Source organism: Bufo gargarizans, chromosome 4, assembly GCF_014858855.1.
Source record: "Bufo gargarizans isolate SCDJY-AF-19 chromosome 4, ASM1485885v1, whole genome shotgun sequence".
NCBI lineage: Eukaryota > Metazoa > Chordata > Amphibia > Anura > Bufonidae > Bufo > Bufo gargarizans.
The window spans coordinates 248,283,577-248,427,755 of NC_058083.1; the positions used below are offsets into that span (position 1 = coordinate 248,283,577).

The following is a 144,179-nucleotide window of genomic DNA, read 5'->3' on the forward strand; positions in this document are numbered from 1 at the left end:
CTGGGTATTTAAATCAGCTGGTCTCAATCATCAGTGCCTGGCTTTTTCATTCTCTAGGCTCTGTACTGTGCAAATACTATTGCTTTCTCTAGTTTTGACCCTGTGGCTTGTTTTTGGATTATCCTCTGATTTGGTCCGGTTTTCTGACCCTGCATGCTAAGACTTCCTATCCATACCTAGTCAATCTTAGTGCCCTGCTACTAGTGTGCCTGCACCAGTAATCTGTTATCTGGATCTGCAGAGGTATCCTGCAGCAGCCAAGTCCATCTTGCCTTGTGATGGGCTCTGGTGACCACCTAAGGGTAGCCTTAGTTTCATACCAGCCAGAGAGGTTTCAGAAGGCAGGTATCAGGTTTTAGGCACAATATCAGTGGTCTGGACCATGACTGCAGTTTCCCTAGCAGAAGCCTTTCTTCAGTAAAAGACACCTAAAAGTTTGCAAATAAATAAATAAAAGAAAATCTAAAGGACTCTCAGCCTGTGAAACAGAGGATTTTCTGGTCTGATGAAATCAAGATGGAACTTTTTGGCCTCAATTCTAATTGTCATTTCTGAATTAAACTAGGCACTGCTCATCACCTGCCCAATACCCTCTCTATTGTGAAGCATAGTTGTGCAGCATCATGCTGTGGGGGTGTTTTTCAATGGCTGGGATAGGAACACTGATCATGGTTGAGGAAAAGCTGAATAGATCAAAGTACAAAGATATTCTTAATGAAACCTAAGCTAGTGAGCTCTGGATCTCAGGCTGGGCCAAAGGTTCATCTTCCAACAAGACAACCCTAAGGACACAGCCAAGACTATGCAGGAGTGGCTTAAGGACGACTGTGAATGTATTTCAGTGGTCCAGCCAGAGCCAGTCGAAAATGTCAGACCTAAAAAAAGGCTGTCCAGTGATGGTTTCCTTCCAACTTGAGCCAACAGAGCTTTCAAAGATCTGGAGAAAATAATGGCAGAAAAGCCACAAATCCATGTGTGCAAACCTCGTGGCATCATACCCCAAAAAACTGGAGGCTGTAATCGCTGTCAAAGGTCCTTCAACTAAGTATTCAGTAAAGGCTCTCAATACTTATGTCAATGCATATTTTAGTTTTTCTTTTTCAATAAATTTAGCTAAGATTTCAAACATTCTGATTTCACTGTCATTATGGAGTCATTATTGGAAAAGCTTTATCCCCCCCCTCACACTCACTCAAGGCTATATACAGACGTGGACAAAATTGTTGGTACCCTTTGGTCAATGAAAGAAAAAGTCACAATGGTCACAGAAATAACTTTAATCTGACAAAAGTAATAATAAATTAAAATTCTATAAATGTTAACCAATGAAAGTCAGACATTGTTTTTCAACCATGCTTCAACAGAATTATGTAAAAAAATAAACTCATGAAACAGGCATGGACAAAAATGATGGTACCCCTAACTTAATATTTTGTTGCGCCACCTTTTGAGGCAATCACTGCAATCAAACGCTTCCTGTAACTGTCAATGAGACATCTGCACCTCTCAGCAGGTATTTTGGCCCACTCCTCATGAGCAAACTGCTCCAGTTGTGTCCGGTTTGAAGGGTGCCTTTTCCAGACTGCATGTTTCAGCTCCTTCCAAAGATGCTCAATAGGATTGAGGTCAGGGCTCATAGAAGGCCACTTTAGAATAGTCCAATTTTTTCCTCTTAGCCATTCTTGGGTGTTTTTAGCGGTGTGTTTTGGGTCATTGTCCTGTTGCAAGACCCATGACCTGCGACTGAGACCAAGCTTTCTGACACTGGCTAGTACATTTCTCTCTAGAATTCCTTGATAGTCTTGAGATTTCATTGTACCCTGCACAGATTCAAGACACCCTGTGCCAGACGCAGCAAAGCAGCCCCAGAACATAACAGAGCCTCCTCCATGTTTCACAGTAGGGACAGTGTTCTTTTCTTGATATGCTTCATTTTTTCGTCTGTGAACATACAGCTGATGTGCCTTGGCAAAAACTTCGATTTTTGTCTCATCTGTCCACAGGACATTCTCCCAGAAGCTTTGTGGCTTGTCAACATGTAGTTTGGCATATTCCAGTCTTGCTTTTTTATGATTCGTTTTCAACAATGGTGTCCTCCTTGGTCGTCTCCCATGTAGTCCACTTTGGCTCAAACAACGACGGATGGTGCGATCTGACACTGATGTTCCTTGAGCATGAAGTTCACCTTGAATCTCTTTAGAAGTCTTTCTAGGCTCTTTTGTTACCATTCGGATTATCCGTCTCTTAGATTTGTCATCAATTTTCCTCCTGCGGCCACGTCCAGGGAGGTTGGCTACAGTCCCATGGATCTTAAACTTATGAATAATATGTGCAACTGTACTCACAGGAACATCTAGTTGCTTGGAGATGGTCTTATAGCCTTTACCTTTAACATGCTTGTCTATAATTTTCTTTCTGATCTCTTGAGACAGCTCTTTCCTTTGCTTCCTCTGGTCCATGTCGAGTGTGGTACACACCATATCACCAAACAACACAGTGATTACCTGGAGCCATATATATAGGCCCAATGGCTGATTACAAGGTTGTAGACACCTGTGATGCTAATTAGTGGACACACCTTGAATTAACATGTCCCTTTGGTCACATTATGTTCTGTGTTTTCTAGGGGTACCATCATTTTTGTCCATGCCTGTTTCATGAGTTTATTTTTTTACATAATTCTGTTGAAGCATGGTTGAAAAACAATGTCTGACTTTCATTGGTTAACATTTATAGAATTTTAATTTATTATTACTTTTGTCAGATTAAAGTTATTTCTGTGACCATTGTGACTTTTTCTTTCATTGACCAAAGGGTACCAACAATTTTGTCCACGTCTGTATGTATATATAAATCCAATTGAATATGCCTGGAGAGACCTGAAAATAGATGCCCACTGATGAGTCCAATACAATCTGACAGAGCTTCTGAGGATCTACAGAGAGGAATGGCACAGTGCAAACCGTGTGGCACCATATCCAAGAGACTGGAGTGAAGACTGATAGGGAAAAAGTTTACCTTTTTTTAATGCTAGCACAAAACTGCTCCATATGATGTGGAATGGGGTGGAATTGGGAAAAAAAAATATTCTACCAAAGTTTTATGAGTTCTATTTTAAGGTTTTCCCTATGTGATAAAACATACCCATGCCCTTCATTTTTCTGGGCCAGTACAATTACAACTATAAAACATTTATGTTGTTTTTATTGTATTTTAATACTGAATAATGGATTTAAATATATTGGTAAAATTCTGTATATTCCAATGAAGGGATTTCACGTGCTGGCCTATATTGGAATATACCTGTAAAATGCCTGTAGTCTCCAGCAGACTCAAGCCTTTCACAACAAATTAACAGCTCTCCCAATCATTGTGGGGGAGAGCCATTCCAGGCCAGGAAGTGCAGCACTTCCGGGTTTTCAGCTCTTAGATGCCATGGTTACATTGGAACACTGCATCTGAGAGGTTAACTGTCAGCGATCAGCATTATCACCGATCACAGACATTAGCTCTAGGTATCCATTGTATAAAACATCAGTACCCCGGTGACTATGGGGCGCCCGCTGCGCTCTTGAGTGGGTGCCATTTTTAAAGACCAGACTTGTATGGCTAAGGTCCACAAAGGGTTAAATTTAGCAGTAATCTCATAGAGGGATAGCAATGGGATAGCAATGTAATCTCAAGTTATGACTATGCTGCACATTGAACGGTTTATCTGCAAGTTAAAGAGGCTTCAATGACCGCTTTATCGTCCCCCTGATTTACCTAGATAAACCTAGATAAACATGCAAATAGAGGAGCAAAGCATTACGAGAAGCCCTGATTGGCCACACTAGTAGATTAGCACTCTTTTCTCGATGTCGATGGTCTGACAAAAACTGTTATGCTAAAAAGTTCAAACAAACGGGAAGTTAAGGAATCTGAATAGGAACAAGGAATGACTACAAATTATATATATATATATATATATATATATATATATACACACATTTTTCAATTAAAAAATACATAAAAATTCCTATATGGGTTGTTTGTACTTAAATGATGAAAGCATCCCTTTAACATTTTAAAAATGCATTATTTAGAAATTCATAGCATCATATCCATCTGTTTGTTTTCAACAGAAAATCTAATATTTATTCTCTGTCTCTGTTGCTCCTTAATGTTCACTTATTAACCACATTAAACATAAAGGTCTGTCGAAAAATATAGACAATATCATGAACAGTCACAATAAAAGTGATGTGACTTCAGATCATGATACACTCCTACATTAAACATTCAATAACATTCATATTATTTTCTATAATTCATCATGTTATGTAAATGTTTGAGATGACAGGATGTCATTAGCTTTTAATTCTTTTTAACCTTCATATCTATCATATACATGTGAGCACTGTGTTGCATTCCACAAACGTGCACAGGGTTGATACAAACAGCAGAACATTTCAGATTTATTTGCTATTTGGAACAATCAACCAGATGCACAACACCAAAAACAGTATGTCAGCTGAATACTATAAAAGTCAGTGAATGTGTATAGACTCTTAACTAAAAGCAAGCCAAAAACGTGTTTTTACATTGCATCTTTAACCCTTTCTTTGAGAATATAGGATATGATTATGTTATTAATAAACTAGTTTAAAAAGCTACTTTTTTGTACAAAGATATTCCATGTAGAAAGTGATTACTCAACAGGATTCTTATTGAACAGATTTTATAACTTTACTGAAGTTTAAAATAAGCAGCATTTTACATGCAATGATTAATAGAGGTGAATAAATTCAAAAAGGTTCAAAGATCAGTAGGAAAGATCAGGGAGAGACATGGCTGGCCCAGTAGCAATGAATTGATTTCTTCTGGAGCTGCCTTTACTGGCATGAATAGGCCTATAGAATTTGAATATGGTAGACCGGCACTCTTTACCTGGTCAACACACAGAGAGCAATATAGATAAAATATACATATATTTCATTTAAACATCAATCGTGGAGGTAATCTCTTTATAACAAAATCACTTTAAAAGAAAAATCACTTAAAAGAAAAACAAGGGGGTATTACCCTTCCATAGAAATCATACACAAAAATGATGCATAAAACTAGTGCATAAAATGAATACCGTATTTTTCACGCTATAAGACGCAATGGTGGGAGGAAAATAAGAAAAAAAAAATTGGAACTAAAAGGTGTGCTTTTGGTGGGTTTTGAACTAATGGTGGTCTGTGCATGACACTACTATGGGGGATCTGTGGATGGCACTGTTATGGGGGGATCTGTGGGTGGCACTGTTATGGGGGGATCTGTGGATGGCACTGTTATGGGGGAAATCTGAGGGGGGCACTGTTATGGGGGGATCTGTGGATGGCACTGTTATGGAGGGTGATCTGTGGATGGCACTGTTATGGAGGGGGATCTGTGGATAGCACTATTATGGGGGGTGGATCTGTGGATGGCACTGTTATGGGGGGTGGATCTGTGGATGGCACTGCTATATAAGTGTCACCCACAGATCGCCCACCCCATAACAGTGCCATCCACATATCCCCCACCCCACCCCATCCACAGATGCCCTAATATACCGGAGCTAAACCTGTGGGAGGGGGAGGGAGGATGGCCGGTGTCATGCAAATGCAGCGGGGCCGGTGTGTTCACTGTACTCCGGCTCCGCCGCTCACTCACTGCTTTATTGCCTAAACCTTTTATAATAACTTTAATTGAAGTTCCTATCCCCAGCCCCATCTGTACTACTTACTAAATGTTCTGTAGCAGGCAGAGCAGGGCGGGCGGTCGGTCGTAACTCACTGACGTCTCGTGCCTGCGCCGCCTACTTTATGAATGAATTTAGTAAGTAGTACAGATGGGGCTGGGGATCAGAACTTCAATTAAAGTTAATATTATAAAAGATTTAGGCAATAAAGCAGTGAGTGCGCGACAGGGCCGGAGTACAGTGACCGCACCGACCCGCAACATTTGCATGACACCGGCCCCTCCTCCCCCTCTAGCTGATACATCACAGTCTGCGATGCTGCAGCATCGCAGACTGCGATATAAAATTGCAGCATTCGCCCCATAAGAAGCAGGAGCGTTTCCCCCCCCCACACTTTTGGGGGGAAAAAGTGCATCTTATGGGGCAAAAAATATGGTACATGATGGAATTGTAGTTAAAAATGCGTACACTAGCTTTGCCCTTTCAGTGGGAGGGGGGTTCCCCGTTATTCTGGTACCACGTCAGTGGAGATATGGACTCAATCAGTGGTAGCCCTATGTTTCAACTTATTTTAGAAAGATCAGTTCCTGTGAGTGGAGCATATTGTTGCATACTGGGTGAACCATCAATATGTACCAGAGTGAAACTTCAAAAACCAGCAATAAATATATTTTAACATTTGTTCTAGTGACCCTGGGTTACTTTACAGGCTATGCTGGGTTGGCCAGCTGCATCACACATATATTTTGTTATTAGAGAACCAATCCTTACTTTATTTTTTCAAATATGGTTTGATCTTTGTGGAATAAAACCTTCCAATTCACTATCATGGAGTTGTCTTTCTGGTTTTTTTACATGCTACAATCATGGTCATAACATTGGTTGGTTGATGAAAGAGAGTTCAACAATATTAGTAGGTCATATATATATACACCAGCTTAGATGAAAGGGGTTGTCCCATGAAAATGTTCTCAAGGTCTTCAAACCAGCACCTGGATCTGAATACTTTTGTAACTTCATGTAATTAAAATGTATTATAGTCACTGGGCTATTCAATAAAATCTATCTGCAGTGTTCTCTTTTTCAAATTTCTCTGTCCACCTCAATGAGGTGGGTGCACAAGCTCAATTCCATTCTTCAATTGCCACCAACCCTATCTTCAGTTAGAATTTGTGAGAGCTAGGCCAATTTCACAGGAGCATATTCAGTGGGAGAAATACACTCCGTGTGTCAGAAGTGTTTCCCATCCTGAGTGCTGCTCCTATCACATCATTATAATAGTTTATAATGCTGTGTCTTACTGCCTGATCTGAACTGAAATCATTATGTGAGTACAATTCATTAGAGCTGATGTCAGGCAGAAACACACAGCATTATAAATGATTGCAATGCTGTGGGTCCATGTCAGAGATGCTCAACCTGGGGACCTCCATCTGTTTTAAAACTCCAACTCCCACCATGCCCTTCTGTAGGCTAATAGCTGTAGGCTGTCTGGGAATGATGGTAGTTGTAGTTTTAAAACAGCTGGAGGGCCGCAGGTTGAGCATGCCCGATCCATGTAATAGGAGCACCAATCAGGATGGGAAATACCTCTGACACATGGAGCATATTTCTCTCACAGAATATGCTCATGGGAAATTGGTACAGGGAGACAGCTGCAGCAGAAAGGACATGGCCTCTAAGCTGTAGCAGGGGGAGAGCTGCAGCAGAAAGGACATGCCCCCATGCTGCCAGCCTGAAATAATTCTAGTAGAACAATTGGAGGTAATAATGGGGAGATCGCTGCATCCATGTCGGGCACAGGGATTTCTTTGTTAGAAAGAGATTGTCATGCTCTATATGATGGCTGATTTTAATTTTTACATTAATAATGGGATATACTCTTTAATATTGGTCTGATTTAATGGAGCGTGTTCAGATTCCTGTATGTCTACATATATTGAAGGTGTATTGAATGAAATAATTTGCAATATTGTATCTTTTCTTATCTATCTGAAAACAATAGTTTGAAGGTGGCTGTTTCATTAGGAATTATTAGGATTATTTCCTCTAACACCCCCATGTAGGAAGAGAGACATATTTACACATGATCACTTGGCCTGAGCCTGAGGGATAGACGGAGGCACAATGTTTAGCCATACACACTTTACCCTCATTGGTCCAAGAGGACAGCGCCTTCTCCTCCCCCTCTATTAGGGTGCAGCAGTATAAATGGAGCATAATCTGGTGGGTGCGCATGGCCACCATAGTGCCGATGCACTACACAAAGACATGTGCAGAGTTCCACCGCCGGCGCCAATTTAGATACTACATCTCTACTCTCAGCCCTCTGCCCTGCTCCTGACGAAGTGTCCGGCCCAATGGACACAGAAACGCGTTGAGCGGGCTGAGGAGTAGTTATTGCTTAGGTAGTCTTGCTGTACCATGCTCTGCTATCCTGTGAATGCCGGACTCCATTAGGGCTCTCTTACCGAGTGTCTCTCTTAGCGGCTTTACTTACACAGCAGTACAGAGTACACCAATTCACATAGGATAGAGCATATGACAGCATCTCACTGTGCTGCATCCCACAGTTTTTTTTTTTACTTTGGAGCCTAAGCATACTATTGGCTCCTAGGTTTAGGGCCCCCTGATAGCGGCTTATCAATACCGCTTGTGGGAGGCTTTACCCTTTTCAGTAGGAAGGCACAGTAGACATACTGGACCAGTAGTGAAATCACCCCATAATCATTGGGGGGGTTGCTCTGTTCAGCACTGGTTTTCAGTTTATACTATGCGGATATTGGTACAGGTGGTTACCGTTATACACACCTGCCCATGACCGCTAATTCGTGTGGGAATGCACCGGTCACAATACACTGTGTAATAGAGCAATATATATCACACAGGTGGGGGTCTTTTCAAATATAGTTTTTCCTGAGCAGTGTTGTGACGGTGGTATTGGAAATTGGGTAATATATGCTGTATCCCACTTTCCATACAATCACATCCCACTATTGCCTGTCTCTGTTATAAGAGAAACAATTGTTTTGCCCTTTTATACTATAATTTCTAATAAAGATTTATTATTTTATCTTAAACCGCTTATCAGGCAGTGACACTTTAATATTAGTGCGGTGAATTTACTACATATTTGTCCGTTAGCTACTGTCTCATTAGGAACATCCGTGTTCCACATACCCTATTAGAGCGGTTTCTAATCTAGGTGATCCGGCACATCTTTGCTTTACATGGATGGCCATTCAATGGCTGGCTTGAAATATCACTGAATTCTCCTGGTGATAAAAATTAATCACTAGGGTGAGATAAGGCGGACTGGCAATGATCAGCTGATCACCAAGTCAGCTTCTTTTGGAGAAGGTGTTGTCTACATGAGACAATCCCTTTTAAGTTGGTTTTTTGCATAAAATAGCTGTCAGGCAAAAAAAGATTTTTAGGACATCACCACACCACCATATGACATGGAAGTAATGAAGGAGTAGGGCAAATACATAGTTAGCAGCATCAAAGAAATATGTTATTCTAATATTATCAGTGATCATTACTATCTCATGGATTATTTTTGTGTATAGTCTCTCATTTTTTTTCTGTTAATGAAGTTATTATAAATTACATTTTTTAGAATACTGAATAGTCTCCCTCAGTAGCGTTTTTTGTCAATTTCTCCCATAGATTGCTATAGTTTGCTATGACTACAGCCTATTATAACCAATAGCCCCAAATTATTTACCTGGCCACTCATATGTACATTTAAGAATTACCAAATGCAAATGTTATCTATATAATGACTATTAAATTAGTCTTCAAGATAGAAAGTAATAAGATTAATACGATTATTACATACCACCTTCTGGAAGACCTTCCACCACAGATGGCACTGTAGAAATTCTGGATTCTTCAATCTTTTCCAAGATTTGCTTATTTGGTGGTTCAACAGTTGGGGACACCTTCTCAATCGCAAAATGATCTTCGTCACCCCCTGACACCTCTGTGACATAATCTGTTTTGAATATGTTTATAGTGGTTGTATTATATACAAATGCATTGGTAGTTGCTGTAGTTAGAGTCCCCTCTCTCTCTTCAAAGAGATTGTCTATTAATGAAACCTCAGTATCCGGTATAACAGTAGAAAAGGGTATAACAAGATTGTTCTCTTCTCCAGATGAAGGTAAAAATCCAACCCATATATCAGATGTTTTCTTACTTGATGTATCTATGACATTATTTTCTAGCATTGCTTCTAGTTCATTTTGACCTACTTTAGCATTGGCATATGGAGTATCTAAAGGCACGGTAAAACCTTTGTTGACATTATTATTAATGTTTTTAATTAACTCCTCCAATGATTGTGTTTGAAGATCGACATTCACTTCATGCTGGAATGAAGTAGTTGATGCCTCATATTCTTCTGCATAAGAAGTCCTATATGTACTTCTCATAAATTCAGTATGGGCCTCTGCTGCAATCTCATTTGCAATTGTCTCTTTGTCTAGTGGGAATGTAGTTGCAGTGATGCGGTAGTTTGTGGGCTGTAGCTCGATTTTTGCAGTGGGATTACCAGCTGGAACTTCAGGAATTAAAATGTTATCCTTAGAAAAGAAATAAAGGTGATAAATAATGTAAACTTACAAAATCATAATACTGTAAATATATGGAATATTTCAAATTTGTTATGTGATTTAATTTCATACATTATTTCTTATGATCGAAAGTTCCTCAGATTTAAAAAGATTATACATTTAAAGATAGCTTTAACTTTAGGATACCACAACTGACTTAAAATAGCCAAGGCTCCGTAATTCTTTGTTAATCCTGTCTAAAGGTGATAACAAATAGGGGTTCCTCTGGGATTTCTGTTACTTTTGACAACAGAATAGTACAGCATTCGGTGCTATTCTAGTCATCAAAATGGTGAAAACTTCAACAGAATTCCAACAAATCCCATTATAAATCAATGGGGTCGGTCAGCTGCTGCTTGGGTCTGTTATAAGAAATAAATGGATGCCATTTACAATTAAAGCCAATTGTAGAACAGATAATACATTAATTAAACTTCATATTTTTAAGTTCCACTAGAGAATGTATGAGATTGTCTGTTCGTATATTACAATGCAATATTTCTGTAGATAAGCAGTATGTCTGACATGATCATTCAGGCAGACATCCGATTACAACTAGCCCCACGGCCTAACAATTGTACAAAGACAACAGATCTGGGCCTTTATTAGACCCCTGACTGCCCTGACAACCTATTGGCACTTCATGATCATGTTATAGGGAGGCAAGACATGGCAAAAAGTGCCAACTCCCACTGTCCAACCACTCTGATGCCATGGTCACCATTGACATTAACATCTAAGGGGTAAGATGGCTGTTATCAGTGTTGTAGCAGAGTGTAAGCTATAATATACAGTTGAAACTTATTGCGGATGATGTGATTTTAGCTCTTTAGTTAACTCCATTCTTGTGTCATAAATGTACGTTGTATGGTGTTATCTACTTGGTGCCAAAGGGTTAAGGTTCAGGACATGTACAAACTATTAACTATTATGTATTTAAATTGTGCACTTACCGAATTAGTCTTCATTTTGGATGTTACCACTGTGACTGGAGGACGAGTGTCACTTTCAACTTGATCTAAAGGTATATCTGGGTCTATGGAAAGAGACAAAAAGGATTTTTAGCTAAAACAAGAATTTAACTGCTCAAACATTTCAATTAAATACAATTTTTAATTAAAGGAGTTTTATTAAGAAATTGGTTAGAAGATATTTGTGCATAGAAATGTTTTTAACCATTTGACTTTGCATACCATTTTTCATATCTTTTTTTCTGCCTTCTAAGAGCCATAGCTTTTTTTTTACTTATACTCACCTGCTCTCTGCAGTTGTTCCAGCTTCCTAACTCCCTTAAGTAGTCTTCTGATCCTCATCCTTATGGATTGATGGGGTGACATGCCGCTACAGGAAATGATTGGCATCAGCACTGCTGGGTCATGTGCTGATTTGGGACATGTCACCACTGAAGCCAGTCATTGGCTGCAAAAAAACTAGATATCTTACTTAAAGGGTTTCTGTCATGAGAAATAACGTTATTTAGCTGACTGACATTTGCGATGTGCTAATGTCGGCAGTACATAACAGTATGCTTTATAACTCCCTGTCTGCCGCCGGAATGCACCCTTCACTCACTGCGCCTGCGCCAAATACTAAAAGGGACGGCGCAGGTGCGGGATTTATGGGACACTGAGGAGAACTCGAAAGTCAATCAACTGGACCTGGGCGTGCCAAAGGGTGCATAGACTGAGCCTCTAGGTGCTGAAGCGAATCCCTAATACCACCTTATTTTAAGAGGACGGCGGCAGGCAGGGAGTTATAAAACATACTGTTATGTACTGCTGACATTAGCACATCACTAATGTGAGTCAGCTACAGAACGTTATTTCTCATGACAGAAACCCTTTAAGCCACTTTCACACTATCTGTATCATTCATCAGTATACAAAGCCAAAATCAGAAGTGGGTCCAAAACACAGAAGAGGTACAGACTTTTCCATTATACTTTGTAGGATCTACTCCTGGGTTTGACAAATTGATACTAATGGAAAATACTGATAAATACTCCCTACCTAGGGCAGAAGAGAGGTATTTGGTTCACACAAGAAAAAAAAAAAAACATCTGTGAGGAGCAGAAGAAAAGAAAAATCTTGGAGGACTGTGTGGCTTCATCCATGTGTCAACCATGGTGGAGGAAATATAATGGCATGGTGGTGCTAATAAAATGGTAAATGTGCACAGGGAAGGTATTCTCTCCTATTTGCATATATGCATTGTTAGATAGGAACCAATTCCATTAGCATTCATTGACATTAATATATTGGCCAGTTCAACAAGACAATTTAAGAACACTTGAACTGTGTGCTAGGAAGTATGGGGTGACATTTTAACTCAATAAATGAATGCCAAAGGTCTGCAAAGCTGATAAAAGTAAAAGTTGAAGGCTAAGCACTCTGGGGTCATTTATTAAGACCAGCGTTTTGGACACTGGTCCTAATAAGTAATAATCCCTATATCTGACGGCGATCCACCGAAGTTATGAATAGGCGCTGAAAACCCACTCACTGGAGGCTGGGCGAGAAAGAAGATAGAGAGTGTGCTGTGCCAGTTTGGTCCACTGTTCCACTCTGTCTGCCCAGAAATCCATGGGGTCAGAGTATGTGACAGAGACTGGCCATAGTTTAGGTAGGCCTGAACCTGAGCATTGAGGCAGGAGCTGTCGGCTTGCTAATTGGCCTCAACTGGGTCCGGCATGTGGAAAAACTGTTCCATCATGTTTAACAGACTTAAATGGCTGCTGCTATGGCTTCTGATGCTCGTGGCAGTGGGAGGGGGAGACTTTGTGGGGGGGAGGAGGGGGGCCTCCCTTTCAGACTTGCTGGAGGCAGATGTCTGCTTGCCGTAAGCTGCGCATACAATGTTTTCTGGTAGTGTTATAATTTGTCCTCCCTTTCTGCCAAAGGAAAATATTCCCCCATTTTGCCTTGGTAGCGAGGGTCTAAAAGCATGGCTATCCAGTAATCATCAGACTGCTTGATATCAACGATACGCCTGTCACTGGGTAACCAAGCGAGCATACAGGTGGCCACTCTGGACCGCGTGACCGAGGAGCCACTTCTTTCCAGCTTTACCCCCACTGAGATGATTAGGTGTCTTGGCTGGTGTCATCCTCATCATAGTTCTCTTCTCATCCTCATCTTCGTCATCCTCCGCCAGGGCAGATTCCTTTTGTGTGTTCGCAACAGCTTTATGATGGACAGCAAGATGCGTCAGCTGCTCTTCTTCTGCTCTGGTCCCCTGCTGCATCAGCGTCAGCGTCTGTTCTAAGATAAATATGAGAGGGATGATGGTGTACATGCTGCAGTTGTCCCTTTTGATAAACTTTATCGCCTCTTCAAAAGGCTTCAGCACCCAACACGCGTCTTGGATGAGCTGCCACTGCCTGAGCTTGAAACAACACATGCTTCCTGCATCGTGTCTGTCTGGTGCATTAAAAACTCATTGATGGCTTTATGTTGAATTCCAGATAGTTGGCATGACGTGGATTATACGGTGTAACGCAGGCTATTCGGGGTGTTCCTCACCACGTAAGAGTGACTGAAGAGCTTGCACAGTCTCCTTGACTTTGCCAGAACATTGCACAATCCAGTGTACTTATTTAGAAAGCACTGCACCAGTTGGTTGATGAAGTGCACCATGCAGGGAGCATGTGTTATTTCACCCAGGTTCAGGGCGGCCACGATGTTGCGCCAATTGTCGCTGACCACCTTGCCCAGTTGGAATCAGCAGGGTGACAGCCAGTGGGATGTTTGCTGCTTGATGTACTTGAGCAACTAATCACCAGTGTGGCTACTCTCTCCCAGGCCGATCAGCTCCAACATAGCGTGGTAACGCTTGACCTGAGTTGTGATAGGAAGGAGGGTTAATGCGAGCCACCCTGTTCCGAGATGCTGTTGGGGACGAGAACATGTACACAAAGGAGGAGGATATGGATTACTGCCAGGTGTGGGAAACAGGCTGTCGCTGCCGGAAAAAACATAGACCCTGTGGGTCATGAAAGACATGTACTGTTCCTCTCCATAAGAGCTGCTTCAGGTGTCCACTGTGAAGTGAACCTTTCTGCACAGCAAGAATAGCAGGGAGCTGCCAAGTGAATTCATTCTGGCTAGGAATCTTCCAAGGAAGCTGAACGCACGCCATTAACTCCCTAAAGACAGCAGACTCAACTAAATAGTATGGCAGCGACTGCACCACCAGCAACTTGGCCAGGTAGGAATTAAGATTGCGAACCGTTGGATTGCTGGGCACATAGTGTTTCCTGGCCACACATTCTGCTATCTATGGCTGACGGACCGGAGGAGGAGTCTCAGCGGAATAAGCGGAAAGGGATGATGACAATGTGAAAAAGACACCTTACTGCCTGTGAATGTGGCCTGGCTACTGCAAGCTTGACCGCTTGAGAAGCAGGGATCTCCTTCCACGTGGCTGGCTGCCACCTCTGTTTGCTCATGGGATGGGGTGATGCCGCTTCATTTGGTTTAATAGAGCTGTGGTGCCTATGTTTGTGTTTTCCTGCCCACGTTTTATTTTGCTCTTGCACAACTTGCACAACTAATGCTTTTGTCTTCCAGCATGTGAAGAAAAACTGCCACATGGGAGATACTTGAGCAGAGAGAGGCAGCAGGGTTCGGCTTAGCTCTGGCATGTTTGGGACTTAAACCACCCACTACGTCAATGGCATCACCAAATCCCAAAGCAGTTATGGCGCAGGCTGATTTTTGGGAGGTATATAGCCTCCGCTCTTCACTGCTGCCGCCATCACCCTCCTCCTCCGATGTTGCCTCCTCCTAAGAACCCTGATCCAACTCCCAGGACCTATCAGTACACAATTGTCATCAGAGTTCTCACCCTCCATTTCGCTTCTGTCACTGTAAGATCACAGCTATGCCTGGGGTCTGCAGCCTTCTCCTCCACCTCCTCCTCAGGGTAGTACAAACCCTGACTGCTCTCATATAAGCTATCCACAGGGAGACACTCTTTACTTCTGCTATAGGGCGTGGTAGGGTTTTCTTTTCACTTCTTAGGAAAAAGGAATGCTCCCCTCTAGGCAGGGGCAATGAAGCCTCGGAGGACTCCACTGAAAGACTTATTTGGGGCTGCAAATCGGAGGAGCAGGAGGAACACTGTAACCCCCGGCTTCATGGCACACTGTTTGACTGAGAGGAGGAGTGAGTCATCCAATCCACAATATCATCCTCTTTCTCCTCACGTATAATCTTGTGCCTTTCCGTAGCCAGGAGGGATAACTGTGGCCTACTACTATCACTACATCTGGTTGGATAGATGTTGCTGCTAAAACTACTCACATTCTGGCTCTATTTTTTTTTGTTTTAAACCCTTCTGTAGGTTGGACATTTATGGACCTCTCAAATAATGTTGGACACTACCATGTGTATTGGTGTAGTAAACACATATATATGCTGCTAGTTTGAATATAATCAACAAGCCCCCCAAAAAATAAAAAATTATAAAAAATGTGTGAAATAGGAAAACTGATTTGGGCCTAAATTCATTATAACTCCCAGATACGTTTGTGTGCTATTCTGTCTATTGGTACTAATCATGCATATATGCTGCTAGTTTGAATATAAATCAATACCGAATAAAAAAAAATAATGATTGGAAACATGTTTGTGCATGCATAAATAAAGGGAAACTGATTTAGGCCTAAATTAATTATCCCTCACAGATACTTTTGTATGCTGGCCTTTGTATTGTTGTTGATCACCTACATGCTGGTTTAATTAAATGTAACAAGTCTCAAAAAACATTTAAATTCCAACTATGTGAAAGTAGAATTAACGGAAATGGACAATTGAGGACTGATGCTCAATTTCTTGTTATCATTCACAGGTAGATTGCTGCCATACCTTGTGTCTTGTAGTAATCACATATATATATACTGATTTTATTACATTTAACAAACCCAAAAATGTATACATTTCAACCGTGTGGAAACTAAATATACGTAAACAAAACGCTCAATTTCAACTGCAGTAATCACGTATATATGCTGCTTAATTGAATTGAAAGACCCCCACACACAAAGAAAATCTAATTGCGACCGTGTGGAAACTGAAAATACATAAATGGACTACTGAGGCTGGATGCTAAATTTCAACTTAATACACACAAGTAGATTGCTTCCACACTGTGGGTATTGCTGTATTAATTATATATAAATATATATATATATATATATATATGTATATATATATATATATATATATATGTGTTGATCGAGCGCATTGTGCTCTGGTGCTCTGGCCGAGCACATCGGGATGCTTGGGTGCTCTACCGAGCACCCGGGTATAATGGAAGTCAATGGAAGAACCTGAGCATTAAACAAAACGAATAATCTTGTCATTAGACTATGAATCCAATAGATGGCGCTGTTCATGAGTAGTGTAGATTGCAAAATTTCCATGTAAATGGTTTTTCAGCTGAAAAAGAAGGCAGATTCTGCTCATTTGCATGTCTTTCCCACATACCCATGTTTATGCAAATTTGTTTTTACATGACAAAACTATATAGAAAGGTTATTGAATATTATGTTAGGACAATCAGAAAACTTTTTGTCACCCTAATGATATTGATCTAGGTGCGCAAGTCCACCGAAGCCATCAAACATATGTGAAGCTACTTTGAGGCTTACTGGCTCTCAGTCAGATGAGAGCTGGTTTGGAATGTCTCATAGTGCACAAGGCTGCCATTGTAAGGTATGCTGACTGTTATCTGTCTCATGGATAAATTGTTGGCTTTTGGCATATAGCCTTTGTGTGGTTGTCTATTGTAGGTCATAGATAATAGGAGTCCAAGATGCATCCAGCCATCCTCTTAATGCTGTTTCCAAACCATTTTGATGGGGTTTCCATCAATTTCTAATCTTATTTTGTGAACCAGACACCCTCTCTTCTTCAGAGCAGGGGGTGCTTGGTTTAAAGCTTGGGTCTCCTATTGACTTTCATTGTATTCGAACACCCGCAGTATTTGGCCGAGCACTGCAATGTGCCGAGCGTAGCGATGCTCGAGCCAAACAGCAGTTCGGCCGAGCATGCTTGCTCAACACTATTCATCAGCTTTCCTCTGGTGGAGTCGAGAAGTCATGGTCAATCCAGGCATTGTTCATTTTTATAAGAGTCAACCTGTCAGCATTTTCAGTTGACAGGCGGATACGCTTATCTGTTATAATGACACCAGTAGCACTAAATACCCGCTCAGACAAAACGCTGGCTGCAGGGCAGGCCAGCCCCTCAAAGGCATAGAGCGCTAGTGTGGCGAAACCAACCTCGCCACTGGGTTTTGGAGAGGCCTGTTTAAAAGCCTCTTGCCTCAGGATTATGGCCCATACTAACTTTTAAACCCCTGAACCTATTCAAGTGAATTTTGGATAGGTTTGTCCCCAAGTTATACTGTTTAAATTGATGTAAGTTATATGTATGGACAATGTAAACTCACAAAGTTGTAACAATTTATAATAAGTGTAACTTGTCAGCTTGGGAGGAATATGCTGGTGTGTTTCTATTGTCCCATTGTGCCATTGTGTGTTTAAAATGGTGATATCTGTCCTGTGTGGCAGTCTCCCTTCTGGTCCTCTGGGGGCGTGAATGATTGGTTGCTGTACTTACATTGTATGTGTTGTAATATACTGATTGGTTGTATTTCAAAACCCTGTGGGCAGTACTATGTTTGTTTTTTTGTGAATAAAAGATGCTGTACTTGAAGTACAGTCAGACCACTGCTTGACCCTCAACACGGAGCCTTGTCTCGTTATTGGGGGTATTCCCTGTATGCTGTTAGAGACTGATTGCCAGGAGTGTAAGCTGATTGTATGCTTTTCCTGTTTGTCTGCTAGCAGCTATTCGCAAGGTTCCAGTTTGGAGTGCTATTTTGTATCCAGTTCGGGAGTTTGGTGTTCTGCAGTAGCTGTGCCTGTCTCTCAGAAAGGGGCATATTGCCTAAACGGATTTTAACCCCTTGTCTGCTGAAACGGTCCGTTACAGCTAGTTTGTGCCAAGTGTTCAGCTTGGAAACCCAATAGTTTGTAAGGCACTGAGGGATCATAGAGGAGACTGACACAGTCTGCTATGTACTCCTTCACCATCTTCTAAAATGTTTCCCTCCTCGTGACACTGGGCCAGGGTGAGGGTGCTGGCGGAGTCTCATGAAACTGTCCCAGGCTTTGGAGAATGTTGCCCTGCCTCTGTTGGAACTGCTGTGTGTTCCCCTTGTCTCCGATCCTCGGTTGGCAAAGGAAGTACAGACTCTGCCACCAGCGTTGCCAGCTGAAAATTTTTGAAGCAATTTTTCAACAAGGATCTTCACCAGAGGAATGGGAGATGAGAAGTTCTCTTTGTAGCGGGGGTCGAGAAGAGTGAACAACCAGTAATCAGTGTTGTCTATAATGCGTATAACGCATGGGTCGCTGGAAAGGCAGCCTACCATGAAGTCAGCTATGTGTGCCAGAGTCCCAACAGGCATGACTTCGCTGTCGTCATCAGGAGGATCACTCTCAATCTCCTCATCCTCTTCCTCCTCTTCTGCTCACCCATGCTGAACAGATGGAATTAAACTTCCATGAGTACTACCCTCTGTAGTGGAGGCAACCGTCTCCTCCTCTTCATTGTCCAATTCGCACTGAGAAGACGAACTGAGGCTGGTCTGGCTATAAAGACAGAGTGGGGATGGTGATTCTTATTAAAACTTAACTTTTAATTCATTTGATAGAAAAGGGTCCCTAGATATTCTTATTTGATAACAAAAAAGTGCGCAATAATACAAAAGATAGTGAATAACGCGGTGCACGGCGGCACCTAAGATAACCGGTAGTCCTACCATTCTCCTGGAGTCCCTCTTTAAGCGTGCTTGGTGAGAGGGCCAAATCAAGGAATGGCGAGGAAAAGAGGTCCTCGGAATATCAGCGTGTGGAATCACTTGTTTGGCCAGACTCTCCATGTTGGGAGGAAGGAGTATCAAGACTGGACTTGGTGGAAGACAGGGTAGTGCTTAACCAAGTGGAAGCATTATCTGCTGCAATCCAACCGACCATCTGGTAGCACTGGTCTGACTTCAAGAGTGGTGTCCTACACAGCCCTGCAAACTGATACATGAAGCTAGGTATCGTGGATGACTGTTTTTCTTGTGCTCTGGCAGCAGGCACAGTTTCAACCCGTCCAGGGCCATGACCTCTGCTTGCACCATCAGCATCACTGACACTTCCCCGTCTCTTACTGCTCACCTTCTTCATTTTAAATGTGCATAGGATTTTGGAAGTGTATGCGCCAAAAAATGTAAAAAGGTATTTGGGATGTGGAAACGTCACACAGGAGAAATCCCGCAGATAATGTCAATGCTGTCACCAGCGGTGAATGAAAAATTATAGGAAATGTCACAGGTATTTGGAATGAGGAAACATTATATAGGAGAGTTACCATCGGTAATGTCAGTGTCCAAAGCGTGTACGTAAAAAGTACACTGGATGTCACAGAAATTTTAGAGATGCGCACACTCTACACAGTAGATGTGGCGCGGATAATTGAACTGTCCGCAGGGGACACCGTCTGCGGAAAAAGTACACTGGATGTCACTGATATTTTAGAGATGCGTACACTTTACACAGGAGATGTGGCGCAGATAATTTTACTGTCCGCAGTGGCCTTATAGACTCTATTTAGCACAGCTCTCCCTAGGACTGAACAATTTAGCGCAGGTTGCGCTACAAACATATATTGCTGCTATTACACACAATAGTCCTTAAAAGGACTTTTGGGTCTCTAAAAATTTTTTGTAATGAAAATCTTCCAATAACACTCACTACACTGTCTTTACCTTCCTTTGCTCAGCTCTCTCTGACTAAGACTGAGCCGAACACGTGTCATTGGGTGCTGTATAGCACCCGATGACGCGTTTCGGCCAGCCAATCACTGTAATGCCAGTAGCCAACACGGCATTACAGTGCGTGCTAGTACCTACCTGCACGTTTATTGGCTGCGTAGCAGGCAGGAAACATGTGGGTAGGAAACTCGACCATTGCGCACGAGCACATGCGGTACTCGGCCGAGTATCACCATGTGCCGAGTATCGAGATGCTCGAGCCGAACAGGTGTTCGGCCGAGCATGCTTGATCGTCACTAAGATATATATTGTGACACAGTGAAGGGTTGGTTTCCATCCAGGTGAGATCAAATACCGGACTGGAGTTTAAGTGCCGTTCCGGGTTTGGGCAGCACCTGGCTATCCTTAAATAGGCAGCTGGGCTCAGCAGAGAGGTCTCTGTTTTTGGGATCTGAGGCTTTGTGCCGTGCTGGAGGGCTGAGAGCCGCACGCTGGGTAAACAGGCCCCTTAAAGCCTGCTGTGCACTACTGGAGGCAGAACTGCCAGCAAGGTGACTTGTGTTTCCGGCTGTAGCAGGGTTAACACACACGCTTTATGAGACATGTTATCTAAACTAAATGCAACTAAATGCGTTAAGCAATTGATTTTGTTTCAAGATAACGTGATTAGTTGAGAAATTTGAGTTAAGCGTGTGTGTTACCCCTGCTACATCTGTATATGAACTTTCCATTGTGTGTGAATTAACACCAAGACTGCAAAGTTACGTGCTGTTTTGTGTAATTGCCTCGTGTGAATAAACACTGATGTTTTGAGTTAAGAACTTGTATTTTGCCTCTGTACTGCGCCCGCTTACCCTATCTACCAGAGCGAAACCCCACAATAAGTGGAGGATGTGGGCAAGAGCGTCGGGACCTAACCTTATCCCGCGCCTGGGAAAATGTGTTAATAGTAGATGGTGAACCACAACAACCCGGGGCAGAGTCAGTGTTTCCTCGTTTTGTGGTTCATCAGGATATGTTGTGTTGGGTAAACCAACTACATGGTGAGCCTATTGAACAGTTGGTGGTCCCCAAGGCTTATTGAAAGCTTGTATTAGATCTAGCCCACCAACACGTTCTAGGGGGTCACCTGGGGCTGCAGAAAACTCAGGATCGTATTCTACAGCGGTTTTACTGGCCCAGTATATTCAAAGAAGTGGAAGAGTTTTGTAAGTCTTGCCCTACCTGCCAGATAACTAGCTCCCAGCCACATTTCTGTAGTCTCCTAGTACCTCTCCAGATTATCGAAGTACTGTTTGACTGAATAGCTATGGACCTCATAGGCCCAGTACAGAAGTCCGCCAAAGGGCATCAACACATCTTAGTCATTGTAGACTACGCTAGTTGGTACCCGGAGGCGGTGCCACTGCGACATACCTCGGCCAAACTCATACCTAAGGAGTTAATGGAGATGTTTTTTCGAGTAGGACTACCTAAAGAGGTTCTGACCGACCAAGGGACCGCTTTAATGTCCAAGGTGATGAGGGAACTCTGTAAGTTGCTGCACATATGGACGGTCTGGTAGAACGGTTTAACAAAACATTAAAAAATATGTTGAAAAAGCTAGTGTCTAAAGATGAGAAGGACTGGGACCTCCTTCGGCCCTATCTCATGTTCGTAGTGTGAGAGGTACCCCAGGCCTCTACTGGGTTCTCGCCCTTCAAACTTCTATATGGCAGGGCAGACACCCTTGCAGTCTCTTGGACTTGGCCAAAGAAGCGTGGGAACAACAACCCACTCCACATAAAAGTGTCATTGAGTATGTTACCCAGATGCAAGATTGGATAGAGACAGTGTTGCCTCTTGTTAGGAAGCAAATGGAGGCAGCTCAGTGAGTCCAGAATCGGGTCTATAATCGGCAGGCTCGGGTCTGGATCTTTAACCCGGGTGATCGGGTTTTGGTTCTGGTGCTGACCGTGGACAACAAGTTACTGGCTAGGTGGTAGGGGCCCTACGATGTACTCCAGCCAGGGCGGCAAAAGCCGGAGCAGGTTTACCATGTGAATGTACTCAAACCGCGGAAAGAGGGAAACCTGTACAGAAGACAACCTGCGGCCGGGTTTTCTAGGAGAAGAGGTACCGCCCCTCTGTCTAATGCAAGAGAGGCGGCTGCCACAGTAAAAATTGCTGACAGCCTCTCCTCTAAACAGAATCAGGAGGCCAGGGAGTTCATTAGTCGAAACACGGATGTATTCTCAGACCTCCCTGAATGTACTTCCATAATCCAACATGACATTGTCACTGAGCCTCAGGCAAAAGTCTGATTAAAACCATATCGGGTACCTGAGGCTCGGCGACAAGCCATATCTGAGGAGGTGCAGCTAATGTTGCAGCTGGACATCATTGAGGAGTCGAAAAGTGGGTGGGCCAGTCCTATAGTATTGATACCCAAGCCGGACGGGACGTTGCAGTTTTGTAACGACTTTCGAAAACTTATCGAGGTTTCCAAATTCAATGCGTATCCAATGCCCCGGGTGGATGAGCTCATCAAGAAGTTAGGACAGGCCCGTTATTTTTCTGTTTTGGACCTCACAAAAGGGTACTGGCCGGTACCTTTAATAGAGGCTGCAAAAGAGAAAACTGCCTTCATCACACCTGAGGGGCTGTATCAATATGTCTTACCCTTTGGTCTGCATGGCGACCCTGCCACTTTTCAGCGACTAATGGACATTGTGCTTCGTCCACATCATTGGTATGCTTCGGCTTACCTGGACGATATTTTCATCCACAGTACCGACTGGGAAAGTCATCTACCCAAAGTGCAGGCTGTAGTGGACTCCCTTCGAAAAGCTGGCCTAACCGCTAACCCCCAAAAAATGTGCGATAGTGTTAGAAGAGACTAAGTACCTGGGGTATGTCATTGGGCGCGGAATCATCAAACCCCAAGTGAACAAAATAGAGGCGATATGGAATTGGCCCCGACCTGTCACCACTAGGCAAATAAAGTAATTCCTGGGAATGGTGGGCTATTACATGAGGTTTGTTCCCCACTTTGCTACTCTAGCCGCTCCTTTGACAGGGCTCTTAAAGGGACGAAAATCAGTGATGGTTTTGCTGGGATGATCGGGCGGAAGAGGCTTTTGCTGCTTTGAAGTCAGCCCTGTGTGGGTCACTGGTTTTGGTGACGCCCGACTTCAAGAGGGAGTTTGTGGTACAAACGGATGCCTCCGAAATAGGCCTCGGTGCTGTACTGTCTCAGGAAGTCAATGGGGAGGAGCATCCCATTGTCTTTCTAAGCCGCAAGCTCACCACAGCTGAAACCAGGTACAGTATAGTGGAGAGAGAGTGCCTGGTTATCAAGTGGGCACCCGAGTCTCTCCGCTACTATCTGTTGGGGAGAAAGTTTCGCCTGGTGACCGATCACTCCCCTCTCAAATGGATGAGCCAGGCTAAAGACAGGAATGCCCGTGTCACCAGATGTTTTTTGTCTCTGCAGAACTTTAAGTTCTCAATAGAACACAGAGCAGGCGGGTTGCAGGGAAACGTGGATGCCCTGTCCCGGGGGCATTGTCTGGAGTGTGTCCACCCCCTTAGGGTTGAACAAAGGGGGGGTATGTGACACAGTGAGGGGTTGTGTCTGGCAAGGCAGGTATTTTCCTCCGAGCATGTGAGGCTGGCTTGGTTTCCAGCCAGGTGAGGTCAAATACTAGACCGGAGTTTAAGTGCCAGTCCGGGTTTTGGCAGCACCTGGCTGTCCTTAAATAGGCAGCTGGGCTCAGCAGAGATGTCTCTGTTTTTGGGATCTGAGGCTTTGTGCCATGCTGGAGGGCTGAGACCCACACGCTGGGGAAACAGGCCCCCCTAAAGCCTGCTGTGTACTACTGGAGGCAGAACTGCCAGCAAGGTGACTTGTGTTATATGAACTTTCCATTGTGTGTGAATTAACACCAAGACTGCAAAGTTACGTGCTGTTTTGTGCAATTGCCTCAAGTGTGAATAAACACTGACGTTTTGAGTTAAGAACTTGTATTTTGCCTGTGTACTGCGCCTGCTTACCCTATCTACCAGAGTGAAACCCCACAATATAAATATATATTATACACACACACACACACAATCATATATATTTATTTGAGGAGGATTTTGGGAAGCAGTGTGGTTATTTTTTCTTAAGGAAATAATTACATATTCTACAGCCAGGAAAATGGCAATCTGCCTGTTTACTCACCATCTGAAAACATGAGAGTTTGTAGGTCCACCGCCAGAGATCGATCATCATGCAATGCCATGGCAACCATCTGCTGTAGTTCTATCACAGTGTATGACATTTCTCTTGCCTCTTCATTGTTACCATTCTCAACTTTGTTAGATGCGATAGTAGGTGTCTCATCAATTTTATTTTTAGATTCAGAGCTGCCTCTTTCAAAGACCACAGCATAGCGCACTACAATGCTATCAGATCTGCAGCATGAAAAAAGCAAGTATATTGAGTATATTGAGTTAGCTTTACATTCAATTGCTGTTATCTCTTCTCCCCAAATGTTCTACTGTAACCAGTGGAACAAAGAGGGTACTAAAATGTGATGTTAAGTATTCTAAATAGCAATCATAAAAAAAATAAAAATAAAACAATGACATGACATTGTTACAAATTTGTTAAAAGAAATACAATAACACAAAATTTTATTGTAGGACTTGTATAAAATTCTAATTGGTTTATTTGAATGCCTATAAAAAGTGCTTTCAAAGTTGCAAAGTTTTAGATTAATGCTACTCATAGTCAGTGCTGTTACCCTCTCAAGGAGAGTTCACATCACCGTTATTTTTCTGATCTATCAAAAGAACAGAAAAAAATTGATCCTGTCCACGATTTCCATCTGAGATCTGTTGTTTTAGATGGAAGAAAAGTGTGTTTCATCTTTAACTTTATGCCTTTTGGAGATCATTTGATCTTCAACTTACTTTAAAGGGGTTCTCTGGGTTCAGGGATAAACCTGGATATAAACTTTTCTTTATTTCCTGATTACATATGAGTGGAGCATCGGAGCATTTCCTTGCTCCCCCTTGACATGCAGCATCACGCAAGGCTTTGTTGTGTGCTGGTGACGTATCAGGCTTTGCATCACTATGCTAAGCTGAGACTTCCACCAAACAGTGAACCCGTTATTGTCACTGACACAGACGGGTGGTCTATAGCACTGACGGAGGCTGTTTTGGAGGTGGGAACTACACTACTTTGCATAGTACCTGCCTTCAGAACAGCATCCAGCAGTGCCATAAAGCACACTTCTGTGTCAGTGACATTACTCGACTCACTGCTAGGTGGAAGTCTCTGCTTAGCATAGTGATGCAAAGCCTGGTATGTCACTGGCACACAACAAACAGAGCCTTGCACTACGCAATGTAAGGGGGAGCATTGGAGCAAGGAAATGCTCTAAAGCTTCACTCATATGTAGTCAGGAAAGAAAAGTTTATGTCCAGGTTTATTCCAGAACCTGGAGAACCCCTTTAACTGTTCACAATAACTAATTTTGACCAGGGGTACCCAAGTTTTTGCATGTCACTGTACCTACCACATATATAAACCTACCTTAAACTGGCTGCATAAAATAAACTAAATATTAATTCCCCTACAGCTGCAGTGTCAATGCTTTGATGGTTCCTGTTGGTCCTTGATTATATGCCTGGAGCCATAACTTGCTGTAATAACTTGTGACTAATGCACACCATTATTGGCCTGATACAGCATGTCATCACTGCAGGAAGATAAGCAAAGACTGAGGGGGACCACCAGAGCATTGGTACTGGAAAGATTGTTTTTCAACATTTCTTACTCCTTTAAGTATGCTTTTATTTCTATCAGTTTTTTTGCTATGTTTTACAAAAGGGACAACTTGAAATTAAGCCATACTAGGGATCACTTTTAAATTACCTACTCATAAAAAGATTATAAGCTGTCATTTGCTAAGCATGTCCATTTACTAACAAAATGACATCCATCAGTTTCTGAGAAGCTAATTCAAAGGTGGCAAGCAATATTGCCGCACTTCTTGCTGTCACATTTTCAAATAGTTGTCATAACCCCAAAAGAAGTATCCTGTCATGCATTTTGTTATCATAAGAGATTGCAGAAACAATTTTGCAAATTTTCAGTAAGTCATTAGGAAAATCAAGGATTCACTAATTTCTACAGACTATAAATTGAAGTCGCACCATTAATTTGCAATACTTCTTACAGCCTAAAATTCCAGCTTTTCCACTCATATAGGCCCACAAATCTGCATATACATATTCTTTGGTATGTTCTTTTTCTTGGTAGTATCTGTTTCTTGCAGATCTCAACTCTACATCTATCCAACAAAAGCCAGTTATAGCATTGAGGCTATTGAGCACTGCAAACACTACTATTCTACAGCAGAAAGTAATGTAATTGGCCAGAAGAGCAAAACATTTTGGCAAACGGCTGGGTTGAGAGTAAGGTTAAAAAATGGAGAAAAGATACTCATCTCAGCTTAAGAAAACACTGACCTGAGTTGGCATCTTGACACTTCCCGTGTGTTGAATGGGACCAGTATATAAAGAACATCAGGGACCCAGTAAGGGTAGAATGTTGGGGGATCAGTGAGATGAGTACACAATAGCTTTTTTCTTAACCCACACTGCACCCTTATATCTCTATTTCTTATTAGAGACTACTTTATGCAGAATACCCACGAGTACCATGAGGTACACACTTCAATCGTTTGCTACAGTTTTAACCATTGGGTAATATCCTTGGGTAAGGGTGGGAGTGAGATAGAATGTGGAATGAATGAGAAGAATCAGTTATGAACCAGATATATGGTTAAATGTATGGTTATGCTGGGATCATGAAAAATACAGTTACCGTATATGAGTTAAAAATGGTGGATATATTATTTAATTTGTTGTAATATTGAAGAAACTATCAGGTATCCAGTGTTTAATATATGAAAAAATAATTTTACACCTTATCTTAAAAGGCAGCAACCCCATAAAAATACAAGATAATTGGCATTTTTATAATTTACATTCAGTCTATAGCTAGTATTACATCATCCTTCAAGTTTATGTAAAATGAAATTACCCATCTTTTTCCTTCTTCTGTCTTGATTTTCCACCATGAAAAGAAGAGAAAACAAGATTTTTAAATCTCATACATTTAGGGTGATCTTTTCTTGAAAATACAGCAATTAAAATAACTACAATAGAAATGCCACATGTCACTCATAATACCTAGTTTTGATTAACTTATTCTGAGTATGTTTGAAATTATGAGCTATACCCTTTATTTCTTTATCTGTGTGAATCATGGAAATTGCCAGTGGTTAACTGATATATATCCACTGGCCAGTATCTTTCAGCGTTGCCATCCACATACTTGGGTACTGGTTCTTCTACCAACAGGTGTCACCAATGGGTCATTTACCCTAAGCAGGATACAGTGCAACACAACAATCCTTTTCAGAGCAATTTCTAGTTCAACTACAGTTAGGTCCATATATATTTGGATATATTTGGACACTGACACCAATGTTGTTTTTATTACCTGTTTACTAAAATATATTCAATTTATAGTTATATAATGGATATGGATATAAAGTCCAGACTTTTAACTTTAGCCAATTTTAATGTGGACGGTATCCACATTAAAATTTGATAAAGAGTTTAGGAGTTTCAGCTCCTTTACATGTGGCACCCTGTTTTTAAAGGGACCAAAAGTAATTAGACAATTGACTCAAAGGCTGTTTCATGGGCAGGTGTGGGCAATTCCTTCACTATTTCATTCTCAATTAAGCACATAAAAGGCTTGGAGTTGATTTGACGTGTGGTGCTTGCATTTTGAAGATTTTGCTGAGAAGTAAACATGCGGTCAAAGGAGCTCTCCATGCAGGTGAAACAAGCCATCCTTCATCTGCGAAAACAGAAAAAACCCATCCGAGAAATTGCTACACTATTAGGAGTTGCAAAATCTACAGTTTGGTACATCCTGAGAAAGAAAAAGCACTGGTGACCTCAACAAAAAGACCTGGACGCCCACGGAAGACAACAGTGGTGGATGATCGCAGAATAATTACCATGGTGAAGAGAAACCCCTTCACAACAACCAACCAAGTAAACAACACTCTCCAGGATATAGGTGTATCAATATCCAAATCTACCATAAAGAGAAGACTGCATGAAAGGAAATACAGAAGATTCACTGCACGGTGCAAGCCACTCATAAGCCTCAATAATAAGAAGGCTAGATTGGACTTTGCTAAAAAAAAACATCTTAAAAAAACAGCACGCTTCTGGAAGAACATTCTTTGGACAGATGAAACCAAGATCAACCTCTACCAGAATGATGGAAAGGAAACAGTATGGTGAAGGCATGGTACAGCTCATGATCCAAAGCATAACACATCATCTGTATGGCACTGGGTGGCACTGGGTCCCTAGTGTTTATTAATGATGTGACACAGGACAGAAGCAGCCAGATGAATTCTGGGGTTTTCAGAGACATGCTGTGTGCTCAAATCCAGCCAAATGCAGCTAAAATGATTGGTCGGCGTTTCATAATACAGATGGACAATGACCCAAAACATAAAGCCAAAGCAACCCAGGAGTTTATTAAAGCAAAGAAGTGTAATATTCTTGAATGGCCAAGTCAGTTACCTGATCTGAGCCGAATAGATTCACTTGTTAAGGACTAAGCTTCAGACAGAAAGGCCCACAAACAAACAGCAACTGAAAACCGCTGCAGGAAAGGCCTGGCAGAGCGTTAAAAAAGAGGAAACGCGGCTTCTGGTGATGTCCATAAGTTCAAGACTTCAGGCAGTCATTGGCAACAAAGGGTTTTCGACCGAGTATTGGAAATTAACATTTTATTTACAACTATTTAATTTGTCCAGTTACCTTTTGAGCCCCTGAAATGAAGGGATTGAATAAAAAAATGCTTTAGTTCCTCACATTTTTATGCAATCATTTTGCATAAAGTCTGAACTTCAACTGCATCTGAATTGTTTTGTTCAAAATCCATTGTAGTAATGTATAGAACAAAAATTAGAAAAATGTTGTCTTTGTCTAAATATATATAGACCTAACTGTATATACCTTCACTTTAAATTCTTATTCAGCCCATGTAAGAAACCTCTGTAGGGTGTGTTCATATAACTAATTGTCACAATATAACAGTCCACTGATTTAAATGGGAATCTGCTACGTACTTCAACAAAACACAATTTTGTCCCTATCCCCTTCACAGCAATGTCTGTGCAGGCCACAGATCATGCCATGCTCTCTAACAGAAGCCAATGAGTTGCCTACAGACTCCAGTTTCCTATGTCCATATGAGTGTAGTAAAACATACTGTATCTCTGAACTGCTGTTATCAGACCACAGCAGAAGCTCGGGCAAGATAGCTGTCCCCTGTCATGTACAAAATATAAAATCTACAATCAGAAAATAAAATCAGATTTAAAAAACAAAACAAAACGTGTTTTAGTATGTATTTTTAATTACATAGATGAAACATTTAGGGTACATCCATACAGGACATAATTTGAGGTCAGCAAAATCTGTGAAAAATCCACAGAATTTTTATTTGCACAGAAATCTGGGGTAACAAATCCACAGCATATCCATCCTTTGTGGACATACCCTTAGCATTTAACATGTTCACGGACACCAAATAGTGAACCTAATATCCCTGCACAATTTTTCCTGTATTTTGCCTTTGATGATGGTGAAACGTTCTTTCCCCTAGACATAGTGGTTGCCTCCATTTTATAGTTATAGTCCTGTAACATCATTGAGCAAAATTTTGTATAATATATAAGTATATTTTCCCTGTAAACTAGCTTCTTAAAACAATTTTTTCTTTTTATGGTGGCCTAGTCTAACCGCTGCATAGGTCTTCCATGCAACAATGAGCAGAAGTCCAGATCTCATATGACAGCTGGGCTCCTGCTCTAATGACCCTAATCAGCAGAAGCAGCAATCTGGTCAGTTGAACCCCTTAGATGCTGCAGTCATAGTGACCACAGTGGTTTAGAAGGAACAAGCTCCCTCTGTCAGGCATTGACACTGCTGCAAATTACATTGCTGGGCTCTGATGTATTAGTACAGCTGGGGAACTAGTGAAAGCCCCCCAGGTCTGCCTGCAGTGTATGCCTATCCGGCTGTGCTAGATAGTGTTTGTCAGTATCCCACTGACAGTATATAGTACACTATACTATATAAGTATAACCTTTCCATAACTAGACCTATCATGAGAGCACACCCAAGAAATTCAAATAAACCTACAATATATTATATTCTTTGTAGGTTTATTATACTATTTAAGTAATACAGTGTACTACAATATATCAGATATCAAAAGACCAAATATCAAAGTTCTCTTGTGGGACTAATGCATTGTAAAAATAAAAGCTAAAAAGCCAAGTTAAAAAATAAAACGCGATCAAAAAGTGTTTTGTACCTCAAAATGATACCATTGAGAACTACAACTGCAAAAATCAAGCCCTCGCACAAATCCATAAAGAGAAAAATAAAAAAAGTTATGGGTCTTGGGAAGTGGCAATAGAAAATATTTTCTTTTAAAAAAAAGTAGTTAAACAAAAACAAAACATATGTATTTGGTATAGCTGTAACCCAATGAATAAAGCATTGCTATTTTTCAAAACCCTTCAGAAAGAGTTCATAAAAAGTTAATCAATAAGTTATGAGTACTCCAAATTAGTGCCAATAAAAACTACAACTTGTCCTGTAAAAAAAAAACTAGCCCTCGTGAAGCTATATTGATAGAAGCATAAAAAAAATTGTTCTTGAAATGTGACAGTGAAAAGATGAAAAAATTGCTTGATCACTAAGGCACTGGGTAACCCTTTGTATCACCTATATTTTGTTATTGCTAATTGAAACACAATATTTTCCTCTAATATTATTTTTTTTCCCCTTATTGTAGATTTTTTTATTGTATTTTCTGTATATGATTATAGGGGCAGCCATCTTGTCTGAGCTGGACCATAGGCCACAGTGAACATAAGTTATTTATTGGCTTTTATGGGAGCGATTTCTAGATGCCCTGACCTGTCCAGAGGTTATTGTGCAGTGAGGGGGAGTAGATAAGCTGTGGTCATGCCCTTTTGTGAATATAGGAAGTAATTGTAGAAAGTAACACAGAAAATTAAAAATATCAACAAAAAAATTGTAATAAATATGTGCAACATAAAAAAACGATGTGAGCAAGAGTTAAGTAAAAGAAAACTTGCATCAGTGAGATGTGCACTTCTTCTCATTTCTACTGTATTTTCAGAAGTGATAAAACCCAAAACATGCAATTGGCTATATATTAGCAAAGCCTAATATGGTGACAGTTTTACTAAAAGTAATTCAACAGTAATTTCAAACTTTGCTGCCAATTTTATGTCTTGATTGAAAACATATTTTTTTGTAAGCTGCAGTAAAACCTGTTACACTTTAGAAGGAGAATTATAAAGCAAGCTATGGGTTTACCACAAACTCATTTCTAAAGCTATAGGAGGGTACTACTGGATGTCATACTGGTATGAGATATTAATTAATTACAGTATTATTGTCTAGGAGACAAATTGCTCAGGCATGCATATTAATGTTCCCTTGAAACAGGACATCTACCTTCCCATGGGGTGTTAAGTACATAAAACATTTTCTATGAGGTGTAGGTCACATTTTGATTTGGAAACTCATTAAAATGGCTCTGTAATTACAATGACCTAAATAATTTAACAGCTCTTGTTACTGTAGTTATTTTATGGACAGCCTCTTGCACAGACCATTAACATGACGAGAATATAGCTAAATTAAACTTTTACTTTCTATGTTATTATAGTTATGTAATCTTTTGAAATTGATTGGTTCAATAAAAGATCCATAGAAAAGCAAATATTGATACTTTGGGGGACATTTATCAAGGCCAGTGTTCTTGTTGCCACTCTTGGTTTTCCCTGTGCAGACGGAGGATGTACCTTATGTCAAGGTGCAAGCCTCATCATAGATTTGGCACCTCCTCCAGCAGGCAGTGCGCTTGACTGAAGTCATAGATATAGAAAGGGTTGTAGCCAGCTCACCTCATCGTCCTGCACAGCGGTGCACGGGGCGGACTCAAGCCAGTCCCTTGTAAGCGGAAGAAAATTGCCGCGGTGGATGATATGAAAGTCCCGGTCTTTATTAACACCATAAAAAATCCAGGTGAGTACAGCAATCAAAGACAAGCACTGGTGGTCCCCGGTACCCCGGATCTACGCGTTTCGAACTATTGAGTTCTTAGTCATGATCCTAGGTGTCTCCCATGTTCCAAGCCTAAAATACTGCCCACCCGCCATTATCTCCTCCTAGTAAGGGAGGAGTGTAATGGAACAGGGCGGGCAGCAGAATTGGCTGGGTCCATGGGAGACACCTGTGTAAACCCAATCACATGTTACACAATAGAAATCCCAATAGCGTTCCATAAATTACATAGAAAAGTATATACATAAATAAAACATCTTTCAATGTATAACTAACTAATATAAAATCCTCTGTTAGCCATCTCTCCAAACATACTCGGCATAGTATTCCTATTCAGTACAGGTTGTGAATCAATAAATATAATATTCAAAAGACAAGCACAACATCTCCAGATCTCAGTCGGCGCAAAAGAGTAATGTTTTATCATATTATATTGTCCCATTTATATCACATATTCTTTTGGTTCCATATGTTCATCCTTTAATTTCTTTATTCATCTGTTATACTGGTGTGGAATATTTAACTTTCTTCATTACACTCAAAAGACGCATTGTATGAACCAGGACCAATCTTTAAACTGAAAGAAAGAACCACTTTTATCGGACAGAATACATTCGATGGTTAATCCATATAACAGATCCACGGTGTATCATGCATCATGGAATTGATTATTTAATAGATGTATAAAAAATATATATATTCTATTGTGTAACATGTGATTGGGTTTACACAGGTGTCTCCCATGGACCCAGCCAATTCTGCTGCCCGCCCTGTTCCATTACACTCCTCCCTTACTAGAAGGAGATAATGGCGGGTGGGCAGTATTTTAGGCTTGGAACATGGGAGACACTTAGGATCATGACTAAGAACTCAATAGTTCGAAACGCGTAGATCTGGGGTACCGGGGACCACCAGTGCTTGTCTTTGATTGCTGTACTCACCTGGATTTTTTATGGTGTTAATAAAGACCGGGACTTTCATATCATCCACCGCGGTGCTGGAGCATTTCTTTCAATTTTCTTCCGCTTGAAGTCATAGATGTCTGTCTTCATTCATGCCAGAAAATAAAGGTATATGGGTTGTACCTACTGGCCCTGCCCCCTCCCTGCCCTCACCACACCCCCTTTTCAGAATTTGGTGAGGGTGACATAGAACCTCCACAATCTAAAATCATGCTCTGCTCACCAGGCCTAATAATAACTTAACTACTCCCTCCTGACCTCTACACAGGTCACAGAGCATGCCTAGAAAACTCTCCCATAGAAGTCTCCTCCTCACCATTGTGTCTATGAAAATTATGACTACTTTTAAAAAAAACAGAAAATCTTGACATATTTTATATCTAGTGGCCCGTATTAAATTGCAAGATTTTGCAATATTTTTCAAATCAGGATGGGGATATGAGAATTATTTTAAAAAAATCATCAAAAAGTTTTTGTTAAACAATAGGCATTTTCCGAAGACACATTCCCTTTAAGAGGAATTTTTTTAATAAATAAAATGCACTCTATGTTAACCACTTTGCCCTATTTATCACATCAGATAAAGTGGAACAGGTGCTTCATACATATGGCACTAATTCTGGACATTTACTTATTATAAAATATGTTGATAAATCTCCCCATACAGCTCTAAATGCTCTGCTTTATTTCACATAATTTATTACAAAACCAGCCAACAGCAGCAACGACAAGGTTGAGACAATTGCATAGGAATTTATACAGTTACCAATGCACTCAATGGAAGCTGTAAAATCTGTAAGCACTGAGCTTTATCTAGTGTTGGCAGCAGTAAAATGCAGTGAATCTATGTTGGGAATAGGAGACGCAGGTCAGCAGTTGTCTGCCCCCACAATGGATGATAAATATAGTAGACATTGCAGTCGTTTGTGAAGATATAAATCTTACAAGGACCTCGAGTTACTCATATAAGCAAATGCTTTCTCTTTTTACTAACACTTTAAAATTCACACCTCTCTCCTCTTACTACAAACAGAGGAATCTATGACATGAGGCATGCTGCAGATCACTTAAAATCTTTACCTTGCCATGAAATCTGATGTGGTAGTAGCTGTGCGCACTGCAGGCATACAGCATGCATACTTAGGCGACAGCGAAACGTACTCATAGGGGAAGGGCAGCGAGGATAGTAACAACTCTAGGATAGGATCGTAGTAACCAGCTAACAGCTCTGCAAAGAAACAAAGGAAAGGGGTATCTAGCTAGAAATGTGAGAAATCCTGGAATACTCTACTGATCCCCTAACACTGATAGATAACATATAGGCGGGAAATCGTTGCCACGGCAGTGAATCCAAACTAGGTAGCATTTACATTGTAACCAAGGGGATATGCAGCAATATCCCCATAGTTATCCCCACACAAGTAAATATAGTACTCCAATTGGAGAGTGACAAGGATCAAGTTAGGTTACCCAGTCACAGAGTCCAGCCGTATATAATTTTAAATATTGATTCTCTTTCCTTTTGACTTTTTTTTTTTTTTAAATAAAATGAAATAAATGTCATGTTGTTTTAATATTGACCACAAAAAGGAACTATCTAGCCTTTGGCTACTGAATTGAATAATAATCAATCTCCCGGGTCCAAAAGGGTCCTTGATGTGAAAAATATCTGTGATCACCCCCCCTGCCGTGCTAAACACACGTTCGGACAATACACTGGCTGCAGGGCAGGCCAGCGCCTCCAAGGCGTAAAGGGCAAGCTCAGGCCATGTGCCCAATTTGGAGACCCAGAAGTTGAATGGGGCAGACCCATCAGTCAGTACATGTAGGCATGTGCACACGTACTGTTCCACCATGTTGCTGAAATGCTGCCTCCTGCTAAGATGTTCCACATCAGCTGGTGGTGCTGGTTGTTTTGACGTGCTGACAACGCTTTTCCACATTTCGGCCATGCTAACCCTCCCTTCTGAGGTGCTGGCAGTGCCCCAGCTACGTTGGCGACTTCCTCCTCCTCTGCCTTCGACTTCTGCTTCCCTGCTGTCAGGTGGGAATGCCATCAGTAGCGCGTCTACCGGTGTGCGCATGTACTCGCGCATCTTTCTATCACGCTCCAGTGATGGAAATAAGGATGGCACGTTGTTCTTGTAGTGGGGATCCAGGGTGGCCACCCAGTAATAAGCACTGGTTAGAATGTGGGCAACTCGGCGATCGTTGCGCAAGCACTTAAGTATGTAGTCGCTCATGTGTGCCAGGCTTCCCAGAGGCAACGACAAGCTGTCCTCTGTGGGAGGTGTATCATCTGTGTCCTCCGTTTCCCCCCAGCCATGCTCCAGTGATCCCCATGAGCTGCTTTGGGTGCCACCCTGCTGTGAACATGGTTACTCCTCCTCATCCTCCTCCTCCTCCTACAGAACTGTGCCTTGGCTGGACAGTTGTGTACCTGGCCTCTGTTGGTGCAGGAAGCCACCCTTCGAGCCACTTGTGAATGACTGGCCTGATAACCATGGAAATGATCCTCCTGTGCCACATCCTCTTCCATCGTCGCCCAAAGTGTTTTTTCAAGAGACATAGAAGTGGGATAGTAATGCTGAGGACGACATTATCGGTACTGGCCATGTTGGTGGAGTACTCGAAACAGCGCGACGCGGCACACACGTTTCGCATGGAGGCCCACTCGTTGGTAGTGAAGTGGTGCTGTTCTGCAGAGCGACTCACCCGTGCGTGCTGTAGCTGAAACTCTATTATTGCCTGCTGCTGCTCACACAGTCTCTCCAGCATGTGCAAGGTGGAGTTCCACCTTGTGGGTACGTCAAATGAGGTGCTCAGCTGGAAGGCCGAAGTTACGCTGCAGCGCAGACGGGCGAGCAGCAGCAGGGTGAGACCGCCGAAAGCACGCAGAGATAGCCCCTTCTTTCTGCAGCAGCTCTGACATATCGGGGTAATTTTTCAGGAACCTCTGCACCACCAAATTCAGCACATGCACCATGCAAGTGATGTGCATCAAACCGGCTAGGCCCAGAGTTGCTACGAGATTTCGCACGTTATTGCACACCACCAGGCCGGGCTTGAGGCTCAGTGGCACCAACCACTCATCGGTCTGTTGTTTTCATGCCCATCCACAGCTCCTACGTGGTGTGGGTTTTTCCCCCCAAACATATGAGTTTCAAAACTGCCTGCTGTCGTTTTCCCCTGGCTATACTGAAGTTGGTGGTGAAGGTGTTACGCTGACCGGATGAGGAGGTGGTAGAGGAGGAAGTTGAGTAGGAGGAGAAGGCAAAGGGAAATATCCTGCAATCTTCGGTGGTGGAAGGACATGTGCCAAACCGCTATCCGCCTCAGGGCCAGCTGCCACTGCATTTACCCAGTGTACAGTTAGGGAGATATAATGTCGGTGACTATGTGGACCTTGCCACAAAAGGAAGTTGTGCAGTGCACACCTAATTTTGTCCACCACTTGGTTGTACAGGGCAGGGATGGCTCGCCTGGAAAAGTAGTAGTGCCTGGGAACCATGTACTGTGGGACAGCCACCGCCATAAGGTTTTTAATTCTCAGTCTCCACCAGATGGAATGACAGCATTTCAAAGGCCAGGAATTTTGAAATGCTAGCATTCAGGGCCAGGGATCGCGGGTGGGTAGGGGGGTACTTCCTCTTCTCTCCAGTGTTTGGAAGATGGACAGCTGAACGCTTCCATGAGACAGTGTGGAGATGCTTGGTGATGGTGACGGAGGTGGTGGCGTTGCTGCCACATCCTCAGTTTGCTGGGCGGCAGGTGCCACTGTCACTCCAGAGGGAGAGGAAGAGGCAGAGACTCCAGCAGAAGAGGGAGCAGGAGGAGCCTGGGAGCTTTCGTGGTTTTTGAGGTGTTACTCCACTGTAGCTCATGCTTTGCATTTAGATGCCTGGTCATGCAGGTGGTGCTCAGGTTTAGAACATTTATGCCTCGCTTCAGGCTCTGATTGCACAGCGTGCAAACCACTTGCGTCATGTCGTCAGCACATTGTCTGAAGAACTGCCACGCCAGAGAACTCCTTGGAGCCGGCTTTGGTGTGCTCAGTCCCTGGGTGTGGTGGGCAGTAGGAGGCGTACTGGCTGGGGGACGGCCACTCTGCTTTTGCACCCTGCTCCCTCTTTTGTTGTGCGGCTGGCACTGTGTGACCACCACCTCTTCTTCCGAACTGCACACGTTACTCGCATGACCTTGATTTCCTGTGGGGTCTAGGACCTCATCATCCTCCAAATCATCTTCCACCCACTTTTCACCCCTGTCCCCCTTGCCGGTCTGCACACTGCAGAAAGCTGCAGCAGTTGGCACCTGTATTTCGTCATCATCAGAGACATGCTACGGTGGTCCTCCCATGTCCACATCCTGAAACATAAGTGGTTGGGCATCGGTGCACTCATTCTCTTCCACTGCTATGGCAGGGCTAGGTGGATGGCCCACGGAAACCCCCCCTAACAACATAATCATAAAGCATAAGAGACAGCTGCATGACTTGGGGCTCAGACTGCTTGGCTGATTTGCAAGGGGGTGAGGTGAAAGACAGATGCCCATGGGCTGCAGGTGCTAACTCTGTGCTTTCAGCTGGGGACTGGGTGGGGGACAATGTGAAGGAACTGGAGGCACTGTCAGACACCCAATCTACTTGTTCTGGCCTCACCATTCATACACCGGTAATCGGGACTACAAAATAACGCTGAAGTTTTTGTCGTCTACTTGCACCTGAGGAAGGTGTATCATTTAGGCTTGTAGCTGGCACAGATCGACCACGTCCTCACCCTGAAACAGGAGCTCCACCAACAGCAGCATCACCACGACCAGGGCCACGTCCCTTATTTGATGCTCAGTGCAGGTGTTCTTCACGCAATAAATGGGTATATGACGCGCACCTAACTAACAGACGGATTAACTATATTAATTCCCCTGTCACGTATGCAATGCAGGTGTACCTCACGCAAAAATTGGGTATATTTCACCCACCAAACTAACAGATGAATTAACTATGTCAATTTCACTGTCACGTACGTATGCAGTGCAGGTGTACCTCACACAAAAATTGGGTATATTTCACCCACCGAACTAACAGACGAATTAACTATATCAATTTTACTGTCATGTATGCAATGCAGGAGTACCTTGCACAAAAATTGGGTATATTTCACCCACCGAACTAACAGCCGAATTAATTATATCAATTCTACTGTCACGTATGCAATGCAGGTGTACCTCACACAAAAATGTGGTATATTTCACCCACCAAACTAACAGATGAATTAACTATATCAATTATACTGTCACGTACGCAATGCAAGTGTACCTCACACAAAAATTGTGTATATTTCACCCACCGAACTAACAGACAAATTAACTATATCAATTTACTGTCACGTGTGCAATGCACGTGTACCTCACACAAAAATTGGGTATATGTCACCCACCGAACTAACAGACAAATTAACTATATTTATTTCCCTGTCAGGCATGCAATGCAGGTGTACCTCACAACAAGAATGGGAATATGTCACCCACCAATCTAACAGACGGATTAACTATTATGTTTTTGTGTCCGGGGTACAAAGATGGTGGATTGCCCCCACAAAAAAATCGCTATAGGTCACCCACAGAATTAACAGCCAGATTTAGTATTTTATTTCTGTTTCAGGGGTGCAAAGCTGGTGTATTGCACCCACAAAAAATCTTTATACTGTAGGTCACCTACAAAACAAATAGCCAGATTTCTAACTCTCTCCCCCAGTTCAGCTGCCTGCTTCCTGTCCCTGCAATAATCAGAGCTGATGGGCGGTGCTACACGTGATTCAGCTTTTATAGAAGCTGGGTCACATGATGCACCGGCCAATCACAGCCATGCCATTAGTAGGCATGGCTGTGATGGCTTCTAAGCGCCTACAGCTTAAAAGCTTATTGATTGGCTGCCCTGCAGCCGTTCAACAAGCTTTTTAAATGCCCAAAACACCAAACATGAACCCAAACTTTTCCAGCAAAGTTCCGGTCCAGGTACTCAAACTCGCAAAGTTTGGTACGGACCCAAACTTTACAGTTTGGGTTCGCTCAATACTGGTCCTTAACTCTTGTATGCCTTTTTAATGTGCAAACGTTTAAAGCAATATTTCACCTTTTAGAAGGTCAAATTCTTACTTATTTTTTTCGTTTAATACTTTGGCCATTGTTTTTTGGCTTTTTAGGGCACAGAGACATTTTAATGCAGTACCAAGAGAGACTAAGTATATTTTCATTTTAAACATTGTATGTAGTGGAAAATCGCTTTGTGGTCAGTTTGAAAACTTTTATGATTTTTATGATTTGCTTTTGAAAATATAGTGGCATAATTTTTTTTAAATGAACAAAAATTATGAAAAAAACTATGTTTAACATAACATAAAATGTGACTTGAACAATAGGTCATTTTCTGATTACCCATTACCTTTAACCTTGTATCCAAGATTGTGGTATTTTTCTTTGTGATATGCAGCAGAGCATATTGTACAGGCTTAGCTAATCTTTTAAGGGTGTTTTTGTCAACACACTGTTGACTTGTTGCTATAGCAGCCATCAAAATTATGAATGAAGCTGTGGACTAAAATACAGCTTATGATTTGTACAAGTTAAGTAGAGCAAATTGACTGAACCTTATCATGTAGATTATGCAGTGTTATATGTTGAAAATGGAAATGTACACATGCTTTCAATTAAATTACCATACCAGGTTACCATAGATGAACCCCGACCTTGCGTGTAAAGCCTTTGCTTCATTCTCAGTAAAAGATAGACACTTACTGGTATAACATGCATTTGGTTGTGTAGCTGATATACTATAAAAACATTGTGGTGGATCTGTAAGGACTATAAAAAAAATGTGTATTCTGAGTGACTCTAGAGTTGATAAGCGACTGGGTCACGTCAACATTTAAAAGATAATAGTTCCAGATGGAAATGCTCTGCTTTCCATCTGCATATTTACTATATATATATATATATATATATATATATAAAGTATAGGGAGATTTTAATAAATCTCTCCTTTTTACCCGTACACCACTCAAGGAAGTATGACATTTTCAAGTCATGTTCCAAGGTCATTGTACCCTGAATAGTAAACATTTGGCAGAAGGTGCACTGAAGAAGAAGTAGAGTAATCAGGAATATAACCAATAATCACCAGAAGACTGGTCAGAATCTGGACATGATAGGTCAAAGTTAGAAGTAGGACAACAGGTACCAAGAGGAAGACAGAGGCAGAATCTACTAATGAAGCCAAGGCCAGGGTCAGAATCAGAGTCAACATACCAATCTGAAAGCCAAAGGATGTACCTTAATTTGAAGGTGAAGTGTTAGGGCCAGAGTTCCTTTTGACTATGGCATGATGACAAACATTATCATGGAGTGTTAGTTGTCTTAATTACTCAGTGCAACTGGCAGCAGAGAGAAGATCCACAAATCACTACTAGGGCTATGGCTGACAGCAGAAGTCATTTTTGCAATAGAAAGGTTGCCTAGCAAACTGTAATGGGCAGTGGCTGCTGGACCTGCTACTGGTATGGAGAATACTGAGTAACAAATTAGTACCAGATTGCTGGTATACTGGGAGATATACTGGTTTATGTATTTCCTGCCCAAGTGCCAGTTTTTACCCTAGTGCAGGTCTGTTATATTTTTGAACTGGACACATGTTGTCAAAGAACATGATGCAAGCTTTAAAACATCAAGTTAAACCTGGAAAAAGTTGAGCTTTCCCTGCTGATTACTGCTTGTTCCTAAAAAGTAAACCAAGCTCGACTTGTGGCGATCAGTTAATTGCTAGGACAACAATGGCACACTTTAAGAAGGAGTTATCCAGATGAGTTAACCTCTTTAAAATGATACTGTTATTTCATATTTTCAGAGTAATAATTGACAGGAATGCAGACTAACATAGGTTTCTGTTCTGAAGAATGTTTTTTAGCAGAGAAAAAAGTCCTGCATGCATGACTTTTCTTTCCACTGTTTTTAAAGAATTCTGTAATGGAGGCCCAGAATGGAGCCTCCAATACAGATGTGGATATAGGCTAATGCCAATCTTAGGTTTAATTTGAATGTAAACTTGTAAAAAGATAAATGAAAAAAATCCATGTTCATCTAGTCCAGATAAAAATGTTACTAAATACCTGTTAGTGTAGGGAAGTATATGTCTTCATGGATGTCTTATGGATGTCTATATTGGTAAAGGGAAGTAATGGTACCTTAAATGATAGTGTAGAACAGTAGATGGGTTAATAATTTAATCTGTGATGGTCTAGTGTAGAGAAAGGAGTAACAAAGGCATCTTTTATGGTCTAGGGTAGTGCAGGGATTAATGCTAACAATTTTGGGTGTCCTGATGGTAACAGAGTTAGTGTTAAAGGGGTATTCACTTGACTAATGTAAAAAATAAAAATCAGACATCATATAGTACGTAACAATCTCTTTATAACAAAGCTAGAACCAGCCCTGTTCCTCACATGAATATAGAGATCTACCCATTCATTGCTGTGCTAGATTTATATCAAGCTGACAGCTCAGGGGAGTGTCTTATCTGCTGCAGTTAAGGAGGCGTGTCCATTCTGCTATAGCTCTCTCCTTATCACAGCTCAGGGGGCAATTGAAGGATTAAACTGAGCATGTGCGGCCTTCTCAGTGAGCTGGACAAAGAAATGAGAAAAAAGCAAACAGCAGATGGCACTATACAGATACATTTTCAGTGGCTGTGCAAAATTTTTAATTACATGTCGTTACAAAAGCATTCAGATCCATGTGCTGGTTTGAAAACTGTAGAATATTTTATTTGTGGGACAGCCCTTTTACTGTCACTGGTTGTCAAGGAAAGTAAAGTTATTGTTTAAATCTCTAGTGACAGTAAATGAGGTTAAGAGTATGGTTTCTACTGGTTGCCTATCTCGACCTAACCGAAATTAGCTCTTTTTATACTACGCTGATGAAAGTGAGAGTCAGAGAGGCAGAAAGGTGAGAGTTCTGTGGTCAAATAGCAATGGCCCCAAGTACTGTAGCTGGCAGTGAAACAGACTGTGTTTCTTCGCCACTGTCACGCTGCTGAAAGCCCCATTCTCAGGGCTCGCTTGGAACAAAAGTTTACTCTTCTAATGTCAATCTTGATCAAAATACAGCTACAGAACAACAAACGACTCTTGTCCATGAAAGCTTACACTGTATGGGGTATTTATGGTAATGAAATGCTAATTCAGTTGTACTTTTTGTAATTCCACACAGCCTTTTTTATTAATCTAAAAATACAGTAGGTATATATATGTATATATATATATATATATATATATATATTAAAATATAAATATTTCACTTACCTAAAGCGTAGAACCTGTATTTCCTTAAACCCTGGAAGATTTTCAAACACCTTTTGCATCTATTGTAAGAAACAAATATATTTCTTTAATAAACTAGTATCAGGAGAGAAGCATCAAGACCAGAGAAAAGGTTTAGTTCACACATCAGCACTTTATATATTTTATTAATGTTCCATTTTTTTCCATTACTTGAAAGTGTGATAGTTTATCAGATTTTGCTTCAGCTCAAGAACCATCTCATATTTGATGCGCTGTCCATCTAGTCATGATTTAAACTAAGTAATACAGAGCACCAGGCAATCAATAAAATGTGAGACAGGGCCAGGATAAAGAGTCATGACAGCACATTATAGAGATGGGTATTGACCTGAGTAAGTGGGCCAGTATGTCTATTGTGGTCCTTGATTTCCATGCTTCTAAAGAAATAAATAATTGTGCCTTGTTCCACATTGTATATGTACAGCTTAGCAAAATGCTCAAATTGGTAAAGTATAAGAGACTTGTATTAGCTTTTTTACACGTTTTGGGGGGGCTGGCTAGCATTGCTATAAATAGTTACGTAGCTACCAATTAGAGGTCATGCAAATGTACTGAACAAGGTGACAAATTGTCACCCACTGTTTGCTATGCTTTAAGCATGAAGGTAAAATGGTTTCCACTGGCCATTAAAGGGGTTCTTTGTTTTAATAATGCCTTTTTTCTTTGCCCAAAGTACTCTGTATGCCTGTTTTTTCATGTCAGCACTTTCCTGCCCCTATGCCAGTGATGGCTAACCTCCAGCACACCAGCTGTGGTGAAACTAAGTATAATGCCCAGCATACTCCATTCATTTATTTGGAGTTCTGAGAACAGCCAAGCAAGTGTGCATCTTGGGAATTGTATGTTTACCACAGCAGGAGTGCTGGAGGTTAGCCATCACAACCCTACGCTCAGGATGTTTACATGCAGGACTTCCTATTTTCACCTACCTCCTTTCTAACCATATCTAACTATATGAGGGCTTTCTAACCAAACCCAACATGCTTTGCTCTGTAATGTTTCATAAGGCTTGATCCACTTAGCTAACATGGAGAGGGGAGGTGTAGAGGCATGACTATTGCAGAGAGACCAGTGTGGCCAGTGGAACAAGCCCTGAGAAAAATTACTAAGTAAAGCATGCTGTGTTTGGTTGGAAAACCTAGCAGGAACGAGATGAAGGAAATCCTGAATGTAAACATGCAGCCTAGAAATAATACAAAAAGGGGAAGGAAATTGCTGATATGAAAAACAGGTATATGGGGCAATAATACAAAGTTTTGGGGTATTCTGAGCAGATAAAATATTTATTATGAAACCTGAACTCCTTTAAGGGGCATTTGTAAGGAGATTTGTACATATGAAATAATGAGCCCCTAGGAGAAACAGGGGCATTGCCATTACTCCTAGAAGGTTAGCTCTCTCTGCAACTGCCATGCCTTCTGCACTTTAATTGAAAGGACCAGGCAGTATAAACGTGATCACATCTGGTCCTTACTTCTCCTAAAGTCAAAGCGCAGGGGTGCGGCAGAGGGAGATGAGCTTTAGGAGTAACAGCAATGTCCCCATTGTTCCTAGAGACTCATTTTCGTATATTAAAGCATATTTTTAGCAATGTGAGAACTAGAGATAAGCGAATTTCATATTTAGAAATTCGTTCACACTTTGTTTACTGGTAAAAAGTGAATTGCGTTATGGATTCCATTACCACGGACCATAACGCAATTCTATGACGGAATGCATAATGGAATGCCTTTAGAGGCATTCTGTTATTCATTCCGTCATAATAGAAGTCTATGGGCTGCAAAATGGATCTGTTCCGTTTCCGTTATGCAGGGGAGTCCTAGACCACTGATGAAATGTTCACTAATCACATGGCCTAAAGGCAGCTCAGTTCCATTCAAGTGAATAGGGCTGAGCTGCCATAACAAGCACAGCCATTGTACAATGTAAGGCACTGTGCTTGGTGAGCAAGGAGAACGCCACAGCACTCACTGGAGCGCCAGAACCTTCTCAAACAGCTGATCGGTGGGATTCCGGGTGTTGGACCCCCACCAATCAGATACTGATGACCTATCCAGAGGATAGGTCATCAATATATAAGTCTTGGAAAACCCTTTTAACCCCTTCCTACACTGTAACTTAATGCAGCCATAATATCTTTCCCTACTGTCCAGGGAGATATATAGCTATATATTTCTATGAATTTAGAATGAATGAAAGGAGTCTGGGCTAGTCCACCTATTAGATCACAATATCAGCACTGGTAAGAAAGCTACTGAGCATGTAAGTCCATCAGTGAATGCAAGAGGTAGACCAGAAGGATAATCAGCAGGTCGCGCTACCAAAGAGGAACATGTAATGTACATAAAAATTGAACAATATTTCAATTGAGTATATTACAGTAATGCTTTAATTAAAATGCACTGTTCATTGCATAAGAAACATTTTTGTAGGATAACCCCTTTAAATGTGAACTTTACACTAACTACAAATAATTAGACAGTATTCACATTATTTCCACTTATAAGCAGCAGCTAAATGGTTATTGGGTGCTGTGGTAGACTCTTATACCTGAACTATGGCCTTATCTCATGGGGGCACTGGAGCTGTTTTTGCCGTTATAGGGGTCAATGTGTTTTTTTTTTTTTTTTTAAGGGCTTGGTTCAAGATGCCCTGACAGCTGAAAAATTCATGGCTTGTGAAATCCCTGACACTCAGTTATCACTAGTTATGAGGGGCATATGCAATATTCGAATTCGCGATATTTCACAAATTTTTGGCCGAATATTCGCTATAAATTCAAGAATTCATGATATACAGTCATTGTTTACTTGATTGCGAAAATCGGAAATGTGATAAATTCGCGATTAGAATATTCAAGACTATTTGAGAATACGAATATATAGCACTATATTCTAAATATTCGTGAATTCTTGAAGTGGCGATATTCGCGATTAAAATTAGCGATTTGAATATTCGCACTCAACACTAGTTATCACCTGGTTATGCATTTCCCCTGCAGTGAACAGGTGCTTCTGAGCTAAGAAGGTGCATGCAGCATGCTTTTGACCTCCATGACAGATACTCTTCAATAAACTTTTTGGTATGGCTTGAGCCAAATTTAAGATTTATAGTTTTGCAGCTTCACATGCAACTTGTTACCCAGGAGAATTACTATATAAGCAAATTGTAATGAAAAATATCCTCTTTAGTCCAAATACTTCTCTCTAATATGCAAATACTTTTCCAGCAGATGCCTGCTAATGAACTACAGTAGCTTGTCATTAAAATAACTGAAAGTTAACAAGTAGGCTCCAGTAAATATTTACATTTACATAAATAATTTATATTAAGCTATATTATTTATGCAAATTCAACTTTACTTTCTTACGAGGTGTAACAAGTCGTAGAGATACTGAAATACTAGCATAGGTTTTCCTTCTGGCAAGTACCGACTGAGAACAAGTTGAATAATATAAGTATCAATACCAACAGCAAAAGTTGCTGTTATATGGCAATATGTGCATGCAAAGGGGCATTTCTGAATTATAAAATGCGTATTTTTTCTCCTTTGTGTGTTTGTAGCAAGTATTGCTTTACTGTAATATTACTTTTAACTATAACTTTATCACATTATTTAACCAGAAAAATTAACACACATTGACAGAAAATTTTAAAGTTAGGGCACTCAGAATATTGTGACGCAAAAATATACAGTACAGACCAAAAGTTTGGACACACCTTCTCATTCAAAGAGTTTTCTTTATTTTCATGACTATGAAAATTGTAGATTCACACTGAAGGCATCAAAACTATGAATTAACACATGTGGAATTATATACATAACAAAAAAGTGTGAAACAACGGAAAATATGTCATATTCTAGGTTCTTCAAAGTAGCCACCCTTTGCTTTGATTACTGCTTTGCACACTCTTGGCATTCTCTTGATGAGCTCCAAGAGGTAGTCACCTGAAATGGTCTTCCAACAGTCTTGAAGGAGTTCCCAGAGATGCTTAGCACTTGTTGGCCCTTTTGCCTTCACTCTGCGGTCCAGCTCACCCCACACCATCTCGATTGGGTTCAGGTCCGGTGACAGCACCCATCACTCTCCTTCATGGTCAAATAGCCCTTACACAGCCTGGAGGTGTGTTTGGGGTCATTGTCCTGTTGAAAAATAAATGATGGTCCAACTAAACGCAAACCGGATGGAATAGCATGCCGCTGCAAGATGCTGTGGTAGCCATGCTGATTCAGTATGCCTTCAATTTTGAATAAATCCCCAACAGTGTCACCAGCAAAGCACCCCCACACCATCACACCTCCTCCTCCATGCTTCACGGTGGGAACCAGGCATGTAGAGTCCATCCGTTCACCTTTTCTGCGTCGCACAAAGACACGGTGGTTGGAACCAAAGATCTCAAATTTGGACTCATCAGACCAAAGCACATATTTCCACTGGTCTAATGTCCATTCCTTGTGTTCTTTAGCCCAAACAAGTCTCTTCTGCTTGTTGCCTGTCCTTAGCAGTGGTTTCCTAGCAGATATTCTACCATGAAGGCCTGATTCACACAGTCTCCTCTTAACAGTTGTTCTAGAGATGTGTCTGCTGCTAGAACTCTGTGTGGCATTGACCTGGTCTCTAAGCTGAGCTGCTGTTAACCTGTTAAGCTGTGAGGCTGGTGACTCGGATGAACTTATCCTCTGCAGCAGTGGTGACTCTTGGTCTTCCTTTCCTGGGGCGGTCCGCATGTGAGCCAGTTTCTTTGTAGCGCTTGATGGTTTTTGTGACTGCACTTGGGGACACTTTCAAAGTTTTCCCAATTTTTCGGACTGACTGACCTTCATTTCTTAAAGTAATGATGGCCACTCGTTTTTCTTTACTTAGCTGCTTTTTTCTTGCCATAATACAAATTCTAACAGTCTATTCAGTAGGACTATCAGCTGTGTATCCACCTGACTTCTCCACAACGCAACTGATGGTCCCAACCCCATTTATAAGGCAAGAAATCCCACTTATTAAACCTGACAGGGCACACCTGTGAAGTGAAAACCATTTCAGGTGACTACCTCTTGAAGCTCATCAAGAGAATGCCAAGAGTGTGCAAAGCAGTAATCAAAGCAAAAGGTGGCTACTTTGAAGAACCTAGAATATGACATATTTTCAGTTGTTTCACACTTTTTTGTTATGTATATAATTCCACATGTGTTAATTCATAGTTTTGATGCCTTCAGTGTGAATCTACAATTTTCATAGTCATGAAAATAAAGAAAACTCTTTGAATGAGAAGGTGTGTCCAAACTTTTGGTCTGTACTGTATATCACCGGCATTGTTAGAAAATAAAGGTAACGTTATTTATCCCACACAGTCAATGGGTCAATTTAAAACACAAAATGCTATTGCAAAATTGATGTTCTTTCCCATCCTTCCCCCCAAAAAGGTAAACATAATAAATAATCCTGGTTAACACTCCAAAGATGCCAGGCAATGCTAATTCAGCTAGTCACTGCTTGAGTCAGGTCACCATGATGATAAATCATAAAGTCTAGTCTGACCATTGTACAGCAATATGTCTGAGCCCTCTTCTCTTTCAGTAACATCTAAAGGTATATTTGGATTAAGAAGTTTAAAACTGCATCAAAAGCTCCTTAGAAAAAAATGCATGCGGTTTTGCTGCAAGATTCAATGCAATACATAAACGTGTTTAAAAAAATGTGTCTCACCTATAAAAGCCACAACCACATGAAGAACTACTGCAGAACCCCATGCCTTTATTCAGATGTGGCTTTAAACTAACCACGATGTGTGTATATACCATAAAACACGGGTCTCACCTTTCAGTGCAAGCCCCCATACCTAGCAAGCTCTACCTTACGGCTCATACACATAACCAAGGTTTTTGTCTACATCTGATGCACATTTTTTGTGGATTTTATAAACTCAGTGCTTTTTTCCTATACAGCTCTGCAGAGGAAGTGACATCATCAGGGGCAAGCACTTTCTTGTAAAAAAATGAATGCAAAAAAAAAAAGTCATTAAGAATGCCAGGTGTAAAAGAGCACACTAGTCAGGCTTTTTATTTATTTATTTATTTATTTTAAAAACAAAAACACTCCGTGAACAAAGCTGTGTGTGAGGAGACCCTGAGACAGTTTGTTAGCATCTTTTGGTACTTAGCTCTTTTTTTTTTTTTTTTTTTTAAAGAAGCATTCTATGGGTATGAAAACATTCACATGTTTTTCCGTAGACTTCTTTATTAGAAAAAACAAAGGAGAGTGAAAGACCTAATGTGGCAGCAGCCTTAGTTTGGCTTATGAAACAGCAGGAGTTTTCCAGTAATTCTCCTGTTTTCAGTTGTGACCCACCGTGTGTATGAATTAATGAAAGAGTCATATCCATTTGTTGCCCACTGCTCTGGTCCTGCACCTTGGCTCCAGTTTGGTCATATTCTGGTCCCTGGCTTGTTTAATTCCAGCCATGGCATGAATAGGGTCATGTGTACCATTGGACGTAAACAAGCCAGGGAAAAGAATATGGCCTAATGTGACCCAGGGCACAGGAGTGGAGAAACGGCCAGCACATGAATATGACTCTTTCATTAAGTTATACGCCCTACAGGGCATTAATAAAAACTTAAAAATTCCTGAAAAACCTTTAATAATTCTATTGTACTATTCAGTCCTAGCTCTTTAATACCCTCTTTAGTTAGACTTTTAGTATGGCAAACAGTCTTGTTTAATTTTTTCATTCAGACCATTTACTGCGACCAGAAAAAGTCCCCTGTAGTGATTCAAGTAGACCGCCACAAATTACACTAATCAATGCAGTGGTCTTCTCTTTATTCAAGCCTTTGAATGTAGAGGGAAAAAAAACAAAACACCTCTGCCAGCCTGGGGAATGTCAGCTCCAGTAAGAAGGGGACCAGGAGTGCAGGATGGGCCAAAAAGGTACTGATAGTGGGAGACTCAATCATTATGGGTACAGATAATGCAATCTGTCACAAAAAAACAGGATCATTGAACAGTGTGTTGTATTCCTGGTGCTGGAGTTCGATATATCATAGATCAGGTTGAAAGACTACTGGGAGGGGCTGGCGAAGATCCAGTAGTCATGGTTACACATTGAAACCAATGACAAAATTAGAGTTAGGTGGGGAGTTCTTAAAAATAAAAATAAGGGACTTAGGTCTCAAGATCAGGGCAAGGTCCTGTCTAAACCCCATGCTTTGGTAAGATATAAATAAGGGAAATGAACATGTTGAGTCATTGTGGGTAGAAATATGTGGAGGCTAAGACAATAATAAAATATTTATAGGAGTTTTTTATAAGCCACCTAATATACCAGATTCCATAGAGAATCTACTACAAAGGGAAATAGATGAAGCAGCAAAAATTAATGAGGTTGCTATCATGGAGGACTTTAGCTGCCTAGCTATAGACTGGGAAACTGAAACCTGTGGATCTCATAAAGGAAAGAGGTTCTTGGCATTAACCAAAGACAATTACCTTTCCCAACTGGTTTAGCATCCTACTAGAGGGATGGCCATACTAGACTTAGTATTAACCAATAGACCTGTCAGAACAACAGATGTGCAGGTTGGGGGACACCTCGGAAATAATGACCATAAAGTAATAACTTTCCAGTTGTCGTTTAAAAGAGCGTTTCTTCTGCGCGGCACAAAAACGACAAGCTTCCAAAAAGCTAAATTTGACCAGCTAATAGCGATCATTAGCCTCATTAACTGGTAGAATGTCTTTAAAAATAAAAATGCTGCCACAAAATTGGATATTTTTAAAAGCCATACTAAACTCTAACTGTGAGAGGTTCATACCTTATGGGAATAAAAGGGTGAGGAACAAAAAAAAAATGTGGATAAATAGAAATGTAATGAAGTCAATAAAGAAGGAAGAGAGGCTCATTTCCAAAGAGAGTAAAACTAACCCTAAAATGTTCTTCAATTATATAATGGTAAAAGGTTTAAACCAGAAAATGTTGGCCCTTTACAGAGCGATGAGGGTGGAGTTGGCCCTTTACAGAGTTGGGTGGAGTTGATGAGGAGAAAGTGAATCTATTAAATATTTTTTTCTCCACTGTGTAAAAGTAAACTTCCCATTAAAAGTGGCATGTCTGACCCAGTAAGAAGTGCAGCAGCGTCTTGAAGAAATTAACATAGCCAAATCACTGGATCCAGATGGCATATATCCCTGTATCCTAAGAGAATTAATGTCATAGACAGACCCTTATTTCTAATATTTAACCCTTTCATGACCAAGGGTCGTTGATGCCCCAGTGTCCAGGTCAAAATTTACAAATCTGACATGCGTCACTTTATGTGGTAATAGCTTTGGAACACTTTTATTTATCCAAGAAATTCTGAGATTGTTTTCTCGTGACACATTGTACTTCATGATAGTCATAAATTTGAGTCAATATATTTCAACTTTATTTATGAAAAAATCCCAAATTTCTAAAAAAAACAGAAAGTCATACCTAATAAAATATTTATTATTTAACATTTCCCATATGTCTACTTTATGTTGGCATCATTTTGGAAATGTCATTTTATTTTTTTAGGACATTAGAAGGCTTAGAAGTTTAGAAACAATTCTTAAAATTTTTAAGGAAATTTCCAAATCCCACTTTTTAAGGACCAGTTTAGGTCTGAAGTCACTTTGTGAGGCTTACATAATGGAAACCGCCCATAAATGACCCCATTGTAGAAACTACACCCCTCAAGTTACTCAAAACTGATTTTACAAACTTTGTTAACCCTTTAGGTGTTCCACAAGACTTAAAGGAAAATGGAGAGAAAATTTTGGGCAGATTTTCCATTTTATTACATTTTTTCCTTTAACACATTGAGGGTTAACAGCCAAACAAAACTCAACATTTATTACCCAGATTCTGCGGTTTACAGAAATACCCCACATGTGGTCGTAAACTGATGTAAGGGTGTGCGGCAGGGTGCAGAAGGAAAGGAACGCGTATGGTTTTTGGAAGGCAGATTTTGCTAAACTGGTTTTAAATGTCATCTGCCATTTAAAGCCCCCCTGATGCACCCATACAGTAGAAACTCCCAAAAAGTGACCCTATTTTGGAAACTAGGGGATGAGGTGCCAGTTTTATTGGTACTATTTTGGGGTACATATGATTTTTAATTGCTCTATATTAAGTTTTTTGTGAGGCAAGGTAACTGAAAAATGGCTGTTTTGGCACTTTTTTTTTTTTTTTTTTACAAGATTCATCTGACAGGGTAGATCATGTGCTATTTTTATAGAGCAGGTTGTTACGAACAATGATATCAAATATGTCTACTTTCTTTGTTTGTTTCAGTTTTACATAATAAAGCAATTTTGAAAAAGAAATTATGTTTTTGTGTGTCCATTTTCTGAACGTCATATGTTTTTTATTTTTCTGCCGATCGTCTTGTGCAGGGGCTCGTTTTTTGCAGAAAGAGTTGAGGTTTTTATTCGTACAATTTTTGGGTACATAGGATTTTTTGATCATTCATTATTACACTTTATGGGGCAAGGTGACCAAAAAATTGGCTGTTTTGAAACTGTTTTAATTTATTTATTTTTACAGCGTTTATCTGAGGGGTTAGGTCATGTGACAGTTTTATAGAGCAGATCGTTACGGACGTGGCAATAACTAATATGTATACTTTTTCTTATTTATTTAAGTTTTACACAATAATAGCATTTCTGAAACCAAAAAAATTATGTTTTCGTGTCTCCATAGTCTGAGAGCCATAGCTTTTTTTAGTTTTTGGGCGATTGTCTTAAATAGGGTATCATTTTTTTGAGGGATGAGGTGACGGTTTGATTGGTACTATTTTGGGGGTCATACGCCTTTTTGATCGCTTGCTGTTGCACTTTTTGTGATGTAAGGTGAAATTTTTTTTACACAGTTTTTATTTTATTGTTTTATGGTGTTTATCGGACGGGGTCTATCATGTGATATCTTTATAGAGACGGTCGTTATGGACGCGGTGATACCTAATATGTGTAGTTATTTATTTTTCATTTTATATAGGAAAAGGCAATTTAATTTTTACATTTTACATTTTTATTTTTACTTTTTTTTTTCACATTTTTTTTTAATCAAGTCCCTCTTGGATCTTGAAGATCCAGTGGGGCTGATGGCTGTACTATACTTTGCAATGCTTTTGCATTGCAAAGTGTAATACAATCAGATGCCCTGTAGGTGGCAACAGTGGACACTTTTGCAAAGCGTCCGGTTGCCATGGCAACCATCGGGGCTGCCATCGCAGTGCGGCAGCCCCGATGGTGGAGAGAGACAGCCCACTCCCTCTACTAACCCCATGGATGCCGCTGCCGTAACATCTATGGGGTTACAACAGAGTGTCAGCATAGAGATGACACTCTGATGATGGCGGCGGCTCAGGAATGGAGCCGCCGCCATCAAACACAGCAGGGGGACCGAGCGGGGGCAGCGCTGGAAGGGGGGGTGTCACGGCCAGCATTGAGGGAGGTGGGAAGCAGGAGGAATGTATGGGGCGGGGAGGGGCGGACATCAGGGCACTGTAGACACAAGGTGGGGTGCAGATTGAGGGGGCCCAGATGGGGGGGCTGCACAGATCGGGGGGGATGCACAGATTGGGGGGGCTGCACAGATCGGGGGGGGGGAGGGCACGAGGACACTGTGATTTCAGGCTCTGATCTAAGAGTGCAGATCAGAGCCTGAAACCGGCATTTTTTCACTGCCTCAATCCGATTGGTTAGTCTGCATAGACTAACCAATCGGATCGATTGCCGGCAAGGGGCCACTCTGATTGGTCCCTTGCCGGCATTACTGCACTGTATGCTGTCCGTGACAGCAGCAGGGCAGGGGCAGAAGCTTTAATCCAAGCGCTTTGCAGCGCTTGGATTAAAGAGCTGCCAGAACGTTTATATACGTGGTACCTGCACGGGGTATGTGCAGCTATCACGTATATATACGGATTACGGTCGGGAAGGGGTTAAGGACCCTATAATGACATGGAGTCTTCCACAGGATTGGTGCTTAGCAAATATGGTGCCAATATTCAAAAAGGGGTAAAAAACTGAGCCTGGAAACTAAAGGCCAGTAAGTCTAACATCTGTCATGGGTAAACTGTTTGAGGGTTTTCTAAGAGAAGTTATCCTGGAGTATCTCAATGAAAATAAGTGTATAAAACCATATTAAGCTTCATGAGGGATCAGTCATGTCAAACTAATTTAATCAGTTTCTATGATGTATTAAGTTCTAGACTTAACTAAGGTGGGTCAATAAATGTCATATATCTTGACTTCTCCAAAACACTTGATATTATGCCACAAAAAAGGTTGGTACATAAAATGATAATGCTTGGACTGGAGGAAAATGTTTGAAAAAAAGTAACTGGCTCAGTGACAGAAAACAGAAGGTGGCTTTAACAGTACATGCAGTTTGGGTCACCATCACTAGTGGGGTACCAGAGGGGTCAGTATTGGGCCCTATTCTCTTCAATATATTTATAAATGATCTTGTAAAGAGGTTGTATAGTAAAATAAAATAAAAATTGTTAACAATACTAAACTGTGTTAAGTAATTAAAATGAAAGAGGACAGTGTACTGCTACAGAGGGATCTGGATAGATTGGAGGCTTGGACAGAGAAGTGTCAGATGAGGTTTAACGCTGATAAATGTAAGGTTATGCATATGGCAAGGGAAAGTGTAACTCATCAGCGCATACTAAATGGTAAAACACTGGGTAACACTGACATTGAAAAGGAATTTTAGTGTACAGCAAACTTAACTGTATAAATTAGTGTCAGGTATTTGTTGCCAAGGCCAATAAGACAATGGGTTGCATCAAAAGGGGCATAAGATGCTTGTGATGAGAACATAGTCCTATCACTTTACAAATCGCTAGTCAGACCACACATGGAGTAACTTGCAGGATAACAGGCTGAACTGGATGGACATGTGTCTTTTTTCAACCTTACAAACTATGTTACTAAATCAAGAATATTAGAGCTGTCATATTGTTATCCTTGACTGCTACAGAAAGACTGTTTTGCATTTTAAAATTCAATAGTATAGTCCTGCCATAATTAAAAAAATAGATTTGTTTTGTTATTCTATGAATATTGAGATTAAAAAAAAACATTTTTTTAATGGAAGCATTCCTTTAACAATGACTTATTTTTCATTCTTGATATTTCATATGAGATAAATAATAACAATAATACCAAGAAGAAATTATTTCAGGAATGCATGCATATAGTCTTCATTAAAATGTCAGTCCATGTCTCCTGCGTAATTGATTGTTGTGCTCACTTAAGACCATAATGAATGGCAGCAATATTTTCAGAAAAGGAAATCTAGTTCATTTGTATCAAGGTAAAACTAGCAGTTACAGTTTTGTATGCAAAACACATTGGGCTGTTAATGGACCAATAATGCCAGATGGCTTTTAGGCTCTCTGACTAAAGTACTACAGTCTGCACAAGTGAAAATATTCTTATGGGTAGAAAGAATGAAAACTTGTTGTGTGGATTTATAAATGAGATTCTGCATGAAAGCATTTTGCTTTTTTCATCAATCATTTCAATAGCATGCATTTATCTTGCTGCTTTACGTATCTCCTGTCTATAGTACTGTATACAACTCTATCATTCATCGGTGATTGTTATCACTCACATTACAAATCACGTTCGAGAGCAGTTTACCTAACAAAAAGCCTGGAGAAAATAAAACTCATCAGCATTGCTGGTGAAAGATGGCCAACTCTAATCATGTGGTTTACACAAGAAACTATGGTAACCACTATTTCTATAGGCACAAGAGTGTATTGTAAATGTATTGATGTATGGCTGCTAGTAGGATATTCATGCTGGACCAGAGAATATATGATAATGACGGTGACCCATTTAGGTTGGGCTTTTAGAGAAGCATATTGGATTTCAGTCCCGCTTTTGGAACCTTGTGATTTATTAAAGCGGCTCTCCAAGAATAATTTAAAACGGACCCCAGTAACCTGTCCTGGCATGTGAGCAGGACTGGTTGCCTCCACTTGCAGAGGTGCCTAGGAGGTTGAGGAGATATGACCTCGCTACACACTAAACTCGGGCGCTTCCATATACTACATATTGGTGAGTTTTTCTGTCAGATTGCTCAGTCATGATTGCATATCATAGGCAGGATCACATCATTACCAGGACACGACCCCTCACCCCCCTAGGCAGCTCTACAATGTGTGGCAAGCAGTCCTACTCACAGGACAGGTTGCTTTCTGCCATTTTATATCCTTCCCAGAGAATCTAAAGCATTTGCCCTGTTTAGACAACCCATTTTTTATTTAAATTAATACTATAGGTATAGATACCTCTTTCTCCAAAAAGTAGACCTCTTTCACCCTACCCTATGTTGCATTAGCCTCTTAATGTCAATTGAGTGATAGAACCTGTATTAGAGTACTTTCACACTAGCGTTATTCTTTTCCGACATTGAGTTCCATCCTAGGGGCTCAATACTGGAAAAGAACTGATCAGTTTTATCCGCATGCATTCTGAATGGAGAGCAATCCGTTCAGGGTGCATCAGGATGTCTTCAGTTCAGTCTTTTTGACTTTTCAGGACAGAAATAATACCGCAGCATGCTGCGGGTTTATCTGGAATGCCGGATCCGGCATTTTTTCCCATTGAAATGCATTAATGCCGGATCCAGCAAAACAGATCCGGCATTGCGGTCTGCGCATGCTCAGACCGCAAAAAATGGTAAAAACAATAAATGCCGGATCCGTTTTTCTGGATGACACCGGAGAGGCGGATATGCATTTGTCATACGGATCAGGCAACGGAACCAGGCAATCAGGCATTCTGGCAACGGAACTGCCTGCTGGAATCCTCTGCCGCAAGTGCCCTAAGCCTATCTTGTATGATCCTGCCTGCTGAGCTGTGTATCTAAACCCTTATGCACACGACCGTATCCATTTTGCGATCCACAATTTTGGCAGTCCCATTGAGTTCTTTGGATTTGAGGTCCTCATTTTGAAGACCAAAATAGGACATGTTCCTGATCCGTCTGACAAATGCCATCAGTTTGCATATGTTTTGACGGATCTGGCAGGCAGCGCAAGTGTGAAAGTACCCCTAAGTAAGCAATGTAATGATGAAGACAAATTAGCAGCTCACTGAGGTGTCAGATTACAGCTGCTGCATTAAGGAGTATATGAAGAGAGGAATAGGAAGCATCTGTACAGGCAATGAGATAGAATGGCATTATATAAATTGATACCATGATACAGATTGGAACACACCCCAAGTATTCTACTTTTTTACCCTATTGCTGGATTCACTGCAACAATAGTCACTTATCATGTATAACGTCCTCCATGTGAAAGTGTGAGAAATAGGAAAGCAGTATCTCCCCTTTCATATGTGTGCAGTGTATGGGTGACATCATAGCAGTTGCCAACAGAACCACACAACAAAAAAAAAGTTATGCCTTCGCATATAATTAACCATAGAAAACAATCTGTAAAACTTAAAGATAGTCTTTAAAAAAAAAAAAAACACAAAAAAAACCCACTTTATTCTATGGCCTGTTAGAAAGTACATGATTTAAATTGTGATAAAGGTAACCTTTTCCCCAGTGGCTGAATTTGTGAGATAGTCCCTCCCTTTTATTGTGTAATGTGACTGACACTCTGACTGTCTAACAGACACAGTGTCTTATGTGTAAACAGGAAGTCAGTTTATCTAGTCATTGCTATGAGATTGACACTTTTATAGGAATGAATAGAGAAACTGACTTCCGGTCCACACATAAGACACTGAAGGACATTTATCAAGACTGGCTTGCCCATAAGTCAGTATTGATATCCCTGCACTGGCGTGAGATGCGCCTAATTTATTACGAGGCAGGCACCAGACACTGAAGTCAGTAAATCTAGAAGCCTCACCCTCCTGCTAAGCCCTTTTCTCAACACTTCAGAAAAGTGGCAAGAAGCTTAAAAGCTATTTAAGCCTTTGGGGGCAATTTTTTATTGTTGCATTGCACTCATTTAGAGCTAAAAATATATTTTTTTAATTGGTCTTTGTTAAAAATTTGGAGCCCTTTTTTCTGTACAGAGCTAAGATGCTCTAGTAGCAGGATCTGAATTTTCTCTCTATTCTTTCAGCCAGCTCACCTGATGGGCTCCTTATCTCTGCTCTCTGACCTTATAAACACTCATTTTAGCTCAATTCTTATGTGACCGATAAGAATGTGGCTTACATAAGTGTTTATGACCCTTTGTGACAGTACAGATCAGTATTTTTAATAAAGACCAATTGAAAACATTATTTTAGCCAAATATTATATTAAAAATTGTCTTTGAAGGTGTATCTAGCCTTTAACAAGTTGTAAATTATGGTGGACATATGACGTGTGCCATAGTCTGCAATTTTTTATGCCATAATAATGGTGTAGAACCATTGTTAAATGTCCCCCACTGTGTTAGCTGGACAATCACAGTGGACAATTTACACCATGTACCCTTATAACTGGCCAGAGAATAACCATTTTTGTCACAGTGCTTAAAGTAATTGAAAGCCATTGAAGAAAACACTTACCTGAAGCTGAAAATTTGTAGCAAGCTCTTGGTACTGAGGGGAATTTGGATCACTAAGCTCAGTTGTAAATTCTTGGTTGTTGAGGGTAACTGTGAACTCCACAATCTGCTGTTTTGGTTGCTCTGGTACTAAGTTGGTGACTTCTGTTTCCTAAAAATTAAACAAATCTTAAAAGTTTGTTGAAGAATATGGACCATAATAATTCATGGGTCATACTTTACTCCCCTTCTTCTTGCTTTAGTGTTTTTGCTTGCTGCCAAGATGTGATATGTGCATGGCCACTAAGCAGTCACTCCAATGTCTGTACCTACCTAGGTGATATCTATCAGCAGAGATCAGCTCAATGAAAAGTGATCTTTTTCTTGTTGGGTGGTCACCAGCTGATCACCTCCGCCAAGCAGAATCTCAGCTGCCTTCTTTGTGAAACTTAATTCCCCCAACAGTTTTACATCTCTATATTGGAACATTGTAGATTATTTTTATTTTTTTGCTGCATTAGTCCTCTGCTGTATGGAATATGATCTCTGTATGCATTTATGATTAGAGACATGTGGAGACTATTTGGTATACTCTATCAGCATAGCTTTCAAGGGAAAACTTACTACCAAATCCAGCAAGAAATGGTGGGAAAAAAGGAGGGTTCTTAAGTGGCCAAGTACAAACCAATATCCCTTCCAGATTCTGTGGAACAGTCTGTGTATGCAAGAAAATACTCAAATATTGCACTTCTTAAAGTATGCTCTATGGAAGAGTCTGCAAAAATGTCTCCCAGTAGATGCCAGAACCAAGTTATAAGGAACACCTATTGGTGGTTGTTTCTGTCAAAGATGGCAAAACATTGTATTACAGCAAAGAGTTCACATTTTATTCACATGTATTTGAAATAAAATACAAACCGGATTCCAAAAAAGTTGGGACACTAAACAAATTGTGAATAAAAACTGAATGCAATGATGTGGAGATGGCAAATGTCAATATTTTATTTGTAATAGAACGTAGATGACAGATCAAACGTTTAATCCGAGTAAATGTATCATTTTAAAGGAAAAATACGTTGATTCAAATTTTCACGGTGTCAACAAATCCCCAAAAAGTTGGGACAAGTAGCAATAAGAGGCTGGAAAAAGTAAATTTGAGCATAACGAAGAGCTGGAAGACCAATTAACACTAATTAGGTCAATTAGCAACATGATTGGGTATAAAAAGAGCTTCTCAGAGTGGCAGTGTCTCTCAGAAGCCAAGATGGGTAGAGGATCACCAATTCCCACAATGTTGCACAGAAAGATAGTGGAGCAATATCAGAAAGGTGTTACCCAGCGAAAAATTGCAAAGACTTTGCATCTATCATCATCAACTGTGCATAACATCATCCGAAGATTCAGAGAATCTGGAACAATCTCTGTGCGTAAAGGTCAAGGCTGTAAAACCATACTGGATGCCCGTGATCTCCGGGCCCTTAAACGACACTGCACCACAAACAGGAATGCTACTGTAAAGGAAATCACAGAATGGGCTCAGGAATACTTCCAGAAACCATTGTCAGTGAACACAATCCACCGTGCCATCCGCCGTTGCCAGCTGAAACTCTACAGTGCAAAGAAGAAGCCATTTCTAAGCAAGATCCACAAGCTCAGGCATTTTCACTGGGCCAGGGATCATTTAAAATGGAGTGTGGCAAAATGGAAAACTGTTCTGTGGTCAGACGAGTCATGATTCGAAGTTCTTTTTGGAAATCTGGGACGCCATGTCATCCGGACCAATAAGGGCAAGGACAACCAAGTTGTTATCAACGCTCAGTTCAGAAGCCTGCATCTCTGATGGTATGGGGTTGCATGAGTGCGTGTGGCATGGGCAGCTTGCATGTCTGGAAAGGCACCATCAATGCAGAAAAATATATTCAGGTTCTAGAACAACATATGCTCCCATCCAGACGTCATCTCTTTCAGGGAAGACCCTGCATTTTTCAACAAGATAATGCCAGACCACATTCTGCATCAATCACAACATCATGGCTGCGTAGGAGAAGGATCCGGGTACTGAAATGGCCAGTCTGCAGTCCAGATCTTTCATCTATAGAGAACATTTGGCGCATCATAAAGAGGAAGGTGCAACAAAGAAGGCCCAAGACGATGGAACAGTTAGAGGCCTGTATTAGACAAGAATGGGAGAGCATTCCTATTTCTAAACTTGAGAAACTGGTCTCCTCGGTCCCCAGACGTCTGTTGAGTGTTGTAAGAAGAAGGGGAGATGCCACACAGTGGTGAAAAATGGCCTTGTCCCAACTTTTTGGGGATTTGCTGACACCATGAAATTCTGATTCAACATATTTTTCCCTTAAAATGGTACATTTTCTCAGTTTAAACTTTTGTTCCGTGATTTATGTTCTATTCTGAATAAAATATTAGAAGTTGGCACCTCCACATCATTGCATTCAGTTTTTATTCACGATTTGTATAGTGTCCCAACTTTTTGGGAATCCGGTTTGTAAGAAATCTGACTATCTATTGAATTTATAGCTTAAAAAAAGTAACAGAAAAGTAAAGTAAAAGTAAAAAAAAGTAAAAGTAGCAGACACTATAGTAAATACCTGTAACAAAGGCTTTGACTCATTTAGAATTTCATTCAAAGGAGTGTCATTTGTGGTAACAAAGAAAGCCGGTTCAGACTGAGGGAAATCTGTAATGTAAAAGAAATAAGTTACAATTCTTACATGTAGACTTCTCGGCATAAAAATGATAAATGTATGAATAACCATAACCATTAACCATGTTAGCCTTACTTTTATGCAAGCTGTCCAACCTCAGACAATTAGCTGTTCTATCCGCTTTAGTGTACATTCACATGAGGCAGGTTTCCAGAAACAACTACTGAAGGAATAACTTTCAGATATATGGAATGCATTTTTCAATCTAAATTTCTGCAACAAATATGCTAAGTGTGAATATATCCTAATGTCTCCTAATAGCACTAGTGAGGGTCCAAGTGGCCCGGCCTCTTCCGTCATACCTTTAGGACGATATTGACAATTGTTGACAAGCACACATTGACCAAGTAATGCACATCTTAGTGGATCTCAGTCAGGTAGAGATTGACAGGTTTTTCTCCTTTGCTGTATTGTATGTAATTATAGCAATTTACTATGACATTGCATAAATTTCTACAATGACAAATTTTCAATCTTGTGGCTCATTTTAATAAATGCAGGTTCCTAATCACAGGAAACATAATGTAGCTGATATACCAAACTGTTTAACATTCCAAGTATTGCACAATGTTTAATTGTCCATTGTGAAATTATAGCTCCAAATACTGCATGATTATTGATTAACATTGGCAAATGTAAAAAGCTGCCATCTTCCCACCTCTGTTGCTGTTATAATTTAGATTTTGTTGAATCGTGTTTAAAGACACTCTTGCAACAAACATGCTATCTTCAGCTAATGGCTTTATTTTAATTGTAATTTTGACTTGCTTAAATATCCAAAACTACAGAAATGACATTACCATAATATTAAAATAGAATACCTAGAAAAGTTAGTGCGATCAAACTGATGCATACAAAGCATAAACTGCTTGATCACACAACCAAGCTGGTGCACAATTAATTTTAGGCTCTACAGCAGGGTATATATTGAGGCACCGTTACATTAATATTGGGTGGCATCTCCCCTTCCTGCAATACATACTGCCACTCTGACATGGTATCAGTTAGTGTTGAGCGAATCGTGCTTCGGATCTTAGATCCAAAGTTAATTTGTTCAAAACTTCCTTTGAATGCTTTACAGAGATTCGTCTCCATACAGCATTCAAATATTTGGGCTCTGGCGAGGCAAATTCGATATCACCAAAGTCTCACTGGACTTCAGGATTGGATTTTTCAACTTTAAAATCATTTTAAAACATGGATCCGCAGTTGGCTTTGGTACCCAGGTACCAAATTGTACTGAAGATGACTTTTAAAATGGTTTTAAAGTTTAAATGTTAATGGCCAAAGTTATTCACCGAAATCCCTTGAGACTTCGGTGATAACTCTGTTCACCTTGCCAGAGCCCATACATTTTAATGTTGTATGGAGACCTGTTCCAATTCAGCATTAAAATGAAGTTTTGAGCGAATTGAATTCGGATCTAGGATCCAAAGCTCGATTCGCTCAACATTAGTAACGGTTATACAGATGCTGGATATCTTCCTTGGACCCATAGTTCAGCAAAGGTGGCTGTTTCCCAATCCAGTCCAGAGGAGCTGCTGGGTAATCTGAAGAGCACATTGTGTAGATGAAACACCACAAGTCATAAAAGGCAATAGGACTGGTTCCACAATGTCTGGGACATACCAAAGGTTGGTCAATGTTTCCTTGAAGAATACCAGATGAGAACATCCATGATAGCTAATAGCTAGTGTTGATCGAGCACCAAAGTCCTCGGGTGCTCGAGTATTACACCTCGGGATGCTTGGGTGCTCTACTGAGCACCCGAGCACAATGGAAGACAATGGGCGAACCCGAGCATTAAACCAGGCACCCCCCTGCTCTGAAGAGGGGAGGGTGTCTGGTTCACATGAAAAGGTCAGAAATTGATGGAAACACCACTGAAATGGTTCGGGCACAGCATGGGGAGGATGTCTGAATGCATCTTGGACTCCCAGGTCGCTGTTGGGAACGATGTTGTCCGAGTAGTATGCCAATTTTACAGACTGACAATAATACGCACAAAACCGACGATAAAAATCGGTTTTAGAGGAAAAATTGTTAAGAAACATTCTTTCCTGTATATTTACTTGTATATAAAGTGGAAGTGCTGCCAAAAATTACAAGGAAGAGGCACTCCGATACAACCTGTATATCACATAAAGGAGGGCCTCATTCACATTGTGGTACAATTGTTCAGGTAGTGGGACTCCTACACTCATAAAGCCTATGACAGGGCTGCCAAAAATTTCAAGGAACTGGCACTCCAATACACCCTTTATTACACATAAAGGAGGGCATCATACAGACCCTTGAAAAATTATGATTGCTGGCCTGCTGGTGACCCTAAAAAACATTAGCGGCAAGGGCCTGCTGGTGACCCTCTAAAACATTAGGGGCGAGGGCCTGCTGCTGATCTGACCATCTAAAACATTAGGGGTGAGGGCCTGCTGCTGAGCTGAATATAGCACCGGAATATTTTGACGGGTTGTGAAAATTTCATAACAATCACCATCACAGAATCAATGAATTCTCTTAAAACATAACTTTTACTGTCGTTAATATAAAAAATAGTCCCATAGCATAAATAAATAACAATTCGGCACGTGCCAATAAATTAAAATGTGAAAAAGCCTTACTTTATCTTGGATATGATGATCCTAAATATATTAGGCAAAATATTATAACTTTTGAAGACAGCTTATCGGCACAACAGATAATAAAGAAGTAAGGTCAGGGCAGGAGTGGAGTGGCGAATTTAACCCTCACAATACCCCTGCCTACAAGCAGAGCATCAGCCCCGAAAGGAGCGACCCCACTTCCGTTGTCACCTGGTTTAGCCCTATGGATGAGTAAGGTATAATCCTCCACGGTGTATTCGTCCCTTGTCCCGATGCGTTTCCCCAGTCAATAAAGGCTGGTTCATCAGGGGATCAAAGATGAGGCAATAGATGGCAACTATGATAATTGCATTCTGGTCCGGTATTTATGTCAAGATAAAGTAAAGCACACTGATAGACTACAAACCATGACTTAAATAACACATTGGGCGCCAAAAAAGGCGAGTCCGCCCTCTGCATGAGCCAATAAGCACTGCTGGCTTCCTGATCGCGCCACTTCCGGTATTTGGAACGCATGCCGCCGTGTCCGAAACAGCAAGTGACGCAAAAGTGGTTCCTATATGATCTATGATACGCTGCTGCTGCTGAGCTGACCATCGAAAAAATTATGGTTGAGGGTCTGCTGGTGAGCTGACTCTCTAAAACATTAGGGACGAGGGTCTGCTGCTGATCTGACCATGAAAAAAATTATGGGCGAGGGCCTGCTGCTGAGCTGACCATCGAAAAAATTATGGTTGAGGGTCTGCATCTGATCTGACCCTCTAAAACATTAGGAGTGAGAGCAGCCAAATACGCATGTCGATATGATGGAGGAGGAGAAGGAGCACGAGAAAAGGAAGATTGAACCATATACCCTTTTTGTGGTGGAAGGGGTGCATGGGAATACAGTGTATTCAATACACCATAAAAGCCACATTTAAAGTGCCTTTATGTTCAGCCGCTTTCCTCTGGTGGAGTAGAGAAGTCAGGGGCAATCCGGACCTTGTTCAATTTGATAAGAGTCAACCTGTCTAAAGGTTCTGCCTTGGTACTCATTCTGTATTCTTATGTGGTATGCCATTCCTGTATTATTCCTGGTAGAAGTTTACAAATATTTACAAAAAAAAGTTATGAATGAATTGCTAGTAGTCTGCAGTAAAAGTACTGCTGGGTGTTATTTGTAGCTGGCATGTCTAACTGTCAAATCAGTGCTTCTGGTGTCAGACTGTACAGGGACCCCCCCAACTGGTAACACCCCTCTGTACCATCACCATGGTAAAAGATCATGTGATGGATCATGTGATGACCGGAGTGACGTCACCACAGGTCCTGTTCCTGCAATCAGCAAAGAAGGAAACAGAAGAGAAGCCGGGCTGCGCGATCAAGTGGACTAAGGTGAGTTAAATTATTATTTATTTATTTTTTAACCCCTCCAGCGCTATTTTACCATGCATTCTGTATTCAGAATGCTATTAGTTTCCCTTATAACCATGTTATAAGGGAAAATAATAATGATCGGGTCTCCATCCCGATCGTCTCCTAGCAACCGTGCGTGAAAATCACAGCGCATCCGCACTTGCTTGCGGATGCTTGCGATTTTCACGCAACCCCATTAATTTCTATGGGGCCTGCGTTACGTGAAAAACGCACAAAATAGAGCATGCTGCTATTTTCACGCAACGCACAAGTGATGCGTGAAAATCATCGCTCATGTGAACAGCCCCATAGAAATGAATGGGTCAGGATTCAGTGCGGGTGCAATGCATTCAACTCACGCATCACATCCGCGTGGAATACTTGCCCGTGTGAAAGGGGCCCAAGGCTTTTGGAGATACTTTTATAACCCTTTCCAGCTTTATGCAAGTCAACCATTTTTAATCGTCGGTCTTTTGAGAGTTCTTCTGTGTGAGGCATCATTCACATCAGGCAATGCTTCTTGTGAAAAGCAAACCCAGAACTGGTGTGTTTTTTATAGGGCAGGGCAGCTGTAACCAACACCTCCAATCTTATATCATTAATTGGACTCCAGTTGGCTGACACCTCACTCCAATTAGCTCTTGGAGATATCATTAGTCTAGGGGTTCACATACTTTTTTCACCTGCACTGTGAATGTTTACATGGTGTGTTCAATAAAAACATGGTAACATTTAATTCTTTGTGTGTTTTAGTTTAAGCAGACTGTGATTGTCTATTGTTGTGACTTAGATGGAGATCAGATCACATTTTCTGACCAATTTGTGCAGAAATCCATATAATTCCAAAGGGTTCACATACTTTTTCTTGCAACTGTATGTGGTATCTTTGTAATCATAGTAACCAATTTTCTACGCAGTAAAAAGGTCTGTTTCACTGCATAGGAAACTGTAAAAACAAACAAACCCATAAAACTGTGGCAGAATAATGTTTTGTATTTATAATTCCACCCCATTTGGAATTTTTTTCCCGCTTCTTACCACATTGCATGCAACTGTATATGGTACCATTAGAAAGTACATCTTTTCCACAAAAAACAAGCCCTCATACGGATATGTGAATACAAAAATAAAAAAGTTATGGCTTTGGGAGGGCTGCGAGTAAAAAATGAAAATGAAAAAATGGAAAATCACCTGGTCTTGAAAGGGTTAAAGGAGTCTTCCAAAACTTTAATACTGATGAATCATCAGAATCTGGTTGGTGGGGGTCTGACACTTGGGATCCCTGACAATTAGCAGTAGTGCCAGAGCCTTCTCCTAGCGTCTCCTAGGTCAGTGACAACACGCTTATCGGTCACATGGCCTAGGCGCATCTCAGGCCCATAAAAGTGAATGGGGCTGAGCGCGATACCAAGCACAGCCACTATACACTGTATTACGCTGTGCTTGGTAAGCAGGGAGAAGGCTGCGGCCCTCACAGGCACGTCAGTGCCTTCTCAAACAGCTGATTGTTGGGTGTCAGACCCGCACTGATCAGATACTGATGACTAGAGTTGAGCGAACACCTGGATGTTCGGGTTCGAGAAGTTCAGCCGAACCCGATCCGAACTTCGTCCCGAACCCGAACCCCATTGAAGTCAATGGGGACCCAAACTTTTCTGTACTAAAAAGGCTGTAAAACAGCCCAGGAAAGGGCTAGAGGGCTGCAAAAGGCAGCAACATGTAGGTAAATCCCCTGCAAACAAATGTGGATAGGGAAATGAATTAAAATAAAAATTAAATAAATAAAAATTAACCAAAATCAATTGGAGAGAGGTCCCATAGCAGAGAATCTGGCTTCACGTCACCCACCACTGGAACAGTCTATTCTCAGATATTTAGGCCCAGCACCCAGGCAGAGGAGAGAGGTCCCGTAACAGAGGATCTGGCTTCATGTCAGCAGAGAATCAGTCTGCATGTCATAGCAGAAAATCAGGCTTCACGTCAGCCACCACTGCAACAGTCCATTGTCAGATATTTAGGCCCAGCACCCAGGCAGAGGAGAGAGGTCCCGTAACAGAGGATCTGGCTTCATGTCAGCAGAGAATCAGTCTGCATGTCATAGCAGAAAATCAGGCTTCACGTCAGCCACCACTGCAACAGTCCATTGTCAGATATTTAGGCCCAGCACCCAGGCAGAGGAGAGAGGTCCCGTAACAGAGGATCTGGCTTCATGTCAGCAGAGAATCAGTCTGCATGTCATAGCAGAAAATCAGGCTTCACGTCAGCCACCACTGCAACAGTCCATTGTCAGATATTTAGGCCCAGCACCCAGGCAGAGGAGAGAGGTCCCGTAACAGAGGATCTGGCTTTATGTCAGCAGAGAATTAGTCTGCATGTCATAGCAGAGAATCAGGCTTCACGTCACCCAACATTGGAACACTCCATTGGCATATATTTAGGCCCCGGCACCCAGACAGAGGAGAGGTTCATTCAACTTTGGGTAGCCTCGCAATATAATGGTAAAATGAAAATAAAAATAGGATTGAATGAGGAAGTGCCCTGGAGTCCAATAATATATGGTTAAGGGGAGGTAGTTAATGTCTAATCTGGACAAGGGACGGACAGGTCCTGTGGGATCCATGCCTGGTTCATTTTTATGAACGTCAGCTTGTCCACATTGGCTGTAGACAGGCGGCTGCGTTTGTCTGTAAGGACGCCCCCTGCCGTGCTGAATACACGTTCAGACAAAACGCTGGCCGCCGGGCAGGCCAGCACCTCCAAGGCATAAAAGGCTAGCTCTGGCCACGTGGACAATTTAGAGACCCAGAAGTTGAATGGGGCCGAAATGTGGGCAACTCTGCTGTCGTTGCGCAGGCACTGCAGCATGTAGTCGCTCATGTGTGCCAGGCTGCCCAGGGGTAAGGACAAGCTGTCCTCTGTGGGAGGCGTATCGTCATCGTCCTGCCTTTCCCCCCAGCCACGCACCAGTGATGGACCCGAGCTGCGTTGGGTGCCACCCCGCTGTGACCATGCTTCATCCTCATCCTCCTCCACCTCCTCCTCATCCTCGTCCTCCTCGTCCTCCAGTAGTGGGCCCTGGCTGGCCACATTTGTACCTGGCCTCTGCTGTTGCCAAAAACCTCCCTCTGAGTCACTTCGAAGAGACTGGCCTGAAAGTGCTAAAAATGACCCCTCTTCCTCCTCCTCCTCCTCCTGGGCCACCTCCTCTTCCATCATCGCCCTAAGTGTTTTCTCAAGGAGACATAGAAGTGGTATTGTAACGCTGATAACGGCGTCATTGCCACTGGCCATGTTGGTGGAGTACTCGAAACAGCGCAACAGGGCACACAGGTCTCGCATGGAGGCCCAGTCATTGGTGGTGAAGTGGTGCTGTTCTGTAGTGCGACTGACCCGTGCGTGCTGCAGCTGAAACTCCACTATGGCCTGCTGCTGCTCGCACAGTCTGTCCAGCATGTGCAAGGTGGAGTTCCACCTGGTGGGCACGTCGCATATGAGGCGGTGAGCGGGAAGGCCGAAGTTACGCTGTAGCGCAGACAGGCGAGCAGCAGCAGGATGTGAACGCCGGAAGCGCGAACAGACGGCCCGCACTTTATGCAGCAGCTCTGACATGTCGGGGTAGTTGTGAATGAACTTCTGCACCACCAAATTCAGCACATGCGCCAAGCAAGGGATGTGCGTCAAATTGGCTAGTCCCAGAGCTGCAACGAGATTTCGCCCATTATCACACACCACCAGGCCGGGCTTGAGGCTCACCGGCAGCAACCACTCGTCGGTCTGTTGTTCTATACCCCGCCACAACTCCTGTGCGGTGTGGGGCCTGTCCCCCAAACATATGAGTTTCAGAATGGCCTGCTGACGTTTACCCCGGGCTGTGCTGAAGTTGGTGGTGAAGGTGTGTGGCTGACTGGATGAGCAGGTGGAAGAAGAGGAGGAGGAAGCCGAGAAGGAGGAGGTGGCAACAGGAGGCAAAGAATGTTGCCCTGCGATCCTTGGCGGCGGAAGGACGTGCGCCAAACAGCTCTCCGCCTGGGGCCCAGCTGCCACTACATTTACCCAGTGTGCAGTTAGGGAGATATAGCGTCCCTGGCCGTGCTTACTGGTCCACGTATCTGTGGTTAGGTGGACCTTGCTACAGATGGCGTTGCGCAGCGCACACTTGATTTTATCGGATACTTGGTTGTGCAGGGAAGGCACGGCTCTCTTGGAGAAGTAGTGGCGGCTGGGAACAACATACTGTGGGACAGCAAGCGACATGAGCTGTTTGAAGCTGTCTGTGTCCACCAGCCTAAATGACAGCATTTCATAGGCCAGTAGTTTAGAAATGCTGGCATTCAGGGCCAGGGATCGAGGGTGGCTAGGTGGGAATTTACGCTTTCTCTCAAATGTTTGTGAGATGGAGAGCTGAACGCTGCCGTGTGACATGGTTGAGACGCTTGGTGACGGAGGTGGTGGTGGTGTTGGTGGTATATCCCCTGTTTGCTGGGCGGCAGGTGCCAACGTTCCTCCAGAGGCGGAGGAAGAGGCCGAGGCGGCAGCAGCAGAATAGGCCGAGGCGGCAGCAGCAGAAGAGGTAGCAGGGGGAGCCTGAGTGACTTCCTTGGGTTTAAGGTGTTTACTCCACTGCAGTTCATGCTTTGCATGCAGGTGCCTGGTCATGCAGGTTGTGCTCAGGTTCAGAACGTTAATGCCTCGCTTCAGGCTCTGATGGCACAGCGTGCAAACCACTCGGGTCTTGTCGTCAGCACATTGTTTGAAGAAGTGCCATGCCAGGGAACTCCTTGAAGCTGCCTTTGGGGTGCTCGGTCCCAGATGGCGGCGGTCAGTAGCAGGCGGAGTCTCTTGGCGGCGGGTGTTCTGCTTTTGCCCACTGCTCCCTCTTTTGCTACGCTGTTGGCTCGGTCTCACCACTGCCTCTTCCTCCGAACTGTGAAAGTCAGTGGCACGACCTTCATTCCATGTGGGGTCTAGGACCTCATCGTCCCCTGCATCGTCTTCCACCCAGTCTTGATCCCTGACCTCCTGTTCAGTCTGCACACTGCAGAAAGACGCAGCAGTTGGCACCTGTGTTTCGTCATCATTAGAGACATGCTGAGGTGGTATTCCCATGTCCTCATCATCAGGAAACATAAGTGGTTGTGCGTCAGTGCATTCTATGTCTTTCACCGCTGGGGAAGGGCTAGGTGGATGCCCTTGGGAAACCCTGCCAGCGGAGTCTTCAAAGAGACTGCTGCATAACTTGAGGCTCAGACAGTTTCCCTGGTATGCATGGGGGTGATGTGACAGACTGATAGGGTTGGTTTTCAGGCGCCATCTGTGCGCTTTCTGCAGAACGTGCTGGATCCACTGTCGGCCACCCAATTGACTAATGCCTGTACCTGCTCAGGCCTTACCATCCTTAGAACGGCATTGGACCCCACCATATATCGCTGTAAATTCTGGCGGCTACCGGGACCTGAGGTAGTTGGTACACTAGGACGTGTGGATGTGGCAGAACGGCCACGTCCTCTCCCAGCACCAGAGGGTCCACTAACACCACCACGACCATGTCCACGTCCGCGTCCCTTACTAGATGTTTTCCTCATTGTTATGGTTCACCACAACAACAAAAATATTGAAGGTAATATAGAATGGAAAGAAATAGCGGCACTCACCAGTGTGGTCAAAGTTTGCAGCTTTATTGTGATCCACAATAACATCAGGCAGTGGGGGAGAGGCAGTTCACAGCACGCATAGGTCAGCGGCGGCCGTTTCGCGCTAAATGCGCTTCATCAGGCTGAACGTTCAGCCTGATGAAGCGCATTTAGCGCGAAACGGCCGCCGCTGACCTATGCGTGCTGTGAACTGCCTCTCCCCCACTGCCTGATGTTATTGTGGATCACAATAAAGCTGCAAACTTTGACCACACTGGTGAGTGCCGCTATTTCTTTCCATTCTATATTACCTTCAACTTGAATCTCGCTCTCACAGCTGAGCACCGCCGCCTGTGTGTGTCCTCTTCAGCCATATACCGCATTGGATCCTGGTACGCTCACATGCTGAGCCGCCGCGAGTGGTGCCGCCCCCTATCTCGTTTTTGCTACAACAAAAATATTATTTGGCCCAATGTATTGTATTCAAATTCAGCTGAATATAAATTTGAGGACTAGTATTTAGGCGCTGGGTGACCGGTATGGATTTACTGACAGAATTAGACTTGGAAATGCACAGTAGCGTGTGTGTGAAGTTATTCTGAATGACCCTATGTGCACCTTGAATATTATATACCCTTTTAGGGATAGATTTCAAATAGCTCTGATATAGCAGAAACCACTAAATTATGAAATTGCTAAATTGGGAATTGTATTTCAACCCTGAACAAAAAATGTGCTTTGACGGACACTAAATAACTTGCCCAGCCACAACAGTACAGCGGTAACGACAGATTTAGCGGGATATAAATTTGTGGCCTAGTATTTAGGCGCAGGGTGACCGGTATGGATTTAGTGACAGAATTAGACTTGGAAATGCACAGTAGCGTGTGTGTGAAGTTATTCTGAATGACCCTATGTGCACCTTGAATATTATATACCCTTTTAGGGATAGATTTCAAATAGCTCTGATATAGCAGAAACCACTAAATTATGAAATTGCTAAATTGGGAATTGTATTTCAACCCAGAACAAAAAATGTGCTTTGACGGACACTAAATAACTTGCCCAGCCACAACAGTACAGCGGTAACGACAGATTTAGCGGGATATAAATTTGAGGCCTAGTATTTAGGCGCTGGGTGACTGGTATGGATTTAGTGACAGAATTAGACTTGGAAATGCACAGTAGCGTGTGTGTGAAGTTATTCTGAATGACCCTATGTGCACCTTGAATATTATATACCCTTTTAGGGAAAGATTTCAAATAGCTCTGATATAGCAGAAACCACTAAATTATGAAATTGCTAAATTGGGAATTGTATTTCAACCCTGAACAAAAAATGTGCTTTGACGGACACTAAATAACTTGCCCAGCCACAACAGTACAGCGGTAACGACAGATTTAGCGGGATATAAATTTGAGGCCTAGTATTTAGGCGCTGGGTGACCGGTATGGATTTACTGACAGAATTAGACTGGGATATGGCCAAAAAATAACCACACTATTGCTGGTTAAATGCACTTGGTGTGACAGCTTGACCAACCACACTCCTGAGGGTTAAATGCACTTGGTGACGGGCGCAGCTTGCCCCTGATGTAGTATATGGCCAAAAAATGAACAGACTATTGCTGGTTAAATGCACTTGGTGTGACAGCTTCACCCTGATGTAGGCTTTAGCCAAAAAACAACCACACCATTGAGGGTTAAATGCACTTGGTGACGGGCGCAGCTTGCCCCTGATGTAGTATATGGCCAAAAAATGAACAGACTATTGCTGGTTAAATGCACTTGGTGTGACAGCTTGACCAACCACACTACTGAGGGTTAAATGCACTTGGTGACGGGCGCAGCTTGCCCCCGATGTAGTATATGGCCAAAAAATTAACAGACTATTGCTGGTTAAATGCACTTGGTGTGACAGCTTCACCCTGATGTAGGCTTTAGCCAAAAAACAACCACACCATTGAGGGTTAAATGCACTTGGTCGCAGCTTGTGCTGGCGCACCACAAGACACAAAATGGCCGCCGATCACCCCAGAAAAAAGTGACTGACAAACGGTCTGGGCAGCCTAAAAACAGTGAGCAATTGAATTTCAGCAGCTCAATGATGCACAGCTGCAGATCGATCGATTAATCAAGTCCTTTGGAGGAGTTAATCTGCCTAATCTCGCCCTACTGTCGCAGCCGTAACCTCTCCCTACGCTAATCAGAGCAGAGTGACGGGTGGCGCTATGTGACTCCAGCTTAAATAGAGGCTGGGTCACATGGTGCTCTGGCCAATCACAGCCATGCCAATAGTAGGCATGGCTGTGACGGCCTCTTGGGGCAAGTAGTATGACGCTTGTTGATTGGCTGCTTTGCAGCCTTTCAAAAAGCGCCAAGAAAGCGTCACAAAAGCGCCAAGAAAGCGACGAACACCGAACCCGAACCCGGACTTTTACGAAAATGTCCGGGTTCGGGTCTGTGTCACGGACACCCCAAAATTCGGTACGAACCCGAACTATACAGTTCGAGTTCGCTCATCCCTACTGATGACCTATCCAGATGATAGGTCATCAGTGTTAGGCCTCATGCACACGACCGTTGTTTTGGTCCGCATCTGAGCAACAGTTTTTGCGGCTCGGATGCGGACCCATTCACTTCAATGGGGCCGCAAAAGATGCGGACAGCACTCCGTGTGCTGTCCACAACCGTTGCTCCGTTCCGTGGCCCCGCAAAAAAAATATAACCTGTCCTATTCTTTTCCATTTTGCAGACAAGAACAGGCAGTTATATTAATGGCTGTCAGTGCCGTTCCGCAAATTGCGGAACACACACGGACGCCATCCGTGTTTTGCGGACCCCAAAACACACAACGGTCATGTGCATGTAGCCTTAAGGTCTTGGAAAACTCTTTCTTAAAGGCTCATGTGAATCCCGTGCCCGTCCGTGGGGCAGCCGCATGGGAAACATGGACCCATTCACTTAAATGGGGACGCGATCCCTCCATTCCGCAAAAAGATAGAGCATGTTCTAGCTTTTTGTGGTGCGGAGGCACGGAACAGAACCCCAGAAAGCACTTCGTAGTGCTTCCGTAGTGTTCCGTGCTTCCGTTCCACATCTCCAGATTTGCGGACCCATTGAAATGAATGGGTCCGCATCCATGATGCGGAGTGACAACGGAACGGTGCCCATGTATTGCAGATCCGCAAATGCGGTCCGCAATACGGGAATGGGACACCAACGGTCATGTGAACGAGCCCTAAGGAAAATAATCTGAATAATAATAATATATGCATTGAATATGTGTTTGTCAACAAGTATAACTATATCGTAGATTTAAAGGCATCAGTGTTAAAACGTTAGTGTCATCATGCAACGTTCTTGCTGCATTAAAATGCAGAGGGCACATTTTGTGAAAGTGTCATTTTGTAAACAGGATTTTGCTTGCGTGGGGATTCGCATCCTCACCTATCCCTAGGTTGAACTTGATGGACTTATGTCTTCTTCCAACCATATTAAGGCCTCATGCACACAACCGTTTGTATTTTGCGGTCCGTATTTCACGGATCTGTTTAATTTTTTGTATCCGTAGTGTTTCCGTTCCGCATTTCTGCAAAAAATCCTTGTATGGTTTCCGTATGCCATCACAAATGGAAACAGGAACTTGGTAATCATTTTTGGACACATCCCCTTTTTCACTCCCCCTATATACCTTGGTCATGTGACTGTTGTTGCAGCAATGAGAGCTTAGTTGGAATCCTGTTTTTGGCAAACATTGGTTTCTGGCTACTGTTATCTATTGTATCATGGCTGACGATTCGGAGGAACTGGTTCTCTTGTGCTGGCTGCTTTCTCTGGAACAGCAGCCAACTATGCTGAACGTGGAACCGAGGAGGAGGAGGCAATGGGTTCACCCAATTGTCTCTCAGCGGTGCAGGAAGGGTCACTTCCACACGCTGTACATGGATCTGCGACAGCATCCTGAGCAATGTCATGGGTATTGTCCTATGTCTGTGAACAGCTTTGACTTGTTAGCAACTCTGCGCACCAGGAATATGAGGCGCTGCATTTCTCCTGAGGAACAGCTCATCATAATGTTGAGGTTTGTATTTTTTTTATTGTTTTCTTTTTGGTGAATGTGCAAACTATTAAATCTTACTATTATTGCTATTTGTAATATGTGTGATAGTGTAGCTACAATGTGATAATGTGCAGATTTAGATTCGGTGTGTATTTTTGGTGTGAGAGTATTTCTGTGTAGCAGTAATTATTTTTCTATTTTTTATTTTTTCCAGATTATTGGCAACTGGGAATTAATTTGCATCTCTGCATTTTGAGTTCCTGCTGGGAGTCTCAACTATTTCTCGGATAGTTCATCAAACCTGTGATTTGATTTGGCAGCTACTCCGGGAAGCAGTGATGCCCAAGCTGAGGGTTTTTATGTCGATGCACAGTTTCCAAACTGCATTGGGACACTGGATGGCAAACACATACGTGTTAATAAGCTGCCTCACTCAGGGTCCCGGTACAACAATTATGAACAATATTTTTCTTTAGTGCTTTTGGTACTTACAAGTTTATAATTGTGGATATTGGGGCCTATGGGAGCACTGCAGATGCGCACATTTTCAGTACTTCTAGAATGTGTGAGAGACTTCAAGCCAACCAACTTGCCCTCCCAGAACCCAGAAGACTGCCAGGTTCTGCGGGACCTCCGGATGCATTTGTAATTGTGGCTGATAAAGGGGGTTTGCTTTGGCAGCACATGTCATGCTCCCCTTCCCCAGATGCAACCTGGATGACAGCAGATGTATCTTTAACTGTCGGCTGAGTAGAGCGCGTTGGTATGTTGAGTGTGTGTTTGAAATACTTACAGACAAGTGGAGAGTATTACCGTCATCCTTACAGATGGCACCGGATAATGCCACCCTGGTTATTAAAGCATGTGTGATCCTGCATAACTTCGTCAGGATTCATGATGCTCCCTCAGAAGTTGATTTATTAGAACCTGGTTCATATTATTTATCTGGAGGATTGGACCAGACCCTTCATGGGTGACCTGAAACTGCAGGGCTTGCAGTTCGGGACCTCTATGAAGAATATTTTTCAAGCCCTGAGTGTGCATTGCCGTGGCAGATGGATGTAGTTCATGGCAGACTATGAAGTGATCTGGACTCTGGTCATCATAGTTTTTGTTGTTTTCTAGTGAGTTTTTTATTTTGGTGTGTGTGTGTGTGTGTGTGTGGGGGGGAGGGGGGGGGGTTATATGTAGCTAGTGTAGGGACTTACAAGACAAAGAGGACCCTTGATGTGGGCTTGTGGGCTGGGCTTAACAGTAGGCAAAACATCTGTCTGTGTTAATTCATGTTCATTTTTGAAATGTGCATGAGTATGTTAGTTTTTACTTCTTGCCTACAAAAACCCTCTAATACCTCTTTAATTATATCTTTAGGACCTATTTAATGTTTAATTACGTGCCCACCTGTTTGGATAGGTTTAACAACATTTTTTGTTTCGTTAGGCATGCAGAACACTTCAAGACACTGTCCATGGTCCCTGCTTTGAAGGTTATCCCAGCACTTAGAACATTTGGAAAATCATTTGGCATATGTATGGTTGTCTTAAAGTATATACACAGCCCTAGTTCTAATTACTAAAATAAAGTAATCTAAACTATGTATATTATTCTTTCAATGTTTGCATTTCAATAACAAAGTTAATGGTGTTATTGTTTAAATGTTATCACATATTTAATAAAGGGCCAGACATTTTAGTTGACATAATGAAAAGTAAAAAAAAATGGCTTATCATTCAGCCACTATAAAAAAATAAAAATAAAAACAACTTAGAAGTCCATAAGATCCCTGATGAAAGGTCCCGTCCCATGTGCAGGAGGGGCAGCCACATTACTTGGGTGATGGTATGGCATTCTAGTGCCTTGAAAATGCGTCCGGGAGCCATATTCATGCTCCTGGGAGTATAGGGGCTGCGAATATGAGCTGGACCTAGCATGTTGGGACAACATGCTGGGCCCAGGTTGTGGTTCTGCTGACAACAATAAAGCCCCCTGCTTCATGTTATCGACAGTCCACACCAGCTCCATAGGATCCATAGGTGAATCCATTATTGTGGCAACAGAAGCCATAATGGACACAAATTTTGTATAAGGTGAGCTAGCCCACTTAACATTCTCTCCTCCTTCCTTTCATTCCTTCTCTGGGTCAAATACTCAAGCACCTGAGTATCAATCAGGGCTCGAGTATTAGAGGCAGAAACAGGAATGTCTCAAGCCCCCCTCCTCCGCTGATGCTGTCTCCTGGGTCTCTCTGGGCTGGAGGAAAAAGTAGCAGCTCCCTTCAAAGCCGATGACTCCTCCTGCCTCTCAGGACGAACCAGGTGCTCCACACTTTCTGCCTCTTCCAACACAGGATGAGGGGATTCCAGGGAACCAGCAGCTTGCTTTTCCATGGTAGAGCTGGTTGCATTACCCCCTTGTTCCTTCAGGCTGTGAATGGTGCTGTGAATGAGATATCATTTTAAATAAACAATGTGTGTAAAGGGTATGACCATAAGACATGTAATAACCCACATTGGAACACAGGGGTCCAGCAGTCTTTTCAAATATTGATAAACTATTTTGAGTATTGCTTGTCAATATTAAAAGGCTGGAGAAGCTCTTAATAAAGTTGTTCTTTGGGTTCCAAAATGGCACCCCAAATAAAGCCTTCATATCTCATGTAGTCTAAGTAAGTACATTTTTGGTTAATGTCTTGGTCCATTGTTCCCATTAACCATGTGCTACATTGCAAAGGGCAAGGTCTGTTTCAGTACTGGCAGTGATGTACTGTACTTGTCCACACTATGGTAGACACCGACCTCAGCCTAGCAATGTTGACAAGCTGTTGACGGGTAGATGTTCCTTATTGCTCTCCTCACCTGTTTCAGATGTCACCCATTTGTACAGGTCGTGTCAGGAGAAACAATGTTATATGGAAGTCTTCTTCTAGCATGGTCTGGACAAGGGCAGTATATTACCGGCTGAGAACAAATTGTACCAGGCATGTGCAATCCAGGCCAAGGGAGAGCATTGCATCAAAAATTACTTATATGCTGTAATTTTAACCCCTTCAGGCTCAGCCATGTCACAGTGACTGACCTTTTTCCATTAGGCAAATAGTGAGTCTCAGCCAGCACCACTCTCCTCCCATGATGTCCCATTTACTTATAATTACAACACGCTGTAAGATTTAGCATGGTCAAGTAGTAGAGCATGTCCTTAGTAGGTGTTGTCAGTAGTTACTGTCACTCATCGCTGCTGTCACCAAGTGTCGCTGATGACCCACCTTTAGGGTCCAGTCACACGACCGTAATTCTGGGTCCGCATCCATGCCACAGTTTTGCGTAATGTGTGTGGACCCATTCATTTAAATCGGGCTGCAAAAGATGCAGACCGCAACAGTTGTCAGCGTTCCCTGTACAGAGAGAGAAGGGGGCCCGTATAGAAAGGATCAATATGAGGCTTCGTTCACATCACCGTTCAGCCATTCTGTTCTCCTGCTCCGTTAAAGGAGCAGGAGAACGGAAAGGACGTATTCGGCACATAACTGAGCCGAACAAAGCCTAAGGACCCCATAGACTATAATGGGGTCCGTTAGGTTTCCGCTACAAAAGTAGTGCATGCAGGACTTTTGTCTCTGCTTCAAAAATCTTCTTTTGAGCGAACACCTAACGGACCCAATTATAGTCTATGGGGTCCTTAGGCTCCGTTTGGCTCAGTTATGTGCCAAATCCGTCCCTTCCGTTCTCCTGCTCCTAAACGGCTGCCTGCATGGCCCAGCTTATGACAAGCCGGGTCATGCAGGCATTGTTGTGCTCCACTCACTATGCTGTGCAGAGACAATGGATGGAGCGGACTGTGGCGGTGAGCCTGCCCCATACACAGCAGGTGCTGTGGCGATCTCACCATTGTATAAGTGTCTGTCCATATGTATGTGTCTGTGTAGTGTCCCACTAGGTATGGGTGGGCACTACACAAGGGTCAATTGGTGTGCGCGTTACTCCTACTCACAAGGAACAGAAATGTCATATTTAATTCTGCATTTAATGTATGTTTTAACATGTTGTTATATGCAATGTACCCCTGTATGATGCAATAGCAGGCCTAGTTGGGTGTAGTTAGACATCCCAGACACTAGAGGGAGATAGGGAGCCCTAGTATAAATGTCCAGGCCCAGACAGGGAGAGGGGAGAGTTAGTGCAGAGTCAGGAGTCTGAGAAGACAGAGGTTAAGAAGCCTGCTCCTGACATGCAGCTGGATAGCCCTGGCTGCTAGTGATGTCCAGGAGGCTGTTGAGAAGCTCCAGCCTGCCTGAGAACAAGAGAGCCTAAGTTAGCTCTGAAGAGATACCCCAGTTGCAGGATTCAACCTCCTGGGAGAAACCTACAGTTATCCACCTGATAGGAGGAGGCGACCCAGGGTAAGCGGAGTGACCCTGATGGGCAGAGGATCTTAGGAATCATAGCAAGGAGTATAATACCTGAGGAAGGAAGTAACCAAGGATATAAGCCACCCTTTTAGGCATCCGGGCCTTGGGAGATATAAAGCCAGAGCAGGAGTTCTATAAGGGACACTGTACATTGATTCTGAGGAAAGGTACAACCTGCTGCTGAGTGCTTGTGGAATTTACCCTCAGCGTATCTTGCATGACTATTGCCTGCCATATTTGTGAATAAGCCCCTTTTGTGGAACTGTAATATAAAGACTGTGCTACACCTGCTGTACAAAGTTGGATTGTCCAGTAAAGTTTACGTTTGGTTCACTGTATACTTGTGTACCTTCATCATTCCAACCACCAACCGGCGTGCCACCGTCCAAAGGCACTGGCGTCACGAATACCAAAGGGACCTTGCCCCAGGCACACAAAATACCTGTAACATCCAGGGCACCTCAACTACCATCAGGCCTGGTCCCTATCTACAGAGCGTGCCCCAGAGGAACCGTGTCTACCTCTCCTTCACTGCCACGCGCCTGCCCAGGGTTCTTCAAATATAGTGAGTACCCTCGATTACCCATAACCGTGACCTCACTTCGTCATCCCCTGCAGGTCTGGCGTGTTGCATAAATTGGCGTCACGAACAGGATACGAATATTCCTGCGCCATAGCGGATTTAAAAACTGTGTGCTGAAAATTGTCTTAAAGTGACATGCCCCGATTGTTTTATTGAAAATTGCTGGGCCAAAGTGAACTGTAATAATTGCGGTGTGAAAATAGCATTGTGTGGACTGTTTTCTACTTATTTAAGCCACCGCTTGCTGTCAGTGAATAGACAGCTATTTTGCTCAAAGATGGCCGCTTAGCTTGATTGAAATTGTTTGCTGCGTCATCTTCATCCTAAATTGGCGGTAAAAATTGGCGCCTTCTGCTAAAAGTGCGGGAAGGCTGTATGCTGGCGCCACCGCCCTGTCTGGACATTTGCATGTCTGCTGTAATGGACTCCGCCTCCCCCATACTGGAGTACCTGGGGGGCGGCCTCCCAGTGCAATGGGAGGATCTGTCTGAACTTGTTGGCGCCACCCTGTCGCTCTCCAGAGAAGGATCGAGCATGTTGAGGAGTGAGGACTTTCCTGCTGATATGTCCGCGCCTGATTTATTAAACATGAATGTGACTGGTGTTGAGCAAGAGGACGCTCCACCGGCCTACTCTCCGGGACCGGAGAGACCCGCCTGCCCGCCACCGAGGACGCAACCGGAGACCTATTATGGCTCCTGGAGAGACTTCTTCCAGCCCTCGTTCAAGTGGTCAGCTCTAATGGCAGAGATTCGGGAGGCCGCAATAAAGAAGACTACTAAAACCAAAATTTACTATGAAGAACTGGCAAAGACCGTTCACGAGTGCCACACCGACACACAACCCCGCCTGGAAAGGAGAATGGGGTTGGTTGTGGCCTTTGACAAGGACCGAGGCTTCGGTTTTATAAAAGACTACCTGACTGGACGAGACTTATATGTCAACAGGAGGTCCGTCAAGCGGAGCTACCTCCCAGAACGTCTACATAACCTCCGCGAGGGAGAGGAGGTTGAATTTACCCCTGCTGAGGGCCTGCGAGGCCCCTACGCCACTGCCGTGTCCTGTCCTAAGAAGAAGACAGAGGACTGGGACCTTGATGAGGACCACCCTGGCTGCGAGCAAGAACCTATGTGCTCTCCAGAATCGGCCCATCATGCCTTCCAGGAACGGGGCTCTTTCATTGGCCCAAATGTATTCTGGCAACCAACAGTGGTGGAGAAGAGGGTTAGCCCATGGCCCTCGCCTGAGTTGCCTCGCAGGGAGAAAACTGTCCGTGAGCTTCAGGATGCAGAGAGATTCAGAGCTACCCTGGAGAATATCCGCAGAGGGAGGAAAGCGGACGCCTCACCTGAGCCTGCAGCGGCTGCGCAGGACGAACCACCCACCTTCCAAGTGCCGACGGCGACAGCGGAGACCAGCGATCCCGACTCCGAAAGCCTGGACGACCAGATCGTGCGGCTGGAGCTGAAACTCCGGGAGCTACGCCAGACTGCCTCCGCCAGGATCCGGACTCCACCTGACCTACAAGAAAGAAGACGTAAGGACTCGGACGTCTCCGGGTCTAAGGTGAGAGTGCCTGTCCCTGCCAGTCGTCCCTCCTTAGTACCGGCACCTGTGGTGGGATCCTCATATGCTGTGCACCGGCGCACAGAGCCAGTCATTCCAGAACCCACCGGACCGCTTGCAGCAGCGGTACCCAGGCCAGTGCAGCAGCCTACGATTGTAATGCCTGCTCCGGTGAGGTCAGCGACTTTGATAACCCCTAGGCCTATGGGGCCTATACCTATTAGGGGTCCGTTTATGCTACAGTTGCCCCCCAATACGGTGTTGTGGGCACATCCATCTGTAGAACCTCAGTACAGGCCCAATATACAAATGGAGCCAGGGAGCACCACTGAAATGCAAAGTGGATATGACTTGCCCCTGTGAATTGGCCTGCTAGGCCCTTGATGTTTGCTTTATTTGCCAAGGGATCCTAAAGAAGATTTAACCCTTTCAGGACAGGAGTCCTTCGTTGTTTTGGCCCTCTGTTGCTGCTGCCAGTTACACACGGCTCAGTGGAGGCGGCAAGCCACTGAAATATCACGTGCAGCAAGGCCATCTTGTTTACAGGACCTCCTGCCTGCTTTCTCAGAGTGAAAACCCAGTTGTGCCTGTTTTCATGTTGCACCTTTTAACCCTTTAACCCCCTTTTCAGGTTGATTAAGGGTATTACAGCACTACTTTGATGTGTATTCCATTTAAATAATGTGGACTATTTTATGTGCTGTCATTTTATTATGCAACTGGAATTTAAAGGAATTGGGCCCAGAGATAGACTCAAATGCACATGAGCCTCTGAGATTTTGCTACTATTTTAAAGTATTGTGCCCAGAGATGGACTCCACCTCGTGCGAGCCTCTGTGATTCTTGCTATACTGTCTAAAGGTCCTATATCTTTACTTAGCTGTGGATTAAACAAAAAGAAAAGAACCTGGGTACGGGCTCATTTTATATGCTTTGAGCCTCCAAGAATTGTTATTTAATGTTTTACATTTTCCATGGACTACAACTGTTCTATCATGGACAATTTGCACTTAAAAGTGTTATTATGGACTATCCTGGTATTTACTGTTACGCAGTGCCAGGTCAGCGCCCCTGTTCCCATTGTTTTATCCTGAGAGAAGAGAACGACGCCCCTTTTCACCATTACTTGCTCCTAATCCAGTGGAACTGCCTAATATATGTATACATATAATGTATATTTTGCAAATGTAGATGTGTTTTCCTGCTTTGCTTTATCGTCCTCATTACAGGTGCAGTATCCAGCTGTGCAGGGACCCTCCATGTTGCGCCGAGGACGGGCAACGTTATAGCGTGGGGGTATGTAGTGTCCCACTAGGTATGGGTGGGCACTACACAAGGGTCAATTGGTGTGCGCGTTACTCCTACTCACAAGGAACAGAAATGTCATATTTAATTCTGCATTTAATGTATGTTTTAACATGTTGTTATATGCAATGTACCCCTGTATGATGCAATAGCAGGCCTAGTTGGGTGTAGTTAGACATCCCAGACACTAGAGGGAGATAGGGAGCCCCTAGTATAAATGTCCAGGCCCAGACAGGGAGAGTTAGTGCAGAGTCAGGAGTCTGAGAAGACAGAGGTTAAGAAGCCTGCTCCTGACATGCAGCTGGATAGCCCTGGCTGCTAGTGATGTCCAGGAGGCTGTTGAGAAGCTCCAGCCTGCCTGAGAACAAGAGAGCCTAAGTTAGCTCTGAAGAGATACCCCAGTTGCAGGATTCAACCTCCTGGGAGAAACCTACAGTTATCCACCTGATAGGAGGAGGCGACCCAGGGTAAGCGGAGTGACCCTGATGGGCAGAGGATCTTAGGAATCATAGCAAGGAGTATAATACCTGAGGAAGGAAGTAACCAAGGATATAAGCCACCCTTTTAGGCATCCGGGCCTTGGGAGATATAAAGCCAGAGCAGGAGTTCTATAAGGGACACTGTACATTGATTCTGAGGAAAGGTACAACCTTCTGCTGAGTGCTTGTGGAATTTACCCTCAGCGTATCTTGCATGACTATTGCCTGCCATATTTGTGAATAAGCCCCTTTTGTGGAACTGTAATATAAAGACTGTGCTACACCTGCTGTACAAAGTTGGATTGTCCAGTAAAGTTTACGTTTGGTTCACTGTATACTTGTGTACCTTCATCATTCCAACCACCAACCGGCGTGCCACCGTCCAAAGGCACTGGCGTCACGAATACCACAGGGACCTTGCCCCAGGCACACAAAATACCTGTAACATCCAGGGCACCTCAACTACCATCAGGCCTGGTCCCTATCTACAGAGCGTGCCCCAGAGGAACCGTGTCTACCTCTCCTTCACTGCCACGCGCCTGCCCAGGGTTCTTCAAATATAGTGAGTACCCTTGATTGCCCATAACCGTGACCTCACTTCGTCATCCCCTGCAGGTCTGGCGTGTTGCATCTGTCCTTGTGTGTGTCCCTGTCCCTGTGTGTATGTGTGTGTGTGTGTATCTCTCCCTGTGTGTCACCATCACCATGCCCACAGTGTTCCTATTTCTTGACGCAGCTGCATCAGACGTTTTGTGCAGGGAAAAAAGATGAAAGAGGAGGCAGCATCGCCAGCACAGGGAGGCACACTAAGGACGTAGGTAACACTACCACATAAACTACAGTAGTGTTATCTGTGGTTTTTACATAGGCTGAAGGTAACACTACCACATTATCAGCACTAGTATTATCAGTGTTTTTTACATAGGACTGCAGGTAACACTACCACATTGTTAGCACAAGTGTTATCTGTGGTTTTACATAGGACTGCAGGTAACACTATTACATTTTCTGTACTCAGATAGCCATGACTGTGTTATCTGTGCTGTTACATAGGATTGCAGGTGATATCTACTGTATTATCTGTACTCAGAGAGTTATCAGTGTGTAAGGGGGCCCACTGAGACTTTATCGCCCAAGGGCCCACATGAACCTGGAGCCAGCCCTGGTGGCCAGTCCTGGTCCTGACACACAATGTAAGTCAAAAGGGACGGATCCAAAGCGGAATGGAGGCGGAACGGAGCCAAACCGATGCATTCTGTGCAGATCCTTATCCATTCAGAATGCATTTAGGGCAAAACTGATCCGTTTTGGACCGCTTGTGAGAGCCCTGAAACGGATCTCACAAAAACGGAAACCAAAACAGCAGTGTGAAAGTAGCCTAAGTATATATGTACATGCACACACACGTATAAATGCACATGTGTACACATGGTTAAACAAAATGTATACATGGAAAAACATTGAAATTTTTTGTTGATACCATATACAGTAACGTGTACTGTAATAAAATTGTGCTATACACATGTTTTTTACACATTAGTTGGGGCATAACCATTGAATGGCCTCTAAACAAACATTTCACTCTATTTGATTCTAAAGGGGTTGGGTCACCGAGCAGATACCATTTATAATGTTGAAAACATGAATAGAAGCCACTTTATAATATATTTTTATTACCCACATTTCTTCCTACTCTGGCCGGCTTCATGTTAAAATCCCTTCCTACACTTCTTGTTTCCATGGTTACGAACACCATGAAATCCATCTGCAGTGACCGTGCTTGCACAGTACAGGAAAACGAGCAGGACTATCCCAGCTCCAGTGGTCCCAGCCACCAGAGAGGGTGGCACTTTTTCCTATACTGTGCAAGCATGGCCACCGCTGCTGGATAGCAGGGAAACGTGCCAGGGCTCAAACAGTTTCAAAACGTTATATAGTTAAAATACAGTTATACACAATATGCGGCTCTACAGCTGTTTACAAACTACAACTCCCAGCATGTCCAGACTTAATAAAGCGATCAGCCTAAAGCAGGGCATAGTGGGAATCGTAGTTTCACTACAGCTGAAGAGCCACAGGTGGCCATCCCTGATGTATCAATGTATAGTGCTGTTGAAGGTGACAAGGAATATAACTATTTTGGAACATCCTCAGGGTTCCCCTTCCCCTTCCTCAGGGTGCCCCTTCCCTAAAAAATAACCTCATTTCCCTGCTTCCCCTATATACACGTCAGTGCATCAAAGGTAGACATAAACAATACACATTTTCAGAGCAAAAAACATCCGCATGGGTTGGCTTACCTAATTTGCGCCGTTTGGATGACTTTGCCTTCTCCCACTCTCTGGCCAGCATCTCTCGAGTGACCTCCTCCCATGCCCGCTCATGATAGGCATCGTTGTGGGTGTCCCACAGCTGGGGACGCTCTTCAATGAGTAAAATCAGCCTCTCCACATCCATTCTGTCTCTGTCTGTCTTCTCAGCCAAGGTAGACGAGTTGGGGCCTGTTTCAGTGCCTGCACATGTGCTCAGCTAATGACTTGAATGGAGCCACGGAACGTAATTTGCGGGCAATAATAGGATACTTATATTTTTTTGCGGAATGGATTTACGAAAATATGGAAACGGAATGCAGACGGATTGGCTTTTTCTGCGGACCCATTGAAATGAATGTTTCTGTATACGGTCCGCAAAAAAAAAAACGGAATGGCCTGGTAATAAAATATGTTTGCGTGCATGAGGCCTAACTAGAATCAAAAGATAGCTCAGTCGTTTTCTTAGCTTTTTTTTTTTTTTTTTTTTTTTTTAGTTTGGACCATCTACAGAGAACCACTGATCTGACCATTCAATAATTTTCTGGTGTGAAAATATCCTGTGCTTTATAAATTTGGCAAAAGTGACAGCTTTTATAATTATGTACCAGTGCTTCATTAACGTAATGGACTATTTTTAAACACACAATATTTTTCGTTGTCATTAAATATTCTAGAGTAGTAGCTGGCAGCTGCCATAGTTTATCTCAGTAGAAGAAGTAGTAATTAGTAGCAATGGCATAATCATCAATATTAGTACTGTAAATCGCTTAAGAAGACTTACCAGTTATAGACACAAGAGGGTCCTCAATTACTACTGGAGAGAAAGTAGCTTCTGTAGACATCTCATCCTTCCTAGATAATAAGGTGCAATGTCAATCAAGTCTGAAAAACCTAAAATAACCACATATGGGGTTCTAATCTATTGCAAGTAATAAACCTTAATTGGTGCAGATAAGTGCTACTTTCTCAGTGTAGGATGCTTGTCTATCCTACTGTGAACGTTAAGTGGATTAATTACTGCTACCTTAGCAATTGTATCAGCGTTCGCTGGATGTATGTACAGAGGGATAACAATACCAGTACATATTTAATGGCGGGAATTGACTTGGTAATGGGTTTGCATCTTAGCCAAAGTTTCCTTAACATAGATAGTTTTCTTTCAGAAATGTACATGATAAAAATATGTATAGTCAATGCTGGTGTCACAGCAAGATGTACCATGAATAAAGAAAGTAGTTTAAGATGCTCAGACTATATTAGATTGAGTCATTATAGACATATCCTTGGAGTGTTTGGCTAAAGTTAGGATTAACCTTGGAGCCAAATAAGTTTAGTGTTATTCATTACTGCCTCCTCTAATGCCTCTTTATAAGGTTAATAAACAGTTTGTTCCCAATAATTGCCTGATCATGAGGAGAGGTGAGAGCAGCAATTACATGAAGCAATCATCTCCACTACATGGGGACAACTGATCTCTAATGTATACAGATGAATCGTTTCTGGGTAGCAGATTCCTGTTTACACTGCACAATCTGCTGCTCAGAAGCAATGATTTTGCTGTCCGCATCAACAATACTTTCACTCGATGGATGAGCATCAGATGATTGGTGGCACCTTTATATGGGACAATTGAACGAGCATTCATACATACTCTCATCTCACATAATTGTTTTGATCCTTGCCCCATGCAAAGGAACTTTTATTCAAGGTAAAATTCTATTAGAGGAATTACTTCAATAAAATAACTCTTTTCATACGCCCTATTACAGAATATAGAAGCCAAAGAGGTGGTCCCCCACTTGAGGCAACTCTCTATTAGAAAATACAAACACTAGAGCCGGCATCCTCAAACTGCGGCCCTCCAGCTGTTGCAAAACTACAACTGCCAGCATGCCCGAACAGCCTACAGGTATCAGCCTACAGCAGGGCATTGTGGGAGTTGTAGTTTTACAACAGCTGGAGGGCAGCAGTTTGAGGATGCCTGCACTAGAGCAATCACACTGAGTAGAGTACAAGTAGAAAAGAGTAGAAAAGTACAATTTAATTTTCAATTGATAACCGTTTCCAGACCGGGCCATTTACCACCTTCCTGACCAGGCCTAATTTTGCAAATCTGACATAACACATGTGACACATTGTACTTCCTGTTAATGGTAAATTTGAGTCGATGTTTTACCTTTATTTATTTTTAAAAAATCCAAAAGTTTATGAAAATTTAAAAACAATTCACTGTTTTCTAAATTTGAATCTCTATACTTTTAAGGCAGATAGTGATGCCTCATAAAATATTCATTAACATTCCTATATGTCTACTTTATGTTTGCATCATTTTGGTAATGTAATTTAATATTTTTAGGACATTAGAAGGTTTAGAATTTTAGAAGCAATTTTTGAAATTTTTAAGAAAATCAAGTCAACTTTTTTAAGGACCAGTTCAGGTCTGAAGTCACTTTGTGGGACTTACATAATAGAACCAACCCATAAATGACCCATTTTAGAAACAACCCCCCCCCCCCCCCCTCAAGCTATTCAAAACTGGTTTTAGAAATGTTGTTAACCCTTTAGGTATTCCACAGGCATTAAAGAAAAATAGAGGTGAAATTTCAAAATGTCACATTTTTTTTTGCAGATTTTCCATTTTATTCAATTTTTTCCTGGAACACATCAATGGTTAGCAACAAAACAAACCTCAATATTTATTACCTTGATTCTGCAGTTTGCAGAAACACCCCATATGTGGTTGTATACCCAAACTTTCTTTCTCACAAAATATAACAGGAGAATATCCCCCCACAATTTTCTACCCACTTTCTCCTAAATGCAGTAACACCCCAATTGTCGTAAACTGTTATTTGGGGATACGCCAGGGCTGAGAAGGGAAGGAGAGCCATCTGGATTTTGTAACATGGAATTTTCTGTCATGGTTTTAAGAGCGATACCTTTTTTGTTGTTGAATGAGCTGCGTGAGGGCTTATTTTGTGTAAGACAAGCTGTAGTTTTTTATTGGCACCATTTTGGGGTACATTTGGCTTTCTGCTTGCTTTTTATCTCATTTTATGGGAGGTAAGGTCACAAAAAAACAGTTTGGTGTCATTTTTCTATTTTTGGTTTTACATCGTTTACTTGATGGGGTAGATCATGTAATATTTTCAATGTTTTTATACAATAAAAACATTTTTAGAACAAAATCATGTTTTTGTGTTGCCATTTTCTTAGAGTCATATTTTTAAAAATTTTCTGGCTATAGTCTTGTGTAAGGGCTTGTTTTTTGTGAGATGAGGTGACGTTTTTATTGCCATCATTTTGGGGTACATACGACTTTTTGATTGATTGATATGTTTTTTGTGAAGTGAGGTGACTTTTGTCAGGCTGTTTTGGCATCATTTTTAAAGTTTTTTTATTACAGTTCACTTAACGGTGTAGATCATGTGATATTTTTGTAGATCCAATTGTTACGGACGTGGCGATACCAAATATGTCTATTTTTTATTTTTTTACATTTTACACAATAAGAGCATTTTTAGAAAAAAGAACATGTTTTTGTGTTGCAATTTTCTTAGAGCCATTTTTTTTTATTTTTCTGGCTATGGTCTTGTGTGGGAGCTCATTTTTTGCAGGATGAGGTAACGTTTTCATTGCTACCATTTTAGGGTACATACGAATTTTTGACTGATTAACATTATGTTTTTTTTTGGAGGTGAGCTAACAAAAAAAATCTGTTTTGGTGCAATGTTTATTTATTCATTTTTTTATGGCATTCAACTTATGGGGTAGATCATAAGATATTATTATAGAGCCGGTCTTTGCGGACGTGGTGATACCAAATATGCTTTTTTTTCCTTCTATTTTTAACATTTTTTAAATAACGGATTTGGGGGAATTTTTTTTTCTTAAATAAACTTTTTTTTTTTACATTTTACACTTTGTGTCCCCCATAAGGTCATACGAGACCTCTGGGGGACATTTAACTTAATTTTTTGTTTTAACTATTGAGTTCTCTTGTAACTGGGTCTGACATAGTAGCCAGAGTTACAGTGGAAATACACCCCCCAGACAGGCTGTACAGCATAATATTACGCTGTACAGTCTCAATGCATGCTGATCGAGGTCTGTGGAAGACCCGGCAGCTTCTGCACTTTCCCAACCCCGGTGGTCACATGACTATCGGGCCTGGACAGGAAGCGGCAGATCACTTCTTGATCTGTATACACAGCGCTCTTTGAATTTGTGAATCAGGGACTAATAGAAGTGCTTATCTATTAATCAATGTGAACATGCCACAAACAGAAGTGTGAGACAGGTGGATCACCCCAATTTGTGAATCAGGCCCTAATATAATTGCTTATCTATTAATCAATGTGGACACAAAACAAACAGTAGAGTGAGACAGGTGTATCACCCCACTTTGTAAATCAGGGACTAATCTAATTGGTTTTCTATTAATCAATGTTTACACCCCAGTGTGGACACCGTTCAATTCGATTGCTATGTGCCCTAAACCGTGATTGAATCAACCTGCACTGTCCCTTAAGTATCCCTACAACGTCAGACACTGTCAATGCATTGTCCATTTCACTCTCACAATTTAGTTTTCTTTATTTTTTTTTTAACAGATTGTCAGCAAAACTATCCCTAGCGCAACAAGATTAGGCTTTTAAAGGGCTGTTACATCACAGGGTGTGGATAGCTTTGGATTGGCTAGCTGCACAGCATTATGGGTGTCTCACATTCCTGGGCTATATATTTTTACTTTATAACAGGTGTAGCTGCCATTTTAGAAAGAAATCTGATTTGTTAACATGAAGCAAAACATTAAGCTGACCAATTATTAGTTGTTGTCTCGTCAGAGTAATTTCTCTGGTGTTTGCATTTTGTAATACAGAACATTTTCTTGTAATCTTGTGGAAACCACCACATACCGTCTTTGGGGATTTTGTTTCAACTCTATATTAGGCAGATACCAGCTAACATCTAGTGGCTCTGTTGAACTTGGCCCAGATTAAATTTTTGTAGTAGTTTATTGGCTTGTTTTGTTACATTTTTTTTATATTGGTTTCAGACTTTTGTTATTTCTGATAAAAATGTCTGAAAAAACGTAGTAGGTGAAAAAAGGCATGGACCCAAAAATGTGACAATATTTACGAACACAGAAAAAAAAAACACTTTTAATGTGTCTCATAATTTCCTATTGACTTAACAGCTAACTTCTGACCCTGAAAAAAAACACATTGTTGCAAAAACATAAAAACCTATGCATAAGACCTCCCATAGAATACCAGATTTCAACTGCAGTGGCCATTGTGAAGGAACTGTATAACTCGTATACCTAGACACATCTTCCCCAGCCGTTAACCAGGTTTACAAACAGGACCTATAGTGATTAGCTGATCACTGGGGTGGCTTCATCGTAAAAAAATAATAATCAAGACAATCCCTTTAATAACATGTAGGGCTGTTAGGGAATTCTAATTCATTGTAGTGCTTCCTTGTAAGCTGGCCAGCATTTGTAAATGGTTTTACTGCCTGTACTCTATAGTCCATTGACAGTAATGAGTAATCTGCTGACCACGTGGTGTTTGTGTAATAGCTATTTTTGTGCTGTACTTATATGGAATTACAGTTTTGTAAATATAGTCTATCTTAGCCATCTGCATCCAAAATATTTTTATGGCTGCAATCATCACTGTGCATACCAATTTCTATACTAAGTGACATATTGCCTGTGTGAATTTATTTTTATTTTGTTATAATTTGTAAAGTTTTAGTTTTTCAACTTAATAAAAAAAAGCTCATCAACTTGGCAGAAATCCCATGGGGAGGGTTTTGCTATGGGTCTATGATATCTATGTAAAGCCTTGGTTCCCACCTTCTCCTGCCCCCAGTTCAACCTGAAGCAATGCACAGAAATCCGTCAATCATCCATGGAGGCAGGATGAGCCACCATTCATGAGTATATGATCTTCAGCGCTCGGGTTCTGGAGCTTTGTAGTAAGAATTTTAAGAAAAGGGACTGGGCAAAAAAATAAATGACCCTGCATTTGAATCAGGATGTGTCACCAGTTTATACCTCCCTCAAATATCATATGTTACTTAATCACCCATCTTGAAAATAAAGAATGTTAGATCTGTGATGGTCCAAACTGGGACACCCATGGATAATGAGGATCCGGATTTACCTGTTCCCTCTAAATGAGACAGCACAAGAGGGGAGGAGAAGGATAGTGGGGGGTATTCATGCTTGGGCATACCCTATACAAATCTATACAATGCACAGAATCAGTCATTTTTATCCTCTATTATCATAGTGGCTCGGGTTAAAAACTGAATTGCAATAGTGCAGTGCATGCAGAGAGGCTGACATTTCCAAGCTAATAGCAAAGAAGATGTGGTTACTGCTTCTTTTGACAAGACTATCGACAATAACAACCAGAGGTATATGTTAAGGATGGTATCTGTAATGTTCAAGGGCAGTAAATGCCAACTTATTGGTGATGTAATCTAAAAAATGGGTAATGAGCCTATCAGTAGTGGACTACTTGAGCATGAGCAATGTATTTATCTTATTCATGCTGATTACTTACTTTTCAGGGATTCTCTTGTCTTTAACTCTCTAGATAAGAAGAGAACATACGTTATTCTTCATTATACAGTAATTAGAACCAAACCACATAAATTGTAGACAGGCAGCAGAGGCGTGTGCACCACACATGAATTCTACCATGAATTATTTTTATAACTTTTCAATTCAATTATTTTGTTCATTTACATTATGCAAGTTCATTACAATAATAGTGCTGATTAGAGTCTCCTGTTTGAAACATTCCTTATTTTAAGAATAATGCAGCCATGCAGTAAAAACATTATTACAGAGCTGTAAAATGGTCAGCATTTTCCTGCTGTGCTATAAGAACTTGCCTTGTTTGCAATTATGTGCAATTATTCTCTGTAATACATAAAGTGGATCGTTTTTTGCTGAAAATGTCCAACATTAATAATATGCATTTGATGGAAACAAAATCGCTTCATATTATGCCGAAAACAATATGATTTCAATCAACAGATGTTCACTTTTGGTGACTGAAATTGTGATCATCTCCCTTGATATGCAAATTCATAATTTGTCAGAATTTTGAATAAGGGTCATTTCACATGGGTTGGTGCCTGGTCATAATGACTGCTGATCAACGATATCAGTCAACTCGCGCTCATTTAAAGGGCTTGTACACTGCCTGGTGTAAACTGAATGGGGATGAACAAGCATAGTTCGGTCTGTATACAAGGGCAGATTTACTAATATTGTCACACTTTGCACTGTTTAAGAATAGAAATCACAGTCTTAAAATTAGACAAATTTACAATTCTGGTACATCGACCTTTATACATTTTGCAAGATTCCCGCTAGAATTGTGTCCATATGCCGAAAAAATGTGCCTTTGCATCACATTTTGTCTTACTCTTTTCTCCAATTATGTGTCAGTGCACCAAAAAAACTGTCTAGTCTAACTTTATGCCACCTATAAGTTGAGATGTAAAAAGCTTAGAAAAGAGTGGAAACAGTTAGTGCTAGAATGTAATTTTTTGGAGCAAAATGTGCCAAAGAGACAAACCATTTTTCAATAGTAAATGTACCCCAATGCTTGCATGTTGTCGGCAGTACATCACATGTTTACATAACTACTGATTTTAGACCCACAAAAAAATGCGATTGGGCAACAAAGTGATTTCTTGACTAAGAATGAACATAATTATTGGATAAATGGGCCCTAAAAGATTTACAGATTTACTGAAAAATGTAAGGTTATGCACATGGGTGGGAAAAATGCAAGTCACCCGTACATACTAAATGGTAAAACATTGGGTAACACTGACATGGAAAAGGAATTTTAGTGAACAGCAAACTAAGCTGTAAAAACCAGTGTCAGGCAGCTGCTGCTAAGGCCAATAAAATAATGGGTTGCATCAAAAGGGGCATAGATGCCCGTGATGAGAACATAGTCCTACCACTTTACAAATCACTGGTCAGACCACGCATGGAGTACTGTGTACAGTTTTCTAAGCAGCTGGACTGCCTGCTCTCCTGGCCACATGTTCTGCGACTACTTTTAAAGTTCTAGCAGGAAATTTGGCCACTATTATTACTGAAATTACAACTTGAACGTGGTAGCTAGTCAAAATAGAGGCTCATGAGAGAACATAATTAATTGCATTATAGGGAGCAAAACGCTGCTAAGTAGTGTTGATTGAGCACCAAAGTGCTCGGGTGTTCGGGTTGAACACCTCAGGATGCTCGGGTGCTCTACTGAGCACAATGGAAGTCAATGGGAGAACCCGAGTATTAAACTAGGCACCCCCTGCTCTCAAGAGGGGAGGGTGTCTGGTTCACATGAAAAGGTAAAAAATTGATGGAAACACCACTGGAATGGTTCGGGAACAACATGGGGAGGATGTCTGGATGCATCTTGGACTCCCAGGTCGCTGTTGGGAACGATGTTGTCCGAGTAGTATGCCAATTTTACAGACTGACAATAATAACGCACAAAACCAAAAATAAAATCGATTTTAGAGGAAAAATTGTTAGGAAACATTCTTAACTATATATTTACTTGTATATAAAGTGCAAGTGCTGCCATAAATTACAAGGAAGAGGCACTCCGATACAACCTGTATATCACATAAAGGAGGGCCTCATTCACATTGTGGTACAATTGTTCAGGTAGTGGGACTCCTACACTAATAAAGCCTATGCACTATGTACTATGTATATAAAGTGAAAGGGCATCCAAAAGTTACAATGACCTGGCACTCCAATACACCCTTTATTACACATAAAGGAGGGCATCATACACCCTTGAAAGATTATGATTGATGGCCTGCTGGTGATCCTCAAAAACATTAGGAGCAAGGGCCTGCTGGTGACCCTCTAAAACATTACGGGCGAGGGCCTGCTGCTGACCTGACCATCTAAAACATTAGGAGTGAGGGTCTGCTGCAGAGCTGACTTTCGAAAACATTAGGGGCGAGTGCCTGCTGCTGATCTAAACATCGAAAAAATTATGGGCGAGTGCCTGCTGCTGAGCTGACCATTGAAAATATTATGGGCGAGTGCCTACTGCTTAGCTAACCATTGAAAAAATTATGGGTGAGAGCCTGTTAGTGAGCTGACCCTGTAAAACATTATGGTTGAGGGCCGGCTGGTAAGCTGACCCTCTAAAACATTATATGCAAAGTATGCGATGGCCTGCAGGTAAGCCGACCCTCTAAAAGATTAGAGGTGATGGCCTGCTGGTGAGCTGACAATCTAAAACATTATCTAATAATCGCAGGTCGGCACTGCTTGTTTGAAGTCGCGGTGCACGTGTCTGTGGGATGGTATCCCCGATGAAATATTGCAGAGAAGACCGACACTCGCAGTAGATCAATCTTGTATTTATTAGTCAGTCACATATACAGAGAATAAGTGATGCGTTTTGGTGCTACCGCACCTTCATCAGACTTATCATACAAGAAAATTTTCATGTTTAAATAGACTACCAAAACACAGGGAAATGACATCACACAGAGAACCACTCCCACCAATCAGTATTAACCCCTTAAGGACCATGCTCATTTTCACCTTAAGGACCAGGCCATTTTTTGCAAATCTGACCAGTGTCACTTTAAGTGCTGATAACTTTAAAACACTTTGACTTATCCAGGCCATTCTGAGATTGTTTTTTTCGTCACATACTTCATGACACTGGTAAAATAAAGTCAAAAAAATATTTTTTTTTGCATAATAAAATACCTAATTTACCAAAAGTTTGGAAAAATTAGCAAATTTCAAAGTTTCAGTTTCTCTACTTCTGTAATACATAGTAATACCCCCCAAAATTGTGATGAATTAACATTCCCCATATGTCTACTTCATGTTTGAATTATTTTGGGAATAATATTTTATTTTTTGGGGATGTTACAAGGCTTAGAAGTTTAGAAGCAAATCTTGAAATTTTTCTGAAATTTACAAAAACCCAATTTGTAGGGACCACTATAGCTCTGAAGTCACTTTGCGAGGCTTACATAATAGAAACCGCCCAAAAATGACCCCATTCTATAAACTACACCCCTCAAGGTATTCAAAACTGATTTTACAAACTTCGTTAACCCTTTAGGTGTTGCACAAGAGTTATTGGCAAATGGGGATGAAATTTTCAATTTTAACCCATTTTTTTCCACTAACAAAGCAAGGGTTAACAGCCAAACAAGACTGTATCTTTATTGCCCTGACTCTGCTGTTTATAGAAACACCCCAAATGTGGCCGTAAACTACTGTACGGCCACACAGCGGGGCGTAGTGTGAAAGGTGCGCCGTATGGTTTTTAGAAGCCAGATTTTGCTGGACAGTTTTTTTGACACCATGTCCCATTTGAAGCCCCCTGATGCACCCCTAGAGTAGAAACTCTATAAAAGTGACCCCATCTAAGAAACTACACCCCTCAAGGTATTAAAAACTGATTTTACTAAGTTTGTTAACCCTTTAGGTGTTGCACAAGATTTTATGGAAAATAGAGATACAATTTCAAAATTTCACTTTTTTGGCAGATTTTCCATTTTAATATTTTTTTTCCAGTTACAAAGCAAGGGTTAACAGCCAAACAAAACTCATTATTTATGGCCCTGATTCTGTAGTTTACAGAAACACCCCATATGTGGTCGTAAACTACTGTACGGGCACATGGCAGGGCGCAGAAGGAAAGGAATGCCATATGGTTTTTGGAAGGCAGATTTTGCTGGACTGTTTTTTTGACACCATGTCCCATTTGAAGCCCCCCTGATGCACCCCTAGAGTAGAAACTCCAAAAAAGTGACCCCATTTTAGAAAGTATGGAATAGGGTGGCAGTATTGTTGGTACTAGTTTAGGGTAGCTTTTTTGGCACTTTTTTTTTTTGTTATTTACAACATTCATCTGACAGGTTAGATCATGTGGTAATTTTATAGAGCAGGTTGTCACGGACGCGGCGATACCTAATATGTATACAATTTTTTTATTTATGTAAGTTTTATACAATAACTTCATTTTTAAAACCAAAAAATTGTTTAGTGTCTCCATAGTCTAAGAGCCATAATTTTTTCAGTTTTTGGGCGATTATCTTGAGTAGGGTCTAATTTTTTGCGGGATGAGATGACGGTTTGAGTGGCACTATTTTGGGGTGCATATTACTTTTTGATCGCTTGCTATTACACTTTTTGTAACGTAAGATGGCAAAAAATTGCTTTTTTATACACCTTTTTTTTTTTTTTTACGGTGGTCACCTGAGGGGTTAGGTCATGTGGTATTTTTATAGAGCCGGTCGATACGGACGCGGCGATACCTAATATGTATACTTTATTTTTATTTATGTAAGTTTTACACAATGATTTTATTTTTGAAATAAAAAAAAATCATGTTTTAGTGTTTCCATAGTCTAAGAGCCATAGTTTTTTCAGTTTTTGGGCGATGATCTTGAGTAGGGTCTCATTTTTTGCGGGATGAGATGACGGTTTGATTGGTACTATTTTCGCGTACATGCAACTTTTTTGATCACTTTTATTACCTTTTTTGGGAAGTAAGGTGGGCAAAATTTCAATTTTCTCATAGTTTTTATTTTTTTATTTTTATGGCGTTCACCGTGCGGGGAAAGTAACATGACCGTTTTATAGATCAGGTCGTTACGGATGCGGCGATACCTAATATGTGTAGTGTATTTTATTTTTTTAATTTTTATTCAGTGATAAATGTTTTTATTTTTAATCTTAACTTTTTTCACTTTTTTTTTTACATTTTTTTGACCCAGACCCACTTGGTTCTTGAAGATCCAGTGGGTCTGATGTCTGTAAAATACAGTACAGAACCCTATATAGGTTTCTGTACTGTATTTTACTTACACTGAACAGATCTATGCTTTTAGCATAGATCTTTTCAGCACGATGGACAGCAGGACGCCTGAGCAGGCGTCCTGTTGCCATGGGAACCTTCCCCGTCTGCCACAACTTCGCAGACAGGGAAGGGTGAGGACGGGGCTTCGGGGGGCTGCCTGGGGGCTCTCTCCCTCTCCATCGGGGGGGGGGGGGGGCTGCAAAGGCACAGCAGCCCCCCGATCGGAGAGGGAGGGAGCTCCCTGCGCTGTTAACCTTTTCCATACAGCGGTCCGTACGGACCGCTGTATGGAAACGGTTAAACGGCTGACATCGCATCAACGATGTCAGCCGTTTTATACCAGGGTGCCAGCAATGTGCTGGCACCCTGGTATAACCCACTAGACGCCAACGATTATTCAAGGGGAGGCCTCCCGCCTCCCGCAACGCCCCCACCGCCTGCGACACCCCCCCTGTACCACCTGCCGCCATCAAATCGTGCAGGGGTGCAGGGCGGGTGCAAAATCTTGATTTTAGGCACTCTGAAGTTTCTGATCCCCGCGGTCAGGGACCCCGGGGATCAGAAACTGCAAAAAGCGCAGCAAACCGCAGGTCTGAATTGACCTGCGGTTTGCTGCGATCGCCAACAGGGGGGGGGGGGGGTCACATGACCCCCCTGGCGTTTTGACAGGATGCCGGCTGAATGATTTCAGCCGGCATCCTGTTCAGATTAACCCCTGGGGCGCCGGAATGCCGATTTAAAGATAGAACGTACCGGTACGTCCTTGGTCCTTAAGGACTCGGGAAATAGGGCGTACTGGTACGCCCTAAGTCCTTAAGGGGTTAAATGAAAACATGTGAACAAAATGAATACAAGCTTTGTAGTAGCATTTCTTTGGATTGAATGAATTAATCTATATTAGTATTTCCTTCCTTATTGTGTTCTCCTTCATAGATTACAAACGATTGAGCCCTGTGGACTCAATCGTAAATACAACGTACAAAGCTAAGTCTGATAAAGGTGTGGTAGCACCGAAAGGCGTCACTTATTCTCTGTATATGTGACTGACTAATAAATACAAGATTGATCTACAGTGAGTGCCGGTCTTCTCTCCAATATTTCATCTAAAACATTATATGCGAGGGCCTGCAGGTGAGCTGACCCTCAAAGATTGTAGGTGGGGGTCTGCAGGTGAGCTGACCCTCTACAACATTAGGAGTGAGGGGAGACTAATAAGCATGTTGATATGATGGAAGAGGAGGAGGACGAGGAAAAAGGAAGATTGAACCATATACCCTCTTTTGTGGTGGAAGGGGTGCATGGGAATACAGTGTATTTAGTACATTATACAAAAAACATTTAAAGTGCCTTTATGTTCAGCTGCTTTCCTCTGGAGGAGTAGAGAAGTCAGGGGCAATCCAGGCCTTGTTCATTTTTTTATAAGAGTCAACCTGTCAGCATTTTCAGTTGACAGGCAGATGTGCTCATCAGTTATTATGCCCCCAGCAGCACTTAATACCCACTCTGACAAAACACTGGCGGCAGGGCAGGCCAGCACCTCCAAGGTGTAGAGTGCCAGTTCGTCCCACGTGTCCAGTTTGGACACCCAATAGTTGTAAAGCACAGAGGGGTCATTGAGGACACTGACACGGTCTGCTACATATTCCTTCACCATCATCCAAAATGTTTCCCTCCTTGTGACACTAGGCTGCACATCAGGGTGAGCGTGCTGGCAGGGTGTCATGAAACTGTCCCAGGCTTTAGACAGTGTTGACCTGCCTCTGTTGGAACTGTTGTGTGTTCCCCTCATCTCCCCTCCTCGGTTCGCCAAGGAACTACACACTCTGCCACCAGCGTTGTCAAATGGAAATTTTACTAATCGGTGTTGTCCAAAATGCGGAAAACAGGTGGATCACGGGAAAGGCAGCCTAGCAAAAAGTCAGCCATGTGTGCCAGAGTCCCAACAGGCAAGACTTTGCTCTTGTCATCAGGTGGATGACTCTCAATCTCCTCATCCTCTTCCTTCTCTTCTGACCATCCACGCTGAACAGATGGAATTAAACTTCCATGGGTACTACCCTTTATAGCGGAGGCAACCGTCTCCTGCTTCTCCTCCTCCTCCTCATCTAATTTCCAGAACAAATTAAGTGGAATTTGGAGGGCACCTAAAAATATCAAGAGATCAAATGGAGATCAGACCTTTAACTATCACTACGGCAATATTTGGAAGGTTTGAATAACCTCTGTCGAATAAATCGCAAATAGTAATGATTTACCCCTACTGAAGGGGATTCTTGTACTGCAATTAGGAGGATTTTCTTGTTGCTTTCAGTTTTCATTTTTTCAACAATTTGGAAGAAATATTGTCTCACATTACAGCAGGACTTGATATCTACACGACCATTTGGAGGATACCTGAATAGACATCAAATATTTATTCCGCTGTGATTTTGCTGCAATTCTGCTGCGATTTTTTGGATCACTGTGATTTTTTTTGCATCACTGTGAATTTTTTCATTTTTTCTTTTTCTCTTTCTTTCCTTTTTATCATTATTATACTCTTTTTTTTTATCATTGTTGTGTCTAGGCACATTGTGCTGTAATTTGTACTAGTACCAATATATTGAGATTGAATTTTCCTCTGCGATTATTGCCAGGTGTGACGCTCCAGGTGGAAATAGCGCCCACCATAGCAACAGCATCTTACCCCATATCAAAGGAGGAACACTGAGACCCACGTGGACCGTCCACACAGCAATTCACAGAAGGATTTATTTAACATAGGGTATAGGTACTATTTGGGGGGAAAAAAAATCTGTTGTTGTGGAAACACCATATGGATTTTTTATTTTATATTTTATCCTATATAGTGAATTTTAATAAAATATATTTTTTCATACCAACAAATGCATCTGATCTCCATTTGATCTCCTGATATTTTTGAGTGCCCTCCAAATTCCACTTGGAATGGAGGTGGAAGTGGAGGAGGAGGCAGAGGAAAGGTGGTGTAAACCTTGATGGTAGTAGGGCCCGCAATCCTTGGTGTTGGTAGCACCTGTGCCATCCCAGGGTACGACTAGCTCCTGGCCTCCACAACGTTCATCCAGTGTGCCGTCAGTGAAATGAAGTGTTCCTGGCCGAAAGCACTTGTCCATACGTCAGTGGTTAAGTGGACCTTCCCAGTAACTGCGTTGGTCAGGGCAAGGGTGATATTACGGGACACATGCTGGTGTAAGGTGGGCACGGCACACCGTGAAAAACAGTGGCGGTTGGGGACTGCATAACGAGGGACGGCCTCAGACATCAGGCTGCGGAAGGCCTTAGTGTTCATAAGCCTAAATGGCAAAATTTCCAGGGCCAGTAATTTGGAAAGTTGCCCATTTAGTGCTATGGCTTGTGGGTGGGTGGCTGGGTATTTGCACTTGCGTTCAAATGCCTGGGGTAAGGACATTTGTACGCTCAGCTGGGATACAGAAGTGGATCTGGTTGCTGATGGTGCTTGCAAAGGCCCAGCTGCGCCTTCGACAGTGGATTGGTCAGCACGTAATACAGGGGAAGAGGAGGTAGTGGTGTGACCCGCAGACACAGATTGTGGACCCAGGTCTTCGGCCCACCTATTACGGTGCTTTGATGCCATGTGGCAGATCATGCTGGTGGTGGTGAGGTTGCTAGTGTTCACGCCCCTGCTCATTTTTGTATGGCAAAGGTTGCAAAATAAAATTCTTTTGTCGTTTGCACTTTCCTCAAAAAAGATCCAGACTGCGGAACACCTATCACTTGGCAAGGTAAATTGCCACAAGGGTGTGCCCTAGGGAAAAGTTGCAGGCCTGTTTGTTGTGGCCTGCCTTCTCCCTATTGCCACCCCACTGTCTCTTCCAGCCTGTTGTGGTGCTGCAGATCCCTCCCCCTCCGTACTTCTGTCCTTGCTCGGCTTGCCACCTTCCCAGGTTGGGTAAGTGACTTCATCGTCCACCACCTCCTCTTCCACTTCCTCACTCTGGTCATCCTCCTGACTTGTTGACCTAACAACAACCTCAGTTATTGACAACTGTGACTCATCCTCATTATCAACCTCTTGAGACACTAATTGCCGTTGACTTATTGGCAACTGTGTCTCATCATCATCATGCAACTCGTGAAACACTAATTGTTGTTCCCCACCATCCTTTTCTTGTGACTGTGGATGCTGAAGAGTTTTGGGAATCAGGGCACAAGATCTCATGTTCCTCTTCAAGCGGGCTTGCCGAGAGGCCCAAATGAAGGAATGGCGCTGAAAAGAACTCCTAGGAATATCCGAGTGTGGGATCACTTGTTTGAGCAAGACTCTCCATGGTGGGAGGAAGGAGGATCAGGGTGAGGATTATGTTGACCAGACTTTTTGCTACTGAGACTTGACTTGGTGGAAGACAAGGTGGTTATTAACCGAGGCGCATTATCTGCTGCAATCCAACCGGCCACCTGGTCACACTGGTCTGAATTCGAGAGAGTGTTGTCCTGCGCCGGCCTGCAAACTGGAACATAAAGCTAGGTATTGTGGATGATTGTTTTTCTTGTACTCTGGCAGCAGGCAAAGTTTTAACGCACCCAGGGCCTCGACCTCTGCATGCATTATCAGCATCACGGACACTTCCTTGTCCCTTACTGCTTGCCTTCTTCATATTAAATGTTAAATATACTTGAAAGTTTATCACATGCGCAAAAACAAATTTAAAAAGGTATTTAGGATGTGGAAACGTCACACAGGAGATATACTGCAGATAATGTCGCTGATGTCAGCAGCGGCTATAAAAAAATTACAGGAAATGTCACAGGTATTTTGGATGTGGAAATGTTACACATGAGATGTACCCCAGGTAATGTCACTTTCCGCAGTGGACACAGTCTACTGAAAAAGTACACTGGATGTCACAGATATTTTTGGGATGCGCACACGTTACACAGGAGATGTAGCTAAGCTAATGTCACTTTCCGCAGTGGACACAGTCTACTGAAAAAGTACACTGGATGTCACAGATATTTTTGGGATGCGCACACGTTACACAGGAGATGTAGCTAAGCTAATGTCACTGTCCACAGCGGACACAGTCTACGGAAAAAGTACACTGGATGTCACAGATATTTTTGGGATGCGCACACGTTATACAGGAGATGTAGCACAGATAATGGTGCTGTCTGCAGCGGCCTAACTATTGCTGATGTCAGCAGCGGCCAATATAAAATTACAGGGAATGTCAGGTATTTTGTATGTGGAAATGTCACACAGGAGATCTACCCCAGATAATGTCACTGTCCACAGCGGACACAGTCTACGGAAAAAGTACACTGGATGTCACTGATAATTTTTGGATGGAGGGGTTCCTTGCTTCTCAGAACGTCTACATCAGCCGTTAACCCGATTTAGTTGGAAACCTGTCGGTCTAGGCATTCCCTGAGGCTGGATCCCGAGGGTGGCTCTCGATGGGTTGGCTGCAAGAATGATCTCATATCCGAAGTGACTAACACATCTTCAAACTGCCCTCTTCTTGCGGGCGCGGTAAGATTGGTACTCGCACCTGTTTCGCTGTGGGTGGAAATTCCTTTGCCAGCACCCGCACCAGCAGAATGCAGCATCTCTCGCAGCAAGGCCTGAAAATGATGCATTCTGACAGCCCTCTGAGATGCTGGTAACATGTCCGTCATTTTGTGCTTGTATCGGGGGTCTAAGTACGTTGCCACCTAGTACTGGTCCTTGCCTTTTATGCTTTATATACGGGTGTCCCTCTTCAAACACTGAAGCATGAAGGCCCCCATTTGCACTAAATTGGAAGCGGTGGAGCACCCTGGCTCCTGCTCATCGCCCAGGAGAATGTTGTCCTCGGTCTCCTCCCACCAGCCAAGGACAACACCAGTGATCCCCGAAAAGCCTGCTTATCTTGCTCCTCCTCCCCCCAGCCACCATCCTCCTCTAACTCCTCTTCAGACTCCTGCTGACATGTTTCAGATGGAGTAGCCCCCCTGGAAATTCATTCAGCATTGCGACTTCCTCATCTTCCAGCTTCTGCTCCTCGACGGCTTGATCAATGACACAACGCAATGCACGCTCCAGAAAGAAAGCGTAAGGTACGATGTCACTGATAGTGCCCTGGCTGCGACTGACCAGTTTGTTGATCTCATCAAATGGCGGCAGAAGTCAGCATGCGTCACGCATGAGCAACCACAGGCGCGATGAAAAGAAACCCAGCTCCCCAAAACCTGTCCTGCTGCAGAGTTCGTACAGGTAGTCGTTAATGGCATGTTGCTGCTGGAGCAGCCTATCAAGCATATACAAGGTGGAGTTCCAGCGCGTCGGGCTGTCACAAATCAGACATCTGACAGGCAGGTGGTGTCACCGCTGAACGTCAGCAAGGCGAGCCATGGCCGTGTAAGATCTTCTAAAATTGTCAGAGATTTTCCTGGCCTGCCTCAAGACGTCCTGGACCCTGGGGTATTTAGCAAAAAATTGCTGCACAACTAAGTTCAGGACGTTTTGCCCTTTTTCAGCACGCTCAGCAACTGTCAAATTTAGCAGGGTTAGCCACTGATGGGTCTGTGACCGCAGAGCTGAAAGCAGTGCAGGACTGTTGTTGCTCTTGGCTTCCATGCCCAACAGCTGCAGCACTGCATGGTAATGTTTTACCTGGTACGTCAAATAGGTTCTGGGGAGCTTTGGGGGTGCAGCGGAAGAGGTGGTAGCAGTGGAAAAGGAGGAGTCAGCCGAAGAGGAGACTGAGGATGGAGTAGGAGGAGGAGAAGAAGAGGCAGGCCTGCATGTAATCCGTGGTGCTAACACCAAATCCACACGAGTGCCACGGGTTACATGCTTGATAACCAGCAGAAGGTTCACCCAGTGGGCAGTAAAAGTTATGTACCTTCCCTGCCCTTGTTTGTTAGACCATGTGTCTGTGGTCAGATGTATCTTGGCACTGACACTTTGTGCCAGAGACATATTCAATTGCCGTTAAATGTGGTCATATAGCTCTGGGATGCCCTTCCGAGGACCTTCCATTGCGGTGCGCCAATGCACACAAATTTTCTAAAGGCCTCCGAGTCCACCAGTTTATATGGCAGTAGTTGGCAGGCTAGCAGTTCCAACAAGCCAGCGGTCAGCCGTTGGGCAAGAGGATTTTCCCGCCTCATCATTTTTTTACGCTCGAACATTTGGGCCACGGAAGCCTGCCTTCTGCCAGATGAACGCGACGACGGCACAGTGGAAGGTGGAGTGGAGGACAAATGGTAGGAGAGAGGAGAAGGAGAAAAGGCAGTACGTGGAGCGTCGATAGTGTGGCTTTGTGGGTTCTTACGGCATTGCTCCCACTGGGCTCGGTGATGGGAGGCCAGGTGCCTTCTCAAGGCGTTCGTCCCTAGGTGAGTGTTGGGCTTACCACGACTTATGAGTTGACAGCACAGGCTGCAGATGGCAACACTATTGTCAGCAGCTGACGTTAAAAAAAAGCCCACACTGCGGAGCCATGTGTCGGCGTCCTGGGAGAGCAAGATGTGACTGTGCTTATTGCCTCCTGTGCACTGTGAGTTCTGCCTGCTTCTCCTCCTTCTCCTACCTATCTGCTGCTCTGTCTCTCCCTCTGAATTCCCCTCCTCTTCCTCTCTTGTGGGCACGTCCATCGTCACGTCATCATCGTCACCTTCCCCACCACTGACATTAGAGATGTCAGAGTAGGCAGCAACAGCGGGTACTACGATCCTTGGGCTGATCTGGGTACTGTCGTCAGACTGCTGGGTGGTGGCCGTTGCTACCTCCTCTTCCTGATCCGATGCTAAGAATGGCTGCGCATCGGTAAGGTCTGGGAATGGATGGGAAAATAATTCCTCTGACTCAAGTGGAGGGGCTAGAGAGTGAGGAGGGTGCAGATACAGAGGATAAGGGGGGTGCAGAAGCGGAAGGCTGAGTGAGCCACTCAACCAACTCTCGTGCGTCCTTTGACGTAATCGCACGCACCTTCTCCAACTTCCCACTTAGGCTCAGGCCTGGTGCACCTGCCTGACCCCTACCAACACTGCAGAACAGCCTGCTACTTCCTCTGCCTATCATTTTCAAAATGACCCTGTGCCGAAGTTCTTAGAGAAGAGCAGTATTTATGGAAGCAGGTATATCGCAGGCCTCAATCAGTATTTAGTGAAAGCTGGTATATTGCACCCCTCAATCAGTATTTTGTGGAAGCAGGTATATAGAACCCCTTAATCAGTATTTTGTGAAAGCAGTTATATCACAGGTAACATTTCACTAATTTGTCTGTTACATATTTGGGTGTAATTCACAAATTTTTGGGTGTGATATACCACTGCTATACCTAGTAGATTGGTAAAGAAAAATTATTAATTTGTCTGTTACATTTTTGGGTGAAATTTACCCATTTTTGGGTGTGATATACCACTGCTATACCTAGTAGACAGGTAAAAACATTTAACAAATTTGTCTGTTACATTTTTGGGTGAAATTCACAAATTTTTGGCTGTGATATACCACTGCTATACCTAGTGCTATACCACTGCTATCACAATTTTTTTTGTTACATTCTTGGGTGACATTTTACCATTTTTGCAGTGAATAAACCCCTGCTCTGCATAGGTTACAGGGACCGAAATTTTTAAAAATCATGTGTTCCATTGGTGGGTGACATTAACCCACTTCTGGCTATGAAAAAACCTCTGCTCTGCATATTTGACAGGGAATTAAATTTGTAAAATTTGTCTTTAATTGGCCCTTTCATTCGATCCTTCCACTTTATTAACTTGTCCCACATTTCAGCTCGATCACATTGCAGCCATTGACCTCCCTTGGATGTGGTATCCCTTTCTCACGCTCCTTCTCTGGCATGGAACCCTGATTCACCGATAACCGTGATCAACATGGTAGGCTCAGAAAAGAAAATCGAAAGTTGATAGAGAAGATATCCAAATGGATTGTGGAGATCACGGGTACGTGCGATCAGGCAGAAGTTATCTAGAGTCAACAAATCGGTAGCAGGGCCTCTCCTGTCTAACGTTTCCAAATCCAAAATACCCCAGTGACATTCCCTAGAATTTTTTATTATTCATTCCAATAACAGGGCATCTTAAGAGTCCTGTATTGTTATTTATTGTCACTGCCTCCCCGAGTCGGGAGTGGGTAATTCCCGCTTGCCCCCTCCTTTCCTACAATTCTTCTATTTTAATAGCTTCTCCCACATTTCCGTTTGATCACAATTAAATCTCATCCATTGATCTCCCTTGGATGTGGTCTCTCTTTCTCATGCTCCCTCTCCGGTGTGGAACCCTGATTCGCCGCTAACCATGATCAACATGGTAGGCGCAGAAAAGAAAGTTGATCGTGAACATCTCAGGGACGAGCAACATGGTGGGGCAGTATGTGTGCACACGCCTACACGAACTGACTGATAGGTCTGCCCCCTGCAACTTCTGGGTCTCCAAATTGGGCACATGGCCTGAGCTTGCCCTTTACGCCTTGATGGTGCTGGCCTGCCCTGCAGCCAGTGTATTGCCTGAACGTGTGTTTAGCACTACTGGAGGGGGTTATCACAGGTTATATTTCCCAATGTTTCGGGGTGTACCCTAATTTAAAAAAAATAAAAATAAATTTAAAACCAGAAAGCAGTGTAGGCTATCTCCTCCTCCTCCACCGCCACTTCAACCTACACCGCCACATCCACTGCCTCCTCAACCTCCTACTACATATGGACCTCGTCCTCCTAGATCAAGATAATATTTTTTTCATTTTTAAGTATTTTATGTTATTTAAAGTCATTTCCCTATCCACATTTGTTTGCAGAGCACTTGTCATGCTCTTAACCACATTTTGATGCCATTTGCAGCCCTCTAGCCCTTTCCATGACATTTTTACAGCCATTTTACTTCTCAAAAGTTCGGGTCCACATTCACTTCAATGGGGTTCGGGGTCAAGTTCGGGTTCCGAACATTTTTTGTGAAGTTTGGCTGAACCCGTCGAACCTGAACATCCAGGTGTCTGCTCAACTCTAGTCATGGGTCAAAGTTCAGCGCAATGCAAAAGAATATGGCGCATGCGAATATCGCCTTACGTTTGCATGTTCTGCGAATCGCAAATGAGCAAAGTTCGCTGCAAAACAACCGCCCGGCGAACCACAAGGCCATCTCTACCTACACAATCTCTCCCTTCTTCAGCACAGCTCTCTCTGACTAACACTGAGCCAAACACGTGTGATTGGGTGCTATATAGCACTCGATGAAGCTTTCCGGCCAGCCAATCACTGTAATGGCCGTAACCAACGTGGCTACAGCATAACAGAGAAGGGTAGTACTTACCTGCATGTTTATTGGCTGCGTAGCAGCCAACAAACGTGCGGGGAGGAGACTCGGCCGAATACCGCCATGTGCCGAGCATCAAGATGCTTGAGCCGAACTGGTGTTTGGCCGAGCATGCTCAATAAACACTACTGCTGAGGGTTTGCATTGACCTCTATTGAAATACAAGAAAGTCCTTTATAGAGGACCTGTCACCAAAAAATGCAATGCAATTTGAAAGCACCATGTTACAGAGCAGGAGAAGTTGAGCAGATTAATGTAAGGTTTTGTAGGAAAGTATTTAATAAAAACCTGTAATTTCTATATTTATGTCTCTGCTTTTTCCTACCTTTCCTACCCAGTGATTGAGAACATTGTCTTTATAAGTGTACATACAGAGATAGCTGTCTCCTCCTCTCTGTACCGATAGCTCTTTATAGGAAGCAGAAAAAGCTAAGATATAAATGTATAAATTACAGGTTTTACTGAATCTTTTCCCACAAAACTATACATCAATCTGCTTGGCTTCTCTTTCTCTATAACATGCTGCCTGCAGATTGCATTGTATTTTTTGATGACAGATCCTCATTAAATTAGGCAATGTTGTTTACTACATTTGAAGACATTACATGAAGAAATAAGCCTTAAAATGCTCCAACACAAAGTTACAGGGAGGCTAAAGAATATAAAACAATTACAAATCAACTTAACCAAATTAAACCAAGAGGCAGTGTAATCCACATGGCCCCTAGTGGGCAGAGCCCATTTTTAAGACTTGGTGCTAAATCACTTATAGCAAAAGGGAGTATATATACAGTACAGACCAAACGTTTGGACACACCTTCTCATTCAAAGAGTTTTCTTTATTTTCATGACTATGAAAATTGTAGATTCACACTGAAGGCATCAAAACTATGAATTAACACATGTGGAATTATATACAAACAACTGAAAATATGTCATATTCTAGGTTCTTCAAAGTAGCCACCTTTTGCTTTGCTTTGCACACTCTTGGCATTCTCTTGATGAGCTTCAAGAAGTAGTCACCTGAAATTGTCTTCCAACAGTCTTGAAGGAGTTCCCAGAGATGCTTAGCACTTGTTGGCCCTTTTGCCTTCACTCTGCGGTCCAGCTCACCCCAACCCAATCTCGATTGGGTTCAGGTCTGGTGACTGTGGAGGCCAGGTCATCTGGTGCAGCACCCCATCACTCTCCTTCATGGTCAAATAGCCCTTACACAGCCTGGAGGTGTGTTTGGGGTCATTGTCCTGTTGAAAAATAAATGATGGTCCAACTAAACGCAAACCGGATGGAATAGCATGCCGCTGCAAGATGCTGTGGTAGCCATGCTGGTTCAGTATGCCTTCAATTTTGGATAAATCCCCAACAGTGTCACCAGCAAAGCACCCCCACAACATCACACCAACAAAGATCTCAAATTTGGACTCATCAGACCAAAGCACAGATTTCCACTGGTCTAATGTCCATTCCTTGTGTTCTTTAGCCCAGACAAGTCTCTTCTGCTTGTTGCCTGTCCTTAGCATTGGTTTCCTAGCAGATATTCTACCATGAAGGCCTGATTCACACAGTCTCCTCTTAACAGTTGTTCTAGAGATGTGTCTGCTGCTAGAACTCTGTGTGGCATTGACCTGATCTCCGATCTGAGCTGCTGTTAACCTGCAGATATTCTACCATGAAGGCCTGATTCACACAGTCTCCTCTTAACAGTTGTTCTAGAGATGTGTCTGCTGCTAGAACTCTGTGTGGCATTGACCTGATCTCCGATCTGAGCTGCTGTTAACCTGCGATTTCTGAGGCTGGTGACTCGGATGAACTTATCCTCCGCAGCAGAGGTGAATATTGGTCTTCCTTTCCTGGGCGGTCCGCATGTGAGCCAGTTTCTTTGTAGTGCTTGATGGTTTTTGTGACTGCACTTGGGGACACTTTCAAAGTTTTCCCAATTTTTCGGACTGACTGACCTTCATTTCTTAAAGTAATGATGGCCACTCGTTTTTCTTTACTTAGCTGCTTTTTTCTTTCCATAATACAAATTCTAACAGTCTATTCAGTAGGTCTATCAGCTGTGTATCCACCTGACTTCTCCACAACGCAACTGATGGTCCCAACCCCATTTGTAAGGCAAGAAATCCCACTTTTTAACCTGACAGGGCACACCTGTGAAGTGAAACCATTTCAGGTGACTACCTCTTGAAGCTCATCAAGAGAATGCCAAGAGTGTGCAAAGCAGTAATCAAAGCAAAAGGTGGCTACGTTGAAGAACCTAGAATACGACATATTTTCAGTTGTTTCACACTTTTTTGTTATGTATATAATTCCACATGTGTTAATTCATAGTTTTGATGCCTTCAGTGTGAATCTACAATTTTCATAGTCATGAAAATAAAGAAAACTCTTTGAATGAGAAGGTGTGTCCAAACTTTTGGTCTGTACTGTATATATATATATATATATAAAAATATATGCAAAAGATGGCAGCACCATAATACGTCTGGTGCTATGTCCAAGGGTGTAGCTCCTTACCCAATAAAATAATCCAAAAAGCGGACAGAACATCCATAGAAAAAACTATCGTTTATTCACCCATGTGGTACAGTGAGGCAACGTTTCGGCTCAAACATAGAGCCTTTCTCAAGCGCTTGAGAAAGGCTCTGTGTTTGAGCCAAAACGTTGCATCACTGTACCACATGGGTGAATAAACCATAGTTTTTTCTACTGGATGTGCTGTCCGCTTTTTGGATTAGATATATATATATATATATAATATATATATATATAAATTTGGTGCTCCTCCCCCACTCGAGATCCAACTGGTGCCAAGGCATAGGAGGGCAGCAGAAGGCCACAAGGGAGAATAGAGAATTGTGAGCTAAGGGCTCCTTCTGAACGGCAGTTGTAGTGAGGAGGAGAGATGACAACATGCTTTGAGGGGAAGCTGGAGGGCTGTCTGTGGCTGAGTCACTACAGCAGCAGCATCAGGCGTAAATGGCAAGCAGAGCTGATAGAGAGCACATAGGGGCAGGCCTAAAAAGCTCCATACAAAGGCTGCTGGTGATAAGACATGCAGAGGAGAGCTACCATCCTGGTACTGGGGGTGGAGAGAGGCTGACAGAAGAGGATGTTTTGCTGCCTGAGCCACGGTTGTGTAATGGGCACTGCATGACCCAGAAGTAGGGACTGAATGCTGAATACCACAATGACGGCAAGCAAACCTGTAGCAAGTGACTGCCAGATACTTAGAGAGGCCAGGTACCCAACAGAAAGAGACATGTTTCCCTTCTTCTGCATGGACCATGTGGCTGCATCTACCATAAAGTGACTAAGACTATATTCAAAGGAGACACTGCTGGATACATGTATAAACTGTGTAAATTGTTGCCCCTGGTAACTGTCAAGCATGTGTTTAATCATTAAAGGGGTATTCCCACTTCAACATTTGTGGCATATCATTAGAATATGTCACAAATGTCAGATAGGTGCAGGTCAATCTCCAGAACAGGGCCTCCGCGCTGATACATTCAATTTTATGGGAGTTCCAAAAATAGCAGAGCCCCGGCTTTCCTATTTCTTCCAGTCCCACAATGGTGAATGAAGAGGTGACATTACTTGCATGGCTTGCTTTCCATGCACTGCAATGGCCCTTCTAAAAATAGCGGAAAATGTAAAAAGTCCTATATCAGCGAGTTAAGAGCAAGCTGTGCATGCGCAGTTTGGTCTTCTTCACTTTGGGGGCCAGATGCTGGAGAAAAGAATGGGTCCCATCCTAGTGATATGCCACAAATGTCGAGGTGGGAAACCACCTTTAGGCTTCGTGCCGTTATGTTTTCAAACTGTATTGATGTCTGTTAAGCTGCATCATTTCCAGGCCTAAAACAAGTTCAGCAATATTATCTGGACACAGCTCGCACTTACTCGTACAAAGAAATTTAAATGAATTAAAATTGAAATTAAAAGAAGAAAATCATCTTTTAAATCTAAAAATTGGGCCCCTCCATCCTCCTCATACCTTAGATCAAGGATCAGCAACCTCCGACACTCCAGCTGTTCTGAAACTACAACTCCCAGAATCCTCTTTTCACCTCTATGAGATTTACAATAACAGCCACGTTAGTGTGCATGCTGGGAGTTGTAGTTTCACAGCAGCTGGAATGCCGAAGGTTGCTGATCCCTGTCCTAGGTGTTGGCATTCTCTATCTTTCTCTGGTGATCACAACATTAGTTAATGAAAATATTATCTATTCTGCCAAGGAGGAAAAAAATTAATAGAAAATGATCATTCCCTGCTCCTAATAATAAGAGCTCCTCTCCGATCACATTTACACCTTTCAGTCCCCGTGACGGAGAACGAATTGCACTAGCTCAGGTAAATTGTGTTCCCTGAAAGGGAGCCTGACAGGAATTTAATTCTGCTCTATTTGTTCCTGCTTGTAAAGGATTCCAATAAGAATTTTTCAGAATGGCTATGTACATACAGTAATTCTCTCATTTATTTGTGTGGATTCACCAAAGGTAGGCCTTTATCCTCATTCTGTGGAAATTTTGAACATCTCATTTACTGCCTAAATAGGAAGCTGACCCCTGCTCACAAACCTCACTCGTTTCAGGATGGAGATTTTCAATCTATTTTTTAACATTAATCTATAATGTTAAGGCTATGCAGAGAGACACATAGAACGACTGAAATGTATATGAAGGGTCATACTGGCTGTACAATCACTCCAAATTAACCCATGCATGATTCAGATACACATAATGTTAATTGCCAGGTGTAACCCTTCTTTTTCTTCAATGATCCACTTATGACCGTCGTTAGCAGCCTCTCATGACCCTCAGTTCTTTGTTTGCCTTAATAATTCACCATTCAGAGGCAGTCCTCTCCTTAGTAGCACATGACTAAAGAGGATATTTTATCCTACAAGGTCATAAAACGAGTTGTGCTGATGTCAGTTCTTGATGCTATTGATCTTCTACATTCTAATAAAGGTAACCTTGGTGAACAAGTCGGCATACTACTATATATTATATAAAACAATTGAAATAGACTGTGGAGGAAAACAAAGCCAATGGATCAAGATCCACAGAACTGCATTGCCCTCCCGCCAGAAATCTTTGACATGACAAAACACTCATGTAATGACCTCTGAACACACGTAGAAAAGAGACTTCTTATCAGCGACAAGCAGCAATACCTGCATGTACATAAGCCTACTTGAGAGACATGGATCAGAAGCACACAACTCGTTGGATACAGTATATTTCTAGTGAAGAAATTCAAAGAGTGGATTTATGTGAGCAGTTTTTGTGCTGCATGACATGGTTTTATGGTGACCATAAGTGCAACAAAATATTACCTAATTTTTACATCATTTTTACCTGTTGAATAATATCCAGATGTTCTTGAGAGCTGCTAAAGTTCTTTCCAATGTCAAATAGGCAAAAAGATTCTTGTTGACATGCATCAACCCAGTTCTGGTATTCTGTAGTTTGAGGAATTCGATCCATGAAGATCCGGAAGGCTTCCCATACTGCCTCCTGGCAGACTAAAACCAAAAGAATGAAAAATAGTATAATGAATTAATAACCAGATTTATTTTTAGGTACAGGAGCATTTACTAAGCTTGACGTTTCATATGCCAGTCTTAGCATGAAGTCCACTGGTGTAAGATGTACTAACATGTATTATTTTTAGAACACTGCAGGAGGGGCAATGCTCTAGAAGCTGGTGTACATTTCAGGATTCATTTTTAGTTGTTTTCTAGGATTATTCATAGGCCCTATTACACCTCCTGCGCTTTACTGCAGCTGCATCTGTTGTTGCAAAGTTCATGAAGATATTAGGAAGTCAGATCATTATATACACTTGACACTGAATGCACTACTGTCCATATACCATACTGACTATATAGCAGACACTGACAAACATCTCAGGAAAGAATTAAACTGCATACTACTGTATCTTGGTAAAAAGAATTTGCAATCAGCTCACTGTCTGCTTGGATGTGTGGAGTCCTCATGCATAGATATGTGCAGGGAGAAAGAACACTGGACCAGCGGCCAGGTAAACATGATTGCTCGTGAACCAGTAGAACCTCTTACGCTTTTTAAACCATGAATGATTCTTAATCATAGGTCGTAAGCTATGATTAAGAACCATCCTTGTTTCAAAATGCGTAAGCAGCCATTCTCACTGATGTTTGTAACATATCTGGAATCAAACAATCAGTTTTTACCTTCCCTGGCATGCCTGAGCAACCTTGTAAAATCTTTCACTTTACTGACAATTACTATACATTGCACTACTAAGGGACAGTGGCATCTGTAGAAAGGCTAGATGTGTTGTATGTCAAGACTCATGATTCATGTTATGACCCCGTACTCAAGCATTGCATTCGTACCCTAGATGTTAGCTGCATAATATTTAATGTCCTGCAGTACTCTATTAAATTTGGTATAATTAAACACTGTCAACACATTCATTTATCATAGCATAGTTTTGGGGACATGAAAGGTAGAATCAGTGGCGTAACTAAAAAAAAGACTGGACCCGATAGTAAATGGGCTCTCCTCTCCCCCAGCAACTTCTTCGCAACCCCCTCCTCCTGTGCAACCCCCACTCCTGTGGCTACTTAAGATCACTCTCTCAGATGAAGCCCGGCAGCTGCTCCCTCCATTTCCTACAGTGTCTCTGTATATAATGGATGTCAGAATTATGCAGTTTAGACTATGGCTATACAGAAACTTTGGCTGCGTAACATTGATTGCAATGTCACGCTGCTAAATGTACAATTAATGACAGCACTACGACCCACAGGTTAGAGAAACCACAGCATAACTGTTCTCAGAAATCCAAACCTGCTGGATTTCAACATGACTTCATTTACTATAGTTAATTGTAATTTAGTTGTGCAACAATACATTCTAAATGCTGCCTAGTCCTAAAAGTTAGACTTTTGACTGTCTAATGTCCGAATAATGTCTTTTTAGCTCACAATTCTGACTTAATATCTCAAAATGGTGTTATCAGAAGTCTCTGAGTATGAGTTTCATAAACCAAATATAGCACTCAATATAGTAGATAACAGATATAACACTACAATTAATATGAATTCTAAATTAGAGCCATAGTTGGGACAGCACAGCTTTTTCATATTGGAAATACCAATAAATAATTTTTTATTTTATTTTTTTAACAGTCTTTCGTATATGTAATTTGTACAGTATGTTGGAAGTGATGGTTGCTATGTGTAAAATACATTATCTAATGTCTATGGCTTGTTTACAAAGCATGGTATGTCTTAAGGACAGTTTGATACCACTACAATGGTTATGAAATGAATACATTACAGTATACATTGCATCATTAAAGGGAAACTCTCGTAATACTGTTTGCCATTGTAAATACTGTAGATGCTAGGAAATTCTCAATACTATGAGCAACATTTTATTGGCTACAATATTTTATTTATTCAAGCTGCTGCTTAGTGATGAACAATGTGGCCCATGGGACTCAACGTTAGATCTCAGCACTAGTGTTGATCGAGCACCAAAGTGCTCGGGTGCTCGTGTAGAACATTTCGGGATGCTCGGATGCTCTACCGAGCACCAGAGCAGAATAGAAGTCATGGGGAGAACCCGAGCATTAAACCAGGCCCCCCTACTCTGAAGAGGAGAGGGTGTCTGGTTCTTAGGAAAAGATCAGACATTGATGGAAACACCACTGAAATGGTTCAGGAACAGCATGGGGAGGATGTCTGGATGCATCTTGGACTCCCAGGTTGCTGCTGGGAACAATGTTGTCCGAGTAGTACGCCAATTTTACAGACTGACAATAATATGCAGCAAGCCGAAGATAAAATCAATTTTAGAGGAAAAATTGTTAGAAAACATTCATAACTATATATTTACTTGTATATAAAGTGCAAGTGCTGCCAAAAATTACAAGGCAGAGGCACTCCGATACAACCTGTATATCACATAAAGGAGGGCCTCGTTCACATTGTGGTACAATTGTTCAGGTAGTGGGAATCCTCCACTCATAAAGCCTATGCACTAAGACAAAGGGCTGCCAAAAATTACAAGGAACCGGCACTTCAATACACCCTTTATTACACATAAAGGAGGACATCATACACACCCTTGAAAAATTATTATTGATGGCCTGCTGGTGACCCTCAAAAACATTAGTAGCAAGGGCCTGCTGTTGACCCTCTAAAACATTAGGGGCGAGGGCCTGCTGCTGATCTGACCATCTAAAACATTATGGGTGAGGGTCTGCTCCTGAGCTGAAAAATCACTGAATGCCAGGATATCACTGTGGGGAACTTCCTAAAACGTAACTTTTAATCTACATACAATTAAAATATAAAACATAATAATAGGTGCAGTCCAGACTGGGCTATGATACAAATAGTACAAAAAGCTGTCACTACAATGGACGGTTAGCAAGGAGAATTTGGACAATCGGATACAATTGGGGCAGAGAATCAGGATATACTCTGTCTGTCCCTAATTTTGCCCTTATCAATACTACTCAGCACAAAGATGCACCTTGAAGGTAGGTGCACTCTGTCCACATACCTGGGCTAACCTGCCCTTATACAGCCCTATCACTTTCTGGCATGCAATGTAATGTCCCATACACAAAAGCTGTCAATAGAATGGATGGTTAGCAGAGAAAATAAGGGCCATAGGATACAATTGGGGCAGAAAAACAAGGTATACTGTATCTGTCCACGTACCTGGGCTAACCTGTCTGCATACAGCCCTATCACTTTCTGACACAAAATACAATATCCCAACGCGTTTCCCCTTATAGATAAATAAAGGTTCATCAGGGGACTAACAGTATCAGTATAATGGTAGGATGCAAAAGTACAAATATAACTGATAAATAATAAAATTACTGTAGCGCCCCAGACTAGTAGAGGGAGTGCAGAATTATTAGGCAAGTTGTATTTTTGAGGATTAATTTTATTATTGAACAACAACCATGTTCTCAATGAACACAAAAAACTCATTAATATCAAAGCTGAATATTTTTGGAAGTAGTTTTTAGTTTGTTTTTAGTTTTAGCTATTTTAGGGGGATATCTGTGTGTGTAGGTGACTATTACTGTGCATAATTATTAGGCAACTTAACAAAAAAACAAATATATACCCATTTCAATTATTTATTTTTACCAGTGAAACCAATATAACATCTCAACATTCACAAATATACATTTCTGACATTCAAAAACAAAACAAAAACAAATCAGTGACCAATATAGCCACCTTTCTTTGCAAGGACACTCAAAAGCCTGCCATCCATGGATTCTGTCAGTGTTTTGATCTGTTCACCATCAACATTGCGTGCAGCAGCAACCACAGCCTCCCAGACACTGTTCAGAGAGGTGTACTGTTTTCCCTCCTTGTAAATCTCACATTTGATGATGGACCACAGGTTCTCAATGGGGTTCAGATCAGGTGAACAAGGAGGCCATGTCATTAGATTTTCTTCTTTTATACCCTTTCTTGCCAGCCACGCTGTGGAGTACTTGGACGCGTGTGATGGAGCATTGTCCTGCATGAAAATCATGTTTTTCTTGAAGGATGCAGACTTCTTCCTGTACCACTGCTTGAAGAAGGTGTCTTCCAGAAACTGGCAGTAGGACTGGGAGTTGAGCTTGACTCCATCCTCAACCCGAAAAGGCCCCACAAGCTCATCTTTGATGATACCAGCCCAAACCAGTACTCCACCTCCACCTTGCTGGCGTCTGAGTCGGACTGGAGCTCCCTGCCCTTTACCAATCCAGCCACGGGCCCATCCATCTGGCCCATCAAGACTCACTCTCATTTCATCAGTCCATAAAACCTTAGAAAAATCAGTCTTGAGATATTTCTTGGCCCAGTCTTGACGTTTCAGCTTGGGTGTCTTGTTCAGTGGTGGTCGTCTTTCAGCCTTTCTTACCTTGGCCATGTCTCTGAGTATTGCACACCTTGTGCTTTTGGGCACTCCAGTGATGTTGCAGCTCTGAAATATGGCCAAACTGGTGGCAAGTGGCATCTTGGCAGCTTCACGCTTGACTTTTCTCAGTTCATGGGCAGTTATTTTGCGCCTTGGTTTTTCCACACGCTTCTTGCGACCCTGTTGACTATTTTGAATGAAACGCTTGATTGTTCGATGATCACGCTTCAGAAGCTTTGCAATTTTAAGAGTGCTGCATCCCTCTGCAAGATATCTCACTATTTTTGACTTTTCTGAACCTGTCAAGTCCTTCTTTTGACCCATTTTGCCAAAGGAAAGGATTATGCACACCTGATATAGGGTGTTGATGTCATTAGACCACACCCCTTCTCATTACAGAGATGCACATCACCTAATATGCTTAATTGGTAGTAGGCTTTCGAGCCTATACAGCTTGGAGTAAGACAACATGCATAAAGAGGATGATGTGGTCAAAATACTCATTTGCCTAATAATTCTGCACTCCCTGTATACATCTGTGATGAGATAAGGAAAAAGGCTCAGGGATGGAGCACTTTATACAAAGTGTAATTCCTAAGATATACTTGATATTACAACAATACTGATCAAATAGTTACACCATTCAATAATAAATAGAAAACAACTTAGCTGATTAAGGTAGACATAAAAATTAGGTCCAATCTTGCAGGGGGCCATAAAAAAACTGCTCCATTTTGCCAAGGAAAAGGACTCTCATTTAAATGAAAAGGTACTGGGCAGGCTCCAGCTCCATTAAAGAACACTATCTCAGGCTCCGCCCCTCATAGTCCCAATATTGATGTTAACCATCATCATTGGGTGGCAACATAAAATAATCCTCCCCACTAAGTCCCCACCAATAGTCCTCGGACGCCATGCATCCCAGGACTCATTTATAAATAAGAAATTACCACCCTCGTGCTCCCCAAGCCTCTATGTGAAGAGACCAGCTAAAGGACCTGGCTGCTCGAGCACTACTACGTGACCGCACAGCCCACGATAGATGTACGTGAAGTGCACAGTCACATGATGTGGTCAAAAATGGCCATGCATTCTATGCTCAGCAGCCGCGGAACGCACGGGTTGTAGAGGCAACAAGAGAAAGATTGAACAAAATAGCGCAAACGGAAACATGAGGAGCCAAATCATTGATCTCCCCCATGTGTTAACCGTGTGCTCCCCCATAGATGAACATGGAGCGCAGAGGCACCTAATGTAATCCAACATGGGCGTGCATTCTGCTGCTGAGTCGACCATCTAAAAACATTAGGGGTTAGGGTCTGCTGCTGAGCTGACCATCTGAAACATTAGGGGCGAGTACCTGCTGCTGAGCTGATTATCTAAAGCATTAGGGGCGAGGGCCTGCTGCTGAGCTGACCATCTAAAACATTATGGGCGAGGGCCTGTTGCTGAGCTAACCATATAAAACATTAGGGGTGAGGGTCTGCTGCTAAGCTGACTCTCTAAAACATTAGGTGCGAGTGCCTGCTGCTGATCTGACCATGGAAAAAATTATGGGCGAGGGCCTGCTGCTGAGCTGACCATCGAAAATATTATGGTTGAGGACCTGCTGCTGAGCTGACCCTCTAAAACATTAGGAGCGAGGGCAGCCTAATAAACATGTTTATATCAACAAGGAGTACGAGAAAAGGAAGATTGAGCCATATACCCTTTTTTGTAGTGGAAGGGGTGCATGGGAATATAGTGTATTCAATACACCATAAAAGCCAAATTTAATGTGCCATTATGTTCAGCCGCTTTCCTCTGGTGGAATAGAGAAGTCAGGGGCAATCCAGGCCTTGTTCATTTTGATGATAAGAGTCAACCCGTCAGTATTTTTAGTTGACAGGCGGATGCGCTCATCAGTTATTATGCCCCCAGCAGAACAAAATACCCACTCTGACAAAACGCTGGCGGCAGGGCAGGCCAGCACCTCCAAGGAGTAGAGCGCCAGTTCGTGCCACGTGTCCAGCTTGGACACCCAATAGTTGTAAGGCACAGAGGGATCATTGAGGATGCAAAGACGGTCTGCTATGTACTCCTTCACCATCTTCCAAAATGTATCCCTTCTTGTGACAGTAGACGGTGCATCAGGGTGAGGGTGCTAGCGGGTGTTCCTCTCTTCTCCCTTTCCTCGGTTGCCCAAGGAACTACGTACTCTGCCGCCAGCATTGTCAGCTGGAAATTTTGGGAAGCAATTTATCCACAAGGACTTTCTGGTATTGCACCATTTTGCTAGTCCTCTACACCACAGAAATTAGAGATGAGAAGTTCTCTTTGTAGCGGAGGTCAAGAAGGGTGAACAACCAGTAATCGGTGTTGGCCAAAATGCGTATAAAGTAAGGGGTCACAAGAAAGGTAGCATAACAAAGTCAGCCATGTGTGTCAGAGTCCCAACAGACAAGACTTCGCTGTCCTGATCAGGAGGATGACTTTTAATCTCCTCATCCTCTTCCTCCTCTTCTGCCCATCCACGCGTAACAGATGGAATAAACCTGCTATGGGTACTCCTGCTCCTCCTCCTCATCATCATCCAATTCACGCTGAGAAGACGAACTGAGGGTGGTATGGCTATCATCCTGTGTACTGTCCTCCCCCATTTCCACCTCTTTCACATGCAAAGCATCCTCTTTCATTGTCAGCAGTGAGCATTTCAGTAGATACAGAAGTAGGATGGTTACGCTGAAAATAGTGGCATCGCCGCTCACCATCTGTGTTGATTCCTCAAAGTTGCGTAAAACCTCACAGAGGTCTGACATCCATGCCCATTCGTCGCTTGTGAAGAGTGGAAGCTGACTGGAAAGGCGACGACTAGTGATGAGCGGCAGGGGTCATACTCGAATTTGTGAAATTTTGCGAATATTTTGTAGAATATTCGTCATATATTTGCAAATTAGTATATTTGTTATATATTCTACATTCTTTTTTTTTACGTGAAAATCGGCAAGGTAATGATCGCATAATATGCGAATATTATGCGCTAATTACAGGCATGGGTCAAAAACTAATATATAGCACTATAGAATATAGTGCTATATATTGTTTTTTAAAATATTCGTCATTTTTTCCATCTGAACACATGATTCCTCCCTGCCTCTTGCTTGTGGGCCAATGAGTCATTGGCCCACAAGGAACTTAAGCAGGGAGGAATCATGACTTCAGATGGAAAAAAATTACGAATATTCTAAAAAACTAATATATAGCACTATATTCAATATAGTGCTATATATTAGTTTTTTAAAATATTCGAAAACGATTATATAGCATTATATTCAATATAGTGCTATAGATTCGTTTTTTAGAATATTCGTCATTTTTTTCCATCTGAAGTCATGATTCCTCCCTGCTTAAGTTGCTTGTGGGCCAATGACTTATTGGCCCACAAGCAAGAAGCAGGGAGGAATCATGTGTTCAGATGGAAAAAATGACAAATATTCGATATAACGAATATATAGCACTATATTCTAAATATTCGTGAATTCTTAAAGTGGCGATATTTGCGATAAAAATTAGATTTTCGAATATTCGCGCTCAACACTAGTGATGACCATATTGCAGCTGGTATTCCACTACTGCCCTCTGCTGCTCACAAAGCCTGGCCAACATGTGGAACGTGGAGTTCCAGAGTGTGGTCACGTCACACAACAGTCAGTGAGCTGGCAATAGCAAGCGCTGCTGCAGCGTTGCCAGACCGGTGGAAGCTGTCGATGACTTGTGGAAATGGGCACACACCTGGTGCGCCTTCAACAGTAGCTGGAGGCAAATTAGGGTAGGTTTTGAGAAACTGCTGAACCACTAAGTTGAACACGTAGGCTAGGCATGGTATGTGTGTGAGCTTGCCAAGCTCCAAAGCCGACACCAAGTTACGTCCATTATCAGACACAACCATGCCTGGTTCTAAGTTGAGTTGCGAGAGCCACAGCTCAGTCTGGTCCCTTATTCCCTGCCACAGCTCTACGGTGGTGTGCCGTTTGTCACTTAAGCAGATTAGTTTAAGCACTGAATGTTGTCGCTTCCCCACTGTAGTGCTACACTGCTTCCAGCTACTCACTGATGGCTGACTGGTGCTGCAAGATGAGAATTCAGAGGTGGAAGTGGAGGAGGAGGTTGAGGAGGAGAAGGGGGAGTTGCAGCCACTATTGTAGGTGGTGGCGGAAATCCTGATGGAAGTAGGGCCCGCAATCCTTGGCGTTGGTAGCACCTGTGCCATCATAGGGTACGACTCGCTCCAGCCCTCCACAGCGTTCACCCAGTGTGCTGTCAGGGAAATGTAGTGTCCCTGGCCATAAGCACTTGTCAATGTGTTAGTTGTTAAGTAGACCTTCCCAATAACTGTGTTGGTCAGGGCACGGGTGATGTTATGGGATACATGCTGGTGTGAGGCGGGGACAGCACACCGGGAAAAATAATGTCGGCTGGGGACTGAATAATGCGGGACAGCCACCGCAATAAGGCTGCGGAAAGCCTCAGTGTCCAAAAGCCTAAATGGCAACATTTCCAGGGCCAGCAATTTGGAACGGTGCGCATGGCCTGTGGGTGGGTGGCTGGGTATTTGCGCTTTTATTCAAAGGCCTGGGGTATAGACGTCTGCACGCTGCGCTGGGACACAGAAGTGGATATGCTAGCTGATGGTGCTTGCGAATATCCAGGTGCATGGTGGGAGGCATCCAGGCCTGCATCTTTGACATGGGATTGGCCAGCACGTAACACAGGGGAAGAGGAGGTAGCGGTGTGACCCACAGACACTGATTGTGGACCCAGGCGTTCAGACCACCTATTAGGGTGCTTTTACGCCATGTGGCGGATCATGCTGGTGGTGGTGAGGTTGCTAGTGTTCATGTCCCTGCTCATTTTGGTATGGCACAGGTTGCAAATGACAATTCTTTTATCGTCTGCACTTTCCTCAAAAAAGCGCCAGACTGCAGAACACCTAAGATTGCCGCAAGGGGGTGCTCCGGAGAACAGTTGTGGGCCTGTTTGTTGTGGCCCACCTTCTCCCGTTTGCCGCCCCACTGCCTCTTCCAGCCTGTTGCGGTGCTGCGGATCCCTCGCCCTATGTACTGCTGTCCTCGCTCGGCTTGCCAACTTCCCAGGTTGGGTCAGTGATTTCATCATCCACCACCTCCTCTTCCACTTCTTCGCTCTGGTTATCCTCCTGACTTGTCGACCTAACAACAACCTTAGTTATTGACAACTGTGTCTCATCCTCATCATCCACCTCATGCAACACTAATTTCAGTTCCCCACCGCAATCTTCTTCTGACTGTGGATGCTCAAGAGTTTGGGAATCGGGTCACAATATCTCCTTATGTCCCTCTTTAAGCAGGCTTGTCGAGAGGCCCAAATCAAGGAATGGCGATGAAAAGAGCTCCTCAGTCGAACTAGAAGAAAGCCCAGGAGATTCAGAAAATCAAGGCTAATAAAAGACGCTCTCCTGGGTAGGATTTGGTCGTGGGTGACAAGGTATGCTATCTACCAAAAATCTGTCTCTTAAAGTACCATCTAATAAGTTTGCTCCATGATTTATTGGTCCTTACAAGATTTTTAACCCTATATCTTTGAAACTAAAACTACCTGACTCCTTTCGCATCCACAATGTGTTTCACAAGTCTTTACTAAAGAAGTATGTGTCACCTGTCGTTCCTTCATAGGAACCCCCACCTCTAGTGGAGGTTGCCGGACAAATTGAATTTGAGGTCTTAAGGATTATTGATGTTTGAAAGGTCCAGAATTTCTTCAAGTATCTGGTGCATTAGAAGGGTTTTCGGGCCAGAAGAGAGGTCTTGGGTGCCGATGAGTAAGTTACATGCTGCCAGACTGGTGAAAAGGTTTCACCTGGCTCATCCGGAGAAATACAACCCTATAACTTTGGGTCATGTGGCCCCTCGTAGAAGGTACGCATTGTAACGAGGGGCCAGCAACACGCACTTCCTTCACAGCACCACTGGCACCCTGCGCAAGGAGAGGGACAGGGACGTAGCCTGTATCCTCGTCTCCATGACAGCAGGTGAGCTGCAGGAGAGCCGAACGTCGATAATGATGATCGGGGCTCGGCTGAGTTGGGCTGCTATGAGTCACGTGATGCCGGCCACGGCATGTGATTTACCAGCCAGGACTATTTAAAGAGGCATCCTGCTGACCACAGGTTGCCTGTCAATAAGGTCTTTTCATTTACCCAGTTCTCTCTATTGGTTTCCATTGTACCTTGACCTCGGCTCTGTTTCCTTTACTCCGCTTCTGCTGTTTCCTCTGTATTGACGTGACCTTCTGGCATTCGGACCTCGGCTTGTGTTTGTTGTGATTTGGTTATTCCTTTGTACTGACGTAACCTCCTGGTACTGACCTCAGCTTGTTTTTACCTTGCTTACTCTTATATTCATCTTTCGTCCTGTATTTTGACCGCTGTTTATATTTGTTATTTGTGTATTTACCCCTCTGTGCCTGACTGTCACTTTGTTTATTATTTTCTCCAGTTTCATTGTTCCCTTTAAGGCCCAGCACTTACTCAGTTTAGGGAACATCATGCAGTTGTACACAGTCGCCTAGGGTGGACCGTGCAACAAGGCAGGGACAGAGGTGTGGGTTCAGCTCAGGGCTGTGCACGCTTTCCCCCTCTGTGACACATACTTTCCTTTTATCAACCACAGTATAAGGCAATTTCAGATGGCTGTGACACAGGCTCATTTCAATGTCTTTATGATGACTGCCATGTCTAGATTTTCCACGGTTCTATTGAACAAAATTTTGGTCTCCTAGGTCTCCTATGGGGATCAAATTCGAATTCAGTATATATTTGGCTTTGCGGCCATAATATGATGGTGAGGCACAATCTTAGACTTTGCAATGTTATATGATTTTGATGCTTCTAATAAAGATTTTTTAACATTTTATAAATATTGAGGGCGTATAGCCTATTTTCCTTGTAAAGATTCCTTTGTAGGTTATGTGTTCTGAATATAGGAGTACCCTTATGATTATGATGATGTTTTTTTTTTTGGCTATATTAGGTCTACACCCAAAAGACCCTTTTGGTCTACACCAAAAAGCCCCTTATTTACTATAAAGAAAAGGATTTAGATGCCTTCCTTTATAAAAGGCTTTTCTGATTTTCCTGATCCTGTTAAATTGGCAGCTATCCTGTCTTTGACATTGCATGGAGCCTGAATACAACCTGGTGCACCAAGCCTAAATACATAATAAATTACTCAAAAAGTATTATTTTAATTTTTTTATTTATTAAAATAAAGTTTTTGATTTTGCCATTATATTCTCTTGTGGTGAGGTATTCACCATTGATAATAAATGCTCTCTTCTTTCCTTATTTTCTTTACTCGTGGGAATGCATTGTGTAAATTATTTCCATATTGCATGCAATTTCATATCTACCGATGGATAGGAGCTCTCCAGTGCCCTGTGTTTCATTCTTTAATAGAGTAATCATATGCATAGCTTTTTAGCTAAAATCATCTGTAGCATTTAATTTAACGTGGGGCTTGCAAAATTCCAGTCATTGAGATTCAAATTGTACTGGAGAGCTAGTCTGGTAAGTATAAAGGACTGGCCTTTAATTAATTTTTCTTTATAGGTTCTCTGGTGTGTTTCTTACCTAAGTCATATTGTAACTGAATAATGAAAGTAACTTATATCTGCAAATTAGATTTACAAGTATGACACTATGTACCGGTACATTGTGCTGGGATGTCTAATTTGAAGAAAAGCAGGGTACCCTATGACCCCCCTTATGAAAAACCTCTAATAAAGGTAAGCTTTGCAGTTTTTGTGCCCATGCAGTCACTAGGCTCTGTCTGTTTTAAAGTACCATGCATTAAAGTGTCCCGGGCTTTGTTACCATTATATTATGTGGTCAGGATTTCTCAATACAACAATCTAAGATTTAGTAACTCCTTTTGTGCTTATTTTAATGCTATATTTGAATCAGTATGTTTAATGTTGACTGTGAGCATTGGTAAGGCCAAGACATCACAATGGTTCCAAGGATTTGGATTTAAAGAGCAAGCTGACTAATCTGGAAAGACTTCTTTCCCAAGAAACCCGTGTCTGGTGGGATTGCACCACTCTCACCAAATATACTGAAAAATGCATGATCCCACGTGGGCTGAGAATCAAAAAAATTCCCACCACTATTTTTTCCGAGGACTTTGTTTCTAAATGGAATGTTATCCTATCGGAATGTTCATTGAAATTGATGGGATTGATTATTGAATGTGAAAATGAAAAGCTACTAGGCTTACAGTCGGATATACAAACCTGCAAAGAATCCCTGGCAATGTTTAATACAAATGCAGACTTCATAATTATGGAAGAGAAAATGAGAGCATCGATTAACCAGTTGAAGGACTCCATTATGGAATACACCAAGTATCAGCGGGATCTCCACGATAATATGAACAACCAGGTCTACGAATGGGGGAGACGGGAGAATCTATACTCTACGCCCAAATCAATCCTAAAAAAATCGCAAGAAGGGCAAATTACAAAAAAAGAGCATCTAGAGTTAGTTTTTCCTCGGACACTGACATGTCGGACTATTCAAATACAACCGGGACATTAGAGATGGAATCTGGTGCGGCCCTCCCCCCCATATCATCTGAAAGTGAGGATAATAAAGTATCATACTATAAAAAATATAAATCAGATAAAGATAAGAAGAATGCGGTAGGCGTTACAAAAAACGCAGAACCAGAGCAGGACAGAAACACCAGACAACAGCATCCAAGATCAACCCGACGTTACAAGTAACTGAGGATCATTTAAATGTGTTGAATTTGTCCAATATTGTACTGAATAGAGAACAAGAGTATGTCTTATCATTAGGCCTGACTTTTGCGCCGTCTGCACACTTTGACATGTTTGCCACTATATTAGATATTAACAAGTTTGTCTGTAATCTAACAGTGTTTCAGCCTCTCCATGATATCCCTGCTCCTGCTGATTCCCCGCTGATACAGCCAGAGACCCATGAAGAGAATATTTATAAGGATTTATTGTTCAAAGAACAGGTGTCGCTGTGTTGTGTTGCGGGGCTTCAGCAGGAGCAGGGAATCGTGGAGATAGCCAAACCAGGAAGAAAGTTAAAAACTCGCAACCCCCAATTTTATCCAGTAATGTTGCGCACTGGTAGCATGGATATATTCCAAGAGGTACTGGAAAAAGAACTGAGAAGACTGCAATTAGTGAGTAATGATGTTAGGGGTTCTGGCAATTTAACCCGTTCTCAGATCCAGGCCCTCATGGAATTGCAAAAGTGTGACGAGATTGTAATAAAAATGGCCGATAAGGGTGGTCATCCTGGATAGTGTGGTATATAATAGACAAATGTTGGACATGTTATCACACGCATCCACGTACAAAAAACTAGCTAAAGACCCACTCAGTGAGTTCAATAATAGATACATGACATTAATACATAAGGGTCGCGATATAGGTCTATTTAATGAGACCGAGTTTAGATATTTGTGCGTGGATGCATCGGTAACTCCAATTATGCATGCCTTGCCAAAGATCCACAAGGATGTCCACCCCCCCCTCCCCTACGCCCAATAGTGTCGGGCATGGGATCCCTGACTGAGCGCCTGGGCAACTGGCTGGATAATATCTTGCAGCCATTGGTCAGGCGCACACCAGGTTTTCTAAAAGACACGGCTGACGTGTTAGGAGCCATGTTCAATCTTAAATGGGAAATAAACTATAAATGGATTGCGGCTGATGTAATAGCATTGTATCCCTCTATTCCCCACAGGGTCACTTAGCCATGGAGTATCACCTCCATAGATATACAGGATTTAATGCCAGCTATATAGATTATGTATGTGAGGTTGCAAATTTTTTGCTAACACATAATTATTTTATGTTCGACGGTGTGTACTATCTCCAGACACGTGGAGTGTCAATGGGGGCCAAATTCTCACCCTCATTGGCCAATTTAACCATGGCATACTGGGAAGAAAGATACATTTATGGTTTGAACAACCCGTTTAGGTCTGGATTGGTCCGGTACGGCAGATACATCGATGACCTGCTCATGATTTGGGTGGGCGATGTGTCTGCCGTCCCGGACCTCCAGGCCTATTTAAATGCCAATGATTATGATCTGCGCTTTACATGTATAGTGAATGAATCCAGAATTAATTTTTTGGACTTGACACTCCACGGCTGTCCAGATGAGGTTGTGCACACCCGAACATACAGGAAAAAAGTGGCAGGGAATTCAATCCTGAATGCTAAAAGCCACCATCCCTTACACACTATAAAAGTGATCCCTGTGGGAGAATATATACGGACTGCGAGAAATTGCAGTTCACCAATGTTCCTGGAGGAGGAATTTAGTATAGTGGACAAAAGGTTAAAAGCAAGAAACTACCCTGATTGGATGTTGCTGAGGGGTAGAAATATTGCGATGCAAAAAAACTGATTTGACATGCTTTTTGGGTCTGGGAAGGATAGGAGAAATTCCAGAAATTCAGGAAAGAAAGTGATGGTACATGGAGACAGAGAACAGGATAATATCCCGATTTTATCTATAACATACAGTAAGCAATTCAATAAAGTATGCTCTGTGATTAAGGGATGTCTGCTGATTCTATATGAGATTTTATATAATGCATTAAAATCTGGCTGTAGAATAGTACCAAGGAGGGCTGCTAGATTGTCCTGCTCTCTGTCTCCGTCTCTATTCACTTCCAATAGATCAGGTATAAATAAAAAACAAAATTGGTTCAGTTATAAAGGGTTCACAAGGTGCGGAGGCAATCCATGCAAAACCTGCAACTATGTGACTCCTCTGCAAGTCTTTGAAAATTCGGACCACTCCTGTAGTTTTCTAATCAAAAGTTACATCAATTGTAACACTACAGGAGTGGTTTACATCATGCTTGCACCCCCAAGAGGTGGTGATCACAGAAAAAAACTCCTCCTACGGGAGGCGTTTTGGATATTTAGACTAAACAGTAGAGTCCCAGCTGGTCTAAACCTTAAAAGGGAGTTGATGTACATTTATCAGTAAAATTGCAATAAATGAGGTAATTTATTATATATGTTACTCTCCTATAGGTGCTATATGGAACCCTTTATGTTGGGAATCAAATGGCATGAAGAAGGTCATGTTAGTAATGTTATTATATGTTTTTATATGTAGTATACTATTCACATTGTGTGGTTTTTCTTCCCCTTATTTTTCAATCTAACATGACAGGGCAATAGCTCTTTAGGGGTTAATTGGATTAGAAGCTTCAGCACAATGTGAAAGGCATCTACTCTGTGATTAGCAGTTTAGGTGAGGTGTGTGAAACATAGTGAAACAACCAATGAAGAAAGCGTTCTCCTCCCCTGGATTTTGGAGGGGCGGGTTTAGGATACATTTAAATTCTTGTGTTTCACTATGTAATGTTGTTACGACTAAGGGTCAAGTACCCGAAACGCATCAACTTGTCTTGTGCACCAAGTGGCTGTCTGCTGTAAATGAATTTATAAATAAAGAAGAAGTTTTAAGAGGATCTCCATCTGAATCGGAAACCGTTTTTTTTCAATTTCTATGCTGACTGCAATGGGGACACTCCCCTAAGGTTTCAGGAGTCGGGAGCATTCATTGACCAGGAAGGTGAGCTGGATAAAGTGTGTTTGTTATCACAATGCTAAACCTGCTCAAAAATAAAACTGTCATTATTAACATGACTAATATAGAAATGTCATTAGATGCTCTGATACAGATGCTTTTGAGTTTTTTCCACCTCTGCCATGTGTTGCCTCAAACGTTTCCATTAATTAAGGGAAAATATTAGATTACTAGCATCATAATTATTGCTGTCATTCTGTTCAAAGTAGTATGTTTTGTCTGTTTGCACAAAACAATCTATGGCATCTTTAGGATCACAAACAATGTAGTCATTATAAGGGCATCATATTTTTTTCTGTTTTATCAGAATATAGGATGGACACACAGTAAGGCTTTTTATTTTATTTTTTATTTTTTTGCAGGACAATTTTTGTTGCCAAACTAAATCTATTCTCTTGTCTTTTTCACACTATTTATACTTGGGAGATTTGTTGTCGCATCCCCTCACATTTCATTGTATATGACTATAAAGAGCTTATCTTTCCTTGTCAAAACAAAACTCTTGAGACTGCCGACAAGTCACTATTGATAAGTGAGCTGCATGCATTTTATAAGTTACTATGGCTAACTATGAAGAGGTGCTGTTACAAAATCAGGAATGCACAGAGATTCTCCATGAAAACAATAGTCCTAAAATCAAAATGAAAATCTCTTCTAAAAGAAAATGAATGTCTGTGTAAGCACATCTGTTCTGCTGATGTTTTAGGGTTCATGCACACGACTGTAGCATGTGTTGCGGTCCGCAAATTGCAGATCCTCAAAACACGGATATCAGCTGTGTATTTCATTTTACGGAAAGTAATGTCTGGCTCATAATAGAACTGTCCTATCCTTTTCCATAATGTGCACAAGAATATGACATGTTCTGCGGGTGCCAGGAAACAGACATACAGATGTGGTGTGAGTGCTGTCAGTATTTTTTGCAGCCCCATAGAAGTGAATGGGTCTCCATCATACCTGCAAAAAATGCCTATCGGATGTGGACCAAAAGTACAGGGTGGGCCATTTATATGGATACACCTTAATAAAATGGGAATGGCTGGTGATATTAACTTCCTGTTTGTGGCACTTTAGTATATGTGAGGGGGGGGGGAAACCTTTCAAGATGGGTGGTGACCATGGCGGCTATTTTGAAGTTGGCCATTTTGAATCCAACTTTTGTTTTTTCAATAGGAAGAGGGTCATGTGACACGTCAAACTTATTGGGAATTTCACAAGAAAAACAATGGTGTGCTTGGTTTAACGTAACTTTATTCTTTCATGAGTTATTTACAAGTTTCTGACCACTTATAAAATGTGTTCAATGTGCTGCCCATTGTGTTGGATTGTCAATGCAACCCTCTTCTCCCACTCTTCACACACTGATAGCAACACCGCAGGAGAAATGCTAGCACAGGCTTCCAGTAGCCGTAGTTTCAGGTGCTGCACATCTCGTATTTTCACAGCATATGCATTTATATAAATATGCATATACTGTCAATATTATTTGTAAGGAAGTTCATTTACCGTTAAGAAAAGAGGATATCCGCTAAAAATGCAATGAACATTTCTAAGTCCTCCTAATATACATTGTGTTTCAATCAGGACAGCAACAATTATTATTATAAAAGATTAAACCTAACATATACTCAGGAGCATTACTTGCTGTAGCAGCCTTAGTGGCTGTGACAGGGCCTGCAATATGAAGTGGACCTGGCCAGACAGTAATTTTCCCTTCGGTAACTGTGACCATAGCTGCTGAAGGGGGGATGCTTTATCTCAGGCTGTATAGCATCTAGTTTTGAACTAGACATAAAGCAGCCAGAGGTAAATCTAAAAATCTAAGCTTTAAAACCAGAATTGCAGTGATAGCCACCAACAACTAGAGACGGAGCCTTTAGAAAGTGGTGAGAGCTGCATGTAATACCTGCAGATTTCATTCCTGGCCTGGTTTCTAAAAAATGTATTTCTGTTTGATGGCTAGCACAGCTTTTTCAGTTTTAAAACAATACCTGACTCATATCTCTAGCTGTTTTAGAGCCTGAGATAAAATAGGTTAAAGCAGCTATCATCTTAGCCCGCATGGAGAAGAGGGGCTCCAGTAGAGGACATGCTGACAGAGTGCAAGGACAGGAGAGAGATATACAGTAGATCCTCCTCTCCATGTGTAACCACTGTAGATGACCCCAGTATAAGGAGTAACATGGACTTTTGTGCATACTATCCTGTACTACCCATCAATAACAGAGCAGATTGCCCCAAACAGTTGCGCAAACATCAATAAAGTTTAGATTTACACTGTCTCTATCCTGTCCTTTTACCATTAAATGTGCTAATATAGTACAAAAGAAATAAAACATAAAAAACAACCACGCATATCTGGTATTGAAGTAATCGCACTGACCTAGAGAATTACACATTATTTATGCCACATGGTGGGGAGCACATTCAAATGTTAGCATATTAAGTCTAAATTCTAATAATGTTCAAATGGTATATATCCAAGTATCTCAGAATAACTTGATATTTAGCCATTGTGAGGGAAATATTTATTTTTGTCTATAAAATAGATGCATTTGTCAGTTATTTTAATTAGATTACTTAGCATCAAATATGGTTCCATTACTTGTACTCAGCCATTTAATAAATGTTAATAAACTATTAAATATTCATGAGTCAATGGAAGAGTTGTTTAGTAGTTGCAGTAGCCGTAGTGGCAATTTGTGGTCTTACTGATTTCATTGTCAGCTGTGAAGTTACTATTATGCTTATTTCCTTGGTCCCTGTGAATAAGTGTTTACAATGTAATTGTTACAATGGCAGTTTGTGGTCTTTCCTGTCCTGTGTGTACAGCGGCTGGCTTTCAGTGTGTGAATTAGCACCTATATTCAATGTAACTCTACCTTTAGTCTTCTTCTGCTCTGTGAAATGCTATACCTTGGCTGTGTCCAACCGCACAAATGCTGCCAGACCTGATTTTTACCCATTGCCTGACAATGTGCATTGGCTGTTCCCATTGGTCAGCATCCAACCGCACTGGGACTTTTCCAAGAGGTAGAGTCCTGGTGGCTCCCCTGCAGCAAAGTCCAGATCCTTGTATAGGCATTACAGGTAGAATACAAGGGGCCCACCAGGATAACAACCTTAAAGGGAACCTGTCATCAACTTTATGCTGCCCATACTAACGGCAGAAAAAAGTGGTGGGTTGATTTCAGCGGTTTGTCATTTATAAGTTAAAAGTAAGTGGTTGCCCAGAACCAACATCACAATTATTGCAGACTAGGCCTGGAAAAGAGCCACGGCCACCTGAGAAGAGTCATGGTTATTCATAAATTCCTGCTCTCCATGCCCACCTGCTGATGATTTACAGTCTTCTACCTAGTTTTCTCCCTTTCTCTCTAGGAGAGAACTACCAATAATCAGCAGATGGGTGAGAGTGCAGGAGATTATGAATAACCATGACTCTTCTCAGGTAGATTTGACTCTTTTCAAGGCCTGCGCTGCAATGATTATGATGGCAGTCTTCAGCAACCACTTACTTTTAGCTCATGTGTGATACACCACTAAAATCTGCATTTCTGTCACTATTTTATGCTGCCCTTAGTGAGGTTAGCATAAAGTTGATGACAGGTTCCCTTTAAGTCTAACTGAAAGTCAAACCAGTTGGTTTGCACAGTGGTTCTACAACCATTTTCGTAGATAGATGATGCTCACCAACATGCCAGAGGACTCAGGTTTTTATGGCTCCACCCCCAATGCGATAGTTGGTTATCATGTCCAATGTTATCATCATCATCAGCCTCGTCCTCCTACTCTTCCTCACCTTGCTTCTCCTCCTCCTCTAATGGTATCTCCTTATCCTCCGTTTCATTCATGGGACTTTCTCCATGTGGGTTCCCAACAGTTTAAGGGTAGCAAGAAAGAAATGGAAGCTGTTCTTCCTCCACCATCCCTTGTTGCATCATTGTGAGCATTTGCCAGAATATAATTATCAGAGGGATGACATAGTTGATGCACCAGTTTTCCCTACTGACAAATCTGATGGCCTGCTCATAGGTCCTGAGTACACGACACACATCTGTGATCTGACCTCAAAACCAGACATGATCTCTGCTGAGGTTGTCTAGTCCATGAAGAAATCATTAACTGATTTATACTTCTCATACAGAAACTCCAGCATATGTGAGATGGAGTTCCACGAAGTTCCTTGCTAGCCCCAGTACTTCTTCCAAAGGTATTGCACCACTAAATTCATCACAAGCACTATGCAGAGAGCATGTGTTATTTCCCCCAAATGCAGCTCAGCCACGATATTCCTGCCATTTTTGATGACCAATTTGGCCAGATGTTGTTGGTGGGCAGACAGAGAGCAGGATGTTTGCTACTTGACGCACTTTATCAACTGATCTGCAGTGAGGCTACTCTTGCACAGGTTGTACAGCAATAACATTGCATGGCAACAATTCTCTTCACAGATAGCAGATGACACTAAACTGTGTAAAGTAATTAACACTGAAGAGGACAGTATACTACTACAGAGCGATCTGGATAGATTGGAGGCTTGGGCAGATAAGTGGCAGATGAGGTTTAACACTGACAAATGTAAAGTTATGCACATGGGAAGTCACCCGTACTTATTAAATGGTAAAACACTCGGTATCACTGACATGGAAAAAGATCTAGGAATTTTAATAAACAGCAAACTAAGCTGCAAAAAATAGTGTCAGACAGCTGCTGCCAAGGCCAATAAGATAATGGGTTGCATTAAAAGGGGCATAGATGCCCGTGATGAGAACATAGTCCTACCACTTTACAAATCATTAGTCAGACCACACATGGGGTACTGTATACAGTTCTGGGCTCCAGTGAACAAAGCAGACATAGCAGAGCTGGAGAGGGTCCAGAGGAGGGCAACTAAAGTAATAACTGGAATGGGGCAACTACAGTACCCTGAAAGATTATCAAAATTAGGGTTATTCACTTTAGAAAAAAGACGACTGAGAGGAGATCCAATTAATATGTATAAATATATCAGGGGTCAGTACAGAGATCTATCCCATCAGCTATTTATCCCCAGGACGGTGACTGTGACGAGGGGACATCCTCTGCGTCTGGAGGAAAGAAGGTTTGTACACAAACATAGAAGAGGATTCTTTACAGGTAAGAGCAGTGAGACTATGGAACTCTCTGCCTGAGGAGGTGGTGATGGTGAGTACAATAAAGGAATTCAAGAGGGGCCTGGATGTATTTCTGGAGCATAATAATATTACAGGCTATAGCTACTAGAGAGGGGTCGTTGATCCAGGGATTTATTCTGATTGCCTGATTGGAGTCGGGAAGGAATTTTTGTTCCCCTAAAGTGAGGAAAATTGGTTTCTACCTCACAGGGTTTTTTTTTGCCTTCCTCTGGATCAACTTGCAGGATGACAGGCCGAACTGGATGGACAAATGTCTTTTTTCGGCCTTATGTACTATGTTACTATGTAGATATGATAAAAGGGAGGGGGGTGTAAGCAACATTCTGCCTTGTTTCTGTTGGGGACAAAAAGATGCCCATTGAGGAAGATGTGGAGGATGTGGATAAGTGTCTGCTGTGGGAAGCATAACAACACAAATATGGAAGTGTAATTAAGACCTGGCCTTGTTGTTATTGTTCTGTATTGTGGCTGCCACACAAAACATTGACCCAATAGCCCATGAAAGACATGTGATGCCACTGCCCATAACAGCTGCTCCAGGTGTTTACAGTGGTGTGCAGGTTGGCTTTTTTGGCAATAAAATAGTGGCTAGGTACCTTCAGTTCCATCAGTTCCTTAAAGGCAGAAGAATCCACTTGGCAGCGGCTGCACCTCCAGCAACTGGGCCAGGTGGGAATTAAAGGGGTTTTCCCATCTTGCTAATTTGTCCTTGTAACATCCCAGAGTTATGTTACAAAACTCTTTTACCCTGCTACAATCTATTAAGTGTATTTATACTGTCATCTAATGGGATTTTATCTAATATTCTCACAAATGTGGATTCTAAGCCTTGTAAATGTAAATTGCTGTAATTTTCATGTTCACCAGCAGGTGGCAGCTATGTGTTAACAGGGACTTAGCTACAGTTTAGTGTTTCTAGACTAGACTAGTTCATTCCAGTTTAGCTCCCCCCTATTTGAGCAGAGTGGGCTTACCCATGTCCTGCCTCATGGGAGGGGAAGGAAGTTCAGTTAGCGTGCCAGCCACCCCTGATAGGGGAAGGCTGTGCTTGTAGGAGCTCCCAGTTCTAGAGATCCAAGCCAGTATCTTGTCTTGGCTGAGACAAAAGATCATCATTCCCATCCTGAGCCTTGCAGCCTCAGCCGGTGAAAGCAAGCAGCTACCTCCAGTATTACAGGAAGAAGCATACCCTGTGAGCACAACTGTGAGTACCGTCCAGAGACCAGGAGAAGGCAAATTCCTCCTCAGCTAGTCAGTCCCCAATACAGCAGAAGATAGCAAGCACAGAAGAGATAAATTCCTGCCACATTACAGAGCCACAAGCAGACCACTTATCCTGCAAAGAGCTCCAGGCACCATGATGACGTCACCTATTGCGGAGGCCCCTGCACACCACCAGGAGGCACCGGAACCGTCCGCGACATTAGGTAGGAGCAGACATGCTCCCTGAGGCCCAGGCCCGGTCCGAAGCTGCCCCTGAGCCGCTCCTGGTAGGTCCCGATACCCCTGATAGGCCCAAGCCTGCTCCGCCAAGCACACCTACTGGTGCAGCGGAGGCGGCCGGAACTTCTACTCCGCCGCCCAGAGCCAATATCCCCAGAGCGGGACGTTTGAACCCAGAGGTCCCCACAGAGATCACAACTCATGCCCAGACAGCCTTGGAATATAAATCAGCCGTTGAGGAATGGGTGAAACAGGTCATAGATGATCCCCAACCAGGAGACCCTAAGCTAACCAGACGCACTGGGACTGTACTCTGGTTCTCAGTTGAAAGAAGAGTGGGCTTCCTCCAAGACAGTCCTTTCGGTGCTGAAATATTTCTAGGCCGCCGCTCTGTTAAAGGGGTTGTCCAGGTTCAGAGCTGAACCTGGACATCCCTCCATTTTCACCCCGGCAGCCCCCCTGACATGAGCATCGGAGCAGTTCATGCTCCGATGCTCTCCTTTGCCCTGCGCTAAATCGCGCAGGGCAAAGGCATTTTTCTGAGTTCCGGTGACGTACCGGGGCTCTCTATGGGGCTGACAGGAACCCCGGTGACGTCACCGGCACTGATGGGCGGGATTTGGCTCTGCCCTAGCCAGTAAAACGGCTAGGGCAGAGCTAAAGCCCGCCCCTCAGAGCCGGTGACGTCACCGAACACACTGCTGGGCGGAAGTTACCGCCCGGCAGTGTGTTATTGTAAACACAAGAGCCTGTGCCCTGCGCGATCTAGCGCAGGGCACGGGAGCGCATCGGAGCATGAGATGCTCCGATGCTAGGCTCAGGAGGGCTGCAGGGGTGAAAATAAGAGTATGTCCGGGTTCAGCTCTGAACCCGGACAACCCCTTTAAGCGCCACTACTTGCCCCAGGCCCATCACAACCTGTACGCAGGGGAGTTTGGGTTCGAGTTTGGTGTTTGGGCATTTAATAAAGCTTGTTGAAAGGCTGCAGGGCAGACAATCAACAAGCTTTTAAGCTGTGTGCCCTTAGAAGGCATCACAGCCATGCCTATTAATGGCATGGCTGTGATTGGACAGTGCATCATGTGACCCAGCCGCTATACAAGCTGGATCATGTTTAGCACTGCCCATCAGCTCTCAGTAGTAAAGGGACAGAAAGCAGGCAGCTGAAGTGAGGGGCAGTGTAAGTGCGATTTTTATGTGGGTGCAATACACCATCTTTGCACCCCTGACACAGAAAGATAATCGTAAATCTGGCTGTTAATTCTGTGGGTGACCTACAGCAATTTTTTATGGGTGCAATGCAACATTGTACTTTGTACCACTGACACACAAATAATATAGTTAATCCGTCTGTTAGTTAGGTGCACTTCATATACCCATTTATTGCACGAAGCACACCTGCACTGCATACGTGACAGGGAAATTGATATAGTTAATCCGTCTGTTAGTTTAGTGGGTGACCTCAAAGAATTTAGACCATCAAAAAAGGGACATGGCCCTGGTCGTGGTGCTGCTGGCGCTAGTGGAGCACCTGTTGTAGGGGGAGGACGCACAAATGAAACACCTTCCTCAGGTGCACGTAAGCTACAGAACGTTCAGCGTTATTTTGTAGGCCCGAATACCAGTGTACGAATGGTGAGGCCAGAACAAGTAGAGGCTGTAGTAGATTGGGTGGCTGACAGTGCCTCCAGTTCCTTCACATTGTCTCCCACCCGGTCCCCTGCTGAAAGCACAGAATTGGCACCTGCAGCCCATGGGCATCAGTCTTTCACCTCAACCCCTTGCAAATCAGCCAAGCAGTCTGAGTCCCAAGTCATGCAGCAGTCTCTTATGCTTTTTGATGACTCTGCTGGCAGGGTTTCCGAGCGCCGTCCCCATAGCCCTGTTCCAGAAGTGGAAGAGATTGAGTGCACCGATGCCCAACCACTTATGTTTCAGGATGCGGACATGGCGGCTTTCTGCATTATGGAGAACGGCAAGGAGGGCAGGGTTAAGAGTGGGTGAAAGATGATGTGGAGGATGATGAGATCCTAAACCCCGCATGTAATCAAGGTTATGCGAGTGATGTGTGCAGTTCGGAGGAAGAGGTGGTGGTCACACAGCACCATCCGCACAGCAAAAGAGGGAGCAGTGTGCAAAATCAGAGTGGCTATCCCCTAGCCAGTACGCCTGCTACTGCCCACCGCACCAGCGACTGAGCAGGCTGAGCATGAGCTGCTGTGGAGTAAAAAGCCAGCTTCAAGGTGTTCCCTGGCGTGGCAGTTCTTCAGACAATGTGCTGATGACAAAATGCGAGTGGTTTGCACGCTGTGCAATCAGAGCCTGAAGCGAGGCATAAATGTTCTAAACCTGAGCACCACCTGCATAACCAGGCATCTAAATGCAAAGCATGAGCTGCTGTGGAGTAAAAACTTCAAAAACCACGAAAGATCTCAGGCTCCTCCTGGTCCCTCTTCTGCTGCAGTCTCGGCTCCCCCCCCCCCCCCGGAGTGAAAGTGGCACCTGCCACCCCGCAAACAGAGGATTGGCAGCAACACAACCACGTCCGTCACAGTCATCAAGCATCCCCACAATGTTCCATGGAAGCGTTCAGCTCTCCATCTCCCAAACACTGGAGAGAAAGAGGAAGTACCCCTCTACCCACCCGCGATCCCTGGCCCTGGCCCTGAATGCCAGCATTTCAAAATTCCTGGTCTTTGAAATGCTGTCATTCCGTCTGGTGGAGACAGAATAAACTTTTAAAAAACTTATGGAGGTGACTGTCCCACAGTACATGGTTACCAGCCGCCACTACTTTTCCAGGAGCGTCATCACCACTTTGCACAACCAAGTGGCGGACAAAATTTGATGTGCACTGCGCAACGCCATCTGTGGCAAGGTCCACATAACCACCGATACGTGGACCAGTAAGTACGGGAAGAGAGGCTATATCTCCCTAACTGCACACTGGGTAAATGCAGTGGCAGCTGGGCCTGAGACGGATAGCAGTTTGGCGCATTGCCTTCCGCCACCTAGGATTGCAGGACGCCTCCTCCTCTACCACCTCCTCATCTGGTCAGTGTGACACATTCACCACCAACTTCAACATAGCCAGGGGTAAACAACAGGAGGCTGCTTTGAAACTCATCTGTTTGGGGGGGGGGAATCCACACCGCGCAGGAGCTGTGGACTGAGATGGAACAGACCAATGAGTGGTTGGTGCCACTGAGCCTCAAGCCCGGCCTGGTGGTGTGCGATAATGGGCAAAATCTCATAGAAGCTCTGGGCCTAGCCGGTTTTATGCACATCCCTTGCCTGGCACATGTGCTGAATTTGCTGGTGCAGAGTTCCCTGAAAAATTACCCCGATATGTCAGAGCTGCTGCAGAAAGTCTGTCCAGCCAGTCTGTCCATGCTTTTGGCGTTCTCACCCTGCTGCTGCTCGCCTGTCTGCGCTGCAGCCTAACTTCGGCCTTGCTGCTCACCGCCTCATATGCGACGTGCCCACAAGGTGGAACTCCACATTGCACATGCTGGAGAGACTGTACGATGCAGCATCGCTTTGGGCGATGATGAAAAAGGATGTGGCACAAGAGGAAGAGGAGGAGGAAGAGGGATAATTTCCATGGTTATCAGGCCAGTCATTCACAAGTGTCTCGGAGGGTGGGTTCCTGCACCAACAGAGGCCAGGTACACAATTGTCCAGCCACAGCACAGTTCTGGAGGATGAGGAGGAGGAACCATGTTCACAGGAGGGTGGCACCCAAAGCAGCTAATGGGCATCACTGGAGCGTGGCTGGGGGGATACAGAGGACACAGCGATACACCTCCCACAGAGGATAGTTTGTCGTTGCCTCTAGGCAGCCTGGCACACATGAGCGACTACATGCTGCATTTTTTACTTTATTTAAATTCTATGTTATTTTAAGTCATTTCCCTATCCACGATTGTTTGCAGGGCAATTGTCATGCTCTTACCCCTATTTTGCTTTCTTTTGCAGCCCTCTAGCCCTTTCTATGACTTTTTTAGAGCCATTTTAATGCCCCAAAGTTCGGGTACCCATTGACTTGGGGTTTGAGGTCGGGTCAAGTTTGGGTCCAAGTTCCAAGTTCCGGTGTTCGCTCAACACTAGTTAACACATATATTATCTCATATGAATTGCAGCTTGTATTACAGTTGACAATTCATATAGCAGAATGGAACTATCTTTCAAACCATTTTATTTTTACTTGGCACTACCACAGCATAATTGAAATATTGATCCCAGTAAAGACGGATGAAACTGTAAACCAGTCACTTTGTTTCTTTACAAGATAAATCTGTCTATTAACTACACCAAATTGAACATCCTATAAAGCTATAATTTAAGGCCAAATCAAACATCAATCCTGAAGTAAATTAAGTTTTTGCTGTTGATATAATGCTTCACGTTCCCATTTCTGTTGTACATAACATTTCTTATTGAGGTAAATGGTCCCATCTGTGTATAGGGCTAATTTTATTATCTCGTAGCTCCTGACATAATAACATTTTACAGAGCAGTAAAAGGATATATGACACAAAGGCTCTTTGATAATCCTGCACTATAGTAAAAATTACAAGGTTATTGAAAATAAGCCTATAGGACACCAGAGAACCTGAGAACCATAGTACTAAGTAAGAGAGATATAGATTTGCAGCAACTTTACATTCATGAAAATTTTTGGTAAAGCAAGATTTGCCTCATTAGTTAGGGGTTTACAGTAAGAGCCCATCTACAAGGGCATTTTTTATATTTAAATAAAGCAATCATTACACTGTGTGGCAACAACAGATCATTATTTTGATCATTCGTCCCCATTCAGTTTGCATCATTTCAGCAGCACATCTCCTGTGTATACAATGGCATGTGCTGTCGACAAAAAGTGACTTATGTTCACATGAAAGATGTGATCAATAACACTTGAGGTTTGTAGATGTTACATTGGCATTGTCACACTATTCTAAGGTCCCTATGACAAAGCTGAGGTTATGTTTACTACAAGTGAGCCCTGGGGGTTATCAGTTGAGTCTACAAAGGAAAATTAGATGATTACTGTTGCTATCACGTTTTTATATATATCTACAGTAGCATTATTCTGTCTGTCAGCTTCTGAGTTTCACAGACTTATAGTATGGCACCCATGGAGGTCTAAAGGGACCATTGTCTATTGGGCCCAACATTATCTCTGTGTGCCAGCAGATTTATTGTGCCTTGTTCCACTGTGCCTATGCTCTATTATGAAGCTATTTTTACCTATGGACAGCTTCTAGGGCAGAATGTCTCTGTGATGAAGTGCAGCACAGAGCTACTATTTGTCAGCATCAGGCTCAGTAGGATGCAGCTGCAGGAACTCTGTGTTCCTCTGCGCATGCTCAATTTATGAGGCCTAGTAATGGCATGGCCACATTGTCAGGTTTTCCAATACAGTTTTAGAAGCCAAATTCTGGAGTGGAGCATAAAAGGAGAGAAAGTATAGGGGTCCATTCACACGTGCGCAAAATGGGTCCGCATCCGTTCCGCAATTTTGCGGAACGGGTGCAGACCCATTCATTTTCAATAGGGCCGGAATGTGCTGTCCGCATCCGCATTTGCAGATCGGCACTTCTGCATCCGTGCTTCCGTTTCAGCAAAAAAATAGAACATGTCCTATTCTTGTCTGCAATTGCGGACAAGATTAGGCATTTTCTATTATAGTGCCGGCAATGTGCGGTCCACAAATTGCGGAATGCACATTCCCAGTGTCCGTGTTTTGCGGATCCGCAACACTTACGGACGTGTGAATGGATCCTTAAGGACACAGAGACTTCCCTTTTTTTTATTCCGTCCTGGTTTTGGCTTCTAAAACTGCATGCAGAATCCTGCCCTTAGGTGTCCGTTGTCCTTTTTCTTACCTCTGAGTCTGTAGTAAGCCAGGTGACTTGCAACAATTTGCTTCACTGATTCTTGTGGGCAAACTTTAACTCCTGTTGGAAAAACTGTAGATCTTTTTGTTCTCAATCTCTTCAAGTCAAATAGCCGTTTGATCGTTGAAGCTTTAGAAATCTTCTTAAGTACATCTGGTTGTGAAGGAACTGATGCAGGGCTTTTTTCATGTTCTAATTTATTAATTTCTGCCAAAAAATAAATAAATATGTTATTGTCCCTTTCTGAAATGGTTTCATAAGCAATCATTATACCAGTTGTAGGAATTTAAAATAGGGTCCAACCACTGTTTTCAGCACTATGTTGATTTTATCTAAGAAAATTAGTCAACAGTTTTAGAGCTGGTACTTTTTGCTAAAATGTCGCAATTGTTTCAAAAAACCTTTGACATGTCATGGTAGCATGTCATACGTTTTGGCCAGTGCCAAGATCCCCACCAACCACTGAACTTAAGCGGCACAAGTACTTAGAGGAGCATTCCTGGGAGACTCTAATAGACCATACGACTCGCCCAGAAAACACCCAAAAACCCAGACACAAAGCAGAACAGCACACAACCAAATACTTCTTCCATTTAATTTCAGCATCTGCTAAAGTTTCAGCAACTGAACCCCCATCAATCAAAACAATAAGATGTTAGAAGTTTTTGGAGGTGGGTTGTATATTTAAGAAGTTCATTTGAAACAAGAGTAGACAAGACTGAATGTAGGCCTTTTATGTATCTACCGAGTATTTACCTCATTGTTTGCTCATTCGTAAATATAAATGTTCTTATTACTTTGGGAAAATTCATATATCTGCAGCAGGATTTGTACTACAATTTGTATATACATGATGTAGTGCCCACGACATGTTATGTTATTGAACAACATGAGCTCATTTTTAGGCTTAATTTGACAATCATGCACTTGAACATCAAGGGCTAGGGTCCTTACCAATGACCACCATTGATAGTTGTCTCAATTTAGTTAAAGCTAAAACTAGTTGTAGTGTTCTTAAAATGTTTGGTGTTCACCTACTACAAAAAATAATTGAATAAAATATGTTTAGTAAAGTAGCAACTGGTAGAGAATAGTTGCCTCAAAAGAAAGTGAATTCACAGAGTAGTAGTTTTAGTAACACGTAAGCTTTCATAATACTGTATGTATTAAAACCTGACCAATTAATGGCTCACTTATGAAAGAAGAAAATATGGAAAGGCTAGGGGAGTTTTGGGGGTGGTTCTCAACCTGCTTACACCGTGATCTATATTGGCTGGTTCCCATGTCAGGGCCTCCTCTATAGGGCATTCAGGAGGTTCCTGATACGTGATCCCCCTTATTGGGGCAACTAATCAGTCTGTTGCTAGGCAGGGCTAATATAAATTAAGGTGTAAGCAGGGTGAGAACCCCCATAATTGGGCCATTAATGGGGCTAGTTTTAATACATATAAAAACTTACATTTTATGACAGCTACTCTTTGAATCTATCATTTTCTTTGCTTGTCATTATCTGGATTTTCTGATTCCTGCCCCAAAACAGTCTTCCCTATTATCAGACCCTCTTTGTATGGTACCATTGAAATAAATGTAGAACCACCCATCTGGCTTGCATAGGGTTAAATATATGTTTATGAACTATATTATGTTGTCAAGTCCAGAAAGTATTAGCATTTGTCGGAAACAATCTAGCCAACTAGAAATGCCGTAAGCAGGTAGTATAATATTTGAATTTATATTATGGTTTCTGGTACGTTGCTTTCCTGTCATGGGCGTCACACATTCAAAACTGGCATGCAATGCAGGGCATGGTGGATAGATAATTTTACAAGCTGCCAAGAATAATAACAGTTTGCAGCCTGAGGTATAAGAAAATAAATTGTATTTTGAATCTTGCATTAAACATCACTGTTATTATATATAAGCCCTGGGTCTTAGAAAAGTCTTGCTTTGCTATCACTCTCAATTCTTCAGGGCTTCTTGATTAGGCAATGAAGCAAATACTTCTATTTGTGCCCCCATTTGTGTTTCTATGACGCACGGATGTCACAGAGCTGATCATTGTCATTTAACTCTTACATTGTTCAGTCAATATGATAAAATATTTAGTTAAAGTGAGTCTGTCAGCAGTTTTACCCACCAAAACTACTGATGGCAGTAGTTGGGCTTCAGGAAAATTGGTTAAACCATGCCGTTATTAGTATTTATTGTTGGTGTACAATCAGTAACATTACGTATGTCACTCCCACAATCGCCCACTGGGTTATACCTCATGCTGCATTGCCTTCTGTTCTCTGCATTGAGCTGTTCCACAACCCCAGCCTCTCTGCTTTGAGTGATGGCTGTAGCATATTCCTGATCGGATGCTACGACCATCACAGGGGGGATATTGTGGAGCAGCATTATGCTGTGAATGGAGGGCCCCGCACTTCAGAATGAGGGATTACCAAAAGGAAATTAACAGGGGTCAAAACTGCCTTTAAGATAT

The 144,179-nt window shown here is 42.5% G+C and overlaps 1 protein-coding gene across 1 annotated transcript; it reads right to left on the reverse strand.

Moving 5' to 3' along the window:
* Window positions 1-9,790: 9,790 nt before the first annotated feature.
* Window positions 9,791-113,709, reverse strand: IMPG1 (interphotoreceptor matrix proteoglycan 1). The gene is made up of 12 exons (XM_044291123.1): window positions 113,652-113,709; window positions 112,929-113,095; window positions 91,950-91,978; window positions 86,150-86,220; window positions 60,911-60,999; window positions 58,324-58,473; window positions 42,725-42,783; window positions 27,245-27,265; window positions 24,368-24,600; window positions 11,283-11,365; window positions 9,915-10,299; window positions 9,791-9,816 (listed from the first exon to the last, which is right to left on the reverse strand). The coding sequence occupies exons 1-12, from the start codon at window positions 113,707-113,709 to the stop codon at window positions 9,791-9,793; spliced, it is 1,371 nt and encodes a 456-aa protein (XP_044147058.1).
* Window positions 113,710-144,179: the final 30,470 nt, after the last annotated feature.

Bases quoted from the DNA above. Each gene is read 5' to 3' on its own strand.
- IMPG1 (XM_044291123.1), bottom strand. From the start codon at position 113,709: ATGGTTCTTAATCATAGCTTACGACCTATGATTAAGAATCATTCATGG. The intron at 61,000-86,149 runs GTAAGTCTTCTT...TTTACATTACAG, and splicing joins CCCTCTTGTGTCTATAACTG to ATTTCCCTCAGTCTGAACCG. The intron at 58,474-60,910 runs GTATTTACTATA...TTTAATTTTTAG, and splicing joins AGTCAAAGCCTTTGTTACAG to GAAACAGAAGTCACCAACTT.